This window comes from Phragmites australis, chromosome 2 (genome assembly GCF_958298935.1).
Source record: "Phragmites australis chromosome 2, lpPhrAust1.1, whole genome shotgun sequence".
In the NCBI taxonomy this organism is placed as follows: Eukaryota; Viridiplantae; Streptophyta; class Magnoliopsida; order Poales; family Poaceae; genus Phragmites; species Phragmites australis.
In genome coordinates, this window is record NC_084922.1 from 42579399 (window position 1) to 42699289 (window position 119891).

The 119891-nt window shown below is 43.2% G+C and overlaps 10 protein-coding genes, 1 long non-coding RNA gene, 1 other non-coding gene and 2 pseudogenes across 25 annotated transcripts; 9 read left to right on the plus strand and 5 right to left on the minus strand.

Annotated features, from left to right (window-relative positions):
- Nucleotides 1–7987: 7987 nt before the first annotated feature.
- On the plus strand, nt 7988–12954 carry LOC133909009 (protein PIN-LIKES 6-like). The gene is made up of 12 exons (XM_062351270.1): nt 7988–8258; nt 9096–9372; nt 9542–9621; nt 10246–10370; nt 10468–10589; nt 10693–10926; nt 11022–11096; nt 11185–11285; nt 11405–11457; nt 11585–11779; nt 12233–12354; nt 12456–12954. The coding sequence occupies exons 2-11, from the start codon at nt 9178–9180 to the stop codon at nt 12352–12354; spliced, it is 1302 nt and encodes a 433-aa protein (XP_062207254.1). The 5' UTR covers nt 7988–8258; nt 9096–9177; the 3' UTR covers nt 12456–12954.
- A 526-nt stretch (nt 12955–13480) lies between these two features.
- On the minus strand, nt 13481–16004 carry LOC133909008 (pentatricopeptide repeat-containing protein At3g14730-like). Its single transcript, XM_062351269.1, has one exon. The coding sequence runs from the start codon at nt 15915–15917 to the stop codon at nt 14088–14090; it is 1830 nt and encodes a 609-aa protein (XP_062207253.1). The 5' UTR covers nt 15918–16004; the 3' UTR covers nt 13481–14087.
- Nucleotides 16005–19859: 3855 nt separating this feature from the next.
- LOC133909010 (KH domain-containing protein SPIN1-like) lies at nt 19860–23881 on the plus strand. Its single transcript, XM_062351271.1, has 7 exons — nt 19860–20289; nt 20471–20559; nt 20862–21013; nt 22165–22278; nt 22357–22473; nt 22668–22811; nt 23322–23881. The coding sequence occupies exons 1-7, from the start codon at nt 20192–20194 to the stop codon at nt 23460–23462; spliced, it is 855 nt and encodes a 284-aa protein (XP_062207255.1). The 5' UTR covers nt 19860–20191; the 3' UTR covers nt 23463–23881.
- A 558-nt stretch (nt 23882–24439) lies between these two features.
- On the plus strand, nt 24440–27984 carry LOC133909012 (WUSCHEL-related homeobox 8-like). Its single transcript, XM_062351272.1, has 3 exons — nt 24440–25097; nt 26966–27484; nt 27566–27984. Exons 1-3 carry the CDS (start codon nt 24893–24895, stop codon nt 27649–27651), a joined length of 810 nt encoding a protein of 269 aa, XP_062207256.1. The 5' UTR covers nt 24440–24892; the 3' UTR covers nt 27652–27984.
- Nucleotides 27985–28878: 894 nt separating this feature from the next.
- LOC133909007 (probable LRR receptor-like serine/threonine-protein kinase At1g06840) lies at nt 28879–38737 on the minus strand. 5 transcript variants are annotated; one of them, XM_062351265.1, is made up of 22 exons: nt 38452–38736; nt 37803–37966; nt 37614–37720; nt 36766–36913; nt 36018–36089; nt 35648–35719; nt 35419–35562; nt 35256–35327; nt 35087–35158; nt 34468–34542; nt 33842–33910; nt 33560–33628; nt 33423–33494; nt 33166–33252; nt 33017–33085; nt 32249–32745; nt 31957–32109; nt 31282–31568; nt 31027–31078; nt 30543–30793; nt 30245–30379; nt 28879–29491 (listed from the first exon to the last, which is right to left on the minus strand). In XM_062351265.1, the coding sequence occupies exons 3-22, from the start codon at nt 37711–37713 to the stop codon at nt 29138–29140; spliced, it is 2850 nt and encodes a 949-aa protein (XP_062207249.1). In that variant the 5' UTR covers nt 37714–37720; nt 37803–37966; nt 38452–38736; the 3' UTR covers nt 28879–29137. The 5 variants fall into 5 exon arrangements, with proteins under 5 accessions (XP_062207249.1, XP_062207250.1, XP_062207251.1 ...); XM_062351266.1 differs by lacking the exon at nt 37803–37966 and having other exon boundaries at nt 37614–37761; nt 38452–38737; XM_062351267.1 differs by lacking the exon at nt 37803–37966 and having other exon boundaries at nt 37614–37715.
- A 2213-nt stretch (nt 38738–40950) lies between these two features.
- Nucleotides 40951–44778, minus strand: LOC133910136 (uncharacterized). The gene is made up of 3 exons (XR_009908487.1): nt 44686–44778; nt 44396–44605; nt 40951–41751 (listed from the first exon to the last, which is right to left on the minus strand). It is a non-coding gene; the product is annotated as an uncharacterized LOC133910136 (long non-coding RNA).
- A 3970-nt stretch (nt 44779–48748) lies between these two features.
- On the plus strand, nt 48749–53349 carry LOC133909013 (uncharacterized). Of its 2 annotated transcripts, none has more exons than XM_062351274.1 (5): nt 48749–49031; nt 49118–49213; nt 50224–50344; nt 51270–52367; nt 52658–53349. In XM_062351274.1, the coding sequence occupies exons 2-5, from the start codon at nt 49167–49169 to the stop codon at nt 53072–53074; spliced, it is 1683 nt and encodes a 560-aa protein (XP_062207258.1). In that variant the 5' UTR covers nt 48749–49031; nt 49118–49166; the 3' UTR covers nt 53075–53349. The 2 variants fall into 2 exon arrangements, with proteins under 2 accessions (XP_062207258.1, XP_062207257.1); XM_062351273.1 differs by having other exon boundaries at nt 48749–49025.
- A 1102-nt stretch (nt 53350–54451) lies between these two features.
- On the plus strand, nt 54452–60429 carry LOC133909014 (probable inactive receptor kinase At5g58300). 2 transcript variants are annotated; one of them, XM_062351276.1, is made up of 4 exons: nt 54452–54794; nt 56720–56813; nt 56895–58071; nt 59516–60429. In XM_062351276.1, exons 2-4 carry the CDS (start codon nt 56799–56801, stop codon nt 60145–60147), a joined length of 1824 nt encoding a protein of 607 aa, XP_062207260.1. In that variant the 5' UTR covers nt 54452–54794; nt 56720–56798; the 3' UTR covers nt 60148–60429. The 2 variants fall into 2 exon arrangements, with proteins under 2 accessions (XP_062207260.1, XP_062207259.1); XM_062351275.1 differs by having other exon boundaries at nt 56720–58071.
- A 2723-nt stretch (nt 60430–63152) lies between these two features.
- LOC133909015 (ubiquitin-conjugating enzyme E2-17 kDa-like) lies at nt 63153–67246 on the plus strand. 6 transcript variants are annotated; one of them, XM_062351277.1, is made up of 5 exons: nt 63153–63294; nt 63937–64015; nt 64653–64780; nt 65220–65324; nt 66850–67246. In XM_062351277.1, the coding sequence occupies exons 2-5, from the start codon at nt 63946–63948 to the stop codon at nt 66991–66993; spliced, it is 447 nt and encodes a 148-aa protein (XP_062207261.1). In that variant the 5' UTR covers nt 63153–63294; nt 63937–63945; the 3' UTR covers nt 66994–67246. The 6 variants fall into 6 exon arrangements, with proteins under 6 accessions (XP_062207261.1, XP_062207264.1, XP_062207263.1 ...); XM_062351280.1 differs by having other exon boundaries at nt 63154–63294; nt 63934–64015; XM_062351279.1 differs by having other exon boundaries at nt 63204–63419; nt 63934–64015.
- Nucleotides 67247–76907: 9661 nt separating this feature from the next.
- TRNAI-AAU (transfer RNA isoleucine (anticodon AAU)) lies at nt 76908–76981 on the plus strand. Its single transcript has one exon. It is a non-coding gene; the product is annotated as a tRNA-Ile (tRNA).
- A 530-nt stretch (nt 76982–77511) lies between these two features.
- Nucleotides 77512–79921, plus strand: LOC133909019 (uncharacterized). Of its 3 annotated transcripts, XM_062351286.1 has the most exons (4): nt 77513–77774; nt 77838–78072; nt 78188–78339; nt 78456–79921. In XM_062351286.1, the coding sequence occupies exons 3-4, from the start codon at nt 78222–78224 to the stop codon at nt 79667–79669; spliced, it is 1332 nt and encodes a 443-aa protein (XP_062207270.1). In that variant the 5' UTR covers nt 77513–77774; nt 77838–78072; nt 78188–78221; the 3' UTR covers nt 79670–79921. The 3 variants fall into 3 exon arrangements, with proteins under 3 accessions (XP_062207271.1, XP_062207270.1, XP_062207269.1); XM_062351287.1 differs by having other exon boundaries at nt 77512–78006; XM_062351285.1 differs by having other exon boundaries at nt 77513–78072.
- A 163-nt stretch (nt 79922–80084) lies between these two features.
- On the plus strand, nt 80085–82574 carry LOC133909018 (putative pentatricopeptide repeat-containing protein At3g11460, mitochondrial; annotated as a pseudogene).
- Nucleotides 82575–82697: 123 nt separating this feature from the next.
- On the minus strand, nt 82698–97098 carry LOC133909017 (uncharacterized). The gene is made up of 21 exons (XM_062351283.1): nt 96714–97098; nt 95431–95529; nt 94943–95094; nt 94705–94777; nt 94093–94215; nt 93670–93778; nt 93207–93286; nt 92962–93043; nt 92653–92792; nt 92410–92520; nt 92189–92305; nt 92020–92109; nt 91521–91574; nt 91336–91410; nt 90694–90769; nt 90474–90573; nt 85521–85590; nt 84605–84678; nt 84173–84282; nt 83627–83875; nt 82698–83308 (listed from the first exon to the last, which is right to left on the minus strand). The coding sequence occupies exons 1-21, from the start codon at nt 96837–96839 to the stop codon at nt 82944–82946; spliced, it is 2475 nt and encodes an 824-aa protein (XP_062207267.1). The 5' UTR covers nt 96840–97098; the 3' UTR covers nt 82698–82943.
- Nucleotides 97099–100464: 3366 nt separating this feature from the next.
- LOC133907448 (trans-cinnamate 4-monooxygenase-like) lies at nt 100465–104479 on the minus strand (annotated as a pseudogene).
- Between the last annotated feature and the right edge of the window lie 15412 nt (nt 104480–119891).

The window sequence follows — 119891 nt, forward strand, 5'->3', positions numbered from 1 at the left end:
AAACCCATTTGATGTTATGCCATAGAAAATACTCCTCTAGCCCAACCCAACATAAAAGCTATACTCTAATCACTCTAATCTCTTCCACTTCGCAACCACTGTAACATGTAGTGCACTGTCTCTCGCCTACATGTCCTTGTTCTCTCACTCCATACCTGTGCGATGAACTCTCGCGATGAACTCTCGACTCCTCCCTTTGAATATTTAGGTTAAGAACCGAAATCCAAAAAAACCCGAAATAAATGGCTTAATTAGGTTCACTTTTTAATATTTCTTAGGGTAAATCGGTTTCTAGTTTCAAAAACCAAAAAAAATTATAATTAAAAAAAACCAAAATAACTATATTAAACGAATGCCTACCAATAATTCAATATTTGTTCACCATAGGTGGATTTTAGTTCTGGATCCACCACTACATCCAAAAGGCTCAACCACCTTAGGTTGCATCACCACTTTTAACGAACTTGTTGAAGAGGTATGTAATGTTTCAAGTAGATAAATCACAATAGAATATATGGGGGTTCTATACAGATCCATGCATTCTTGAGGATAATAACCCTATGTCTTGTTTATTTTATATTGATTTGAACTTGTTACAAGAGGATATTTAACTAGCCTAGATGGATCTAAACCTAGTCGATGACTTCCTTACTCGACTTCGGATGCCTTCTGACTTGTGGAAATGCTTACACGACTTATTCAACCTCTCCTTCCGCAGGGCCTCAGGCTCTGTATATGTAGAGGGAACGTACATCCTCTAAAGTATTCCTTCTTGTTCTTGGAGATATACTTTCCTGTTTACAGGATGTCCTTGTATCTACGGGTAGTTTTTTTTTATCTAGAGATCCTTTTACCAGAGATAGAGATATGTCTTAAGAATTGCGGAAACCCTTGGGATATCTAGATATGGTAATTATTTTATAATCATTTTCTCTAAGCATGACTCTATTCTTGCACATGTTGTTGAACGTTTCTTGCAGGTTGTAGATGAGATCTTCCTTCTTTTTTGTTTTGACAATGAGATCATCGACGGAGGCCTCAACATTCTGACTAATCTGATCATTGAGTATTATTTGCATTCCCCATTGGTATATGGCACCAGCATTCTTCAATTCCATGGGCATTTCAACATAGTAATAGACTCCAAACGGAATGATAAAGGAGGTCTTCTTCTCATCCTTTGTATGCATGCTAATCTGGTGATAACTGGAGTATGCATCGAGAAGGCTTAGATAGTCGCAGCCAGATGTGAAGTCAACTATCCGATCTATTCGTGGAGAAGGAAAAACGTCCTTAGGGTATGATTTGTTAAGATCAGTGAAGTCAACACACATTTACCATTTATCGTTTGATATTTTGATCATGATAGGGTTTGTGAGCCACTCGGGGTGCTCCACCTCCTGAATAAAATCCGCCTTGGTGAGCCTTTTGATTTCCTCTTTAATGATGTATTTCCGGTCAGGTATGAACTATTGGAGTTTCTGCTTGACTAGCTTTATATTGGGCCATATAGCTAGTTTGTGCTCTACCACATCCTTGGAGATCCCGGACATATCTGACGGTTGCCAGGCAAACATGTTGGCGTTTGCACAGATGAAGGTGATGAGCCCGATTTCCTATTTAGGATCAGGTTGAAGCTGATCCAAACGGTCTTGGATGACTTCGTTAGGTCTAGACGAACTGTTTTGACTTTATTGTGAGACTTCACGATGGTCTTAGGCATCGAGTTTTTTGTCTCCTTATCGGGTTGATGTTGCGTGGCCATGTTCAGACTCCATTTGTCACAGCATAGTCATGCTTTCGTACAGACCCTGATGGCGATGGCTCCCTCAGGTCCCGAGATCTTCATGTATTGATAAGTGTAATACATTGCTGCCATGAATTTGATGAGAGTTGGTCTTCTAAAATGGTATTGTATGCTGTTTCGAAGTCGACCACATCAAACAGAAGCTCTGGGGTTCGAACTCGATGTCATAATCTTTAGCGCATTGATTCATAAATTGACTTACATCATCGTTAGAATCGTCGCTAAAAAGTTCATCGTCAAAATTCACCCAATTGATCATCAGCTCGCCCGGAAGAGGGATAAAGTTATCGTAGAACCCCTCATCCGAAAAAGTAGTTCTCAGCAAAGGTTTGGGTGATGCCAGTGGTATGTTCTGTGTAGAATCTTCAACACCTATTATCATGATCCTCGTAGACGGCGCCAACTATCGATAATTTGTGAACCACCGATCTAACGTACTTGTTAAAGAGGTAGGGGTGCTTCGAGTATACGGATCACATGAGAACACACAAGGTTTTTTATATAGGTTCGAGCCTACTTGATTATAACAATCCTACACCATATTTGTCATGTATTGATTTGAGTTTGCTATAAAGGGGTATGTGGCTAGTCTACATGGATCTAAACTTAGTCGACAACTTTCTTGCTCGGTTTCGGGTGTCTTCTGATGTGTAGAAAGGCTTGCGCGACTTATTTGATATCTCCTTCCGTATGGGCCTCAAGCTCTGTATATACAGTTGTGTTGTACGTTCTCTAGAGTATTTCTTTTCATTTTTAGATAAACTTATCTATTTATAGGATGTCCTTACTAGGTGCATGTAGTTTCTTTTTTATGTAGAGATCCATTCTACAGAAATAGAAATATGCTCAAAGAATTAAAAAAAAAGTCTAAGATGCTCGGCTATGATAGTTATGTTTGCTATAGGTGGATTTTAGTCTTGAATCTGCCGCTGCATCCAAACGGTTCCACCGCCTTAGGTTTCCATCACCACCTTTGCATACTTTTCATGAGTGACACTACAGTTCAGAATTCTGAAATGGCCTCGTAGAAAAAGGAAAATTGGTTATTCAAGGAAAAAGGGAAAAAAATCTAGCAAGTCAGACAATTTTGCCTCTGGCCACATGGCAAGCCACCCGATGGGCACCGCCCCAATCCACCACAGCACTGTCAGCACAGCATAGCACAACGCAACGAAGATCGATGTCACGTACAGTCAGATGGACGGAGTGGCATGTTTCGAATGGATTTTACAGAACTACACAAATTTTGCTCACATTATCATAAAACTACAATTTTAGCGATCGCCATTGTTGAGAAGTCGAGTGATATCCTGGCATACTCCAGGACATCTAAGGTGGCGTACAGTGCCAGAGCCACCAATATAGCCACGTGGCATTGATTCTTGTGACCTTATGATGGTTGTGTAATCTTCATTTAGTGAGATATTTTTCAATGTTATTTTATCATTCTTGTATGTTGCTCGTACTTGGTGATTTTATTTAATATCATAAATTTTAATTACTATGTGGATTATTTTGATTTTGCATTATATATTATTGTCTATACTACTGACTTCATTGTATCTCAAATTTAATCATGTCTCCGCCACTGGTGATAAAACAGTCAAAAAGCTCACCTTTATGTCTTACATGCGGGGCCTAGTCAATTCACTTCCAAACTAATGATATTTTCTAGAAAGTGGAAGTTTGTGATAATATGGGCAAAATTTATGTATCTGTGAAACATATTGTAAAAGAAATAGAGTTTTGCTATAGCTTAAACTACATTGATGTAATTTATATCAGTAGTTGTTGCCATTGTGTGTGCATTGGTGGCTACAAGTCATCACGTTGCATACAAACGGCTCGGTTCCTGGTACTAGGCATGTTCGTTTCAGTTTAGAGTTATAATAAATAAGTTTATTTGTTTTAAATTAAAATAAACAACTAGCTTATATATTCAAATTATTATAAACTAGAGTTTAGATTATAACAATCTCATAAGCTATGAAAAAGAATTTATTTCGATCTTTTACTATACTACTTATCGAATTTAGGGGAAATTACTCGCCAATGCTACTCCTCTGACTGGATCCCCAGTCCTATATTGAGGGTATTACAGATTTTTATTATCTAAAAACAACAATCTAGATTCCAATAATCCAGGTTTTCAAATAGCTCACAGCTTATTTCCTTCTAATTTATCACAATCCAACTTATTATAATCCATCATTTATAAGTTGCTTATTATAATCCTGAACTGAAACAAGATCTTAGTTCATGTTGTTTCAAAATTGGTGGTTACAAGCCGTCACGTCAGTCATACCTTGCGACTAAAGCTACGACTTGGTCGTGCCATTCCTGGGCATCCCACGACACGAGTTTTGGCATGACTCAAAATACAGCATGGTACGAAATATTTTGGATTGTGACAGCACGACACGAATACGAGGGTCGTGTGTGCTTAGGACCTTGGCATGGTGGACGTATCAGTACAAAACGATGGCTTGAGCTGTACACATGCCGACATGATAGAAAAGGGCATGATACAATCTGTATGACTATTTTTCATACTTATTCTTTAATCTATCTGATACAAAACGTAAAATACTAAAAGATGTGTGAGCACTATCAGACAACGTAGAGTAAGACTGGCACAACACAACGACAGCATGACATAACGAGAACTGTGTTTGAACCTTGTAAAGTTAACTTATATATACCGACACGGCATGGTATGATAGAATGATCGTGCCTAGTAAGTGTAATATGATATGGCACGAGACACCATAGAACCATACTGTGCCAGCTCAAGTTCTAGCACTACTTGCGACTAAAGATGTCTAAATAGGCTGGCCCGAGGCACGGCACTATAGGCACGGCCCGAGTCGAGACGGGCCGGGCCGGCACGGCACGAGGCCACGGGCCGTGCCTGGGCAGAGCGCGCGGCACGACTGAAAGTGCATCTAGACCCCCTAAGTGGGTTTTGGTTTATTGATGATAAAACGATTAAGGAACTAATATGTTTATCTAAGTTATGAACAGATTTAAGTATTAGTTAAAAAGACAAGTGACGTTTGACGCCCGTCGAAACAAATGGAGAATCAACGAAGAGTACTCAATAGGATTTAAATTCTTTTATTTTTGAAATTGAGTCTAGGATAGCCGCTCTATTAAGAGGGTTGCTTTTGATTGTTTGGTTAGTGTCTCAATGCTCAAAATATCCCTTAGAACCAACTAGTTGAGAGACACACTCACCCACGGACACCAAGTTAGTTCTGCAAAAATTCACTGAGTCCGGATACTCCTGTGTTCACCAGATACTCCGGTACGCAGTGTTTAGTCCGGAGTCTCCGAGGTAGACTCCGGCGGAGAGTCTCGGTTCCAGATTATTTTTATTGAAAAAAGATTAGAGTCTCCGGTGTTCACCGGATACTCCGGTATTTTATGGGTTATTAGACCGAAGTCTCCGAGGGAGACTCCGCCAGAGAGTCTCGGTCTAGTCTTTATTTTAATTGAAAAAGATCGGAGTCTCCGGTGTTCACCGGATACTCCGGTAAGAGGTTAAGTTTTAACCGGAGTCTCCGAGAGAGACTCCAGCAGGGGTGTCTCGGTTAGCTTTTAATCTTTTTGATAAAAAGACCGGAGTCTCCGGTGTTCATCGGATACTTCGGTACCTGGAGAGGTCGGAGGGTCCGGCTAGTCTCCGGACTTAGTCTTTTTGAAAGCCCTGTCAAGACTGGAGACTCTTGTATTCACCGGAGACTCCAGTAACTTAACAGAATTATAACGGCTAGTTCTGACACGTTCTGTGACGGTTCTGACGCCGTTTTTGGATTTAGGGCCGGATACTCCGATGTTCATCGGATACTCCGATCAGTTCTGACAGAACAGTAACGGCTAGTTTTTTAGAGAGGGCTATAAATACTCCTACACCCCATGGCATTTAAAGCTTGTTGTTGCTGGTGAACTTTAGACCTCTTGAGCACTTTAAGAGCATTCAAAGACCCTCCAACAACCTCTAGTGTAAAGTTTGCAAAAATTTAGAGAGTTTGTGTTTGGAGAGGGTTTAAGCCACTTGAGTATTGAGTTCTTCCTCGAGCATTCGCTGCGATCATTTCTTTTGAAGCTTCATGCTTTTAGACGGCAAAGGCATCGCCCGTAGAGCACCCAAACTTGTGGAGTGCCACGGGAAGTTTGTAAACATCTTCGAATTGAGTAAGAAATTCTAGCTTGATCTTGGTGGTCGCTAAAAAAGGATAGGGTTGGAAAAGACCCGGCTCTTTGTGAGCTCCTCAACGGAGACGTAGGCACTTCTTTGTGAGGTGGCCGAACTCCGGGATAATCTCTTGCGTTCGTATTCATGCAATTTGCTTTATCGTGTGAATTTGTGATTCTTCATACAAATTGCTCTAGTGATCATCTTGCTAGTGTTAAGTGTTATTTTAGCTCTGTGATATCCAGTAGACCTAGCCTCAACTTTAGATTCTAGCTACTTGTTTTAATTCGTAGTTGTTCTAGATTTTCTGTATAGACCGGAGACTCCGGACTAGACCGGATACTCCGGACCAGACCGGAGTATCCGACATTCACCGGAGTATCCGGCAGATTTAATCCGCTGTTTTAGTTTTAATTTTCAGAAAAGCCTATTCACCCCCCCCCCCTCTAGGCACTTCCAACGACGGGCCGGCACGGCACGGCTCAGCTGAGTCGGGCCGGCACGAGCACGGCCCAGCCCAGGACGGCACGGCCCGGCACGATCCGGCCCCGCACGCAAATGACCAACTACTTTCTATTTTTTATATATATTTTTAATTTTGTAGTTATTTTTATCTATTTTTTATATTTTTATCTATTTTTTATATATTTTTTCTATATATTTTTATTTTCTATATATATTTTTATCTATTTCGGTCCGTCGGGCCGACTGGGCCGCCGGGCCGAAATCGTGCCCGAGCCGGCTCGGCACGACACGGTCACCGGCGGACCGTGCCTTGGGCCGAGGGAGAGGCACGCAGGCCGGCACAGCACGACCCGCTACAGTAGATGGGCCATTCGAGCCGTGTCGTAGCCGGATCCGTGCCGGGCCGGTCCGAATGGCCCATTTGGCCATGTTTGCTTGTGACCGGCGAACCTCCGACCCAGCAGACCAAGCCGACATAGCAACTATTCAACAAACGAGTCCGCCTCTGGCCAATGGTGCCGCCGGCCACATGGCAAGCCACTCGACGGGCTGCCTTGATCAACCATAGCGCAGCGCATCAAAGATCGGTACAACCTTTGTTTTTATTTACCCCTCACTAATAATTTATTATAGCAAATCTAATTATATATTTTTTTAAAAATTTATATATATATCAACAAAATTATATCATTAGATTCATTGTAAAATATATTTTATTAGTATTGTATATTTTAAATATTCATATTTTTTAAAAAACATATGATTAAAATTGTCATAATACATTATTGATGATGAGTAAAATAAGCGGAGCGTTATGTCATGTACCGACAGATAAGAGCGTCACGCTTGCAAAGTCACAATTTCTCCTACCCTCGATGGACAAGGATCACCTGATGTCATGCGACATCGCTAACACATAAGGACAAATTTACGCCTCAGTACCGAAGTCATCGTAACATCGACGTAAGCGATCATATCCACCCTCACCCCTCCTCTGCCATAGGGAATAGGATCATCTGACGTCTATAGAGCAAAGTCGAAGAGCTACAGTGTCTCTAACTTTGCTTCATCTCAGCCGTGCGTTTGAGTAGCAACAGATCAGATGTGGAGCTACAGTATACGAATAAATAGTAAATTTGTACAATTTTTTATTAACAGTAATAATGTACAGTATTCTAATAAATAGTAACTAGACTTATTTTACTGTTCGACTCTGGATCCGGATCCCCTGACGTCAGGGATGAATGTGAGTAGATGAACAGTCCCCTTACATCAATTTACTGTAGCAAAATACTGCAGCAACAGTTCTGTTAGTTTACTGTACATATTTTATTGTCCATTACACTGTAGCAGTACATCTGATCCATCCATCCATGATCCAACAATCTACAGAGATTTGAAGTCACCTGACTTCACCAGCGGGTGAAGTCACCTGATCCGTTCCGTTCGACTCTGACGTTGAGACAGACGATCCGTTCCCCGCCACGGATTCCAGAGCGGATATAAAACGCGCCTGTATAGCAGCCCAACCGACCCGGCCCCGTCTCGTCGTTTCTTCTCGGAAGCCAGCAGCGCCCAGATCCCACCCGCTCCGCAAACCACCGCCACTTCCACTGTCCCCTGCCTGGCCTCGGATCAAAGCAGTAATACGCTTAATCGCGGCCGGTTCGAGCCCTCTCCGGTCGCGGGACGCGCTTGCGCACTAGCAGGATTTCTCCCGGGAGGCCTCAGCCTCGGCTCTCGGCCCCCTCCCTCCCCGCGCGAGTCCCCTGGGTCTCGAGACTCGCGGTGAGTTGAGTTCTCGCATTCTCGGGCCAATCTGCGGTCTGCCTTCCGCTTGGGATTGTTTTGGGGGTTCCGGAGATTGCGAGGCGTAGCGTGTGGGTAATGGCGGGTCCTCGTCGCGGTCGCTCTTCCTCGCATTGGGTGATTCGTGACTTTTTTTGTTTGTTTGTTTGATGGGATTGTGATTGATTTGTGGTGCTGGAATTTTGAGCTCGGTTGTGTCATGATCCGCGGAGTGGTTTTGTGCGGCTTTGGTAATTGGTGATGAAGCAGTTGGAGTTGGATGTGGCGTGACGAATCGAACGCGAGCCACGGGTGCTCACGTCGCTGTGGGGAATCGGATCTCCCAACCATGCCGATTTGGTACTCAGGAGCAGTGGAGTGCTCGGAAATTCATGTCGTCGTTTCTCTAGCAATCGAGCTGGTTGGAATCTAGTTAGGTTTTCTGTTCGGTCCTATTTTTTCCCAATTTGATTTGGTTGTCCTCGCATCGTCGTCCGCTCGTGTGGTTTCGTGCAAACTTGAAGTTAGTATGTTTCTGAAGCTATGCTTACTTGGTTACGCGAATTCGGTGCGCTGAGCTGTGCGCGTTCTGCTTGACGCGCTCTGCGCGGACGGCGAGCTCTGTTCCGGTTGGGCTGCCTGTGAACAACCAGCTTCAATAGCAGTTCCAGAATAATTCGGTGCGCTGAGCTGTGCGCGTTCTGCTTGACGCGCTCTGCGCGGACGGCGAGCTCTGTTCCGGTTGGGCTGCCTGTGAACAACCAGCTTCAATAGCAGTTCCAGAATTTTCCTGCGTTTGCTTCTATATTTTGCTTTCTAAGTCATTCTTAATGGCAGCGTTGCGTGGGCCACTGGGTCCTGGTTGTGAAGCCGGAAAGGCAAGGAAAGAAGGCTTCAGAGTCTGGTCTGGGTTCAAGCCATGATGGAGAGGTCGCTGCTGGAGGCGCTGGCCACGGCGGCGCAGGGAGGCACCACGGGGACGTCGGTGCTGGACATGCTCAAGTACGCCGTGCTGCCCATCGCCAAGGTGTTCACCGTCTGCTTCATGGGGTTCCTCATGGCCTCCAAGTACATCAACATCCTCCAGCACAACGGCCGCAAGCTTCTCAACGGGGTGAGCTTTGTGTCTTGTAATAAAAGCTAGCTAATGGGAAGCTGTCCGATGGACAATGGTAGTTGGATGTTGTCTAAAGTAGGAAGATGTGGAGCAGTAGTTGACTTGATTGTGCTCATAAGCTTTCTCGTGTATCGAATTAAACTGACATTTTCATTCTTTGTTGCAGCTTGTGTTTTCGCTTCTGCTTCCTTGCCTTATATTTTCCCAATTGGGTAGAGCAATCACAATCGAAAAGATGATACAATGGTACGGATAATTTGGATGGCTGTCATACTTCAGTTTTGTCATTATCCAGTAACTTAATACTGTGTTATGCTTCATCCAAGGGTGCTGTATAGTTCTTGAATTCTGTTGTGTGAGCTATTGACCGAGATGTTGTTTTGAACTAATATTTTATTTATTATGCGCCTCTATAAGCAAAACCGTGGTTCTTAGTTCTTACCATTATTGTACTTGATAGTACAATCGTATGGTTTACCATTGTTGATCTTTCTGGCTGGGTCAATTTTTTAGTCGTGAACTAACCTCCAAATTTCTGCAGAAAAACAAAACCGAAATGGACCAACTGGAGGTGAAGGAAATGGTTTTAAGTTGATTTTAGGGGTCAAAGGAATTGACTTTCTTACTGGCAATATATATGTCGTTGAAATTGATTGAGCTTGATGTTCAGGACTATTCAGTCCTTGTTTATTTTTCATATGCCTCAATTTACTTACCCTTCTGACATATATATGTATCTCAAGTGTCCACTTTTATGCATAAACTGCTTTAGGAGTATGTTCTAGAGGTGTTTTTCTTTGTCAAATAACTGTTCTGCTCTTGTGTTCTGCTCTTCCTGTTGTATTAGTGGTAATACTTGCATATTTGCAGGTGGTATATTCCAGTAAATATTGTTGTAGGAGCAGTGTCTGGATCTTTGATTGGCTTTGTTGTGGCATCTATCATCCGACCCCCTTACCCGTACTTCAAGTTCACTGTTATCCATATAGGAATAGGTACCACTTTTCTTTCTTGAAAAGAATTTGCATTTCTCTTTTCCATTCCTCTATGCTATACTGATACTGTGATACGACTACTTATTTTTTTATGCAGGAAATATTGGAAATATACCTCTGGTCCTCATTGCAGCATTATGTCGGGATCCATCTAATCCGTTTGGTGACTCTGATAAATGCAACCAAGATGGAAATGCATATATCTCATTTGGTCAATGGGTATTTCGTATTCTTCTCGTTTCCCAAGTCATACATGTTCATGTTTCAGGCATACAAATAGCTGTTGGGATCATTCACTCAGTGAATCTTTAACTTGTTGCAGGTTGGTGCAATTATTGTTTACACATATGTATTCAAGATGCTTGCTCCACCACCAGGACAGACCTTTGATGGCTCTGAAGAAGACGAACTTCCAATCAAGGCATCTGGAGAGAATGCAGTGCCCCAACTAGGTAAATATCCAACAAGCATTTGCACAAGTACTGTAGCAGAGGATGAGCCTCTGTTATCCGCTGAGGAAGTTCAAAATGAAAGTGCCACTTCTTTGGGATCAAAGGTAAGAGACTGTAATCATGGACATAGTGTTTAAACATCAATTTGATGCACTTACTTCCCACTGGAAAATAAATAATCATGTTCATGTTAATGCAGATAATGGGCCATGTTAAATGTGTTGTTAGATTCCTAAAAGACAAGCAGCTTCTCCAACCACCAATTATTGCATCTGTATGTATTGCTGCTGCAGTATTCCACTAGCAATCAATACAAATTATTTCTGAATTCGATGCCTTGAGTGTGTTTACATTATGCACAGGCTTTTGCAATTGTCATTGGTGTTGTCCCATTCTTGAAGAATTTTGTCCTTACGGATGATGCACCTCTGTTCTTTCTTACAGACAGCTGCCTCATTCTTGGGTATTTACATGTCTCATTCTTGGTTTCTTTTTGCAAAATACAGATCTCTTGCCAATAAAATTACTAACTGAGACGAGCTATGATGGCATCTAGTCTCTAATTCTGTTACACACTTTCAGGGAAGCTATGATCCCATGCATTTTACTTGCTGTTGGGGGCAATCTTGTTGATGGTAAGCATCTATGCTATTCGAAACTCTGGGAAACTTGCATAGAATGAGATCACCCGTAGCACAACCATCTTACAGGGTTCAGAGGCATTTCTCATGATTTCATCTTTACCCATGTTTGTGGTATCAGGTCCTGGTGAAGGAAGTAAAAGGCTTGGTGTACGTACCACCGTGGCTATAATTTTTGCGCGGTTGGTCTTGGTCCCTCTTGCTGGGGTTGGCATTGTCTTGTTAGTTGATAAACTTGGTTTCATTCCAAAAGGAGACAAAATGTTCAAGTTTGTCCTGCTACTACAACATTCTATGCCCACATCGGTGCTGTCAGGTATGAGAAACCATTAAGGGATACTACTTATCACTTGCCATCATGTGCGCATGTGTATAGACTCATCTAGTAATTTTGTGTGTTAGATGAGATCTGTTAGGTAATGGGGGGCTGAGTGCCATGTTCTGCATGTTAGCAAACCACATTAAGGGCGTCTCCAACAATATAGTCAACTTGCTAGCTATAAAATTGTATATGTCACTAGTAGATAGCACAATAGACCAACTAGCTATTCACACTTTTCAAATCTAATACGGGTCCACATGTAATAGGGCTATAAATAACTGCATGCTTCTTAGAATCTGCTATAGACTAACTACTAGTTAGTAGCTAGCTTTTATCTCTCCTCTCTGCCATGCAGGATAAATGCTGGCATGTACTCTTATAGCTAGCTAATCTGGCATTGTTGGAGATGCCCCAAGGAATTTGATTGTACGATCATTTTGTTTGCAGGTGCTGTTGCAAACCTGAGAGGGTGTGGAAAAGAATCAGCTGCGATCTTGTTCTGGGTTCACATTTTTGCCGTGTTCTCCATGGCAGGATGGATCATTTTCTATTTGAGCTTGCTCTTCTAAGTATGTCGATCGGTTATAAAGCAGTTTTCTGCTCACATTTGCACTTGTGCAGGTGTAACAGCAATTTCTTGCTACTTAAAGTTACTTTGATATAATATCAGGGCAATTGATCTGCAGATACCTACTGCACAGGAAGATCTTAAAAAGAAATTTCATCCAAAGTCGACGACGAAAATATTGCCATGACCTGTACAATAGCCACTAAATCACGCCGAAAGCTTTAGAGGTACGAGTTGTATCAGTACAGATATACGGTTACTCCAATGCTATGGTAACTGTGGTTTCCTCCCGCTGCTACGAGCAGTGAGCGATGAGAATTCGATATGAGCGTACAGCGTGTTGCACTGCTGCTACAATCAGATTATTACACCGAACCCTTTAGATCGGGATGCCATGCTCTTCCAATCACTACACATATTTTCTTTTTTCTTTTTCAAAATAATGTAGGACCCCATAATCTCGATTCAATCCTCTACTTGGTCAATGTCTATGTTTGAGAACTCGTATTCAAATACAGTAGCATAATTGTATAATACTGTATCTCTTTTGCATGCCCATTATAGCGTGTCGATTGTGCGGCACATCGTATTTCCTATTGTATACCATGCAGAATCTGTGCCCACTGCTCGCCCATCCGTGGGCCTGATTATCGGAAGCGAAGACTTGCAACTTTGCAAGTTTCAAGCGCAAGCCAGCGGTTTCCAGCGTTTTTCTGTCACCTTACTGACAGCGATAGTTGCCTTAAGTTATGCACACATCAAATGTCGTCTGATCTCTCCATGTGCTTTATAGAGTTACAGATCTGGGACCCTGTAGATCTGAGCAAACAAGTTCCGTCCCACGAGATATTTGAAGCTAGGATCAATAATTGCGTAACTAAAAGAAGTCACCATTTTTTCTACAAAGAAGAAGGAAAGATAATCCGTGCTCGTTGAATAGAATATACTACCAACTTTCGAATCACGCCAGCACAGTGTACACGCTGGTGTTGGATGAGATAAAAGCGCCAATCAAGCGAGCATTGCATCATCTGATCTGAATCAGCCCAATGTTGCATGCTGAATTGCTGATCGGCGGATCCGCTGGGACGAACATGTTATGAACCTATTGATCGAAGAAACCACTATTATATGTTGGGAAGGGATGTCTTCCAACGGATGGGATGTCCATTCAACTTGTATATATGTACATGGAGACATTGAATGAAAGAATCGAATTTCACTCTCATTCCTCTCTCGTCTCACTACTGTTATATTGACTTGCAACATTAATGGCCTATATTGTGCAGGACCACATGACGGATCTAAGCACCCAAATCAGATCGGCATCACATTAGCTATAGAAGATGGTCCAGTTTATAATTATCCACCATTGCCTTCAAGCCATCATAGGGGTCACAGCCACGATGATGATCACTACAGCAACGCCATGCCGACGGCCACTATTACTCGCCCAGATCCACAAACCCTGCCACCTTCTTGATTGGCGGCAAGTGCCACAGAGCTACATAAATCTGCCACCAAGAAGGTTCGCAGGTCAGAATGGGGCGCCTAACTTGGGAATGGGGCTTGGAGCTGGAGCACTGGCTGCTGGAACTCTGATATTTGGTGAAAACTTGTTGCCAGGACCAAGTTTCGGTGCTGGTCTAGATGGTGCGAGCTTAACTGTATCTTCAGATGCACCATTGAGCTTTTTGTGTCCATGTTGCGCTTGTTCTAGCGACATCTGAAAAGCTACGGGCACTCTATCGGATATAATGGAATTATGTTGCTCAGATGGCTGCAGTCCTTCATCCAACCTATCAAGGCATGCAACATTTCATAGATCATGTCAGCCTCAGGGTGTCCCCTGTCCCCACTGACAAAAGCATGCATCACGGTTCCACTACCACCATTCTCTCCACCAACTTCAACCCAGCTGCAACCGGGGGCAGCCTTTTGTACTCCTCGCCGTCTCATCTCCCCTCTCACCTCTTCCAACTCCTCAAAGTTGCCATCCCAACCGTAAGTGTTGGCGAGCAAAACCCATCCACCACTCCCTGACTCCTCTGCCACCATCAGCATTCTAGCTGTCTCTTGTGCTCTCTCCTTGTCACCATGCATCCGGCATGCCGCAAGGTATGTCCTCCATGCTCCAGCACCCACATCCCCCGCTTCTTCTACTACCTGTCTTGCTTCATCCAACCTCCCTGCTCGCCCAAGAATGTCGGTCACACATGCATAGTGCTCCAGCTGTGGCTCCAACCCAAACTCCTCTTTCATCCGCCTTAGAAGACCCTTCCCTTCCTCGACAAGCCCAGAGTGGCTGCAGGCCGACAATGCCCCCAGCAGCGTGACCTCATCTGGCACCAGCCCTTCTTCTACCTCTGTCATCTGTTGGAACAGCTCCAGTGCCTCTTGCCCATGTCCATGAGATGCATAGCCATCAATCATAATGTTCCATGACGCCACATCCCGCTGGTGCGTCCAATCAAAGACACGACGAGACTCATCCAGCCCACCGCTCTTTGCATACATGTCCGCCAGTGCATTGCAAGCGAAAACGTCCAGTGCACCATCACGAGCCAGTCCGCTTGTCACGATGTACCCATGCACCTGCCTCCCAACCTGCAGTGATGCAGTTTGCGCGCATGCAGGGAGAACAGCCGCGACGGTCAGTGCATCCGGCCACACTGCAGAACACCTCATCCTCGCAAATAGCCTCATCGTCCCCACATGGTCAGCCGAGTACTGGAGCGCTGACAGCATTGAGTTCCAGCTGAACAGATCCTTGTCTGTCTCTGCCATCCCCTCAAACACCCTTGTTGCATCGTCTACATGATGGCACTTCCCGTAAAGATCTATCAACGCGTTACACACAGATGCCTCCTTGTCAAATCCTGATTTCACCAGCAACCCATGAACCGCAGACCCACGCCCCAAATCTGCCGTCGCGGTGCAAACTGACAGTATCCCGGTGACAGTGAAGCTGCTGATCTCCACCGCGCCTTCCTCCCTCATCTTCCGGAAGCACTCCAGGGCGCGGTCAAAGCACCCGAGCTTCGCGAACCCATTTACCATCGCATTCCACACCACGACATCCAGGTCGGTCAATTCGTCGAACAGGCTGTGCGCGTGGTCGGCGAGGCCGAATTTGAGGCACGCGCGGAGCATGGCGCTAGCGCAGAAGAGGTCGCGGGCGAGGCCGCAGCGGAGGGCGAGCGCGTGGAGCGCGAGCAGGTGCGGCGGGGAGGGGGCGGAGGAGAGGAGGGGAGGGAAGGAGAAGGCGTCTGGGGAGTGGGCGAGGCGGAGGCGGCGGAAGAGCGGGAGCGCGAGCGCGTGGGGCAGGGAGAGCGCGGCGTTGAAGCAGGGGAGCGGGGCCGAGGGCGCGAGTAGGAGCGGGATGGCGGGGTGCAGCGCGGCCGGGTAGCGCGCGTAGAGAGAGACGAGGGAGGTGAGCACGGCGGGGGAGGCGGCGAGGCGGCCGGACACGACGAGGTGCGCATGGAGCGGCGGGAGGAGCCGCGCGGAGGGAGGGGCCGCGCGGGAGAGGATGGCGCGGAGCGGGAACCGCAGCGCCGCCATCCTTAGGCGGGCGCGTCGGGCGGCGGGGAAAGCGAGGCGGCCACGGCTGAGGCCCTCTTTGTTTGTTGAGCTAGAGATCGTGAAATACTTAAATAAATAAATAGGTAGCTTGCGAAATTAAATAATAGTAATTTGACATTTAAATTTCAACAATCTATCTCCTCTCCGATTGTCGTGTCGTATATGGTAAAGTATGAATACATCAGAATACCCATCGAACTTTTGTGAATAAATAGGGCACCAAAATAGACTTAACATAAAAACAATAATCTAACTCTTAAAATCTAAGTTATCATCTAAGTTATCAAACAGCTATTAACTTTTTAAATCTAAGTTTTAACTCACGTTGCTGCCGTAGGAGGGGCGAGAGGAGGAAGAAGAGGACGGCGGCGGTGAGAGGAAGACGAAGGACGTGCTCACTTAAAGCCCGCGCGGCGATACCGCGCGCGCGGTATATATTATTTCCGCGTACGCCGCGGTCTTCGCGCACCGTGCGCCGATGGGGAGCGACGCGATTCGGCGAGATCCGCTGCTCCCGCGGCTTTTCGGCTCGTGATTTGGGCCGTGCTCTCACGTTGCGGCCGCCGGCGCGGAGACAATTCGGCCCGTATCCTCGCGGCTTGGGCCATTTCAGCGGAAGGAGCTGCGACGAGAAATGATTGCGGGATCGTGCGTTTCCGTGAAAGGATCCGGGTACCGGTGGTGGGGGATCGTCCTTGGCTTCTGGCGGGTGACACGAGCTCCTGAATTTGTGCTCCCGGTATCCTCAACTTTACAGGCGCCAAGTCGCCAACAGCATCATCAAAAGGTTAAAGAACGAAGGTATGGGTCAGTTCCGATACAGCCTTTATTTGTCACAGGCCGAGCCGGGGAGGGCGAGGGACCCCCCGTGTCTGTGGGGGCCGTGACAAGCTGACAGCACGGTGCATGGCATGGCATGGGCGGCGTGTTGCTACGCATGGCGTCGGCGCATGTGCTTTCCCAGTATCTTGTACACTCCGCGGGCGCGCGCGGCGAAGCCAGCGGCGGCTGCGACCGCCCGCGCGCTAGCTTTGCTGCTGGCCGGTGACGCCGCACGTTGCCGGTCGGCGCGCGACGCGGAGCTTGGCACTTGCCGCCCCCAACACTCGGATCCTCCCGGTTCTCCCTGGTAACATGCGTGATTTGGGCTACTCACCCCACCCATGGCAACCATACCGTGTCCGTCGCATCCTATGCTCCCTCGCTCTGTCGTCTCTCCGGTACACACACAAAAAAAAAAACTAGCCGCGTAAATACAAAACTGCGGAGAGAGAGGCCAGTGGAGCATGCATGTGAGAGCATGGTAGGGTCAGGCATAGATCGGCAGGCGAGCATTGGTCCCGAAACGGCAAAACGTGGCGCCGATCCCCCTACTACCATTTTCTCGCGTGGAGCGTGTCATCGTCTACCAGCCTTCCGCGTAGGATCACCGCCCACACGGAAGAGTTCCATATGCGCCTGCCTGATTCCAACGCACGCTGCTCCCCGCCTCACGGCTCCCGATCGTTTGTCAACACATGGGGGTCTTCTCTTTGTTGTTGTTTGCCGTTTTGTCTTGTAGTCAGTAGTACGTCTCGCATGGGCGAAACTACTCGGAAGGGAAAGGGTGCGGATGCACTAGGAAAAAAACGAAAATCATAGTTAAATCTTAGAATTTTAATTTTAACGTACCTCTCAACTTAAACTTATGCACCCACTCAATCTAATCTTGTGAGCTACATCCCTCCATTTCGTTTTAGTTTCATCACTTTTTTTACACCCCTCCATTTCGTTTTAGTTTCATCACTTTGTCTTGTGTGAGACTATTGTTTTCTTCAGTGGATGAGACAGTAAGCTTTGCTTACCTATCAATTGTAATTAGCTAGGAAGATGGTAGTAAAATTATTCATCTGTCAACTCCTACGAGTGGTTAATGAAACTCCTAAAAAGTTCGTGTATGGAGGGAGAGGAGACATACTGGGCGAAAATAACTTCCAATTCGAATGCAACCTACAACATTGGACATTTTTAAAAAAATCGATAAATGAGACCACAGACATTTTTTTAAAAATTTCAATAAATTATGCATTAACACGAACATACACATTAACACTGTTCACCGACATGGCAGGTCACATACATGTGGGCAGTATAGTATCTTCTCTTTGATTCTTTTTTTAATACTGCCTTTTGCTTTTTATTTAGCATCTATGCTTGTCTATACTATCTCCATACTCTATTATCTTTGTTTCGGACATGAACGCAATCTCCAACACATATACTTGATCATTACTTTTGTAAGGAAAAGCTTATATGTTCGATTAAATATATGTTATGAAAATCTATCTATTCTATTAAATATAACAATAGTAGTATATAGCAACTAAGAAAAAAAGTAAGGAAACTCAATCTCCAATACATATGTGCTTGAATTCTTATAAAAAATAAAAATGTATATTCATCTCTGTTTTTTTCTATTTTGTGGGCGCTGGTTATAAAGCCTTATATTTCATTAGTAGCTAGCTTACGGATCAACTAATCCCTTCTTAGCTAAGAAATTCCATAGGCACCTTCTGATGGCAAAACTACCAACACCATTTTCACGTGAGTTTTGCATAACAATATATAGTCAAAGCTTTGATTATGAAAAGCCGTTTGCCCACACGGGTCCTTAAAATGACATCTAGCTGAGAGTTAATGAAGTATATAGATAATTTCTACTTCAATAAGAAACTAATCATAGCTAGCCTTACACTTATCTTTCAATGGTAGCCTTACACTTTTATGAAGAAACCTTACACTAATGATAGAGAGCATCACACTACCTAAAAGGAAAACAATTGCCGCAAAGAAAAAAAGTATTAAACGGGCTCGTATAACACAATAACCATACGAAACTATGAGATGGGGCAAGCATCAGGCATCTGCCTCACCCCTAACCTGAAAATCTTATATGTTCGATGGGTAGGTCGCCAGTAGTAGGTGGTAGACTGGTAGTTGCACAATGAAGCGTTTTGGTACTTCTTGTAAGCAAGGGTAGAGTAAAAAACAAGGAAGCATCATAGACAAATGAGCGACGGGTAGCATGCATGTTGTTCAAGTGTTGACTAGAGGTGATGGTCACGAGAAGGTACGATGAACGAGACGACGTTATGGTACAGGTATTGATGTAAACGTGAACGATGTGATATCTATAATTCTATAAAATACTCCATCCAATTATAAATATGGATCATTTTAGACTTGTACATAAAGAATAAGAAAGTGGATCAAATAACCTTGTTGCCCTTCATTTATTCTGTATTGAAAAAGATAACTCATTTATTTATGAGAGTGGTAGTATTTGTTAAACAAGGGTAAGATAGGAATAAAAGAGAAAAAATACATAAAAGTTTGAGAATGACTTATATTTAGAAAATAGTTGATAAGGCTAAAACGACATATATTTGTAATTAGAGTGAGTATATATTATGATAGATCCGATTAATTTCTATCTTTTTTCAAAAAGATCGAACGGTCACTTTCGTCCATTTTTTACTTCCCATATATTTGAAAACACATTTAATATTTCATTATTTATTTTTTAATGTAAATTTATCTTTTGTCATATTATATATTTTTATTTCTTTAAATTACTATATCCTAAATTGATTTTACACGTGTAAAATATATGTGCAAGTTGTTAGTAAGAATATGGTCAAATGTTTGTGTGGATGCTTGAGAGGAGGACTTCAAAAGCATTTCAATCTAATTGTTAGTGCTTTTATTTCTCACGACAAAAATAGAACAAGAAGAAATAGTACGTGGGACGTAATTAAAAATTAAACAATATTATGAGCATATCTTTATCAATACGACAAATTATGTATATACACGACTCTGCATCTGCATATCCCAACGAATATAGACAGCCTGCCCGCAAGGCAGTAGGCATCCCCAGAACCCTACATCAAACCGGGAAAAGAAAAAAAGAAGTATCACCAACCGGCGGCGGCTGCCAAAAACCTACCTTACCGCCGCTATAAACCCTACGAAGAGGGTAAAAAGGAGGCGAGCCAGCCGAAGGAACCCCCAGAGGAAGCGGCCGTTTTTGACATCTCGTATGGGCGATTTCGCTGGAATCCTCCGAGGTTGATTGTACCGCACCGCGTAAAAGAGGAGATAAACACGCTAAAAAACTAAGGAAAAAGGAAAACGCAATCTTCTCTTCGTCCGCCGCCGCTTCTTCTCTCCATTGGTAGCAGCTTAATCCAACCCCAACCCAGCCCGCCGCCATGGAGGCGCTGACGGCCACGGACAAATGCTTCTCCCCGGCCAGGGCGATGTCCCCGATGCCGATTATGAGGCCCTCTTCATCGCCGGACGCTGCCGGGTAAGATGCTACAAGGATTGGATTCTTGAAATTTACTCGCTTTTTGATGCTTTGTTGTTGGAACCGTGCTGTAATCTTGTTCCTCTGTTCTTGGTGTTCTTGGATCGTCGTCTGAATCTTGTTCTGTGTTTTTCTGTGCTGGTTCGATGGGATTGGATTGGATTGGATTCGGGCCGCGCAGTCAGTACCTGGAGGAGTTGCTGCAGGAGCAACAGAAGCTTGGGCCTTTCGTGCAGGTGCTCCCAATCTGCGGCAGGCTGCTGAATCAAGGTGAGAGATAATTCTACTTTTTGGTAGCAGTCTTGCTCAGATTTAATAGTTCATCGGTTCTGTTTCTTTATGAGCTCTGTCTTTATGATAAAAGGGCAGTCTTTTTATTTGTTTGTTTATAAAGGCACATTGGTCTAATATTGGATGAGTTGTACGGTGAACTTGCATAGTTCCCGTGTTTCGGTATAAGGTGGAAGTGTTTGTGTTATGAAAATTGGTAGCTTTATCGACGATATGCAGCTTGTCATATACCAATGTTAATGCTGATCGCTGATTTGAACTCTTGGAACCATGATGTGCAGAGATAATGAGAATATCAAGCATGCTTTCGCACCTTGGAGTTAGGGGAAATGAGAGGTTGCCAATTGCAAGTCCAAATCATATGCATCCATTGCCCCGGGTACCTAATTTTTGTGGAAATGGTTTTGGTCCGTGGAATGGGCTGCATCCTGAGGTATTTGTGCTGGCTACTAACATTATAATGCCATGATCAGTTCATTTACTTTCTAGCTTTGCATTGTGTGCTATCCAATTCTATGTGAAAAAATGATGCTACAGAATATATAGGCTGTCTGAGACAGAAGCTGAATGTGAACAAGGTAAGTCAGAAGTAGGAAATACAAAGTTGGAGCTTTGGTGGTGGTTTCATAAAGATAAACTCTATAGTCCGTAGTAATGTAAACCTGTCTTTAATGCGTTTAACCATAAAACTGCATTTTGGATAGTATAGCTGTTCAGGAGTGCTCTGTGGATGCCACTTGTGTCAAATGGAACAAACAAGCCACCTTCACATTTACATGCTATTATCAAATGATGTACATATGAGTTCCATAACAAATAGACCTGATTTAGTGAGCATGGTACATTGGTAGAGCCTTGCTTTTTAGAAAACTACAATCAATGTTCTTAGCCTACAGTTTAACTATACATTTATAGGAAAGCCTGAGGCTGAAAGACAGCATCTGTTGATTGAAACAATGCAAGCATATCAAATACTTAGATGTCATATATATAATTTAGTTACTAATTGAACAGATTGGTTCATTCGCTTTGCGTAATGCATTGGAGATTTACCAATGCATGAACATATTGGTTCATTCGTTTTGCTTAATGCATTGGAGATTTACCAATGCATTGGATCAGTTTAATAAACAGTGTGAAGGTGAACAGATGCAATTTTTTTCCCTTCCATAGTTACGATTCACAAGACCTTAAACCATTGAAAAGACCTTAATACCACTCAAAATACAATATAGTCTCCACCTGCTACTTTAGTGACCTAGTTAAATGATATTTGGCGCCTAGGCCATGAGTAGTTGTGAAACTAGTTTCACTCCAAAGTCCTGAAAGTGTTACAATTTTATTTATTTTTTGAATCTGAAGGCCCAAGTCTTACACTGCTTGAAAAGTCAGACCTGGTTTCATGCTGATTGAAATTTCTCCCCTCAAGCTTCATTATCATGCATGTTGAGAGAGCAATAACACTTTCAACTACTCTTTTTTTTTGCAACTTTTCATCCTCATACTGCTTCATTATGTTATCCATTTTATCTCCAAAGTAGTAAGTCTAACTTACCATTCTACATTTAATACCATGGCTGTCAGAGAACTGGTTTTCCTAGGGGAGCGATGGGCTGGCAAGGTGCTGCACAGAGCCACCCCTCTTACATTGTCAAGAAGATCGTGCGGTTGGAAGTTCCAACAGATGCTTACCCTAATGTATGATCTTTTCTTCTTGCAATGGTTACTAATAATCAAGCTGTTATTTATTAGTTACCCTTGACATACTTCATGTAGTTTAATTTCATTGGCCGCCTGCTTGGGCCGAGAGGAAACTCACTGAAGAGAGTTGAAGCCACTACAGGCTGCCGTGTTTTCATCAGAGGCAAGGGCTCCGTAAAAGATCCTGTCAAGGTCAATAAATTATATTATCATGTACCAATTCTTTAATTAAATGCATACAGTTGTAACTATTGTTAGCATTTTATACTGAATGATCACTCATCATTATAAGTTAGATTTTTGTAGTAGCCACCTGGTGCTAATCTTATATTCCACTGTAGGCAAGCTTAAAATGCTTACATGCCATTTTTTCCGTTTCCTTATAGGAGGAACAGCTCAAGGGAAGGCCTGGCTATGAGCACTTGGGTGATCCAACTCATATCCTGATTGAGGCTGAATTACCTGCCGATGTCATTGACACAAGACTGGCACAAGCACAGGAAATACTAGAGGAGCTGTTGAAACCAGTGGTGCATATATGATTTCTAAATCCTCTATATATTCATACTTCAATCTGTTACTCATGAGCAAACTGCAACATTTTTAAGAAGTCAAGGAAATGAATTGTTTGATATAGTTCTGAAGCAATTTTTTTTTGTTGCGATTCAAGTATTAGATATAGGTCATTGATTGATTAGCAATGTTAACCATAAACCGAAGGTACCTTTGCTTGTCTTTCCTCTGACATCCACCTTTAATAATTTTATTGTCGTATCCCTGATATTGTTCCATAACTCCTAAAATATTGTTCTGGAGCATTTGTGCCAACTTGAAATTTGTTTTGTTGCCATAAATTTTTTTTTTGAAGAGTAGTATGCACAACCAATTAAACAAATAGACCAGTGGAATGTGCAACCAGCTTTCTTCTTCATCTCTCTCTCTCTCTCTCTCTCTCTCTCTCTCTCTCTGTGTGTGTGTGTGTGTGTGTGTGTGTGTGTGTGTGTGTGTAAATTTTAAGTCTTTTATGGTCTATCATGTAGGATGAATCACAAGACACTTTCAAGAGGCAACAGCTTCAAGAGCTTGCTATGTTGAACTCAACATATCGAGAGGATAGCCCCCTTCAGAATGGCAGTGCCTCTCCCTTCAGCAATGGTGGCACAAAACAAGGGAAACAGTGACTGCGGGTGCTCATCCCTCCCCCTTGATCCTTTCAGAAACTGTCTAGTCAGTCCTGCTCTCATGACATAGCTTCTGATGTGCAAGCTCCTGTGATGGTGTTGGAATCATGCCATTGCTAGCTGGTGAATTTTGATCTCCCTGATGACATTAACCTGCGGCTGAGATGACAAGTAGTGAGTCCTCCATGGTTGTATAATTAGAATACTTAATGTTTCCTTGTCACCGACTGTTAGTGCTGATCGATATGGTGATAGTGCAGAGAGTTCTAAGTTACAGTGAGCTAGACTTCCAGAATTTTAAGTTACTTGACTACAAGACTATGCCTACGCAACATTTTCGATTTGTTAAATTAATGAAAGTGTTTGCCGACACATATCTTATAAATCTCGAGGCGCATTTTCTGTAGCCTGTTGGGCTATCCAGTTGCTGTAATGCCTGTTCCAGTCATTGATCTCTTAAAAAGAAATCTGCACAAAGGAATTCTTAGACCAAATTGTCTCCCTTCTGTTATTACTTTTTCTGCTTGTTCAATTGAAATGTATACATAGGCTAATAACCAGATTTCTGGTTGGAATTCAGAGGTGGTTCTGTAGCAGTAAAGATATTGCACATGGCTGATGCTACATCGGTGGCTCGGTGTGCAGTAGCTAGCTTAGCCATCCAAACAGAAAGGAACGGCGGTTGTGATGCACCACGGCGAAGTACTTCGGCGCGTTTTGTGCTGTCGTGATTATTGTCGTCTACGTTTGAGCAACGGTGCAGTTCCCTGAACAGAAGCCAGTGAGAGAAGGCGGGACTGTGAAATGGGCCCCGCCGCGCGGCCTCTTCTGCGGGTCCCCGCGATGCATTGACCCCTCACATGACGGCCCCACCTGCCCGCCGTGGCGCCGAGCGCCCGACGCTGCTGGGGCCGGCCGACCCAACCACCCCACCGCATGTCACGCCGTAACGCGCGACCCGTGCCCTCCGTGTCCGCATGCGCGCGCCGCTCGTATAATTTCTTTCCGCCGCGACTCGCGGCACCCGCTCGTGGCCTGTGCGCGCGCCGTCGGCAACCGCGGCGCCTGCCGACTTCAAAACACTTTGCCACTTCCCCCATTCCTGCCCGGCCTTCTCCTCTGCTGTCTCCTGCCGTCCTGCTCCTGCGGCGGTCGCTCGCTCTGCTGCTGCACCGGCGCGCATCAGGACCGTCCTGCCATTCCCTGCTTCGTCCGTGCGTCGCATGGACTCCTGCTGTCCCCAGCCGGCCCCGTCGCCTCCAGCCGAGTGCCTGCCTAACCGGCCGATTTCCTTCCTTCCATAGCTCCATTCCATTCCACTGTACAAAAAGGACGCGACTTCGCCAATTTCCGTCCCGTGGCCCATTCCAAGATAGCAACCAAGCGGCAATCTTTGTGCGCCCTGTCTCTGTAGCGGCCGGCCTGGAACCATGGAGTGGGGGGACAAGGCCAGGGCCTCTGCCGCCGCGGTAGCGGACGAGAGGGGCGGAGGAGGGGAAGGGCCCGGGTACGTCAAGGTGATGACCGACGAGCAGATGGAGGTGCTCCGCAAGCAGATCTCCATCTACGCCACCATCTGCGAGCAGCTCGTCGACATGCACCGTGCCCTCACCGAGCACCAGGACTCCATAGCAGGTCGGTCGGTGCACTTGCAAACAAAACAATTAGTACTCTTTAGTCTCCCTACTCTTCTTGCTGGTTGTTCTTGGAGACTGGAGCAATAGGGAATTTCGATGTGAAATTTTGGGAGATCCCTTTTCGTGCTTTGCATTTGGGGATCCCTTGCGTTGGTACTTGCATTGTGGCTCGTGAGGGTTCCCTCCATTCTTTACCTCTTTGTGCAAAAAGGAAAAATTATTCGCCTTATGTCATGACTTGCTTAAAGGCCACAAACCTTCGGCTGTTTATGAGCCTAGTTAAGTTCAGGTGTTATAGAGAAATGCTTAAGCTATTTTTACGAATTTTTAGCTATCAAGTTTATTTCATATTATACTAGGTGTCTAGGTTATCAAGGCTAACTTTTTTAGTGTTTTATTACTTCATGAGCAACTTTGCATTAATTTGACTGGGTTCTGTTAGGTTTGTTCTTTGCATGGCATACTCGGAACTTCTCTCGATAATGGAATTGCAATGATCATCCTCTTCATTGTTGTAGCAAACCATTTGAGAAAATGTGTGTTTGGCAAGTACAGGCACACCAGGTTATTTTTTTTCACGCAAAAGGTAAAGGCACTGCATTGCTTGCAGAAACTAGAACGTGCAAGCAGAACTCCGTTTAGTGGAGCTTGTTGAACTGAAGCTGCGAGTCTTACAATAAACACACTGCACTTCAGAAGTTTTCTCTTTTTTTTGCTTTAGTTAAGGAGAATACTTCTTTGTCATTTATGTTGCTCTTACGATTTAATTTCCAAAATATTGTGAAATTACCTAAGGATTTACCGTACTGCTGGTTGGAGGACTGTTCGGTGCATTTTGTATTATTGTATTGCGCGCAAAGTAGACTGAATTCCATAGAATACAGAAGAAAGTACCACATCAGTTTGATGCCTTGGTAGGTACTTGGCAATAGGTCGGAAGTGCCAATGCATCAATTTGATGCCTCTGTAAGGAAGCTAACAACAGGTTCTGTCAAAATTAAACAATGGAATTCCTTTTTTTGTTAATGACTTAATGTACATATTTTTTTATTATTTTCTGTAGGTCATATTTCATGGTTGCAGCATGATTGCTATTTTGTTAAATGTAAAATTTCTCTGTCTGTATGATTGCTTTTGCATGTTCAATCAATCACTCCTTTCTTTCAGTGGGAGAGTGCCAGTAATTGGACTCAGAATGCAGCTCATACGCCTTAGAGGAATTAAAGATATAATAATGAATAGCTATTACACATGATTGTCATGTAGGACCAACCAAAATGCCATTTTGTGCTATGTGCACCCATAAATTTTGCATTTTTCAGCTGTCCTGCTAAATCTAAGTTTGACATTTAGGGATCTCATAACATGTTATGTATCTTCACTTGGCCAAAACACTTATTCTTTATTATGCACTTGCAATCATTTCTATTACTCATGTACCATCACCTATCACTCATTTAAAATTGCCAAACTTGTCCATGTTGTAGTCTACATCAATATACTTGAACTAGCAGGATTTCATCCTCGCGACTTATGCATAAACTTTTCACTTGGCAGTTTAAATGAAGTCATTAATTTTGATAACCCCAATGATTCAACCTAATTACACGATGGCCTTACAAGAGTACCTACCAGTGACAGACTCCTGGCCTAGGTCTAGGAAACCTTTGAAGAAAAGTTTTCGAAACCTTTTTCTACCACTCCAGGAATATTCTCCTCTTTTAGATAACTCCAAAAATCATTATAACTGAATTTGCCTTCTGCTCTCTATAAATGTTATTTTGTATTGTTCTTTTCGATCATATACATTGTTGATGGAACAGGCAATCTTTTTTCTGGGCAACTGAAGTATGGTTTCTTCTTCAGGAATGAGGTTTAGCAATCTGTACTGTGATTCTCTAATTGTTCCTGGAGGTCACAAGATCACAGCAAGGCAGCGATGGCAACCAACACCGATGCAGCTGCAGATCCTCGAGAACATATTTGACCAAGGCAATGGAACACCCAGCAAGCAAAAGATAAAGGAGATAACAGCGGAGCTCTCACACCATGGCCAGATCTCTGAGACAAATGTCTATAACTGGTTTCAGAATAGACGGGCACGGTCGAAGCGGAAGCAGGCTGCTTCTTTACCAAACAACGCTGAATCTGAAGCAGAGGTGGATGAGGAGTCCCTTACTGACAAGAAGCCAAAGTCAGATAGGCCACTCCACCAGAACAAAGCTTTGAGTGTTCACAATGCTGACAGGATCTCAGAGATGGACCACTTTGACACAGAGCATGATCAAATCGGTAGCATGATATATGGATCCAATGACAATGGCTTGAGATCGTCTGGCAGCTCGGCCCAGATGGCCATCTACGAGAACATGATGTCGAATCCAAGTATCATCTTTGCTAAAAGTATCATTACTTCATTAAACTTGCAACGAGATTATTAAAGTTGGTGTTGGTTCATTTGTGCAGGAATTGATCATTTCCCAGGGAAGGTGGAGAGCTCCAGGAGCTTCTCCCATTTCCAACATGGAGGAAACTTTGACATGTTTGGGTGACATCTTGCTGCACCGAAGTACCCTTGAACCCCTTGTAAAAAGTGAAGCATGCATTCGTTTATTCTGACATGAACTTTGAAGTATATCTGAGTGTCTCCGTTTTAGTTATCTATCACGGTCTTGTTGAAATAGACGTATGACGTATGACTTATTGAATAGCTACCTCCGGAGGGTAGCCAGCGTTAGTGAATCTGCTTTCTTGTTGAAATAGCTTTAAGAAGTTGATATAGTGTTTTCCCGTAGCCTATATACGCTCAATTATTTGCATGTAGTTTTCCACGGTTTGCAGTTTCAGCTTGAGATTGTCAAATGCAGCAGCTTTTTGTGGTCGAACCGTTGTTTGTGTGAGATTATGTTGTGCGTCCTTATATTCTGTTGAACACGAAAATTCCACTAGGGTATGTAGACGTATGACTTATCAGGATAGCTTATTAATATTAAGATTCGTATTGAAGTAGTAGTTGAAAAAAATCAGAGTGCGAGAGAATTTATGGATGGATGAGTATCAGTGGGAGGAAGGGATGGCCGAGATAGGTTGCGTTTGCTGCAAAAGTGTTCGGAGTTGCATTTCTCATACTGTGTTGTACCAAAATAATGTAAATATTGACCTTCCGATGGTCGATGGATGGTCCAGATCTAGCATGCTGACTGGAAAGGAAATTCTGAAGGAGATGCTGCGGCGCGGCTTTTGCTTTGCCACGGCCAGTTGTGCTGCTGCGCTGCCGCCCGCCATCGCGAACTGCAGACTGCAGTCAACGCAGCCGCGAGCCCGCGGCCCGCCGCCGTTCGTTTTTGCCGTTTTTTTGCGGCACGGGGCGCGCGGCCTCCATGCGCCCGCGACGGTCGGTCCGCTCCGCTCATCGGTCGCGCCGTCGGCCAGAGCCACAGAGCTGGGTCGCTCGCGCTCACGCACCAAAGACCGAAGCACGCCGCGCCAGCCTCCCGTTTCACACGATCCCGTCTCCTCTCGCCCGCGCACCGCGGCCCTCGCTGCCACACGCGCGCGCACGCCCCTCCTGGCTGCCACTCCAGCACCCCGACCCCGCCCGCGCAAACCAACCGCCTCCCGGTGCTCCCGCTTTCCGCCTGCACGGATACGAGCTCCACTCCTTTGCCTGAAAACACCTGTGTCCGTGTGTCGTTTATTCGTCGCGTGAGGTGCGTGTGACCGGCGGGGCATGCGCGGAAGACGTTCGACCAAATGCCGCAATGGTATCAACAGAGGAGTTCCCATCCAATGTACGTATCTGATAAATACGCCAGTATACATTCATCATCTGCATTCTTTACCATTGTCACTACTACATCACAACCTGAATTCCTGATACTACAACACTTCGCAACGGCACAACTCATGTACAGAATAAGAATCACCTGTAGGGGAGGCTACACCACCCCAGTATTGCTACTACTTACAAAGCTACAAATCGTTGTCACTTGTCAGGTGTCTACAAAATCATTTACAACGTGTCCGGCGCTGGCAACGCTACCGAGGCACCACCGTCCCAGAGGGGATGCCGCTGTTCGCCTGACCAGTGCCGGAAGTGTGGGACGAGACGAAGAGGACGCCGGTAGTCGTCGAGGTAGTCGACATGGACTTTGTCAGCGCGCCAGAGCCTGTCCCCGTAGTTTCGGACACCAGGTCCTCTCCTTCGGGTAGCATGCTCCGGATGGTCTCGAGTTCTCTTACAATGTCGGCCATGTAAGGCCTGTCATCTGTCTCATCCCGGCAGCACTTCATTGCCAGGGAGAGGAACCTCATGGCACACTCTGGAGGGTTCGGGGACATTCGACTGTCGATGATCCCGGAAATGTCGCCTGATTGGTAAGCTATGTTTACCTGTAACAAGAGCAAATCGTTTGTTTTGCTTTATCTATTTGGAGCCAGTGCAATGAATGAAGTCAGTCCGTATAAGGCAAAGAAATGGAGAATATGCAGTGCTTTTCTTTGACATAAGCAAAATCTATATTGAGGCATATCTGATTTTTATTTACAAAAAACATGGTATATCTGAATACCTGTATGCTAAGTTAGCAACCACTGGAAAAACATTTTAGATATTATTTATAGAGCATAACGACACTTGAAGCTACCTAACATGGCCTGTTGGCCTATGGATGATATATTCACGACTTTTTGGATCAGTTATGGCTTGTTTGGATTGAGTAGGTGTAGGTTGGTGATGGATGATCCGATTCTAGCTCCAAACCTAATTTTCTTGTTTGGTTTGAGGAACGGGAAGGGGTTGATCCATCATAACCTCAGTCCTCATGAGCGCATGTCTAGTGTAAACATGAGGAATGAGGTCATCCCACCAAAATTCATGGGATGATCTCATGATGAATCATTCCATCTAGGATCCATTGACTCCTCAAACCAAACACACTTTCAGGACCTACGAATATTATGGAGAATCTTCTGTCTGCTAGCAAACTTATTATTAATGCTGCAGCCTGCAAGCATACTGCTTCTAATAATACTGAATGGTAAAAAGAAAAGTTGGAGTTTCAACAGCTCAACACTTCGAGCTGTCTTCCATCAGTAGACGGGTAATTAAACAAACAATAAGGAGTGGGGTGGGAACCTTTTTACCTCTCTAACAATGTTTTTACCATGCTGGATTGGCTTCATTCCAGTCAGTAGTTCAAGAAACACAACACCAAGGCTATACACGTCACTTCTTTCTGTCAATTTATGAGTTAGGAAATATTCTGGATCAAGATAGCCCTGTCAAAACGAAAAACAAACAGTCATGACTCATGATCACCTAACCTTCCACACCATAAGCTAATAAGTGGGCTCAAATGTTCCCTGTTGTCTGACATGAAACAGCGAAATGAGATCATGGTGAGTGTGGTGTTGCTGCTTTGCTAGGTGTGATACTACTTACTGGGGTGCCCTTAACAACAGTGGAGATATGAGCTGGCAAAGTCCCTTCAACATCGGGCACTGGAGCAAGCCTTGAAAGACCGAAGTCAGCCACCTTCGCTACAAACTTGGAGTCCAGTAGAATGTTGCTGGCCTTAACATCACGGTGAAATATAGGAGGGTCTGCCTCGGTATGTAGATATAGAATTCCTTTTGCGGCACCAAGGGCGATATGCAACCTCCGACCAAAGCTCAGAGGTCTTTCAGTTTTAGCTGAGAAAATATTGAACAAGATTAGGTGCTTCGTCCAACACAAGTTCAAAGAACTATGCACTTTGAATTTGTTAATGCTAAATCAAAAGCTTCATATACAATCATGCAATCCGATAATGAATAAATTTTATGATGGATGGGATGATGGCTAATCTTTAATGTGAAAGTCCATGATGGTCATATGGAAAAGAAAAGGAAGCTAGGATTATTTGAACATGTCACTTCCCACTTACCAGAAAGATGATCACGTAGGGTACCATTGGGCATGAACTCATACACCAGCATCTGCAAAACACAATTCTCTATGAGCGGAAGGTACTGCAGATACACTCCCATATGTATGGTAAACTCAACAAATCGACTGCAGAATCGATTTACCACAACTACCAAGGCTTTCCTCTAATTCTTACACAATGTGTAGATGGTTGTGTGGAAAACTTTCAACAATATACTTATACATAAATAATTCAAAAGATTGGAAGTCACACCTGCTCGTCTTCTTCATCACAGTAGCCAACCAGAGAAACCAAATTGCGATGATGCAATCTTGACAACAATTCTATTTCTGTGCAGAACTCCTTTGAACCTTGCAAAGAACTTTCATGTGCACGCTTGATTGCCACAGCTGTACCATCAGCTAGATTTCCTTTATAAACTTTTCCATAACCTCCTTGACCAACTTGAGCTGAAATATTAAAATCGCTTGTTGCCGCAGCCATTTCGTCAAATGTGAAGCACTTCACACCATCAACCTTGACAGAAAACCTTGAAAGTACTGCAAAATGATTTGCATATTTAGATCCTGTGATCTTTTTTGAAGAATAGATCCTGTGATTTGAATCTAATGTATACTACTAGGATAAAAGTTTATGTACTATAGAAGCATTTGATTTTTTTCATATATTTATAACTCCTAATATAATGCATTTAAATGAGGTCATGGAGGCAAGACTTACAACTTAGTTCCGAATTCCCAGATTTAGAATTGTAAAAAAGTATCTTCCTACTAAAATATGCTCCTATAAACAACTGCTTAATAGATTCCTTTTCATCTTTAAGCAGCAAACCATTTCTAAGCTGTCAGATAGCAACATTCTGTCTATGCAGCACATGTAAATCTATCTTTATTCTTTTTAAGAAGGAAAAAAGGAGATTTGACTTACATGACCGCCTTGAAACTGTTCGCCGGTTTGTGTGCTTTCTCATTATAAAAATTGTAGAAACTACAGATACTGCAATGGCAGCAACAATTGTCCCTGCTAAAATGCCAGCTAGTGCGCTCTTTTTTAAACCTGTTGACACAACAGTTGGAAATTCTGCAAAAAAATAATAACCATGACCATATACTCTTTTGTCTTGGCGAAAGAAATACAGATATAATGTGGCACATTTCGACCAATAGTTTATGATAAAACTATGAATGAAATACTTTGCTGCAAAGTAAATTTTGCATACCATCTGCATAGTAACCAAGCGTGAAGTTGAGAAGTTCATATGGACCAAAAACATCTGCTAGAGTGATCTGCCATCCAGCAAGTAGTTCCCTGAGCTGTACCACCTCAGACACATTGAATAAACTTGTATTACTTGGGAATAACTTTAAATGTATATTCAGCCTTGGGCCAGCCTCCCATATGTATCGTTCAATGTACAGCTGATAAACAAGCAGATCCAGCAGATGGGCTAAGTTGATCTCAAAGGCTTCTTTATAGGGACGGAATTCTGATATCCCTGGACTCTTCAGCCGAAATCCAACTCCCAGAGGCACAGCACAGAGGCAAGGTAGAGGGGATGATGGATTGTATTCATAATTTCCATCAGTCGGGCAAGGAGCACAGATTATACTAAGTTGTGGTCCCCGTCCAGAAGGTGCTTCGTTTAGAGGTGTGGGTTGACAAAGATTAGCTGCTCGAGAAGCATTAGATGTCGTGCATACAGGGTTTCCATAAAGTCTGCAGAAAATGGTAATATTTATTTGCTGAGTCAGAAATTGAGAAAATTCGGTTGAAAGTTTAAGGATGAATTGTTTTTATCAATATTCTAGTATCAGCAGAACCTTAATATCTGCCAAAAACTGCCAAAATATGAAGGTCCTGCTACTAATTAGCAATTTCATCAAAGCTTCGGCAATGAAAGTTTGATATCCCCAACAACTATACAGATGAACATAATACACGAGTGCATAAACAAAAGAAGAAATATCTCCATGGTAAAGAAACGTACAGAACGGTGACAGCTTCTGGAGGCTCAAATGCAGCCGGAATAGTGTCAAGGGTGTTATTTTGGAAGTCCCTGTATTATTTAAATACCACCTTACATCAGCATATATCTCGAATAGAATTTAGAAAGAACATATGCGAAGAGTGTCGTACAGAACAAGGGTTCTATTTCCCGTAAAAGTGATGTTGCTCCAAATTGTCGGTGGAACAGCACCGTTTAAGAGGTTTCCTTGGACTGACCTGTACAATGATAATATACCTCCAGCAAAATAAGTAGAAGAATAGTTCTGCCCAGCACATTTTTACTTGAAAAGTATGAACAATTTTAATTGAACAGGGAAAGCATATGTTCTTCAATGGCAGGATATTAGCAGTATATAAAACTGTCTAATAAGTTAAATGGTACTTACAAAAACTGAAGACTAGGCAGCCCTGAGAAGTTTGATGGAATAGTTCCATTAAGAAAGTTATGCGACAAATCACTGCCAAAAACTTGAAATTAGCTTTGTTCCTTAAAAAGCTAGAAAGATAGTCAAAAGCTACATACATTGTAGTGATATTTGAAGCAAGCCTATTAGTTGGTATAGATCCTTTCAATTGGTTCCAGCTAAGGTCCCTGAAAGTACATGCCAGAATTAGTACCGATACATGTGAAATAATATCCTGGATTTCAAATTGAGTGGGTAGCCTTCTCATTGTAATATGAAGATAATCACCAAAGACATTTACAAAACAATATTGACAAAATAACTGTTCCAGAAAGGCTGTGACAAGCTGATGATGAAAGGATAGCTGAGAAAGGAAGCACAGCATTTTAATCTGGACTTACAAGTAGCCAAATTCAGGTATGCCACTCAAATCGGGAACAGCTCCTTGCAAACTGCAGTTCCTAAGACTCCTGATAACATGGAAAAGAATAATTTACCGAACACGTCTTTATTTGAGTCTAAGCATAATAATAGTGATGGAGTGCTGCTCGCCCTTCTTAAATGAAGATAATTAAGTAAAATTATTATTTTATTTATCAGTGAAAATGATCTCTGCAGAATGAGGGCAAAAAAGCACCTATTGGCTATGAAAGTAGAAATGTAAAGATTTCTAGATAATTGGACTAATCTGGCTGCTATCTAACCTTGTAAAAAGAGAGGATTCAATGGGAAAAGGGAGTTTATTGTTGCATACAAAGCAAATTCATGGTTTCCTATGTGATACCATGGATTTTGATATACCGATTATCTCAACTAAAAGTTAAGCTGTTTGGGAAATACAAACATTAATCACACTATCCTTTTTTTTTCTGCACAGATTTTACTCATCAGCGCATGCATTTTGAACAAGTCTGTTTTCATTGAACAGTTGTCATAGCTTTTTACTACTTAAAATTTTCTGCCGCATGCATCTACCTCAAATACTAAGAAGAGAAGGGAAACATGAAGAAAAAGGGGTTACACTCACAGCTTTAAAAGTGTTGGTATGTTGCTGTATTCAGCAGGGATGGAGCTTCCACTGAAGTTATTGTTATCAGCCTGACTATAAGTAGAAAGATATAGATATACAAATGTTTGTCATTAGATAACAAAAACGTTGAACTTATCTAAACAGAAAATATAAACATTATCTTTTTTGAGAATGTTAAAACTAGATGAACCTAGGAGGGACTAGGCGGCTTTTTATTAAGAAGAAATAGGCACCCAAATTCTTATCGAAGATGACTCGAATTTGGGTGGTCTAGGTATACATCTACACTCTCAACCAACTGAGCTAGGCTCAGTTCCTAAATATAAACATTATCAACTATTGAAGTCTTGCACTGGTTGTTTACAACATTAGAAAGTTAAAGTTCCATTAGTTTTCCTTACTATGCCATTAAATTTACATAAGAAAGTGAAGCATACTCAAGAAATTTGTAGAATTACTTAAACTGCTGAAACGTTCAGAACTAAAGTGACCATCAATCTACTTCAAGCTACCATAAACTAGTACAAATTCTGTGAACGAAACCGGAAGACATTATGCCCTGCTGCAATTTCTACATTAAGGAAGTCTCATTGGAGTACAGAAAAAATGTGCTCACAGTATTTTCAAGCTAGGCGTCTCTGCTAGTTTTGGGGGAAGTGGCCCAGACAAATTATTGTTGTCCACAAGGCTGCAAGATTACAGTATAAGACCAAATTAACTGCACAACTCATCTGCATCTTGCATAACAGAAAAAAAAAAATCAGAGATAATGTCCCTCCACTTACAGATGAAAGAGTGCAGGCAATCGGGACAGCTCAGATGGGATTTGCCCACTTAATGAGTTATTGTTCATGTGACTAAAGGTAAAAATGGAACCAGAATCATTACTAAGCTTAAAAATAAGAAGCGTCATGGAAGGACACAAAAATAAAGATACTCGACACTTACAGATGTCTAATGCTTGTTAAGTTGGCAAATGATTTAGGTATGGGGCCTGATATGTTGTTCTGATCAATTTGTAATCTGTTTAAGTTCACGAGATAGCCGATCTCATCAGGTAAAGAACCAGATAGCTGGTTACCATTCAAAGTTCTGCAAGATTGTGGCAGAGACAGTTAGCATTGTTCATATCTAAAGAAATGGTACAAGAAAGTTTCATTAGAGAGGAGGAACCCACATGAGCTTGAGTGTTGTGATATTTCCAACTTCTTTAGGGATGTTACCGGTCAAATTGTTCCACATGAAGTCCCTTGCAAAAGAACCATTTATAGAAGTTAGCAAACATATGTTGGGTACCTAATGGAACAGCTCGAAGAGCTTAAATGGACAAAAAAGAGCTCTAACCATGAAAACAAACAGTTAAATTGGACAAAGTCAGGACTTCTTGTCATGTTATTTTTGTAAGTTTTTTGTTAGTTGGAAACTTAGGGCCTTGCTCAAAAAATAATTAACCGTGTAAAACATGAAGCAGAGCCGTGAGGTACAGTATTTATGAAATGCTTGAAAATGCACTTAGCAGTGTCAATTGCTGTCAAATTAGCACTTACAATGTTTTCAGCTGGGATAGAAGACCGACCTCTGGTGCCAAAGTTCCGGAAAGATTCGTCTTAAACAACTGTCTACAAGGATCAAAAGTATGCACTATTAATATTAAATGTTACACGTTATATGGAAAATGACATAAATAAATAATAAACATATACTAGGGTGCAAGATAGAGTGGAGCTACAAAACCATTTAAGGATGGCCCTAACTTTGACACTTGCAAACTTAGGACATGCAACAGTAACTAAGAGGCTCTGTATCATTGGCAATAGTAAATAAAAGAAATTGTCATATTAGGGAAATCTACCATATATCATTCAAACAAAACGGTAGAGATTCATGTCGTGCTAGAGATATTATATTTCAGTAAAAGTAAATGCACGAATACTAACTCTGATTAGATATCAAGTAATTGCTATTGAAAAAGATAATACATGCATACTAGAAAAACTATACTCCAAAGGAAAAAGAAGTAGTCATAACACCTTGAATTCATCTATCTGCTCTGTTGGGATAACTAACCCTTTTATCTCAATATGGATCGGTATTGGTTTAGCTTGGGAGCTACATTTTCTGGATGTTACTATTGTTTGTGACAAGTAGTTTATTTGATGCTTATTTGCTTCAGCAGAGTGCTCATTGGACAAGCACATAATAAACATAATAAAGAATACATCATAGTTAACAGAAAAGAGACACAAAGAAGGGACATTGTGGATGTTATTAATAGCGCGGAAGTGTTCATCGTACATTTCTGTTACATGAAGATATGGATCGCTTGGTATCTTGTCACAGAAGATTCCAGTCCAACGTGACGTGCATGGATCCCCACTACCCCAATTCTTAAGGTTATTCATAGGATCAACTAAACTGCCTTTGATAGCCTTGAGAGCATTCACTGTGCATGTAAGAGAGACAATGTTCAGTTGATAGCAATAGTTTCAACAGATCACGGAGTATCTGAGTAGGGCAAGATAATATTACTAGCTGGACTAAACAACTCCCATATCAAGTAATGATACATAGGAAAGATACATAGTAAACCAACTTTCACTGTTCTTGCATGTGAGGACTACCAGTCACTCTACCACAGAACAATTTTTAGAATTCTTAACCACTACTTCTTCAACAGAAGATCTCAACAAAAACCAATCTATAGTTATACCTACTACCTACTTGAATGTGATATATATTATAAAGAGGTTACATTTATAATCATGTACAGCGTGTGAAGTGCTTTGATTAATTCACAAGTATAACTGATTACCGGTGCAAAAATAATGAGTATATACATGGCAGAAGTGGACTGTGGACAGTTAAACAAAAGAATCAGATGAGAAAATCGGTTCATGAAGATACTTTCAATAATACGCCAAATATGGTGTGCTTGAGTCAAAACTTCACAGCGGTTTAGTGCTCTTGAAATAGTGGCATTTTCATCAAGAAACTAATAGCAAATGATCAGGAACCATGGGGCAGCTAGGTGGTAAAGCATCTCTCAGTTCTTTTATGGGAACAGCAATTTGCGAATGTCTGGCTCAAAACTCTAACAAAAGAATTAAAAAAAATGAATAGAGCACATGACAACAAGAGATTACCTTCATTTGGGTCAGTTGTTTGCCCCCTTGCCACATCCACATAGCAAAAGGACAAGACGATCAGGATTACTGCACACAAGATATTTCCAAGGCTGCCCATGTCTATTCTGTAAAAGAGATTCAGCAGCAACCTGTCAAGTTGTCATCCCTGCAAGAGTATAATTGCTAACGATCTGAGATCATCCTAACCATGGAATGCAACCAATGCCTATGAGCAATATCCAATGATTGGTGAATCCAAAATGGATGCGCTTGTTCATTCTTCACAGGATGTCAGGGCTATCTTATGCCTAAGGTGTGAAAGCTTGTCGGTCGTCCCAGATTCTCAACATCCTTTCAGACCTAACACTGGCCTGTTCATACCAACAGACCCGGGAGAAAATATGGCCCGGAGCGATCAAAATCAACAAGTTACTATCTTTTGTCGACTGGAGAAAAGTAAACAAGCTTACATGTTGCTTAAACTCTACAGCAGGATATCATAAAAGGACATTAACGCTGACAGTAACACCGTCTAGCGATTAGGACTTGCCAACTGAAATACCGAATTTTACGCGCGCCGTACACGACGAAAGTACTAGTAGCTTGAAGTTTGAATTATGAACATCTCTGTTGAATTTTCGTTTACAGGAAACAAAACTTTGATCATCCGAAGGTGCTTATGGAAAAGGAACAGGAGCGGGAAAAGACCAAGAGACGAAAAAGCATAGGAAAGCTGAAGCGATGTTCCAACCAAAGGAAAGGAACCAAGTGAAGTACTGAAGCCACCACCAGAAACGCAATTAGCACCCATGACAGAGTTGCAGAAGAAGGGCGCGAAGAAATCCAAGAAACCGACCTTAGAGCTGAGGCTGAAGGCCCAACTCCCGGGACGAATCCACCGGCTCGATCGAATCCGAGCGGCAGCCGCAGCAGCGCGGCACGAACGCCGGCAGGAGAAAAGCCGAGGGCTCGAGAGCGGGCGAGCAAAGGCGAAGGGACTCGCCTCTTTCCCCTTCGGCACAGGCGCACAGCAGACAAGTAAACAGTAGTGTCCACACCGCTGCTGAGGTTGCCGCTTTCAATAGTACGAGAGGCTCTTTCGCGCTGGTCCGTTGTGTGATATCTCGCCCGTCGCGTGGAAGCTTTGAACAGGAGAAGGGAGACGCAGAAAGTGGGTCGCTACCTTTTTTTTTTTCGTCATCCTTAAGGAGTTTTGAATATGTATAAAATTCTTTATATGTTCTTCTACTATCCGCCTGATTAAAATATCACTTATTTCATTAATAATTTTTTGTTAGATCGGCTATTCATAAATCGTCGACAGTTAGCACCGTCTGTGAGGATCATAACAATAGGTGTTGAAAAATCTACACAGTACATGTCATTGGTGTTATTGATGTCATCTAAGTTTTTGCCGATTTTTCAAATGACGGGTTCTACGATAACTTCACCTCTCTTTCTGGCGAGCTGGTGATCGATTAGGGTAAATTTTGATGACGATTTAAGTGATGAGGTAAGTCGATTTATAGTTCAATGAGCCAAAGATTATGGCAGTCAATTACTTTAGAGGAACCATGTCCATACTGTGATGACAGACTAGATAGGGATGGTTGGTGGTTGTTTCTGTGATGCTTTAGGGTTTTTTTTTTCTGTTAAGAGAACTTGTGATGCTTCTTTTTTAATTTCGTAAAGGTAATCTTATGATGCTTGACTCTAATGGCTTTTGTGCGAGCTCTTGGTGAAATGGATTACGAAATTGGTATTACATGGTCATACATGTTATTTTCAATGTTTCTATAATCTACATAGTACTATATTGTAGTTTTCTCTTGCTTTGCGTCTGAGTCACTCCGTGCGTGCTCTAATGGATACAGATCTAACATTTCTATCGGCCCCGCATATAGAAAAAGCATAAGAAGATAATTGGAATTTAAGGTCAACTGCAAATATATATAGGACAGGTGTAAGTAGTTACAACATTGGTCGCAATCATTTAGCGTAATTTTGTGCTGCTCCTTTTGTTCCTAATATCCTACACAGAAGAGGACAAACGGTATATTGGTATCCTACACGAAGCATACATTATATATTTATGAGATTTTAGGCGCAAGGAACTATAGTATATTAGCATCTCTTCACCAACCACAATGCGGATTCCATATAGAGACTTAAATGATGAATAAATAATAGTTATCATATCCGAATATTCTAGCGTTTCTTGTAATTTTTAGAGTATTTCTCTATTTTTAGGAAGAGAATCTTGGGTAAAAGTAAATTACTTGTAGGTATTAAGACGTCTCATAACTAGGAATAATTATCTCAAAGAATAGGAACGTGGACTACATATAACATATGATACTCATATATATACGGAGTCAGGGGCTGCAGAGTCAAAGAAGTCGCTCAAACCTTTTGACAAACTAGAAGACGACCAAAGCTGAGCAAAAAATTCGCTGACTAGGTTTAGATCCATCTAGGATAGCAATATATCCCCTTTAATAGACTTAGATCAATACAATACAAGTATGGTGTAGGATTATCATCCTCAATGAGTCTCGAATCTGTATAAAACCCCTATTTGCTCTTCTGCGATTCGTCTGATTAAAACATCCCTTATTTCATCAACAAATTTTTGTTAGATCGGTGGTTCATAAATCATCAACAACTAGCGTCGTCTGTGAGGATTATGAACATAGGCGTTGAAAAATCTACACAGAACATGTCATTAGCATCACCCAAGCTTTCACCGATTTTTTAAATGAGGGGTTCTATAACAATTTTACCTTTCTTCCTAGCGAGCCGGTGATCGATCGAGTGAATTTAGACGAAGATTCAAATGATGAGGTAAGTCGATTTATAGATCAATAAGCTAAAGATTACAACATTCAATTACTTCAGAGAAATCACGTTCATACTATAATAGCTGATTAGATAGGGATGGTTGGTGGTTGTTTCTAGTGATACTTTGGTTTTTTTTCCTTCTATTGAGAGAACTTGTGATGCTGCCTTTGTTAATTTCGTAAATATAATCTTATGATGCTTGACTCTAATGGCTTTTGTGCGAGCTCTTGGTGAAATGGATTACGAAATTGGTACTACATAATCATACATGTCGTTTTCAATGTTTTTATAATCTATATAGTACTAATATATATTATATTATAGATTTCTTTTGCTTTGCGTCTGAGTCACTCCATGCGTGCTCCAATAAATACGGAGTTAACATTTTTATCGGCCCCGGATATAGAAAATGCATCAGAAGATAATTGGAATTTAAGGTCAACTACAAATATACATAGGACAGGTGTAAGTAGTTATAACATTGGTCGCAATCATTTAGCGTAATTTTGTGCTGCTCCTTTTGTTCCTAACATCCTACACCGAAGAGGACAAATGGTATATTGGTATCCTACACGAAGCATACATTATAAATTTATGAGATTTTAGGCGTAAGGAATCATAGCATCCCTTCAACCACAATGCGTGTTCCATGTAAACTATACTATAGCAGTACAGACGTATAGAAAATTGTTGCAGGCCATGCCCTTTTCGTGTTGAATTCACATCTGAAGAGCAGTCAAATAAACCAAGAGTTCCAATTTGACCTGGCGCCCTGTTTATTCTTCTTGATTCAATCCCCTTCATCTGTCTGCTTGATCATTTCTATGTTCAAGCTGTTCGTACTTGTGATACCACACAAGCACTGCTCAGTCAAAAACACCAGGTTTCTTTTTTGCCGTCCTTTCTGATGTACTACCAAGAAGCCTTCATCTTGTCCATCATCCAGCGTCACTTCCTTGATATCTCTAAACTCCGAAGTGCAATTTGAACAGGTAAAAATTCAGAAAAGAGCCTGCCTATATGATGTGATTCGCAGCAGGTGCATCCTTACGGTACACAAGTGGTCGCATAATCTAGAGGATTTAATGGCAAAAACAGATCATTAGCAGCCCTGAAAAAACTAAGCCGCTCAGCGGGCGATCGAAGTCAGCGAGGCGACCTGTAGTTTTCACCGTCGGTCGTCGGTTGAGAAGGATGAGGTATTGTCGGCGACACTGTTCGCCTGCTCGATCTCCAGCAGGACCCGCACCGGCGAGTTGTTTTCTTTGCCGGTACAGCGCCGTTGATCGGTCCAAGATATGGACACGTGGACTTCCTAAAAAAAGATAGAATAATTTAGAGAAAATGAGCCGACAATTTATCATCTTTTCTTCATGCCATCGAATAGCAATTTTTGCCATCGTCTTCGTTAGGCAGGCTACGGACCTCCATTAGACGCGGTAAAAAGACCATTTTATCTATATTTTGGTATGTGAGTAATTTTTCTCATACTACTATGAATTACTGACTAATTTTTGTTACTAGTATACGGCAAAGAAAAGCTAAAAAAATTATCTTTCAATGTTGAGCTAGTTTAAAATTGAAAAAAATAAATTGAATATATATTGTACATTTAAAAGTGTATGAAAGATAATTTTTTGTCAGTAATTCGTAGTAGTATAAGGAAAGTTACTCATATATTGAAATAGAGATAAAATGGTCTTTTTAAAACGTCTAACGGAGGAGGTCCTGAGCCTAGCTAATGAAAGTGTTGATAGAAAAGAAAGAAAACTCGTTATTCGATGACGTGGAATAAATCAGAGCTATTCAATAGTGTATAGTAAAAAAATCATTATTTAATGACAAATAGTTTATTTTCCTAATAATTTATTAGCCTTGACACAGGACCAGAGCATTCAAGAACAGGGTGACAGCACAGTGACGCACTGGTGAGGTGATGCTCCCCCCACCCCACACGCACCGTTCGAAACATAGGGGTCTGAATCAAAGTTCACGAGCTCCGGCGATAATCGAAATCTCGCGGTAACCGTGGTTACTGGTCAAAAATTTTAAAAAAAAATTAGAGAAAATTTATTCGGCAAAATTTGAATTTTTGCGAAAAATCGTGTTTTTGCCCTCTCGGTAACCGCTCGGTTTTGGTCGGTTACCGAGCGGTTTGGATCGGTTACCGAGCGATTTTCTCGTATTTTTGATTTGGTCGGTTATCAAGCAGTTTGGATCGGTAACCGCTCGGTTTTCTCGATTTATCGAGCGGTTTTATCGAATTTCAACGCAGTTCAACAAAAAATCTAAAAAAGGGATCAATCTTGTAAAATCAATAACTAATTCATCTGAGCTTCAAATCAAGTGAAACAAATTTTGTTGACTTCCTTGTAACATGATCTACATGATAAAAGTATTTATACTCATAAAAAAGTTCAAAATTTTCTGCGAGAAATTTTATTTGTTAAACCAAGTTAAATGCATAGTTTACTCTTTGCTAATCCAAAAATCATGAAACTAATTTTCTTAGTCTTCTTATATGATCCTATATTTTTTAAAAATACATGAACTCATGAATTAGTTATTGTAACATGCATGATTGTGTAAATGTGTTGCGACTAGATTAATTCATAACTAACCCATCACACCTCAAAAATTAGTGAAACCACTTTCATTAGCTTATTTATACTATAATTTACGTAGAAAAAATAATAGTAGACATGAAAATTTTAATTACAGTGCTATTTCTTAACATATTCACTTTATGCTTGTGAACTTTGTAAAAATTATAGAGAATTTAATAAAACTCTAAATAAAGTGAAATCAATTTTAAAGATTTTCTTAAAATACGTTTTTATACAAGAAAAATATGTATTTGTATGTTACACTTTTCCTTAACGTGAGTTAATAACTGAGCCGCACGCTTCAATTTTTTTTCATTTTTTTCAAACTTTCTCCCTATAGAATCTAATGCAAACGACATTATTTTTGAAAAAAAATTCACAGAAGGTCTTAGAATTGTGTCTAGTTTTTTTAAGATTTTTTTGAATTTGTTTTTAATTTTTTTATTTTTTCGAATTTTTTGAATTAAAATTTTAGTTACCGTTCGGTTTCTGAAACCGGACCGGACCGAGAAGTCGGTAACCGCGATTTTTGGACGGTTACCGATGGGTTTTTAACCCTGGTCTGAATTCGTAGGGATTCTACAGAGAACCGTAACGAAGTTTCTGTGAAAGTCATGCGTTGCTTGCGAAAGTGTCGACAAGATGGACCTGATCTGCGACGTTAAACGTGCTCCAATCGCAGTTTGGTATATGTCTCTTGTTTAGAAACCCATTAAATTTCCTATTTGGAAACAACGGCCAAGGGAGGAAATATAGAAGCCAAGTCATCACAACTACCAGCAGTGCTCCGATCATAATTACGCGTGTGTGCTCTGCAGCCGCTTCTGGACGGTCCAGGTTGGTAAACTTTCCTCAACTACTTAGTATCTTCAGGGAAAAATGCTTATACTGTTATACACGAAGCTGCTACCATGAAGAGAAGATAAATATATCTGACTAAACTGGCGCCATTGCTCATGCAGAGGCTGAGGATTCCATTTTCACTTGCTGAGGTCCATGGCACGGCAGCTTCTGTGATTGGTGCGTTCAACCAACACAACCTGACTAATCCACCGTGGCAGGAGAATCAATGGACAGGGGTGGATCCAGCGTGCCGAAGGAAATTACACGAGACACTTTATAGAAAGATCTCTGTAAAATCTCGATCCATACCGTGCTTTTCTAATCTAATGATTAGTATGTGCAACTGAAATGAAGGAGATAGACACGTGATATACATAAAAAGAGGTTTTTCTATAATACTGGATACTGTTTGCGAGAAGCTCCTTTTAATTTTTAAATATTGAAGAGGAAGAAAAGAAAAGAGAAAAAGAGAGCATTAAAAGGAGGAGAAGAAAAGAGAGCGTCTCCTACTTGGTGGTGTTGATCCGCCACTGTCAATGGATAACCATAGGCGTAAGCCGGGTTGCTTTACTTGCTCCAGATTCGTCACGCGCATTGACTGCAGGAGAGAGCTTCTCACCGACGACGCCGGCCTGAATTACGGACTCGCTGTTCGACACGTAGGCGAATCCTGATCGCAAACGGTGCCGATGATGATCCAGTCGGGTGGATTTTTATATGCTGCATCGGCAGGTCAGTGACGTGAAAAGAGTCGCTTTGGATTTCAGGTAAGAAACAGTGGAAGATTGTGGCTCACTCACCTTTTGGCTTCCACGGCACGGTGGAGCTCGACGTCGACGTTCTCCGCACGACTGAGTTCCAATCAAAACTGACGCTGATGGAGAACAGCATAGCTGACCTGACAGAGCTCAATGGAATCAAGTAAACGCAACAGCAGTTCACACACGATGGCACGAGAATACAATCGAGCATGAGTACCGTGGCTTTCGGCGAAGATCGAACAGGACAGCTTTAGGTACCTAAAAGAAACGGCAAGCCAAGTGCTAGTAGTTTACATATGTAGTACAAGACTTGTGCATCTGGTATTAACAGTAACAGCTGAGAGATTGGGATCTTGGGAGAACAGAGACCAAATCCGGCCCAATCCAAAGTCCAAACATTCGAACAGGCTTCTAGAATGACAAGTATCTGGCGGAATTCTTGATCCGCGACTGCAAAGCAATGATCCGTTTCTAGACTAGGCCACAACGTGTCCTCAGTTCGTGGGGTATGCATGGCATGCTTCTAACATTATTTGTCATCAGCTTTTTGCTATAGTAATTTTGATTTTATGTTTTTTTAAAGTTATAGATATATAAAACTTTCGTATAATTAGATTTATCGTGAAATTACTTTATTAGTATGTATACTTTTAAGTATTCATAATTTTTTTTAAAAAACGTAAAGTCAAAATTGCTATCAGCAAATTGGTGACGAGTGAACGAAAATAGAGGTAGTAACTTAGATTGTCGCTAACGATCCGTGCACTGAAGCCGTATCACCTGGTTCCTGGAAAACTCTGGAACCCCCTGCATCATCAGTTCATCAACCACGTAGGATATACATATCACAGTAGAATACTGTGAGTGAAGCTGAAGTGAGCTTACTCTCCCTGTTCCTGCCATTGGATTCGGAAGAGAGCCATGAATGATAGCCCGCGATATTTTGGCAATCAGCCTCCCCCAACCCAATACCTGCATGATACAGAATTCTACTGAAGAACTAATCGCGTTCAAATCCACAAGCACTGCATTTGCAATTGCCTGAAATTACTAAGGCTGGTCCGTTGTTGCACCGCAAAGTAGTATTCAGAACTCCCCAACAAAGCTCATGCTGTAACCATCGTGAAGAAGTTTGGGCTGATGAATTGCATTTCTTTTAAGGAATCGTATGCTTCGAGACTTGGAGCATGTCGGCCTGTCTGCCAACCTAATCCGCCCGTTGATCCAAAATATGGATCGTGAATAATAGTCGCGATCCAAAATAGTCTTTCTACAAACTTTGTAAACCTAACTCGCCCGTTGGATCAAGATGAGCGGATTAGATTTCGTTGCTGCATGCATCGTGCATGCACCTACACGGAAATAAATTCTATAGATATTACTATGAAAAATCTCCACGAGACTCTAATATAGCTATCATCTGATTCAATAGTTATGTTGAAGAGTAGAAGAAGGAAAGAGATATATATCGTTTCGTAGAAAAAAAAAATTCGTAGAATCATATACTATAGAGTTTACTTTTCACCTACACAGCAAGATCAGTAGGACGGACCAACCTGCACTGTCGCCATAAGGGGCGAAGCGCAAGTGGCATGTGCCGCTGCGATTGTGCTATGCCCTACCGTAACAGTCCCACTGCTTGCTTTCTTTCATCCATCGCAACATTCACGAGAGGCGACTGACGCTAGTAAATGAAACTATGAAAGTTGGTTCGCCTGGCCGGCCCTTATCAATAACGCGGGCGGTGGGTCTTCTGCCGGGCACCCAGCGCGCGATCGATCAAAGTTCCCGGGCTCTCGTAACGCGGCAGCTGCGCCGACCGCCGCCGCCCAACCAACCGTGTCCGTGCGCACCAGCCTTCCCGCCGCGCGGCGGCGTGCCTGCTGACTCGCGAGTGGACGCGGACACCTGGGCACTGCATCATCTGCATGGATTTATGGCTAAGTATCTGAGCGCACGTACTGTCCTGAGACTGGCTTCAGGTGCGTGCGCGTACTGATCGAGTTATCAGCTGACACGATCCATTCGTGGCGTGCGTACGTACGGTCATGCGTGATGCTTAAGTTTGCAGGTCATGTGATTAATTACGGTATTGTACTGTGGCCTTCTGGCGTGCATGTCCGGGTTCAATTGGCCAATGCTATTGAACAGACGGAGTACTATCTGTTCTTAAATGGCCGCTGCTACAGGTACTACTGGATCCTACGATCCAGCCATCCGAACAGTATTGCGTTGGTCGGCCGGTCCAGTCGTCGTATAGCTTTTCTGTCGTTAAATAGACGTCGTTTTAAATATATGTAGTTAAACTTTAACCATTAATATATATAAAATTGTTAGAATTTGATACATGTAAATGGATTTGTCATGAAAATATCTCTATATGATTATTTGTTTAAAAAATTGTTTTAGAAAATAATTATAAAAGATAATGTAAAAATATGTGTATTAGAGACTATATCGATATCATAAATGATAAGTAAAAAGAAACAGATATAATATCTATGATGTGAAAATACAATATTTTATATGATTCATTGGCACCATTTTGGTCTATATTAAGAGAACCACAAGTTATTTTTTTTATCTCTTTTCTTTTAAAAAACACCTCATCGATTGTAGATTTAATGGTAAGATGCAATGTTCCACACGAATAATATCACTTAATTGCTATCGACTCAGATCAAGTTTGAAATACATAATGCGGGACCATAAAAGTAACTTGAAATGAGTTTGGAAAGCCCCTTGTGGACCAGATTTAACAATTCGTTGAAAGATTGGTATTTTTCGACCTTATCGAACCCTGGTAGCAGTGTGTATCGCCAAAAAATTGGCTTTATTTGGTTTTCGATGTTAAGACCCTATCTCAACGCTTGTAACACAAAAGCACCACTAAATTGGTAGGTAAGCACTTTCTCACTGGGATAGCAACTGTTTCATGACTAGAACATAATCCTTTTACTCTTTATCCTTTTCCAAAATTTTAATTTGAATTTGGTTTGAATGATTTCGATTGAAAAAAATTCTGAAAACCACCAAAATCGGCTATACAGGTTTTATCGGGGGGGGGGGGTGTTTTTTCCGAAAGAGAACGTAGGTTGGAGATAGATAATAATTAGCGCAGCAGGCTGAGCAATGTGACTACTAGCATCATCCAGTAACAACTGATCACCAAAGCTGACACGGTGACACCTGATAAAGAATCGCTGGCCTACTTGGTCTCCGGAAAAAAAAAAGGAATCGCTCCGCCTTCTCGGACCAGCGATCAAGTACGTTAATATCCCGCCCAGTTTTTACCAGAGCGAGCATCTCACCACTCCACGACGCGTGGCCCCTTTTGCTGTTATCGGTAATTGCCCAGCAACTGACATGTGGGCCCACAGGTAAACCTTCCCCACCTGTCATCGTGCGACCCACCCATTGAACCCCAACGCCACGCCTCTACGTTCGCCGACTTCCAGAGTTCCAGTCTTACCGCACAAGTGCCTGTTTGGCAGACCTTCCGGCATACGAATTTATAAAGATGATTATTTCTAATTTTATAAATTTGTGGAGTTATAATGTACACTGAGAATGTTTAAATAATTTTTTATTTTTATTTTATCTAAAAATAGAAATTTAAATTATTTTATCATAGTCTATAAATTACAAAAACACTTTCATCATATTTTATCTCCGGCAAATATGATGTAAAAATACTACCTCCGATTATAAATATTTGTCACTTTAATTTTCACTTTTTTCGATATATGACTTTACCTATTGTTATTTACTATAATATAATTATAATATCTAATAAAAATATAATATTATGAAAGTGTTTTTAAAAATAAACTTATACATATAAGTTTTATATTTCTAAATTAAATATTTTAAAAACTATTACCAGTTAAAGTTTTAAAATTTTAATTTTAATGATAAGTATTTGTGATCGAAGGAGTATTTTATTACGGAGTAATTTATTACCGGCCCTTCTACTCCCACCATCCCGTGGCACGAACATTCAACCCACTGACAACTGGGACCAGACGTTTCTGTGTCCAAATGTACTAAAATAACTCTCACTGGCGCCCAGTACTTACCGCCCCGCGATTCGAAAAATCAAGCGAAGGATCAAAGGGGAAAAAAATTACAGCGCGGAGCAAAGCACACGCATCCATCTTTGCCCCCACGTCTCCCGTCGCAGTCGCCTCCTCTTCCCCCGCGGTCTCAAACCCGCGCACACGCGCCGCTCACCGCCGCGAGCGGAGACCAGGAGGCACAGAACCGAGAACCCGCAGCTTCGCGTCGGCGCGGGGCGAGGACCGAGCAATCCGGATCCCTCACGGCCCGTGCGATCTCCGGCGGCCGCACGACGAATCCCCTCTAGCCGCGTCGCCGGGGTAAGTGTGAGTGCTGGGTAGTAACGGCAGCTGCTGGGTTCTATCGTTCGCGTTTGAGTTCACGACTGGAAGTTTTGTTTCCCCTTTTGCAGTTGCGGGTGTCGATCTAGCGGCAGTTTTTGTTCTGCGGCAGGGGTTGAGATGGATGACTTGCTGGACACGGAGATCGGGAAGAACGACTACGACTGGTGATTGACTAATTACCCTCGTTTCGTGGTGAACGGATTTTCTAAATTTGGGCATGATTTTGTGCTGCATGCAATTGGTTAATCATTTTAAACGTTGCTCTAAGCTTAGTGAAAATAAGTGGCAATGCAATGTTCACAAACGATTTTAAGCGTTGGCCTAGTCCTCCTGGAGGAGTTTGTACTTATTGTCCTTGTTTTTCATGAAATCAGGGGTGCTGCCCAAATCAAGTTTGGGGTTTCGGGTTGTGATGGGTGTGATTGTTTCGGGGCATTGGACAAGGTTGGCCTGGTAGGGACCTTGTTTGAATTTGAGAGTTAGTTGCGTTGAGAGAAAAAATAAGTATGCAACTTGATGGTTGGTCTGTGGGCTCCTTCGTATAAGAGCAAAGCTCTGGACATCATGTATTCATGTATATAAGGGCAACGCTCTGAACATCATGTATTCATGTATATATCCTTTTCTTAGAAATGGAAAAAATATAAATCAAATGAAAAGAATAGGATATCCTACTTTAGAATGTCTTCGAGTTAGCTCATTTCAGAATGATTTCTGTAGAATAAGATCACATTGCCCAGAAGTTATTTTGGGAAATTGGAAGTTACACTGACCAAACTTATGAATTTTAAACAAATATCAACCATTTCAATACAAGTTTAGTTGAAATACTTATTGCTTTCATGCAACCACCCCACCATTTTGGTTGCACTTAAGTAACACAATATAAAATCCTTACCGTTGTAACGCTTCCTAATACTGAGGTGAGATAAATATCTAGTTATACGATAAGGTTGATTTGGATGCCATTTCCATGAAATTGCTCAAAATTGGATTGTTGTGTTGTTGCCTTGTTGGTCAAAGTGAGGAGTTGAGTACCATTTGTGCTTGTGCCTCATCTTTTCAAGGCTCAATATCTCTGATATTTGTTTTGTGTGCGGGCATGTGGCATGTGTGCACGTGTTATTGCTTATCTTCTTCCGATCTTATGTAACATTTGTAATGCGTTCTTCAGGCTTCTGACTCCCCCTGGAACACCCCGTGTTCCTGCATTAGATGCTGCTGAGAAGGTCCCATCCTCAACCGTGACTAAACACAATGTTACCAGATCATCCTCAACAACTAGAGCATCAAGGGTTCATACTATTTCTATTAATTGTTCATATATTTTTGCATGCAATGTGTTTCTTTTTTCCTTTTGTATAAGCAGCTCAATATATTTTGTGCAGACTAGATGAGTATACGTTTCGTGGCATATTATCAGTATCAGTGGCATTTGAGTTCACTTGGGCCATATTGATGGATTGCTTCATTGCTTTCATAAGAAATAACAAAGTATCGTTGCATGCATCAGATTAACTTGTGGTTTCAATTACATTATCTCTTGTTTGATATGTTTGTTACATGCCTGTGAACGACCATGTATCCATGCTTTTTGAAATCTACAACTGCAAAGCTAGGAATTTCAACCACTGGTTTCAGAGTTTCTGCTTTAATAACCAATATATTTAAGAGTAATTTTTGCATACCTATACTACCTAAAAAAACCTAGCTGTAAGAAGTTGCTGGAATCATTTTGATTTTCTGAACAGTCTTAAATTGTATGCACAAGAATGATAAGCATTTGATCATCTGGACAGTCTGTCAAATTCATGGATGTTAAAACATGGAGATTGGATTAACTAGGCTCATCTTAATTTGGGGCATGAGATAGTTCTTACTGTATTTTCAGCAATCCTATCTTGATGGTTTGTCAATATTGTCGGCAAAGCTTTACCTAAGATATAATGGTTATTATTTGATACCCCTATTTGAAAACCTTCACAATATTGCACATGCATCTCATATGTTAGACATTAGATCATTGTCTACATCATGCAGAAGTATATTTTCATCTACAGGATACAGCACGCTGTAATTTATTTTTGAGAACGAAAATCAAGTATCGTGTAGTTTGGAATTGCCGGTGATAGAATTGCATATTGAAACTTGCCCTCAGCTACTCATGTTGTGGTGGATCATGATTATAACTAACATAACTGTATGACATGCTTATTGCAGCTTGCCACTTCTGAACCAGAGAATGGGCATTCCACATTTCCCACTAGACCAGCACGAAGTAACTCTGTCTCCCGCCCTTCAATTCAATCTACTCTCATGTCCAGCAACAGCAGGTCCAGTGCAAGCATTTCCTCTGTCAGTTCAAGACCTACAACCCCGAGCAAGCGGACTGCCACTCTTACTGTATCAAAGCCATCAGTTCCATCTTCACGTCCAGTGCCAACACGGTCCTCTACACCAGTCAAAACCTGTCCGTCTACACCAGTCAAAACCCGTCCGTCTACTCCAGTGAAAAATCGTCCTTCTTTGTCCAGCTCTATGGCCAACTCAGCTGCTCCCAAGACCACATCTACACAAAGCTCAAGATCATCGACTCCAACCTCTCGGTCTCGAATCATGTCCAGTTCATCTTCAAATACAACTAGTGCAGTGAGCCGTCCTAGCTCATCCTCTGGTAAAATTTCTGCAGTAAGTCGTACAACCTCTTCGTCAAGTACAATTCCTTCAACGAGCCGTCCTAGCTCTCGGTCATCCACACCTACTCGTCAGCCTGCCATGCGTTCGTCAGCACCATCTGTTGGTCGCTCACCTTCTGTTGGACGGATTTCTGGCAGGAATAACTTGGCATCTAATGGCAGACCCTTAGCCAGTAGTGGTCGGAATTCAGCACCTTCGTCAGCGCCATCATCCCGCCCAAGTTCCCCAAATACACGGCCACGAGCTCCAGTTCGCCCACTAGATATTCCAGATTTCCCAAGTGAGACTCCACCAAACTTACGGACTAAGCTGCCAGAACGACCACACTCTGCTGGTAGAGTACGACCAGGAATGTCTGCGGGGGTCAGGTCAACCCCGAATGCTGAACAAGTTTCCTCAGCTCCTGTAAAAAAGATGTCCGTGCCTGCTATCACTAGAAGTAAGTTCTCTGATATGCCATCAAAGGCATCTTCTCTTACCAATGGACACCAAAATAGGCAGAGCGGGAGATCTGTTTTGGAGGGCCAACCTGCTAGAAGCTCGCGGTCTGTCACAACCGCAGACAATGGATTCGGTAGGACAATATCGAGGAAGTCACTCGACATGGCAGTCAGGCACATGGTATGTTTAAAATGGAAAACATGAATGCTTTAGAAGAATCTGGTATGTCTTGTAAGTTTCGATATTGTAGGCCCGAACCTAGTGTACCACTTGATGTAGTTTCAAAACAAAATGAGAAAACTAATCGGTAAGTTTTACCTCTTGGATCTGCACTTAGCAAAGTTCTCTATTGTTATTTCAACTTGAAATTTTCTTTAGTTGGCACTTCTTTAGATGGGCTATTGTGATTTTATAAGTAGCATAGTCTTTTTATTTCTTATAAGAAACTGAATGACTCTTGTTTATAATAGGACATTCGTCAAAATTTGGGTGGTATCCGTGGTGCATCTCTATTTCCCCATAGCATTCGCTCTACAACTGCCAAGGGCCGACCAGCTAGAGTGTCAAACCCAGGCCATTCCATCTCAAATGGTGACCGACACTACACAGATAATGGCAGCAGCAACGGGCACTTCTCTGGAGATTCTAGCGGTGCTCTTTCACAAAATAGTGGGAGCTCAATCGGTTCTTCAGATAGGGAAAGCATTGGAACTAAAGAGGTTCTGAGTGAACTGGATATATATGCCAATTCACGATATGAGGCGATGCTGCTGAGGGAGGACACAAAGAACACGAACTGGTTGCACAGTGTGGATGACAAGTCCGACCAGAGCCCAGTGTTCGATCACAGGTTCGAGCCGCTCCCTGAGCCATTTGGTCCGCTATGAACTGCTTACTGGCCGTAAAGATTTCGTTCATTGCTCTGTTCTGCCCTAGTTATTTGCAAGCTGTATGCTGTTATCTGTTTCTGTTTGGTCTCCCACTTCCCCCATCTTTTCATAGACCTGCTAAAACAGAAAGATCGTGGGGTTTGCACCTTGTACTCCTTAATTAGCTTGAGTCTCGATTTTGAGTGATTTTGTGCTGAATATCCAATGTACGGCAACACTATGTACTCCATTACAACCTTAACTATCATCATGATGACGTTTTAAAGTTTCAACCGTGCACCGTACGGTAATGTGAACTGTAAAACCACCTTGGTCCCAGCTCCCATGCGTTGATTTCTAATTTAAATTATGAAGGAAGCTGGTCGTGTTACACTAACATGTTCGAGTTTTAAACCGAACTGACATGCTTGTCTGGGACAATCTTGCTCAAAATCAAGTCAAGTCCGCTAGTGGTCCTAGTGCAATTCAAGTGGAATATCGAGCAGCTGTGATTGTTTTTCAACCACTTTGTGATGCACAATAATTCTAGGTGAAATAACTTGAGCTAGAACGGGTCCCTAAATATACAATTATTTTATTTTCCCAAGGTAAAGTTTTGCCTGGAGGTTCTCCTCCTTGGAGTTTACCTGCCTGTCCGTTGTCAACCCTTTGCTACGCTTGAAGTGTTCTAATGTTTATGTTATCATTTGCTTCATTTTTTTTTCTTGTATGGGTCTGTTCCAACGTGTTGTCTGTTTCGAGCCTGTGGAATAAGGTTCTTGTTTTACATTGGCTTGCCAATCGATTTCATCCAGGCAATTGAAAAGACAGGAGCGGCAAAGTTAGATGCGAACATAAATTTCTTTCCGAGTCCCTACATGCTACTGGCAAATTGATTAATAGATTTAGCCATGCATGGTACTGTACTACTGTAGCCCGTAGTAGGATGGCTATTTAACTACCAATCGTACTACGAGATGCAACCTTTCCGTCGACATGTTGCGTTAGGGATGATCTCGTTAAATATCAAAACGTGCTGGAGCGTTATCTGAAGAATCGGCATATTCATACACAAAAGACTACACATAAAGAATCGATAATAGAAGCTACACATAAAGAAAAAGGAATGTTAAAAGTCAACTAGCTGCAGAAATTTGTTTCAAATTTTCATATTAATTTGTGATAGAATGACTTCCTTTTTATGGCACAAGTTTGCTGTGCATTAATATGAGTGGTACTCTATTTGTTCACGTCACCGCATCTGCTGCATCAGCGGCAGGTTGCAGTTGTCGTCGACGTCGATCGGTCACCATCAGGGGCAAATCCGTCACTCGCTACCCCCCAAAACCAAACGCCCCACACGCTTCTCTTAAATGCACACCAAATTTGCACACAGCAACAGTGACGCGCAGCCCCGCACTACACTTGAGCTCTGGCTCCTCGCTCCGTCCACACCACGCACCCCGACACTCCGCACTGAGCTCAGTCGCAGTGAGCTCCCGGGTCTCCAGCGAGGCGGAGGAGGAGAGAGTGGCGGCCGGCGTGGGCTCCCGCCGAGGCTCTCCGCGGCGCCTCGGCGCAATGCTGGCCTTCCCCGGGGGCAGATCGGGCGAGTCGAGTTTCCGGCTCTCGACCGGCGTCTCCCACGCGTGATTCTTGGGGGAGGTTGGATCTTGAGGCGGAAGGCGCTGGAGGGAGAGTGGGAGACGGCCGTTTCTTGATTTTCTGCTGACCAAAGGTTTGGGACCTTCTCTGTTCTGGAGACAGCTTCCTTTTTTTTTTTCTGCAATCGTTCTCTTCGGGGCTTGAGTTTGGTGCCAAGATTGGGATTTCGGCTGGATTCAGCCCCCACTCCCCACCTTTGGAAGAGAATTTAGGCAGGGGTATATCGGTTGTTGTAGATTACTGCAATGTAGTTTGCTGTGTTCGCTCCTTTTGCAACAGATCACTGGTTGGGATTTGATAAAATGTGAGTAATTGGTTGCTGCTCCCAAATTTTTTTTTCAGGAAAAGGAAAAATTGACCTATATTTTTTCTTTTTTGCGAATTGACTTATAATTTTTTAATGCCTGAAGAGTTAGGTAGTTTGATTCCTCTACTAATTAAAGAACCACTATGCCAGGAGTACTCTTTGGACTGATTAATTGTTGTTACTTTGCTTCTTCTAGATGTGCCACTAACCCCTTTTTTATATGGGAAAAACCTTCTATTATAAATTCTGTTTGTGTGGTTGAGGCAGTGGTATCTTCACGTTACTGAGTTCACAATTGGTCGTACTACGATGCAAGATGGATTTGTGTGCCGTGCCAGGCTAGCCAATGGAGCCCATGGACATCGGCATTAATTTATCCCAGCCCCCACCTCCCCACCCGAAGTCCAAAGCTCCCCATCGTTTCTCCCCTTTGGTTTCTTGCACTGCATCAAAGAGCTTTCGCTTTGTGTCCTAGCCTTTAGTATACGTGCCATCACTTTTGGTAAGCATTTGGTTCTTCAGAACGCAATTGCATCACTGCATCAGGTGTAGACGGAAGGTTTGGTGAGCTATAATGTGGTACTGTGCGCTTGTATATTAGGGAAATCACCTCCATGCAAGGGAATCTAGCATTTATCCCCTTGGGAGACTTTGGCCAAACAGTTCTTGGCATTATCTGCCACTATTTTCTTTATAATGGTTAGTTAGTTTTAATTCTGTGTTAAGATAATGAAGTATGTGCTTTATAAAAAGGGGTCTTGTGACTGATGAATGATGGCTACTTTCTGATGTGATATGGGTGGGTTGCTTTTGTCATATGCTCCCGATTCCAGTCCCAACCGCCCGGTTTAAAAATAGGAAGATAAACTATGGCAGGGTTAGTTTCATGGTGGACTTATGGTTGAGGCTAGAGGAAAAGACAATGGGGTTCATGTGTGTGTCCTTTCAGAGAGGAGCTTACTACTAGCAATCGAGATATATGGAGTGCCCTGCACAGTATGCTCACTATGGAAGCACTTAGTTCCTGTTTTTTCCCCCCAACAAGTGTTATATTCTGAATTTCTGATCATGATAGCTCCAGTTGCCAAAGTGAATTATTCTGGATTATGCGGAGTCATAGCATAGCTAGGTACAGCTTGGGTAGCTTTCAATGCTGCCCTGAAACTCCCGAGGAAATTGTTGTATTGTCATAGCATAGCTAGGTACAGCTTGGGTACACTGTTTTGCTGTTTATTGGGGCTAAGGCTGCAACTTTTTGCAATTTTTAGTGTCAAAGTCCAGTTTGGGCCATTAGAGTTCTATTTGTGATAGAATATATACTGTCTGTTAGCTGGCCTAGGAGTTAGTATTTGAAATGATCTAAGATGAGGCCTTGATTTGGAAACTATCAGTAGATGCTTCTGGTAGACTGTTCATACAAGAAAACATCACACTCATCCATTTTGCAGTCCTCTTTTATATTTTTTAATTTTAATTGATTATTTTCTACAACATCATCAAGATAATGTGGAAGATTAGATCTCTTGAGCATATATTTTTTTATTAGGAAGTTAGTGATGAAAGGAGATCTAAGGGCAGCACTTTATGCTTCATGCTTCTTACCCTGAATGCGTTAGTTTTTTCTTATTAGGAAGATCTCTTGATTTTATGTGCCGTTTTCGCTAACCTATTATTTTTTTGTCTGCTGCTAGAGGTTAAGAGGAGTGACGTGCTGATGGGAAAGATTGTATAGTCGTGCTGAATCCAATTCTCTTCTATCAAGTCTCAACCATGCAACAACTTACAGTTATAGCTTTTGTGGCTGCTTCTTTCCTCTTTGCAAACATTCGTCATGCTAAAAGTGCTGATATAAACTCTGACAAGCAGGCTCTTCTTGCATTTGCCGCATCACTGCCTCATGGCAGGAAGCTCAATTGGAGCTTCACCACCCCTGTCTGCACTTCTTGGGTGGGGGTTACATGCACACCAGATAAGAGCCGTGTACAAACACTACGCCTACCTGCTGTAGGACTCTTCGGTCCAATACCCTCGGACACCCTTGGAAAGCTTGATGCCCTGGAGGTATTGAGCCTTAGGTCCAATCGCCTTACTGTTGACCTCCCTCCTGATGTAGGATCGATTCCTGCCCTCCACTCCCTTTACCTTCAGCATAATAACCTATCTGGAATCATACCAACTTCCCTCTCTTCCAGTTTAACATTCCTAGACCTGTCGTACAACACTTTCGATGGAGAAATCCCATTAAAAGTGCAAAATCTCTCTCAACTTATTGCATTGCTTCTCCAGAACAATTCACTTTCTGGACCCATCCCTGACCTCCAACTCCCCAAATTGAGACACTTAAATTTGAGCAACAATAACCTCAGTGGGCCCATCCCGCCTTCCCTGCAAAAATTCCCAGCAAGTTCCTTCTTGGGGAATGCTTTTCTGTGTGGGTTTCCATTGGAACCATGTTCTGGAACTGCACCTTCTCCTTCTCCACCATCACCCAGCAAGACCAAGAAGAGCTTCTGGAAAAAGATCAGCAGGGGTGTGATGATTGCAATTGCTGCTGGAGGAGGGGTATTGTTGCTTATTTTAATTCTCTTGCTCTTGATATGTATTTTCAAGAGAAAGAAACACACTGAACCTACCACAGCTTCATCCAAAGGAAAAGCTGTTGCGGCTGGTAGGGCAGAAAACCCTAAGGAAGACTACAGCAGTGGTGTTCAGGAAGCAGAGAGGAATAAGTTGGTTTTCTTTGAGGGCAGTTCATATAATTTTGACTTGGAGGATTTGCTGAGAGCTTCTGCTGAAGTTCTTGGAAAAGGAAGTTGTGGAACCACCTACAAAGCTGTTCTTGAGGATGGCATCACAGTTGTGGTCAAGAGATTGAAGGAAGTGGTGGTGGGCAAGAAAGACTTCGAACAGCAGATGGAGATAATTGGCAGGGTTGGCCAACACCAAAATGTTGCTCCATTGCGCGCTTACTACTACTCCAAGGACGAGAAGCTATTTGTGTATGACTATGTCCAGTCTGGCAGCCTTGCTGCTGTTTTGCACGGTATGTTCTTTGTTTTGCGTCTTTGAACCATTGATAATCTTATTACCAGTTAGCACTTATTTCTCTTCTAACCTGTTCGACACATTTGTCAGTGTTGAAGCCAGGACATTGTCTAATTCACGCCTGACTAATATGCACTAGTTCAAGGTCATTAAAAGCTTTAAAAGGAAAGAAATCCCGAAATCAAAACTACAGATTCAATTTGACTGTTACATAATTAATCAGAATGCTAATATTGGGTATGGGACAACACTTACTATTTGTTATGAACCTTTGTATTCTGTCATTTTCTCTTGAAGTTTAACACTTTAATTAAAAATCTAGGTGACTTCCTCAGTATCTATCAACGAACCACTAGCAATTAGGAACTAGCTCTGTAGATATGTGAAATTATTTGGCCTTCATCATCTGCCAAACTTTTGCAACCAGATTCTTTTTTATAAGATACGATTTATAAACTTGGATACATCCTTTTGAATTGTGCTCTTCATCCTTATCACCAGGAGAAATATGCCCAAGTAGCTTGAGACAGAGCACCTCAGCACCTGATCCATCTGTTACATTTTTAGGTTTTGGATTCTGTGCTAGATATCCCACTAGTAGCTTGACGTTTAACATTTCCACTAGTTTGATTAGCGCGCCTATGCCGCACCTGTTTTTTATTTTTTGTATGGAGCACGACAAAAGAAGACTAAAAAAATTAGGTTCACAAATTTTGTATATTTCAATATTTATTTATGAAATTATTAATGTTAAACACATTTAATTAATTATAGAGAAAGCAATAGTACTTTTATGCATGCACATAGTTTTAACATGTAGGTGAAAGTAATACTAACCTAAAAAAATTTGTTTCATATTTTTTTGAGTTTTAGATATTTTTCAGCTGATTTATTAATATAACTAATATTCATTTCGACATTTTCTAGAATTTCTCCAAAAAGAAAATTACATATGTATGTATGTATACGTATACGTATGTATATACGTATATACATACATGTACATTCATATATACCCAAGGCCCGCTGCTACAGTAGCAACAGTAGCAGAGGCCCAGAGAGCTTGAGAATTCTTCCACCGTTAGTATATTGGTATTGATTTGTGTGCGAGCATGTGTGTCAAATTGATGTGTTGGCTCCTTTTTCCTTGTGAGGTTATGGAGAACTGCTATTTTTTCTTCTCTGATAGAAAGACTCAAGTAAACTTATCACCATTTGTACTAGTTATCCCCATTTCTTTCTTTTTCCTTTTCTGAAATACGGGTTTGAAAATGCATGAGTATTCAATGTAAGAATTTGAATGTGATTCAAGCATCTATCATCGTGCTTTGATGTGAGCTAGCTTACGCCAGAAGCATCAATCTTGGTTGACGAGAGTGGATAGTGTGTGTTGACTGTTGAAATGAAATGATATGGTTGTGGTTTATTGTAACTAATTTCAGGGAATAAAGCTGCTGGAAGAGATCCATTGGACTGGGAAACAAGAGTAAAGATATCTCTTGGTGTTGCTCGAGGCATTGCTCATCTTCATGCAGAGGGAGGTGGGAAGTTCATCCATGGAAACATTAAAGCATCGAACGTCCTTCTGTCACAGAACCACGACGGTTGTGTCTCCGAGTTTGGCTTGGCACAACTCATGACCGCCTCACAGACTCCCACACGGCTTGTTGGATACCGTGCACCTGAAGTCCTTGAGACTAAAAAATCAACTCAGAAGTCTGATGTCTACAGCTTCGGTGTTTTGCTCCTTGAAATGCTAACTGGAAAAGCCCCTCTCAGATCTCCAGGAGGGGAGGATTCTATCGAGCACCTTCCAAGATGGGTGCAGTCTGTGGTTCGGGAAGAATGGACCGCTGAGGTCTTCGATGTGGACTTGTTAAGGCATCCCAACATCGAGGATGAGATGGTTCAGATGCTCCAGGTTGCAATGGCATGCGTGGCCATTGTCCCCGATCAGCGGCCTAAAATGGAGGAGGTGATCAGGAGGATTACGGATATCCGGAACTCCTACTCTTCAGGGACAAGGACGCCCCTGGAGGACAGGCCGAAGGATGAGACTGTCCAAGCGCCATGAGGAAACAGGATAGTTTTTCAACGCTAGCTAGTTTGCATAGTTACCTGCTTATAGAGCTTCAACAAAGTTGATGGCCGCCTGCGTAGCGCAGTTTCTGTTGATTCGCGGTCGTTCTTCAGTAAATTCGTTGTGCATTTTTTTAACGCTAGTGATCTCATAATCCCTGCAATTGTTTCGGTTCAGTTAAATCAGTAGCTCTTCTGATTTTCATAGGGTGATGTTCTGTAATTTGACATAATTTCTGGAACGTGATTAATGAGTTAAATTCCCCTTGCCCTTTCTGTTACTCGTTTTATTAATAATAGCTGTGCTATGCGTAAATGCGGACTAGATGTCTCTTTTCTCCTGCTCATTTTTCTTAGGATTTTTGGCTCATTGCTGTTAGAAAGCTGTTGCGTTATTAGGTGGCGGGTGGCAAGTGGCAAGTAGCAACAGCTTGCTGCCTGTACCGTAGCTTTGGATATCTCGCGATCTCCAAAATATATCTTTGCTACTATCTTTTGATGTAATATATTTATAGAATATAGTAAAGATATACAACTATGAAACTATTTTTTAATAAATATATCTGTATCATTTTTAAATATCTAAACTTAATTTGTAACAATAATTTATAGCTAAAGCTTAAAAATATTAACTACGTATAACAAAAACAATACTTATTTATGATTATAAGGGGTAGTAGCTAGTCAGTTGATAGTTTGAGTGTTAGCCTTTCCGATAGTTTCCAACCACCGGAGTACATGACAGTGCGTTCTTGCTCGTCACGCCAATGAGGCAAACGAGAAGGCGGGAATGGACAGGAGAAGCGACTCGTCATGGCGGGCACACCACCTCCGTGCCCGTGGCCTGTGGGCTCAGCTCAGGACGGGCGCTGCATCTGCCGGTAGTGTCTGGCGTGCGCTGCCTCGTCCGTCCGATAGTCCTACACTACTACTGCGCACCGGACGCGCTCACCCGCCCGTGCGCACGTCGACTTGCCTATCTGCTGCTCCCAGCCGACCACTGCTTTGGCGGCGTCATCTAGTAGGGTTGACCCCAGAGTCAGGAAGCGGAAGATTGGGCGGTGGACACCTCCACATCCACGACGGCAGGGCAGGTCCGTAGGATCCGGTTTCTCTGCCTTTAGGGTAAAGATGGAGAGGTACAATTTTTATGAGGCATGCTACAGAAACTATGACTTTATCATAGTAGACTTACTATAGCATGGATACTGTTTGCGAATCACCCTGGTAAATTTACTGCAGCGCGGTTACTATAACATTACTGTAGCACTAAATTTTGTCCGTCCGTTCTAATCCAATATCTCACGTTCACCTAAAGTCATGGGTGCTGTTCCCTTGTCAAGTCAGAGGACTTCTCAGTCCGGGGCGTGCTGGGCTGGGGTTGGCAGCAGTCGTGATGGCATTGCTGTGGTGGGGTGGGCAATTTCACGTGGCGGTCGGTCGAACTCCGTGCGCATGCGCGGCAGCGAAGGGCGACGGCTTCTTTTCTTCCTGAACGGCGAGGACTTCCGGCTGTTCTTTTGAGACTTGGCCAAACCCGTTTCAAAATATTTATTCGTAACCATCATGTGGACGGACTAAGTAGAGACTAAGGCTAAAAACAATTAATAAGAATATTCATGCATGCCCTGTTAATTTGCATGCTATATTCACTAAATCTTTTACCTGATATAGCGGTGGAACATGAGATCAGCACTTATTTACTCGATATATATAAATATTTTGAACAACGAGCCCCAAGTAAATGAGGTAAATGTTTATTTCGAGATTGTACAGGGGCAAATATTGTGCCTACTCGTCGTCGTGGTGTTTAATTGCTCTCGGACCCCCGTGTGACGGGCGGAGTGGCCACGCCCAATTTCCACATCCTTATCTACATCCAGGTCAAAAGCCTCCACGAGCAAATGAGCAAGGCAAATGAGCAAGGCAATCGTCAGAAAAAGCCGCCGATGAGCTGCAGTGGCAAGCGATGGAGTGATAAAAGGACGTGTTTGGTACAGTTCTATTTTAGATTTTTTAATTTTGTTTTAGAAATTCATGATATAACAGATCTATTAGAATGCTAGGGCTAATAGTAAAAGTGTTTGGTTAGTAGGGTAATTCTAGATTTAGGAATAAGAGGTGTTTAGAGAAATTATTAATGATACTCTTGTAGTGTTACATATAAACTATTTTTTTACATATAAGTATTTATGATTATTTTAAAGCTATGTCAAACATCCCAGACATGATCAATGGATTATTGACTATAGTCGGACTTTAACTTCCTAATGATATACTACATGTTCTATTGGCGTGGACTCGACCCATAGTCGAGGGTATCTCTTTGCCAATAGGAGGAACCAAATTAATGAAAGAAAACAAATAATCTTGGACACACTTTGTGTCATTTTGAGATGTATGGTAAATGGATGCAATTTAGTCGTCTTAAGAATCTACTCTCTTAGATCTTAAATATAAGCTCGTTAGGATACCAACACGGTTTCTAATACAACATTATATATATATTCTCTAGTAAAAAAATATATGATATTTTTTATTTTTCACGGTCTTCGATGTGCAACTTTGACCATTAATTTTTTATTAGAATATAGTATAATATCTAATAAAAATATAATATTATGAAAATATTTTTAAGATAAATCTATAATTATGATTTTTATGTTTCCAAAATAAATATTTTAGAAGCTATTAACGGTTAAAATTTTAAAAGTTTGACTGGATCTTGGTCAAAGTGTCAAGTATTTATGATTGAAGGGAGTATTGTTTTAAATAGAAATAGCTATATATTATGATAGTAATTTTTATAATAAATCTAGTAACATTAATCTTATATTATCAATTTATATGATTTTTTTTATTAATGATCAAAGCTAGAAATGTTTTTTAACGGAAAGCTGGAAAGGTTTGATTTATGGCAAACCTAAGTTGATTATATTTGGAATCGGGGAGAGTATTTATGCCACTGTAAACGCGAAAATACTAGCCCACATGTCAGATGGTTTTCCCGAATTGCCCTTGAGTGACCTTGCATATTCGGTTCACCACTCACCAACCGAGGCCAAAAGAACCACCATCCCGTTCCCAACGCTGCAGGCTCCTCACCGCTCTCGGCGCCGGACGCGCCTCGATCCAGATCCAGGTGTCCTTCCGCCGCAACTGCGTCCCCCTTCCTTCTCCCGTAGGCGCCCTTGTCATTCCCGTCCCGCCTGGACTGGCGTGGATTGAAGATCCATCCCGTGCTGGAGTCGATTCCATCTTTTGTTGGTTAGGAAGCCCTGTCTTGCTTGGGGCGGGCCGATCGTTTTGTTGTGTGGAATATTCTTCTCTTCTATGTGCCGTTTCTGCGATCTATCCATCTAGTTTGTTGCGGATTTACTTGCTGCGTGCTGGAGTACTACGATCGGTTTATTTTCGGAAAATTTTGGGGTTCAACTCGACGTTCATGCCCCCCTTTAATTCTGCCCATTGGGTTTAGGAGCAGTATTCATGCTATAATACAACATAATTTTAAAATTGATAGTAGTATCGGCCTAATTGATGCCTGATAGATGGCTTTGTGCTGGTATTGAATGTGGTAAAGCTCAATATTTGGTTAGATATTGTGGATCCACTTAGGTTGAAGTGTTAGCGTCTGGATTACTTTGGATAAGTCTGTAGCCCAACCTCTCTGAGAAAAATTATAAAAGTGTCCACTGCTTTTCTTTTTTGTTTACTTATACTGCCAAGTTATGTAATCTATGCAGTGTTAGACTAAAACTTGTTTTAAACTCCTGAATAGCAGGAGCTTATCATGGCATCAAAACGTATCCTCAAGGAACTAAAGGACTTGCAAAAAGATCCTCCGACATCATGCAGTGCAGGTATGAGCTCGATTTATCAGTGGATTTATGAATGATGGCCACAGGGTTTGTATCTGAACATTGATACATTATGTGAACATTGTGGATAGTAATTGACTGGTTATCTCTGATTGGATTACAGGGTATTAGTTCATAATAGGAACCTTCTAGTATGGTATTAGAAGCTGTTATGTAATCACTTACCTCTCTCTCTCTTTTTGCTGTCAAATATTTCTGTAATTTCTGTGACCATAACTGTTCTGGAATTATTATGGGTGTGGTTCCCAGAATTCCATCTTCAGATGTTGCTCCATTGGGACATAAATTCTGCATATCTGTATTTCATGTTGTCAGTTGCTTCTAAATTCCATTGATTGTAACCACTGGTTTCTTTATATATACAAGTTTATTCAGCGTTCTTAGTCCATGAGACTATATCAATTGCCATCTTGTTGATGTCTCATGTTGTAATAGCTAATGTTGCTTTTTTTTTTCTTCTCAAAAAGAGGCATCCAGAGCAGAGCAGCTTACTTTGCTTTAATTAAATAAAAATCTAGTTTCATGAGTCATGATCAATGATTTGATCTTTGGTCTTGTTTCTTGCCCTTTGCTTGTACAAACTTTGGCATTCCTGAGATATAGGTTTCTATATATTTAGGTCCTGCTGGTGAGGATATGTTCCACTGGCAGGCAACCATCATGGGTCCACCTGATAGTCCATATGCTGGAGGTGTTTTCTTAGTGAACATTCATTTCCCCCCGGACTACCCCTTCAAGCCTCCAAAGGTTAGCAGCAGTCTTATTCACGAGCAAAATTTTGTCCTTTGTTTATCGTTACTGCAAGATGAATTGTGTCATATTGTCACTCTTCTGCAATGTGTTATGAAAAGATGTTCATGTTATGTCTCCACATGTTACATGGAAGTACCAGTGTTAAACGTATGTCCATGTATGTCCATGCGGCCATAACTTTTGATTTGTAGGATTAACTAAATCCTTTTATTTCTCTGATCCCAGAAGGAAATCATTAATAGCAATTTAGTTTATCATTCTGCTGATACTTGTTTTTTCTTTTATCTTCGATGTTACTTTCAGTGGCAGTGAATCTTGAGGTCCATGTTAAATAGGTTCAAACTTTCATTTCTGTTGTCTTTCTTTTTCTATGTTTTTCTGTATTTGAACTGTTTTCCTCTTCTATGTCTGTTCATGTTCATTAAACAATTAGGTATCTTTTAAGACGAAGGTCTTTCATCCGAACATCAATAGCAATGGAAGCATATGCCTCGATATTCTTAAGGAGCAGTGGAGCCCTGCTTTGACAATCTCTAAGGTGCTGTCCCAAAACTTCACTACTATTTTTCTTGTATGATGTACGAATAGTAAATGATTAACTTAAGGATGCCTGACAACACACTGCATTGCTTCGTATTATTGTCAAATGCTAATGTATGATGATATTGAGTGAATGTTATTGCTTATTGTGAGTCATTGCCACCTGGTAATAATCTTTGTGTAGAGATGCGTTACCGTTTATCAATACTGTAAGAGTAAATTTCGTAAAACTATACTATGATCATCAAAACTATCATAAAACTATATTTTTCCCTCCTATTTCACAAAACCACATTTACTTTGTATCATTTTATCACAAAATTACACTTTTTTTAGTTAATTATCACAAAACTACACTTTTTCCCTCCTATTTCACAAAATCACACTTACTTTGCATCACTTTATCACAAAACTACACATATGTTACTGTGAATAGATCTGGCAAGATAAACCAACACGTCATACTTACATACTTCAACCCTCACCGTTTGTTGACATGATTGACTACGCCATATCACCATTGCTTACTAAGTTAGCAGATCCTACATGCCTTTTGAGCTCCTCTTGGAATCTACCGATCCGGCGCAAGTTGAATTCTTGGGCACGAAAAATTGGCGCAGGTGGGGGTTTGCATGACACCATTTAGCCGTTCAAATGGCGTTAGTGGGGATTGACATGGCACCATTTGGGCGGCTAAATGGTGTCACGTCAACCCCCACCAACACCAATTTTTCGCACCTAGGAGTTCAACTCGCGCCAGATCGGTAGCTTCCAAGAGGAGCCCAAAGGACATGTAGGATCTGCTAACTTGGCAAGCAATTGTGACGTGGCGTAGTCGGCCACATCAGCAAATGCTGAGGGCCGAAGCCTGTAAGTATGATGCGTAGGGCAGATCTTGTCAAATCTGTTCACAGTAATATAAGTATAGTTTTATGATAAAGTGATATAAAGTAAGTGTGATTTTGTGAAATAGGAGGGAAAAAATATAGTTTTGTGATAGGTAAATCAAAAGAAGTGCACTTTTGTAATAAAATGATGCAAAGTAAGTGTGGTTTTATGAAATAGGAGGGGGAAAATGTAGTTTTGCGAAATTTACTCATATTGTAATACTTCAGAACAGATATGACATGGAAGTGGTGTTATTTCCTTTTTGTGTTGCCATCATATTATGGCAGGATATTAAGTGCAAGACTCTATTTGGTTCAAACTTTCGCAGATCCTATATATAAAAAAAATTGCAACACGTACTCGGAAAATGCCAGGCAACTAGTTATGTTTTATATAGGGTTCTGTACTAATCTTTTCTTCACCTTCAGGTCAAACAGGAACATCAAGTACCACTATAACTCTTCTCTTTAAGCTCTCGTAATCTATAGCTACCATTAATAATTTAATATCAATCCAATTACTGCATATGTTCTAATCTGTATCTTTAAAAACATATGCTCTAATGCTTAGCTGGACCACCAGCTGCTTTACTGCATAGCTACACCACTAACTGCCAATTCTTTTGTATGTGCCAGGTTTTGCTTTCTATCTGTTCCCTGCTTACCGATCCGAACCCAGACGACCCTCTTGTCCCTGAGATTGCCCACATGTACAAGACCGATAGGCCGAAGTACGAGGCAACAGCTCGCAGCTGGACGCAGAAGTATGCCATGGGATGAAGACAACCCCCATATTGGGAAATTCACTGCTTGAATGCAGATGATTATGGTGTTGTCCCGGGAAACTATTTCCGGGTCATTATGTTATTCGATTCCGTGTGGTTTGTGTGCATTCTCTGATCCGTCTAGGGTCGAGCCTTGGTCAACATCACCTATCATTACCACCGATAATGCGATGACTTATGCTTCCTGTGATAACTGTGCTAGTGTTGATGTCATTTGGTAAATGATTGAAGATGTGTCAGTTAGCCTACCTTGTGTGCAAGCGTGCCTCCAGTTTTTGCGCTTGTCCCAACTTTTTTGAGTTGATATTATGCGCGGGCGGTATATGATTGTCAGGTTGGGCACCATATTATGTGCGGGGGTGGTATATGTTTTACACACTGTGCGGCGACAATGACATCCAGAAATGTGAAACTGAATCTGCTGCCCACCACCGCGGGCGCAGCCATCACAGTTTGGCAGCCGAAGCCAGACATTCGCCGCAACAAGTTATGTTGTCTACGGCCTCCCTCCTGTACTCGCCAGTCGCAGCTAGCTACGGCGGGTAGTACACAGGAACGGTACATGGCACAGGAGCAAGATGAGCCTTGTCGCCAGCCTCCTGCCAACTTCGCTGAAGCCCTGGGTGCCGCCAACTCGCTGGCTGTGTTTGATGCTATCAGGCTGGGATTATGGAGCGCACTTGCCCTCGCTAGAGGCTCAGCGGTATCTTAGATGGAACTCCAGACTTTAATAGAATTGGTGCCTAACAGATCAACTAACAATCCTATCTCTAATTAAACTAACTAATGATCTTCTCTCCAACTAATGGATTCAACCGATCTAACTAAGCTAACAAGCTCTCTCTCTCTCTCTCTCTCTCTCTCTCTCTCTAATTAAACTTCTATCCTTCTGCCGAAGAAGCTGCAACTAATCCTCTTGTATTTGCCGGACCCGTCTTTTGCCGCCGCCTGTATGTGTGTCCGATAAAAGCGTCTACAACATTTCGGTCCTCTTGGTGAAACAACTCGTCCTCGAGTTGGAATTCAGGATATTATTGAGTAAAGCTCTCGAGGTTCTCCCACGTTGCATGCGCTACGCTGCGTCTGGTCCATTGCACCAAGACTTCACATGCGCCACTGTTGAGCCGAGAGCAAATGATATGCGTTGGCTCCGAAAAAATGCGTCCATGTTTGATGTGTGACAAGCGAACGGTGTCTTTGGGGGGTGGGGTCGCCTACAAACTTCTTTAGGAAGACCGCATGGAATACGTCATGGATACGAGTACGAGCTTACGGGGGGAGTACCAAACGATATGCAACCAGACCAATTCACTCAGCAATTTGAAAAGGTCTATATTACCTAGGAGCAAGCTTGTCGGCCTACTTATCCGTAATTGCCACCGCCGCATGATGTTGCAGCTGCAACCATACCCATTCGCCAACCATGAAATGCACATCTTGATGATTACCATCATAGGTCAATTTCATAGCATCCTGAGCAAGATGCGGTCGCTCCCAAATCTCAGTGAGAAAGTTGTCCCGATTCTGCAGCTGCTTGTCCACCGCAGCTACTCATGCCACACCCAGCTGGTAGGCAATCAACTCCGGCGGTGGGTGGCCATACACCACCTGGAAGGGAGTGGTCTTCAAGGACGTTTGAAATGAAGTGTTGAAGTAGTATAAGGCCCAAGACAACCAGTGAAGCCAACTGCGCAGTCGATCCCCCACAAGGCAACGTAGATAAACAACAAAAATCCGATTAGTTGCCTCCGATTGGCCATCCGTTTGAGGGTGGAAGGCCAAGCTGAGCTGTAGCTTGATCCCCGTGAGCTTGAACAACCCAGTCCAAAAAGAACTCATAAAAATAGGGTCACGATCGAACATGGGATGTCATGCAATCGAACGATGTGATCAAATAATGCATGGGCTACTGACATGGCCATGTATGGGTGCCCTAACGCGATGAAATAGGCATATTTGGAGAATCGGTCTACCACTGTCAACACCACCAACTTGCCGCACACCTTACAGAATCCTTCGACGAAATCCATTGAGATATCCTCTCAAACTGTACGAGGCACATCCAAAGGTTGCAGAAGTCCCATTTGATGGAGGTGTTCGATCTTGTTACATTGGCAAACTGCACAGCCTTGGACAAAGTTGCATACCAGTTTGGCCGCGTGCGGGTTGAAGAAGGACGTGCCCATACGGTGTAATGTCTTATGTACGCCTTCATGGCCAGTCCCGTGCACCACCGCCAAGATCCATGGCCACAATTGTGAAGATGTTGGCACGAATATACGCCCCTTATGGAGGAAAAATCCATCCATTAGTGCCCACACGGCTTTGGCCGTCCTTGTAGCGACCTCCTCCTCATGGGTAGCACCTCTGGAAGAGCAGCAGATTCCCGTTGAACCTCCTGAAAAAAAGCAAACTCTAGTCTTGACAACACATGCATGGAGGTCTTGTCTTCATCACGACATGAAAGGGCATCGGCTGCTACATTTTGGCATCCTGGCCGAAACTCCATAGTGAAATCATAACCGAAGAGCTTGCTGACCCACATGTATTTTGGTATCGTCGATAAGCATTGATCCAAGAGGTACTTCAAACTATAGTGATTGGTGCGGACCATGAATGGCTATGCCCAAAGATACGTCTGCTAGTGCTGCACTACCTTCACAAGACCGATGAGCTCACATTCACACGCGACCAGCTTGGCATGGCGAGGAGCCAAGACACCACTAGAGAATGTGATCAGCCCACCACCTTGATGAAGTATTGCTTCAAAGCTCGAGCCCGACGCATCACCGTCGATGACGAAAGGTTAATCAAAATTCGGCAACGGTAGAATTGGCCCTTCCGTTAGTGCACATTTGAGTGTTTCAAACGCATGGTCCGATTTGGCCATCTAGACGAAGGCCCCTTTCTTCAGTAGCTGAGTTAATGGTCGTGCTAGCACGTCATACTCTTTAATGAATTTGCAATAGTATCATGTAAGTCTGAGGAAGCCTCTGAGTGCGCGTACTGTCCCCATAATCGGCCAGACTTGAATTGCTTCTATCTTTTCCGAATCCATGGCAACGCCACCATTGGGGGTGATGTGGCCTAGGTATGCCACCCGGTGTGCATCGAACAAACACTTGGATTTGTTAACTGCGAACTAGTGCTCCTGCATTAACAAAAAGACAGCCCGAACATGATGCAGATGTTTAGACCATGACGTGCTGTAGATTAGGGTATCGTCAAAGAAAACGAGCACAAACCATAGAATGAATGCTTTAAGAACATCATTCATCAGCGCTTGAAATGTCGAGGGGGTATTTGTAAGCCATAACTACATGATCGGAATTCATAGTGTCCATGATGAGTGCAAAATGCCATCTTCTCAATGTCTGATGAGTGCATCAAAACTTGATGGCAGCCACTGCGAAGATCCATCTTGGTAAAGAATCGTGCGCCCTTCAATTTATCAAGCAGCTTATCGATGACCGGAATCAGGAATTTGTCCTTCACCGTCTTAGCATTCAAAGCTTGATAGTAACACAGAAATGCCACGATTCATCTTGCTTGCAAACTAGGAGAACCGGTGATGAGAAGGCTGAGGTGCTCTCCCTGATGATTCACTAGCGCAACATCTTCATACATTGGCGCTCAATTTCATCCTTGAGCAATTGGGGATACCGATTCAGACGGACAACAATGGGCGTAGTTCCTGGTAGTAGATGGATTCGATGGTCAAAATGCCAGCGTGAAGGAAGACCTTTCGGGGCCTCAAAGATGTCTGCAAACTCGACTAGCAGCAAGCTAAGGAGGTCGGCCGACTTTAGTGCATGAAGGCAAGGTGCTGGTGTGACGTCCATGCCAACCCACTGAACACGATAATCGTCACACCAAAATGACATAGACAAATGCTTGAAGTCCCACAAAGCAGGGCCCAAGGTGCGTAGCCACTGCACGCCCAGGACAAGCTCATATCCCTCCAGAGGTACCACATAGTGGGTAATGAAGAAAGGTTCGCCGACGATCTTTATGGATACCGCTCTGCAAATGCCGATGCAAGGAAGACGATCTCCATTTGTGACACCCCATCATCAGGCCCTGATGGGGAACTGGAGTGAGGCCGAGGTGAAGTGCAGTCTGGTCAACCACAAAGGAGTGGGTGTAGCTCATTCTCTGGGGCAATAGAATCTTCAAGCTCTTGGAGATAAATGCCCTTCATGGAACAACACTATAGATGCTCCTTAGAAAACTTCTCAGGTCAATTGAAGCACTGGTGTCGGTGACATGGGAACCGGGGGTCCCCGAGTCCCGAGGCCAGGATAGCAGAGTGCACGTGGCGCCTTCCCTCGGGGACTTTTTCCCCGAGGTCCGAGAAGACCAAGTTCTGGGAGAGGGTGCTCGGGGCCATGAACAGTGGTCCCTGAGTACCTGAGTTCCCCGAGGACCCTAGAAGACCAAGTTCCGGGAGATGTTGCTCGAGGTCATGAACAGTGATCCCCGAGTACCCGAGTTCCCGAGGACCCGAGAAGCCAAGTTCCGGGAGAGGGTGCTCGGGGCCATGAACAGTGGTTCCCGAGCACCCGAGTTCCCTGATGATCCCAGCAGGCACAATTCCGGGAGAGGACGCTCGGGGCTATGAACAGTAGTCCCCGAGCACCCAGAGTTTCCCGAGGACTTGAGAAGTCCTTCACCGGTGGTCCCCACAAGGGCTCATCGGTGAGGTGTCAATTGGTGAGAGGCTCGATGCTGCATTTAAGATGGAGGGTGGCATGTCACTTCCAGCCACTCCCTCCACGCCTGCTGTCAGTCCCTGCCACTGCCTCGCAGGGAGGCGTGGGGACATTTAATGCGGCGGGTCCCATCGCGCGTCATCCGACGCGCCTCGGGATAACGTCGCAAGGCTCAAGGCATATCACCTGCCATTGTGCTGTGTCAGGCTCACTTTGGCCGAGCGGGCACGTGGGGTTGCTCGGTGGCTGCCCGGTGGGCCCTCCCCGCAGCACCCGCTGAAAAGCAGGATGATGATGACAGGACTGGACAGGGGCGCGTTTTCAACCCCCGTAACATCAAACTGCAGCCCATGATGGTTGCTTTCTATTTATGGCGCCTTGGAACTCGCGTCATCCTTTCTGGGCACGCTAACCGCCCCGACAGGCAATAAAAGGGGGGCGGGCTCCCCGGAGAAAGAGATCGAGCTGGACACAGGTCTCAGAGGTTCAGAAGACAACGACTTCTTCAGGACCGAGACAAGCTGACGAAGAACAAGAAGCACGAAGATCTAGACTTAGACAAAAATCCTTGTAACACAAGAGATCCTCAGAGAGGCATTTTCCAGAGCATTTATAACCTACATACATGAGTAGGGTATTACGCTCCGTGCGGCCCGAACCTGTCTAAAATCCCTAGAGCATTTATTTCCTCTAGCATCCGATCATCCCTTCCACCTGCATCTCATTTACTCCCATTTATTTCACGTACAAGGTGGATTCAGAATCATCCCCCCAGCCGAATCTCAAAGGGGGTCCCTCCGGATCCCCGCTTGTGGAGTTCATCCTCCGACAACTGGCCTTTGAGGTGGCGCTCTGCCATCTCTACGGATGACAAACACGTGAAGTGCATTCCAGGCACGGGGATCATGTGTGGTTGCTGTGCTGGGGGTAGAAGGAACAGATGGCACCAAAATAGACGGAGGAGCAGTGTTCGGCTACGTTGGTGTGGCTGTTGTGCCATGCCCCACCAGGACGATGTGAGGAGGATGGGTCGGCCGTGATCCAGTATTTGTGTCCTCGTATTCAACTTCTAGGCGATGGGCAAAGGCTTGAGCCAAACTCATGGCGTCCTCAAAAGTTATCGGGTGTTTCAACTCGACATCAGTATGAAGAGGGTTCCGAAGGCCAACCGTGAATATGTTCACATGTTGCATCTCCTTGATGTCATCACATCGAGAAAGGAGTGTCAAGAATTACTCCTAATCCTCCACTGATCCCGGGCAATGTAAATGCATCAATTCACCGAAAGGATTACTGCGAACTGGTGGTACGAAGCGGCCATTGATGAAGTCGATGAACTGCAGCCAAGTCGAAACACCACGGTTGCCTTCCAAACGATAGTACCATTGGCTAGCCGCGCACTCTAGTCATATGGAACGATGCCAACCGAACTTTCTCGTCATCCGGTGTGTGCTGAGAGAGGAAGAACTGCTCACAGTGGTGGATCCAAACGATTTGATCATCCTTGCCATCATAATTCGGAAACCATGCTACCTAGCCTCTTGCGGTCTTCGTCATCGTCCTGACCAGAGCCCCCGGCATCTCCTGAGGCAGAGCCGCCAATCTCACGCGCGAGCTGTTTGCTCTGCAGATGATTGGTGGAGACATTGAGCGAGGAGAATTGAGTTTCGATGTGTGAGATCTTGTTGCTGTGGCGGTTGATGGCAAGCAAAATCCGATCAAGCTTGGATGTGATGTTAGCCATAGTCGCAAGATCGCCCATGACTGATGCCAAAGATGATATGGCTAGGATTATGGAATGCACTCACCCTCGCTAGAGGCTCTGCGCAACAACTTAGATGGAACTTCCGACTTTATTCATGCTTGTCAAAACCAAACATCCCAAACTTTTAAATAGAGCTAGCGCCTAACAGATCAACTAACAACCATATCTCCAATTAAACTAACTAACGATCTTATCTCCAACTAATGGATTCAACGATCTAACTAAGCTAACAAACTCTAATATATCGGCTGTGAGAACTGAGAAGGTTGCCTGAAACCTGCATGACAGAGATGGAGTAAACCAGAACATGCATGATGGAGTAAACTAAACGTGACTGTAACACCCAAAATTCAATTTTTGCAATAATTTAAAATTTTTCTAGAAATTTAATCTAGTGTTGCAACTTAGTTCAATAGGAAATTAATTTCTAAATTTAACCTAGCCTAAGAGAAATTGTTTGGTTGCATTCATGCCGTTATAGATGCAATAAGGTTTTATTAGGTGGAAAAAGTTTGCAAAATTTCGCTAGATTTCGCCGCTTTAAAACCTCATTTGAAACTATGTTGAAAATTCTAATGGAAAAAAAGTTTTGGAAATTAAGAAATTGCGCTTGGGCCGATTTCTTTCTTCCGGCCCAGTTTACCTTCCTCCCCTCCCTCCTTTCCCCTCCCGCGTGGGCCGGCCTCTCTCCCAGCGCCAGCCCAAGTCGGCCGAGCGCCCGCCGAGCCGACCACTCAAGCCGGCCCGTCGCCCCCGTCTCGCTGCTGTGTGGGACCCACCGAGCCATGAGCCGAGCCGCCGCCTGATCGGCTCCCCTTCTCCCAGCTCTGTCCGCCCGCCTTCCCAATTAACGCCGCCACCCCCGCCGTTTCAATTGGAGCCGCCCCGCACATCTCTCTGCCCGAGCGCCAAACTGTCGCATGCGCATGCTTTTCCCCTCCTTTTCCCCCTCATCAATTTTGTGAAACGGCCGCCCGATGCCATTTCCGACCGCACGGAGTAGCTCCGGCATTGAAGGTTCGGCCGGCCATGCAGCTCTCTCTCTCCCCCCTTCTCTTCTATAAAATCCGTGCCACCAAGTTCTCCATCCTTTCGAGCACCCCATCCACCCTTCTCCTCTTTCTCTCCCGCACGGAATCGACCCCGACACCGGTCTTCTTCTCCGCCGCCGGTGAGAGCTCATCGCCACCCTTGTTCTTCTTGTCCGAGCCCTCTTTTGACCCTGGCTCTTGCTCTTGGGCATCGCAGGGCCCTCGGTGAAGTCTCCCGACGTTCCTCGTCTTCTCCCCGTCACCGGAACGCTGCCGCACCGAGCTCCGAGGTTGTCAACCGCCGTTCTTCGCCACTGGCCACCTTCGGATCCTCTCCGCCGGCAAGAAGCCCTCCGTAAGACTCCCCTTCGCCTCCTCTATCTTTTGCGCCATTCCCTGCCGAGGTCCGTGCTCGTTTGCGCTATTCCGGTGAAGGTCCGGCGATCCCCGCTGCCGCCGGTTGCCGCCCGCGCGTGCCTGTGCCGCCGGCCAAGTCCCCTTCAACCTCGGCCGCCCGATCAAGATCCAACGGCCCAGTTTATTTGGTGCAAACCCCCTTTGAATCCGGTGCACCGTAGGCATGGACCGGCCTTCCAGGCCGTGGTCCATGGTCCCGTAGACCTTTTCCATACGATTTTGTTTCGAGAAATAAATCTGTTTCGCTTTATGATGTCATAAATCCAATTTTCAGTATAAAAACAATTCGAATTTTCTCTGATAATAAGGAAATTTTGCAGAAACACCCCTGGAACTTCAAATGATCATAACTTTTTGCTCGTAGCTCCGATTTAGGCGATCTTTGCGCTCATATTCTCGTAGTGACATGTAGATTATGTTTATAGGGTTTTTCTCTAGTTTTAGGTCTGTTTGGTGTACTGTTCTTATGTTAGAATGTGTGCTCGTGTAGATGATTCAGTCCAGGAGTTCGGCAACTTTCAGGAGGAAGATTTTGACCTGTGCAACACTTCGACGAAGGCAAGTGTCTTGACCATGTTGCAAACCCAGTTTTTACATAAAGCTAGTCTTTGTCAAATATGCATGCTATTTTACAAAAATGGGTAGTATAGCAAATACTAGTGTTAGATGTAGATGTTTTATCCTTACAAGATCATCATGTTTATGCTTAGCCGTGCTTTAGATGAACATGTAGCGTGTAGGATCATGAGTTATGAACTAAAAGTTGATATAGGAAGAATATTATGGAAACTGATGTTGTTAAGGGAGTTAACAACAAAGATAATTGGGGTTTTGGGTAAGAAAGGGCTACTTTTCCCAGCATGGTTGGTTGTTTGGTAGTATACCCTTATGGGGTTATTGGAGGTCTTGCCCAGACCATTTTAAGGACCGGTTCGTGGAGCGAACATCCATGGCAAACAGAGCAACCACGAGACCAATATGGTACGGATTGACCTAGTAACTAGATGTTCTCCCAGTGTTGTATGAGCCAATCGGATGTGTAGATAAGGAAGGGTTACTTCCCGATTCTACCCAGCACAAGAGGGGGCTTCTGGGGTGGAGGGTTACTCCACTTATGTACGACGGTGAAACCTCAGTAGACAAGTGCATACTGGGAGACTCTTTGAAAAAGCCTCGTAGTGATCTTTTGGCGCACACCCCGGAAGTGTGTAAGGTACCATCAGGTGCTGGCAACAGAGAAGATCACGACTCGTGGGTAAAGTGTGCAAACTCTGCAGAGTGTCAAACTGAATATTCAGCCGTGCTGACGGTTATGAGCAGTATGGACCCTCACATGATTAGTCGGGCGGTTGTTTTTCTTGGATTGGGAATTGAGTTGAATTCTCGGAGGTTAAAGAAAATCTTTGGTACATCTTTTTCCATTTAAAATAAAATTTGTTTTCCATAGTTCAGGGCTAAAATCAGCTTTTATGCAAATGAAACCCTAGAGAATAGGAAGCCTTGATTCAAGCCACCATATCAAATTAAATTTTTTTCCCCCACTTGTTGAGTATTGGAAATACTCATGCTTGCTGTTTCAGAAGATGAAACTTTTGAAGAATTTCCTGAGGATGACTTCCCTGAAGATGATGCCGAGTTCTAGGCTTGTGGAACTCTCGGTCGGCTGCCTGTTGGCTTGGAGCTGCGCCGTTTTTTTTTCCGCTGTGGTGTTCTTTTCTTTAGACCCGTGTGTGATTATTTTGTAATAATTAGCGTTGTAATAAGAAGCACTGTGTTTGTTACACTAATGAAATCGTTATATGTATGATTAAACTGATTCTGGCATACATATAGTTTACATCTGGTTTTGATCTTAAAACAGAGTGTGACAGTGACTTTCTGCTGTCTCACCCATTTTTGTATTACCTGTATGGTGCGTGCGTTTTCTGCCGAAACATTCTTTATTGTTTCAATAATAAAATAAAGTCTAGAATACGATAATAGCGGCCTATTAGCTCAGTTGGTTAGAGCGTCGTGCTAATAACGCGAAGGTCGCAGGTTCGAGACCTGCATGGGCCATGCTTTTGAATTCTTTTTCTATTTTTTTTGGGTTTCCAGTGTGAAATTCTATTCTGTGAGCTAATCCCAAAAGGTGCATTTTCGGCTACTGTGAGCTAATTCCAAGAAAAAAGCACTACTCCCTCGTACGTTTTTTTTTATTTGATCAGCAAAAAGAACCAGATATATGGTACATGGAGCAAAACAATTAGAAACAATCTTTGCATTATTGTCGTCAACGCGTTCATATATGAGCTCTTGTCGTTTGGTCCTTCACTAAATCTAATGATTTGCTTGGAAGATGTTCTCGTGAATAAAAGGTCCCCATGCCCAGCGCAACGAAAGCAGAGAAAGAGTCCAAAACCTAGTAACCCTTAGACCATGACACGGTCTCAAATCTCAGCCCCAACAGGCTGATTAGCTCGAATCGGATAGCCGTTCGATCCAGGTCAGGTCCTCGCGTTGACGTCAACAGCAAGTGAACACATGTGAACAGGCGATGAAGTTTGGAGTCCTCGATACAAACCGATGCGATGGCTCGGAAGCACCATCGGTGACAGGTGAGGAATTAAGGTTTCCAGAACAATTCCTACGAAAGCAACAATTCAAACCCATTTGCTAATTGAGGGAGTAACAATTGAGGAGGGCGATGGCGAAGTAATAACAACCAAAAGGAGGCGTCAGGGTGCGAGGCCGAGAGGGAAACATACACATTCTGCACAAGCGCCGGACCGGACCGGGTCTCCTCACGTTTTCGTACCTACCGTATGGTCATCTCGCCCGCGTCAACGGCGGTTTGGAAGCAGCGATCTGCGTAAGTCGCCATGCCAGCCTTTTTCATTACGATTAAGAGAGTCCTCTTACTGGTGGCATACAGCTTTTCCTCAGCTGTTGCTTCCTTGCCGTTTCAAGAAAGGGTGTCCCTCTTCCCCTGGTTCTTCCGCCGTTCAGCTTCCTTTGGCTTCACGCCTCGGAGGACGGAGAGCCCCGCCCGCGTCTTGGTTCTTGGAACAGAGCGGCTGAAGATCTCGGCATTGTTGTCCTCCTCGCGACCAGTGGTTGAAGAGGTGAGGAAGAATTTGGGGGGGAGTTCTGAAGAGTTTGGCGTCTAGGTAAGCCGCTCGATCGGTTCTTTTTCTGTGGCCTAATGGCTAATGCGAGTATGCGACGCGGTTCTTCTTGTTGTCGGCTGTCCCTCACGGATTCCTGCCGCCCTGTTTCTTGCAGGTAAGCAGCACGCCGGCCGGCCGGCACCATCATCATGCAGAGCGCGGAGGTGAAGGGGCGGTTCGGGCGGTGCCCCTACTGCCGCGCCATGATCTACCAGGACCCCAACGCCGTCATCTTCTACTGCAGCAAGTGCCGCACGCCCATCCGAGGTACACAGCGCAGCACCACACCTGAAACGAGTTCCGGCACACGACGCTGTTCCCCTCCATGCTGCGAAGTAGCACCCGGTGCGATCGATTGATCGGTTTCTTGTGCATTGCTGCAGGGAAGAACCCGCGGCCAACTGACGAGACCGAGTACGCGCTCTCGCAGCTCGAGATCCTCTCCGCCGACACCGCGTCGGTGTTCTCCGACGACGTTGAACCGTCAAACTCAAATCCAAGGCCGGCTTGGATCGTCGAGGACGGAGACGACGAACAGCCGCCAGTGCAGAGCAAGTCAACTCCCTACGGAAACTTCAAATCGAGCAGCTGCCAGGGCACCGGAGCCTTGTCGTCCTCGCCGTACAAAGGGTTCGGTTCGGTCAGAACCGGTTCAAGAAGCAACCGGGAGGAGGAAAAAACCGGCTCGCCGATGCACAGTCGCGTGACCGAACTCCGGCCGTCGTCGCGGAGAACCAGGAGATCGATGAGCGGTGACGTGGACGTGCCGAACAGTGGAGGATCAGGAACCGATTCAGAGTCCGACGTGCCGGCGTCGGCTGCGTCTTACCGTCGCCGGGCGTCGCCGCTGAGCTCACAAGAACTCGAAGCGGAGACGGTCTTGTCAGGATTCGAGCCGGCCAACGTTGCGAGATCGCCACTGACTGACCCGGCCTTCACACAGGGCCTCCTGCAGGCGCTGGACAACCTCCGGAGGGTTATTGCCGTCGTCGAGCAGCCATACAGTGTCGACGGGCACGAGTACACGCCGCAAACCGGCATGTCTCGGATGAGCTCACCTTGCAACGATGGCAGCGGCGGCACGCGTACAATAACACGTCGCAGCTCTCGCCTCATGCGCCGTCTGGAGTCGCAGCTCGCGCAGGCATTGCCAGCCGACCAACCGCGCCGGGACGAGAGCACCTCCTCGTCGTCGTTGGCATCGAGCAGCCGACGCGACGGGCTCAGGGCGCGGACGCACCACTGCCGGCCGGTGCTGGGCGGCACGCCGTTCGTGCTCTGCGACAAATGCTCGGAGATACTGCAGCTGCCGGCCGCCCTGCCCGTGGGCAAAGTTACCAGGCTGCAGTGCGGCGGCTGCGGCGAAGCGCTCGCGCTGATGCTGCCGGCGAGCGGCTCGATGAATCGGCCGAAGAAAATCTTTTCCGCGCCGCAGCCGGCCGTATGCGGCGCGGAGGACACCGAGGAGTACGCGCTTGCGAGGAGGAGCAACCTGAGCAGCGAGCAGCCACGGCCGGCGGGGCCACTCCACCGCGTGCTTGGGTATAGCTCCGTCAGCTCGGTTTTTCGGAGCCGGCGGTACGGCGAGCACGACTGAGCATCTCTCTCGTTTGGTCTTTCTTACGGTGCGGAAATATTGAATAGCGTTGTGGTTTGTCAAAATTCATGGAGGATTCTTGATTCTTTTGCTGTCTATTTCAGAGAATTGGGTGTAAATTGTAATGTTTCTGATAAACAAATTTGGGTTCTCATGAAAGATGAACAGTTTTCATTAATTATGCATTCTTGTTAGAACACATTCGTAACGAAATTGTACCACTTCAGAATGTAAAGAGAGATTTTGTTGTTAGTTCTTATGTCAATCTATGTTAATTGCTCGATCAAATTCGTTATCTCCACGATCTCCATCCTACGGAAGTAAAAAATTGCAAGCCTAACTTAACAGAAGAGCGTGTGGCGTTCTTTAACCACCACGAGTGGTGCCCCCTGCCTGCCTGGCAGAACGGGCCCGCATGCCAGCGAGAAGAGCATATGGTCGAACACCTTGTTACCTCCTCTCATCTGACAGGGCCATGGCCACCGAGCCTTCCACCTCCGCCGCCGCCGATGCAAATTCCACTGAGCCATGGAGCGCGCGAGTGCGCACCCTGACACGCCTCGGGCGGCACCGGGAGGCCCTGGCGCTCCCAGCCGCGGTCATCTCCTGCGCCGCGCTGTCCTTCCCCTCCGGCGTCGCCCAGATACACGCGCTGGCAGCCAAGCGCGGCCTGCTCCCGGCAGCCGGCGCCTACCTCCTCACCGGGCTGCTCACCTCCTATTCCCGCCTCGGCCGCCTCCCGCTCGCCCACCAGCTCCTCGACGAAATGCCCCTCGCTTCCACGCCGCACAACACGCTCCGCACCGCGTTCAACTCCGTCGTCTCCGGCTGTGCGCTCCACGCCCTCCCGGCCGCCTGCTTCGTCCTCTTAAGCTGCATGCGCGCTGCATCGATCCGCTTCGACGCCGTCACGCTCCTCGCGCTTTACGCTTATCCCCACCGCACCTCTGAGCGTCGTGCCGCAGGTCCATGCCCTGGCGGCACGGGCCGGGCTCGCCGCCGAAAATTCCGTTTCCAACTGCCTCATATCCACGTACGTGCACAGCGGGGCGGCCGGCGCGGCCCTCGCCCGGCGGGTTTTCGACGAGATGCCGCTGGCCTCCCGCGATCTCGTGCCATGGAACGCCGTGCTCTCGGCCCACGCGCAGAACAGCCTGGCCGTGGACGCCCTCGAGCTCTACCGCCGCATGCGTGGCCCTGACGGCGGCGGGGTGGAACAGGACGCGGTGACGCTCGTCGGCGTGCTCTCCTCCTGCGCACACCTCGGCGCGCGCTGCGTTGGCCTCGAAGTCGAGCGTTACGTTCGCTAGAGGCTCCCGGGCTTCCGCACAAACGTGCATCTGTGCAATGCGCTCATCAACTTCCACGCGCGCTGCGGTAGCTTGCCCCGAGCGCAGCAGCTGTTCGACGAAATGCCCATGAGGAGTATCGTGTCGTGGACAGCTCTGATCACCGGGTACGGCATGCACGGGCATGGCGACGTCGCCATCAGCCTCTTCGAAAAGATGGCGTCGGAAGGCATCTGGCCGGATAACGTTGCAATGGTCGGCCTTCTGTCGGCGCGCATCCACGCCGGGTTGTACGACGAGGGGCGCAAGCACTTCTCGTCGATGGAGAGCACCAACAGACTGCGACCTACACTGGAGCACTACACCTGCATGGTGGACCTCCTCGGACGCGCCGGCCGCCTGGAGGAGGCGCGAGAGCTCATCTCATCGATGCCAATGCCGGCGGACGGCGTGGTCTGGGGTGCGCTTCTTGGAGCGTGCAAGATACACAAGAACGCGGAGGTAAGGGAGGAGGCCTTCGAGCACGTCGTCGAGCTGGAGCCGAGAAACGTGGGCTACTACGTCCTCATGTCGAACATATACACTGACACGGGCAGCTGGACGACGTTGCGAGGGTGCGGGCGATGATGAGGGAGCGCGGGCTCAAGAAGGAGCCTGGGTGCAGCTACGTCGAGCACAATGGGAGGGCTCACCTGTTCATGGCCGACGACCACTCGCACCCGCAGGCGAAGAGGATCTACGAGCTCGTCATCAAGCTGGAGCAGATGGTGAAGGAGAAGTCCGAAGTGAGGGAGAGCGGTGCGGCCGAGGGACACGTGGAGAAGGCGTCTGCGCCGCCGCTGGTCTGCTTTCACAGCGAGAAGTTGGCCGTGGCGTTTGGGTTGCTGAACACCGAGGCCGGCAGTGAGATCGTGGTGATGAAGAACCTTAGGGTGTGCGGGGATTGCCACTCGTCCTTGAAGTCGGTTTCGGCAATTGCCAATCGGCCGCTCCTTGTCAGGGACGGCAGCCGCTTCCATCGCTTCGAGGGCGGAGCGTGCTCCTGCAACGATTACTGGTGAAGCCTCTGGTGCTCGTCGTGAGGAAAGCACCATAGGGGTTGCAACTACGAAGAACCAAAGTGCGTGAACTTGCTGTGGTTTTGATGGGCAAAGAGGAGCAAAACAAGGTGCTGCTTCAGTGAAGGGGAATACTACTAGTTGCAAATAGACTGTCGATACAGCAGATGGGATAGAAGAGGCAGCACCAAGCCAGCCTGCCGTCAAGCTGTGCTGTCCTTGCTTCTGCTTGCCAACGACCAAGTTCGCCATTCGCCAAGTATAAACCTGAGGAAGACGTGTGCTGCTCAACACTAGATCAGAGAGGTGATCGCTAATCTTTGAACCGCGTGAAGGAACCGACCTATTGAACTCCTCCGAAACAGCGGCAAAATAATTTACAAAGGAGACACTGGTGTGCACTTTTCCTGCACTACTTGCTAGCAAAGCGTACAAATTGGTGTGGTTTCTGAAGGGCAAGTACAACTTGAGGTCGAATACTGTATTGCATGATAAAAAACCGGCAACAAGGCTGCAGGGGAAGGCTGCTTAATAAAGTCCAGAACGATTTCAAGCCAAGTCATTCTTTCTAAGGAATCCATGTTTAAACTACTGTGCTGGTGTATTTGTTTCATCTCAACCATATGTTTCATCCAAACATAACGGGAAATGTTTAAATATTAATCAAGAAAAATCAAGGAAAAAAATTGAGGCAAGACCACTGTATTAATAACATAAGTTCAAGATGATGGTAACTGTGATGTACAATAAACCTTCTGAAGCTATCGTAATACACAATTGTAATATAATAATGGTACATTGGTCAAAATCATGTCCATATAAATGCTTTGGCTACTTTACAAAGAATAGTCTTCTGGGCAGAAACTCGAGGGAAAAAAATAAAAGGGAAACTTTGCATTCTTATACAACACTTGACACCATAACACTTCATAACCCAGTTGAGGATGTCCTTCCTATTCTTTGGGCGCCAAGTTTTGGTTGTGCGGGCTTTGTTCCTCGACCCCTAGCAGATGAAGCCAAAGGTCTAGCTTTGGTTGCTGGTGGAGGTGCTGCAATCGCACCCCATAGATCGCCATTGTTTGCTGCTGCTGGCTTCGAAGGCTTTCCAGATGATTTTGGCAGAGGTGCAGCTATTGAACCCCAGAGGTCGTCATCATCATTGTTCGATGTTGATGGTTTGATGTCTGCAGACTTTGATGCACTTTTCGGTGGTGCAGCAGCTATAGGACCCCATAGAGGATCATCTTCTGATTTTGGCGCTTTTAGTGGATGTGATTTCGATGAGTTCGCAGCTACATTTGACAAAAACAAAAAGAGAAAAACATATAAATTAAATGGTCATCTTTTTTACTAATAAATTAGCTTAGTACCATCACAAGGATGTATAGAGTTGGAAATGTCATCCAATGTGAAGATGAGATGTGGGTCAAACATTGGATGTCAATTTTTAGTTTGATGACCTCGATGGTACTAAGCATTATTATTATTATTATTATTATTATTATTATTATTATTATTATTATTATTAACTACAATTTTCAATGAAAGCTGACTATGTGACTGCATGAGATAAAACAACGCACTAGACGAAAAAAAAGAGAAACACTTACCTGCTTGCTTTGGTTGCACCACTGGACGTTTCTGAGCAGCCTGTATGTTGGATAGAATAGATGGTGATGGTTTATCATCAAATGGATCTACATCATCCCATCCTTGTTTATCGCTACCGTTCTCTTCATGGATATTATCATCCTCGAGCTCACCCCATCCATCTACTGAGGACCTTGCTGATGCCGGTGCAGCTTGATCAAGGGAAATGGATGTGGATGGTGCATATGCTACTGTGGCAGACTGGGTATCTATGATAATAGAATTGATATTCAATAGTAGATCTTTTTAAAGCGAACAGAAGTAGTAGAGGTGTTCATGCTCAAACAGGGCACCAAAAAAAATACTAGGATAGATGCCAAAATTAGGTAAGTAGGTACTACAGAAAACAGGATGCCACAAGGTTAGAATTCACAAACATTACAGCATGGCATATCTATTACTTTCTGAACCCTCTTTTCAGACATTTACATCTCACCCCTTTATAGTGATGAGAACTCGAGTGACACTTAAGCATAAAGCAAATGCGGTAATCAAAATATTAATACCTGGTGTGGCAGCCAAGGGTGCAGAAACTTGTGAGTTATTGGCATTTGCAGTAGATACTAGACCATGGTCAGAAGCTTTACCCTTTTGAGTAAGAGAACTCATGGCCCACCTGTATTCAGATGAGTTTGTCATAAACAGTACAATACAAAACTAGACTAAATGGCACATATATAACATCAAAAACAACATTAAGGCTTCCTTCGGTGGCTCCTTACAATCGGCATATGTTTATCTACTTTTGCATAGATCTCGGCAGAGCACAGAAATGATACATGCAAGTAATATTATTACTGATACACTCAGAAGTCCAAATGCATTGGACCAAGCTTTCAAGGAGAGGCGTAATTGATTTGATTAACAACGAAGCCACCCAATTTTTTAACAATATTTATTGTCCTTTTGGAAGCCAACATAGAAGCAAGATAACTTACCCAAGCAAACCTGCATTTCCAGGCTTCAACTGAACACCAGTACTTTCGGCTGCCCTGTTGTCTCCAGTATTAAGCTATAGTACACAAAAGTAAACATTAAACAACATAATAATAGCAAAATCGATAGAACAGAAGGGTAAAGAAGAATATTTTCTATCGATACAGAAGGGTAACAAAAATGAGAACACAAACTCTAAAAGCATCACTGCAATATGTTCTGAATCCTACAAGAAAATGGGATTGGCAAGCATTCAGAAACCTCATTTGCATTTCAATGCTAATTATTCCATTTGTGTTCTTATTCAAGGAGTTTGCCATTTTACATTGTTTGCATCTTAGACTAAATGCTTTTGGAACTGCTCCATTTATCTCTACATTATTGTCGGGATAAGGTTGTAGTGATGTATTGTTACCCTTCTGTTCTAAAAACAACATAAGAATAGCAAAATCGATAGAACAATACATCACTACAACCTTATCCCGACAATAATGTAGAGATAAATGGAGCAGTTCCAAAAACATTTAGCCTAAGATGCAAACAATGTAAAATGGCAAAGTCCTTGAATAAGAACACAAATGGAATAATAGCATTGAAATGCAAATGAGGTTTCTGAATGCTTGCCAATCCCATTTTCTGGTAGGATTCAGAACATATTGCAGTGATGCTTTTAGAGTCTGTGTTCTCATTTTTGTGCTGTCCAGAGGAATATTACCCAGTGATTTTTGCCTGCTACCTTAAGAAATTAAGACAAGTGATACTTCCGAACATAACAATGAAAGGTAAAATCTATACAGCCTATTGCTGGTACCCACAAGAGTTTTGGACTTGTGGTACACCATTAGAAGCAAATTATTTGTGGACTAAGTTGATCCAGCAAAGTCGATAAATCATAAGCAACAAACTACATATGCATACCTTCTCATGGTGCTGTTTTGCTACTTGCAAGAACTGATCGGTAGCCTGGAAAGCCTTTGTTCTCACATCACTATAAAAACATCAAATGATTTGTAAGACCAAATCACCAAAATATGATGCCCGTAGTTATGACAGAATGTTGACAAGCAAAACTTGCTTCATAAAAAAAAGTTAACTCAGATGGACAGATGAATACTACTATATCCAGACATGGAGTGATGGTACCATGCATTCATGTCGACATGATACCTACAATCTAAATTGCACTTGAACATAACTGGTACTACTATTTGTTAGTGATTCAAATGCATAAACCAAACAGAATGGTCACTATCATATATTCATTGTTCTTGTTGTGCCTAGTTGTCCTGTCACTGAATTTGGCTGCAGGGGAGGCGTCCGCGCCTCGCTGTGTCTCCCTCCCAGCCATCACCACTGCTACTGCACAGCTTGAAGATGAGCCAAGGCAGCAGGCCAGCAGCAGTGAGCGATAGAAGGCACGAGGGGGGCAGGGGGTTCGGCGGTGACCTGGCAGTAGTAGACTAGTAGTCGGCAGGCAGTACAACAAGGTCAGAGGAACTGCTAATTAGATGGCCTGTTGGGCTAGAGCATGGTGGTGGGCAAAGAAAGAGTAGTGGCCCATCTCTTCTCTTACCACTCTTTTTTTTATCTAAGATATACGTGTAAAAATTTGTTGTCTGGCGTGTGTAATCTTCACCTAGACACCTATGCGTTCTGGTGCCCGAAGAAACACATGGTCTAGCGCCATAACAACCTTACACGTGATTATCTATTCCAGATTCATGGTAGATTCGCTTAAGCGGTAAGGTGGCCCCAGAGGGCGACACCATGCTGGACACCACGCTTTGAAGTGGTATGGCGTCCGCTTTATTCGCAAGGCGTCCATAAGGCAGCCGATGACCCACCAAAACAAAAAAGAATCAAGAAAAAATTCTGCAACTTACGCTCTCATTACAGCGGCACATGTTAAAGTGGCGGCAAGAAAGAAAAGACCAAAAAGAAAGCGTCTCCATGGCTTAGGGCGGGGTGAGGCGGGCGCCATATGGGCAGCCCATAGCCTCTGGCGGGAAGAAGCAAGAAAGAGAGGAGGGAATCAAAAATTGGCGCGATAAGTAGGAGAGGAGAGGAGAGGGAGAGAGCCAACCTCCAGCTCCTGCGCCATGCCGCGACGCCGCCAAATCCAACCTCCATCACGTCGCCCCACACCGCCGCCAGCCCACCAGTTCTTGCATCGGCTCCCTCCCTCGCTGCCCTCTAGCTGCCGCGGTGGCTCCCGCCCTCACCATCCTCCAACTCCCGCGCCACCGCCCTTCAGCTCCTGCTTCAGCTCCCTCCCTCGCCGCCCTCCAGCTCCCGCCCTCCCCGTCCTCCAGCTCCCACGCCACCACCCTCCAACTCCTGCGCCGGCTCCCTCCCTCGCCGCCTGCTAGCTGCGGCGGCGGCTCCCGCCCTCGCCGTCCTCCAGCTCCCGCCCTCGCCCTCTGTTTTGCAGTTGTGCTTTGGTAGCACTTGGTAGCAGTTCATCACAATGTCAGGACCAAGAGATGCAAGTCCAGGCAGCGCAACATTAGCTTCAGTTCATTATGATCCAAAGATTGATCCTAAAAGGAAGGCTAAGTCTAGTGATCCTAGATGGAAGTATGGCTACTGGCCGGTACTTGGAAATAGAGATTTGGTTGAGTGTACTCGGCACTAGAGTATATGCAGGAATCAAGAGATTGAAGGAGCATCTTGTAGGTGGATATTCAGATGTTGTGAAATGCCGCCTCACAACTCCAGAAATTGCAAGAGAGATGGAAGTGGCATTGGTTAAGAATAGAAGGAGACTGCTGGACCTAGATGATGATGGTGTTCAAGAGATATCAAGGGAGGGCCAAGTTCAGGAGAATGTCACCACTGAATCAGTTGGTGTTGTGCAACATCCAAGTTCAGGGACAACTACCAAAAGGAAGCAATCAGCTCTCAAGTTTTCAACCATACCCCCTAAAACCCAAACAAACCAAGATAATAATTAGCATGCTTCGGAAAAAACCTGAGGAAGTGGTTGAGTAAAGGCCTTCCAAGCACGGTCCTGCACAAAGTACCATGGAGGGAAGGATGAGGATGAAGGAAGAAAGAAGAAAGAGATGAGGTCAACATGCATGTGGCCAATTTCTTCTATGAGTGCGGCATACCATTCAATGCTATCAGATCAAGGAGCTTTGAGATTATGTGTGAGGCCATTGGGTAGTATGGACCTGAATATATGCCTCCTAGCTACCATGAGGTGAGGGTGCCATTTCTTCAAAAGGCTGTGGAACAGACCAACAAACTGAAGGAGAAGCATGAGGAGGCTTGGAATCAATACGGTTGTACACTCATGTCGGATGGATGGATGGATAGGCGGGGACGGCACTTGATTAATTTCCTAGTCAATAGTCCAGAGGGGACTTTCTTCTTAGAGTCCATTGATGCATCAAGTCACGTACATGACGCAAGGATGTTGGCTGATGTATTGCAGCTGAGAATTGATGTCATTGGAAGGGGCAAGGTTGTACAATTAGTCACCGGTAATGGTGCTAATTACAAGGCAACGGGCAAGCTTCACATGGAAAAGATTCCTACGCTGTTTTGGACCCCATGTGCTGCACATTGCTTGGACCTCATGCTGGAGGAGATTGGCAAAATGAAATAGTATAAAAAGCCTCTTGCACGTGCCATGCGTGTTACCACATTTATTTATAGGCATGGTAAGCTTCTTGATGTAATGTGGGAGAAGACATGTGGGAGGGATCTTGTTAGACCTGCAGCTACTCGTTTTGCTACTGTTTTTCTCACTTTACTCAGCCAGCACACTCACAGGGATGCTTTGAAATTCCTATTTGTTAGTGATGATTGGACTAAGTCCAAATTGGCAGCCACGGATGCAGGGAGAAATGTGCATGACATCATTCTCTCTTTGGAATTTTGGAACTCAGTTGAGGACTGTCTGAGAGCTTCACGATCTCTTATTGTTTTGTTGAGGATTGTTGATGGGGACGAGAGACCTGCAATGCCGGAGGTTGCATTTTGTATGGACCATACAAAGAAGAAAATCACTGAGAATTTCCCTACCAGAGCCAAGGAAAACTTGCTTAAGAAAATATTGGCTATTATTGACCGGCGTTGGAAGGACCAAATGGACCAAAAGCTTTATGAGGCTGCATTGTTTCTACCAGAGCCAAGGAAAACTTGCTTAAGAAAATATTGGCCATTATTGACCGGTGTTGGAAGGACCAAATGGACCAAAAGCTTTATGGGGCTGCATTGTTTTTGAATCCAAATAAATATTTTGACATAAAAAGGATGATGTGCAGGCTGGTAAGCTAAGGTCTTCATTCACTGATGTTCTTGCAAGAATGGTGACTGATGATGATCTTCAAAACAAGATTGATGGCCTAGCTATTGAATATGAGGACCAACGGGACAGCTTTGCAAATAAAATTGCAATCAATAATCTTAAAATGAAGACTCCTCTTAAGTCCTACAATCCTATTCTATATAAACTTGATTGTTTCCTAATTCTAAATTCTAATATAAGCATGTTTTGTGATGCTCTCTAATGTCTAATCTAGTTGAATGGTGGCGTTCATATGGTGGTAAAGCAGTAGAGCTCCAAAGATTTGCAAAGCGGGTTGTTAGTCTATGTGCTTCTTCTGGCTATGAGCGTAATTGGAGCACATTTGAGTTTGTAAGTAACTAAGGAACATATTCATTTCACCATTTGTCAATCATAAATATTATTCAAATTCAAGTATTAAATTTGCTATTGCAGATCCATACTAAGAAAAGAAACAGGTTAGAACACAAGAGGTTGAATGATTTGGTGTATGTTCAATATAACCGAAAGATGGCAGCGAGGTTCCAAAAGCGGCGTGAGAAAGGATCAAGTAGCTTTGACCCATTGTGATTGGAAGAATTTGATTGGAACAATGAATGGGTTGACTTGGATGCTGAACCCATTTACAATGGCCATGGGCTTGATGGCATTACATGGCAGCAAGTTGATGGTGTTGTTGGTGCATCAACCATGCTTCAAGGTCACAATTTTCCTAGGAGAGTCCGTGGTGATGGGTGTGGGCATGATTTTAGTATAACCTATGCTCGAAAGCGGCATGCAGTTTCTAGTTCCTGTACTTCAGTAAGGTTGCATGAAGAAGAGGAGGCTGAAGACTTGGAGTTAGGGAATGAACAGGATGGAGAAGAAGATGAAGATTATGCGGTTGATGATGAGCAAGTTGATGACTACGGTGAAGTAGCACATATTGTTGCTCAAGATAGTGGTGACCAAGCTGGTGGTGATGGTGGCCGTTCAGATGCCTTTACTATGGATGATGACTACTATTGAGTGTGCTTTACTGCTATAAGTGCAGTAGTAATGTAGTATTTTGATTGTTTAGTGGACTAGTTCTCTACTTCTCTTCAAAACTAAGATGTATTGATGTTGTGTTGTATGCTAAACTATCGATGCACTGTCCCACACTTGTTTTGTGGTGTGATACTGTCATTTGTCCTATCATCTCTTTATTTTTTATTTTTGCTGCTGCTGCTTACCCTACTTTTGCTCAGTTACTAAATTATTTCTTTTGCATAATGGCAGCATGTTACTGCAAGGAGGCTGGGACCTACATGGGAGGAAGCTACAACAAAAGGAGAATTGTTGGGCTCAACAAGAAGCAACATCAAGGTAATGACATGCTCCTGAATTGCCCCTTGAATTTGTAGCTATGCTTACTACTTTACTAGGATAGGATGATGCTATGGTGTCGCCTCACCTCACGCCTTAGGCACTAAGGCGGTAGTGAGTCACCACACCTCGCCTTTACGCATTAATAACCATGTCCAGATTAAGCCTGTTATTGCCAGTTGCAACTTGCAACAATGAGAAAGTAGAGACGGAGCTAAAGGCTGTACCTATCTGGATCAAATGTGAGGACAACAATGTTAGGCAGGATGCGAGTTGCAATCTCTGTCATTTCATAGTATGAACTAGTGACATTCAGTGCCATGATTCCTGCCATGGAGCAATATCAAATAAATCAGTTATGATACAAAGCATTCATCTTGCTCACTGATAATTACTGGAAGATAGATTTATAAGTACTAAAATGAACATCTGGGCAGGTTAGTGTACCAGCTGCTCGGGCCGGAGGGAAGGTATCACGTAATGCACGGACTGTGAATGCATTGATCAATACTCTCTTCCTGGTCTGTGAAAATAACAAGAGCTGTGTTAAAAAAAGAGGCAAACACTATATGGTGGCATTAGCACATGAAATCCATCTCCAGGCTAATTGGATATGGTTCAATTTTCCAATTAGGGGCTAATCCTAAATCCAGCAGTATATATGTTTTCCATCAGTTTCGGACTAATTACTTGGTTAGCCATATTTTTCTGTGTTCCATCATTTTTTTGCAGTAGTGACTATTACCAAATACCCTTAATACCAGATATACCGGTCAGTTCAGCTGAGACAACCAGATGTCTTCAACAGAAACTTGAACCATAAGCATGAAAGCAGAAGCTTATACACAACTATGGAGTTGTTTTAATTTTTTTTTTTTTTTTTTTGCAGATTATAGCAAATGGATTTCCAGTGTCAAGAAAACTACTGACCAAAATTTTCCTCTGTATACAACTGACACATTAAAAACAGCTCATTTCAGTGAAATTCCATAACGCCACATGTTCAGCATGTCTAGTTAATACACAACATGGAAAAGGAAAATCAAGAAGTAATACAAGCAAAAGGATAGTAGTATCTTTGAGACAAACCCCATCATTCATGTAGTTTGCAATATTTCCAAGAAGAATTGTAGTGTTCGTCCTGATTGCAGGTTCTTCATCCACCTGCAACAGACAATGGTGCTTATTGCTTAACATAACTAGAGTATAAACCTTCTCATATCCAAGCAGATATAACAGAGTCAAAGGGCATCTCAATCTGAACAGAACATCACCTGTAGCTTAGAGAGATACTTCAAGAGAGATCCTGAGATTGTACGCTGAGATAGCTACAGTAACAGACCAGATAATTAGTCATTAGGAAGCAATAGTTTCCATGGATAAAAGGACTGCGTGAGAATCTTAAATCCCTGGATTATTTATTAGAACATGCCATGGCAAGTTCAATGTGCACACTCCTGCAAAGACAGGAGTTCATGCAACCAGATCAGTAACAGGAGCTCAAACCTAACCATGTATCAAACTAACCAACCTTAGGATAACACATTTGCAAAACAAAACTGAACACATGCCAAAATTGGTAACCAAAGTAATACATGGACTTGGATTTTTCCGGTATACAAAATCATGATCATGCAAGCAGTGAATTCAGAAATATTGACAAAACAGCGACACTTCTTAGTCATAACTTGTATTCCATAGACCGCAATCAGGTTCTGACTACATCTCGGATGATAGACCTAGATGCTCAACACGAAGGTTGAAGCAACTCACTTTTGGGGCCAATACGAGCATCGACTTCAATGTCAGTTCACGAAGAGAAGAAGAAGTATCGGAGAAGCCAGTGGCGACATGAGGAAAAATCTGCAAATACATTAAATGATTAGACATATTTATGCAGACAATGTTCCAGAAACACAAATATAGAAAAGAGATCACACACTTGTTCATCAACAGTTTGAGCTGCCAATGACTCCCCAAACTGATCTATGTGCTGCAAAAGACTAACTCGGATAGCTCGGTCATTAGAGGCAAAAAGCTTGACAATAGTAGGCAAAACCTGAAAAGGGCCAGCATTCTCAACTAATCAGACTATTAGATGATTCATAAAACAGTGTCGACTATAATTAATATATAATGGGTGAAAACAAAAGAAAATATCACCTTGGTACTAAATTGGTCAGCCGGAAGCCAGGAGCCCATCTTCAACAAAACAGTCAAGGCTGGAGCAGCAGCTGAACCAAACTCGAGAGCAGAAGCCAATACAGGGAGCAACTGTGCACAAAGTAGCCCAGATAATAAAGATTATAGACAAGGTCGCCCGATTCGTTGGAAAAAATAAACGAAGGTACAAAGCATAATCACACATGGAGGAATCAAGGGCTTTACTGGAGACTTTGGCAATACCTTTTTCAGGACTATCTCACGGGGAAGCTGTTCAGCTATATTTGGGAGTTTCCGGAAAAAGCTGTCTTTCTCAACGCTATCTTTTAAATTAAGAACTTCCATGAACTGAATGGTCTCTACTAACTTGTTCTGGAAAAACTCTGAAAACAAAGAGCTAAAGACATCATTGCAGCCATTTGAAACTAATGCAGATAATCAGATGTGTGACTCACAATAATGGTAGTAAGAATGAGCACTGAAGAAATGCACTAATTAAGTAAATGTCTCAAAAACAGTTGAAGAAAGACAAAGAAGAAATGTTGAACTTACCGCTGTTGTCAATTAGTTTTGAAGGATTTAGTCTACGAGAAGGTGTAGAACTCAAGAGCCTCTGGTAATCTGGAAGTAGAGACTACAAGGAAGAAAATAATCAATAACTCAGAAATACACAAATGCGTACAAACTTCTCAGAATAACATTCTGCAGCTAGAACAAAGGGGAAAGTCCAAAAACAACCAAAAAAAGTAATAGCATGGTACAGAAATAAGTTCTTAAGTGCAATCATGCGAGCTAACCTTTGGGATTGCAGCAGTGTTTCGAAGGTCCTCTGTCCTAGCCAGCTTTGCACCCGAAAAGAGTTCATAAATTAAACACCCTGTGACGAGTGTTGCATTCTCATTATTTCATCATTCAGGAACTAACTACCAATGGGACCACCAAGGGCAAACAACAGAAAAATTCAAATGGGATCAATTCATCGATTTACACTTCAACATTTCTTTCAATAGTCTCTCTTGGCTTCCTCTAGAATGCAAAATGAGCAGTATTTAACATAAAAGGTTTGGAACTATGGATATAAGCATGCAGAAACCATTTACGAAATTCACAAAAAACACTTATCACAAAGTGATAGGAATACCCTGGTAAAGTACTGTTAGAAAATAATTTCCCCCATACTGTAACCAACAAATTCACAGATGCAGCCATTGCAAGCATGCAATGCAGGACAAGGAACCATTAAGTGTTAGTTCCGCTCACCCAATCCCCAAGAATCAATGGCCCACGGAGGTGATTTCCTAATTGCAGCCCAGTCTGACTTTGTCAGCTCCATTGGCTTGTACTGCGTTCCAATTAACCATTCAAATTGCTGCGAAGAAAAACACAGATGAGAAAAAAAATTCAGATGAATTCAAATATTCAGATGAATTCAAATATTTTATTGTTTTATCAAGGGATATATATCTCCATTACTTTTCCTAAATTCCCATGGCACTAAAAGGTATTGAACCCTGCTTTCTAGAAACAACCCTAAGTGGACCCTAACGCAACAGGTGTAGAAATAAAACAAGTTTCCAAGCTTTACTTATAATGTATAAGAACACTATTTGAACATTCACCAAATGATATCTGAGAGGAATTATGTCTAAGTAATAAAAATAAAGGTGTGGATTAAGTCCTTACCAACATGGGGCTACCAGAGGCTTCATTGTTAGCATCAAATTCTGACAGAACATCAAAAGCATGAAGCTTCCAATCCAAAGTTTGAGTGACAACTGCACTGGCCAAGCATACATTCCCATGAACCTGGAATTGATCAACTGACGGCAATCAGGTCATTTATGACCAAAGCATTCCCAGCATTTGTAATTTTCAATTATGTACTATGACCCCACCGTGTTGACTTGAATACACAATCTAATCCAATTATATATTTAGAAGTTGCATCCACATCAATAATCAAAAACAAGGAAATGTCCTAGGTCAACACTCAAGAACAATAGAACAAAAAACCTAAGCTAACTTTTAGGAACGACTTAAGTTGCAAGCAGTATACACAAATTCATAACTGCATGCTTCATATGTAATCTGCTTCATCGTCTATAATTAAATATAACACTGTTACAAGCAAGCAGGATCATCAGAAATCATCAATGCAATTCTACAAGTAAATATCACAAAGCAACAAATAATGGAAGGTTTTAGCTTGCATCTAAAGATAGTCTAAAGATGAACCAGATTACATATTACATTCCACTCTTCAACTCTTAATGCGGAAAGTATGTACAAACTTACGAGCTTGCAGTCATTATTGAGAAAGCTCACAGCTTTCGATATCTGATGAAGACCCCATGCAAAATACTCATCTCTGCAACATTATTGGTTAGCCATAATGAGAATAAATTTCAATGGTCCAAGAGATGTATTACAGAACTGAATCAAAATCTATTGAAAAAAATGCCAGCAATTGCAAAATTTTGCTTTCCGAAAATACCATTTTGATAAACACAAAAAGACAAGAAGCTCATTGTACCTCTGCGTACCACCCAGATTCAGTTCCTTGATTTTTTCGGAAAGTGGCATAACTGGTTCTGTAACAATATAGATAGTGTGCTTCATGGCAGGTCCATCGGGAACTTCTGCTTCAGTACTGTGAAGAAAGGACAATATATTTGGATGCCGCACCTGCAGTAACCACAACAGCACTGAACTAACTTAGCAGATGTTGATAAAATATAAAGTCCGATCAACCAAAAAAACTTTTATGATAGAAAGTGTTCCTTGCCATGAAAAGGTAGACATAACAAAACGATGCAATAATGGTGCAGATGGAACAGCACATAAAAGTATATGATTCTGAAACTTGAAACTTCCCCTTCACATTTTGTCTATAATTTTTTTAGGTAATTTTTCTAGATTTTTTAAGACTTGACATTTTGCCAACACAGACTACCTCCTCAACTTTGAAAGTTATAGCAGTATTGACCATCAAAACCCTAATGACAAAAGTTAGTAGCTTACTGTTCGTAATCTCTTAACACCATTGCGACCAGCAACCAAGTGTCTGTCCTGAGGATTGCTCCCTGACAGAGAAAAAATTGACACAGGCGATCCATCATCCTGGAGAAGACAAGGCAACAACAATGTTGAAAATGGCAATATATCTCACAAAATTAAGACAAAGTAATCCTTTTGTAGGGTGAAAAAAAATTAACCTGCTTAAGCAAACAAAACTGCACAAGAGAAATTTGGGCAATAATGGTAAAACAAGGATGAATAATATTAGTCCTACAGCTGCAATCAAGATCACTGTAAAAATCACCTGGGTGATAATATTACACGCAATGCTCTAAACCTCTTCATATTTGGCAGTTATAGTAAGAATTGCTATAAGTTATTCATCCCAGGTTTGTCCATAAGAACGTGAAAGGTTTTCAGGTAACTTCGCAAAAGTAATGAATCAGTTGTTTCCAAGCTCTATGAGACCTCCAGCCCCGCATCTACATTAGCATCAGCATTAAGCAATGTGCCAGGATTCAAATCAGCAATTGCAATATCCACAAATACGCAACCCTCATATTCAACATCCCAATCGTGAATGTCCCAAGACCCAAGGCATTATATCCCAAAAAACAACCTCATATCCTTGCACTACATTAGCATCAGATGAAATTAACAACATAGCTCCACACAACGAAAATCTCTTGATACATATAGATATTGCACCAGAAACTTCCCAAATTCATCCAAAACGACATTACTAAAGTGCTAGCAGCAGTAATATCCTGAGCATTCTTGACCTTCACCAAACTGGATGGCATGCCGCTGCACGCGAGCACCACATGAACTCAAAATCTAACCAAACGTTAAGACAACTGCCGCACAAAATATAAGCTAAATGAAATCGCAAGACTTCCCATTCGCTTAACCAGATTAGCCTCGTATCAACTAAACACTAAAAGTACCAATTCTGCTCACGAGGAGTTAATAAAGCTAGTACCACTCCAACACAGTCACACGGACTCCAAAACCGCATCCGAAAAGCCAATACAGCTACAGAAAGCAGACTCGCAAAATCCAACGCGTACGCAGCCACAAAACGCCGGAACGGCAGGCCAAAATCCACACTAGCATAGCGCGCGCAGTTCGCACCAACTCGAAACTGGCCAAACCAACCAGCGACACAGAGAAGCGAACCAGCCTACGAACCGAATCAGCTGCATGCCGAATTCCTCTCCAGTTCCCAATCCCACGGGGATCTAAACGATCTGGTGCGGGGGGGGGGGGGGATGCGGACGGCGTACCTTGGAGGTGCCGCGGTGGTGCGTCCATGAGCCCCAGGCGGAGGCGTAGGGCTCGCCGACGATGTAGGGGAAGTCCTTGAGGCCCGATCCGGATCCGGCGACCACCTCCTTGAGGAACTTGAACATTTTGCGCTACGTCTCCGGGGATCAAACCACCGTCGAATTCTGCGCGCGGCGCTTGGTTGGACTCGATCGCCTTCTCGCGGCGTGTGTGGTCCGCGCGCCGACGCGGCGAGGTAGATCCGGGGCGGTGGAGACGAGTAGGCGTCGAGGGCGGGTGAGGTGAGCAGGGGGAAGGGGAAGCCGGCACGAGGGGGCAGAAAATATTTGCGCTTTTGCCCCTTGTCTCTGAGAATCTCGAGCTGGACAGACATGTCACAGCCTCACAGACGCATATGCACATTTCGTTTTCTAGAAGAAGGAATTTATTTATTCAGGTCTCTATATAAGGTATGCACTCAAACATTTATTATTATATTATTTCACAAATTCAAAATCAACATCTAACATGTTTTTATAAAAGTAAATATAGCGAACCATCAAAAACAAAATCTATTAGTAAACATTCACTCATATTTGTCGAATATCTTTATAGTGGTAGTCTCTAGCATGCGGCATCTCCATCACATCTTCTCTCTTGAGTTTGTCTTTGCTTTGTCAAATACAATATTATTCCTGTTCAGCCATATAGCATGATATAAAAATGCACCAACCAAATTTCGATATCTAACATTGGAGTCTACATTCTGTATTAAGAACCAAAATTATGTCTTACAAATGCGGACGTGGACGTTGTATACCAAATAATATTTGAACATTCTTCAAATAAATTTAGTGATAGTAATTAACAAACAGATGTTAAATAATTTCATTATTATTAAAAAAACAACATTTCTCGCCACCTTACAGCGAGAAAATGCAAGTATTTTTAACACGGCAATTTGCATGATTTTGCAATTACCATGCACGTGCGAGTTGTATTCTATGTACTGTATGTAAGTATGTAACGAGATATGTCGAGTAAAATTTTGAAAGAATGCTTCCTCTTCAAAGAGAAGGCAGTAAGCCCTTTCTCTAAAAAGGTAGCGATGGACGCGAAGGAATCCGGAGATCCACTCTAGCTTTGATCGAGATTGGTCCTCGTCTATCCCTATGAAAAGAATGGAGATTGGAGAGGAAGTATCGAAGCTACAACTCCAGATCGGTGCCCCCAGGTTAGAATTTGGCAAAATTGACACTGAGTCTGAGACAATATGTAATTTTATTGTGTTCGCTGAAAGAGCACACTTGTTGTCTAGTCACTGAGAGAAATTAGCACAGTGATACTGCGATTTTGTCACATTAGCAAATAAAAGTCCAAAAACAATACAAAACATTTGTTGCCGTGTATAATTAGAATGGACTAAGGGCATGTTTGGTTCGCATCTAAGTTTACTCACGCAATAGATTTTCAAGCAATTGTTTAGTTGACTATCACAATTGCGGCAAATAACATTTTGTTAGCCTCTGACGTACACGCCATACACTCAATTTTTTTACTACTTTGTCACACTTGTGACTAAAAATTTGTTAGTCACACTTTTTACGGTAAGTCATATTTAACTAACTTAGACGCGAACCAAACAGACTTTGAATTTGTATCAAATAAGCATAAGGTATGTAAGTGCTTGTTTAGGGGAGCTTGAGTTGTTTGAATTTTTATAAGATTTGAAATTTATAGGCTAAAATAAAATTATCTAAGTACTTATGTTTAATATAAAATAGGGTCAAGATGGCTGATCAAATACTCTTATTATCCCTGTTTTAAAATTCTTACCACTGGACAAAGGGAAGTTCATATCTTGGGAAAGTTGCCTTCACAACTTGATATCTGGAGGAGTGGAGCAAATAACCTAAGAGGCATGTTTGGAACAGTGTGATTGCCCTTGTTTCATTCATATGTCTTTCTTTCACTTATGCTGCAGAGCCTTTTTGACCTTTTTCGTCCTTATTTTTAATTATAATTGTTTTTTATAGAAATTATCTTATTACGATTCTACGAATCAGTTCAATATAAACATTAGATTCATACTAGAGCCATGATGATCGACTCTCAAGCTAAACAAAAGGCAAAGGTTCCTCTTTAACCATTTGCACCGGAGCTAAAATTGGTCAAGAAAAAAGTTCTTTTATAAGCAAACTAAACAGGTGAAGGAAACACCAAACAGGCAAACAGCCCCATGGGACAACACATTAAGCTACCGAAAGAAACGGTCCAAGTTCGATGGGACTGAAACATCACAGCCAATGTGGCTTCTGCCAACATTTGCGTTGCTTCAATCGAAAGAGATCCGCAATAATCCCACTCATCTTATTTTTGACAGGAGAAATTGCTGTAGTCTGTAAAAATACAAATGTATTGTTCCTCAAAACTCATTGAGAATTCCTGAGGAGAGACTGCGTCGCATCTGCTAGAATTCTGTCGCGGTAGGAAAATAATCTGTAGACAAAGCGAGGGATACATATTTAAGAATTGAACGCTTCATTCAATAATTATCAGATTTCTAATCCATTCCCTGTTTTGATATCTCCTCCCATCTGTTGCAAGTAATATTACCTGAACATGTATCTACTCCGAGGAGACAGAAACCTATAATTAACTAAGACAGACGAACATCAAAGTACACGAAACCAAGAGATGGAGCGGAACATTCCACTCCAGAGCATCGATCTCCCTATCCCTAAATATATAGATTTGATCCAAAACTCATCTTCAACAGTCTCTCTATCTCGCTCAATATTCTTACCGAGCCAAAAACACATATCTCGCTCTCCACTCTCGAGAAACACTCCCTCATTCCCAAAACGCTCTCCCGCCCCCCGGACCCACCCCTCTCCAAAGCACCTCGTCGTCCTCCTCCATCACTGTCATTGAGGAGGTCCTCCACTGCCTGCCGGCGAGGGTACTCCTTCGCTTCGGCGCAGTTGATAAGGCCTGGCGGCACGCGGCCGATTAGACCGACGCCTGGGAGCCGGAGCTCGACGACCGTGTTGTTGGCCTTGTCGCATGTGACGCCGACCCAGGCGCACGCTGGCGCAGACGCGTTCCACCCCACACGCCCGCGTAAATGGGCGTGCCCCGGGTGCCCGTGACGGCAGCGTTTCTGGCGCTGGCTGCCATCGCCGCGCTTGGGCCCCGCTGCGCCTTCGCGGAGCAGCCTCAGCGGGAGCGATCCGCCCTGCAGTCGTTCCTCGCCGGAACGTCGCACGAGCGGGCGCTGGGGAGGAGGAGGAGACAAGCTGGCGGGTGTCAGTCTCATCGCCCAGGAGCCGGATGAGGATGAGGAACACTCGTGCTCCGAGGAGTGGATGAGAAGGAGACAAGACGGAGGACAGTGTGCAGGGAGGCACTGTGAGCAATTGATTGTTTAGTACAAATGGCAGTCGAGTTCTAGAGCCTTGTGCAAATGCTTGCTTTGCAAAGTTATGCGTCAAAAGTCCTAGCTCTCCTCCAGGTCAACAACATACTGGTGTTCAACACAACCACCGCGGCGTTCAGCCATTTGCTCTGAAGAGAAAAGGAGAGAAAGAGAAAAAGTAGGGGTAATGGATGGGATTTATTTGTTGGTGATATATAAGAGAAAATGTAGAGAATAGAGTATGAGAGTCTGTTGAAAAGAAATAGGATTTAGAGAAAAAATATTATTAGAAAGATTCCTTATATGAAAATTTAAGAGTAAGCTTTACAAGTCTCTCGAAGATGCTTTGGAAGTTAGAACGCTCTTTGCTTGCAAAGAATGGTGGAATGCTTCAAGATGTGGAGGCTGAACTGGCCTCCCTTCTCGGTGGTGTCGAGCTTGTCCTGCCCTGGCAGCGGCAGGCGGCAGTAGCTCGAAGTTCTGGACGAGGCGGCTGATGGTGATGCCGAGGATGGGCAGCGCGAGGATGATGCCGGGGCAGCTCCCGCGGCTCGCGCCAAAGGGTAGGTATCTTAAGGGTCTGTTTGTTTCAGCTAGAGATTCTGAAAAGTAGTTTATAGAAATTTGATTGTAAAAAGCTAGATTGTGAAAAAATTTCAGATTGTAGATTCAAAAAACTTTGATGAACAGTTTAGTAAAATAGACTTTCACAATTTATCAAAAGCAGAGAAAAACCAGCTTCTCAGATTTTCATAATCTAACCAACAGATTTTAAAAAGCTATAACCAAAAGCTGTCTGTTTGTTTCAGTTTCGAATTGTAAAAGCTGAAAACCACAATTCGAAGCTGAAACAAACAGGACCTTAAGTCGTTGCCGTTGGCCTCGACGTACTTCTCCTCCTCGAGAAACCGCTCGGGCCGCTTCCAGCTGTCGGGGTTGTTGGCGAGGTACCAGGCGTTGACGAGGACCTTGCTCTCGGCGGGGATGTCGTAGCCGCCGAGCTTGGCGTCATGGAGGTTCATGTGGGGCACCAGCAGCGGGATGGCCATGCGCAGCCGTAGCGTCTCCTTGATCACGGCCTGCAGGTAGGGGAGCTTGTGCCGGGGCCCAGGACCGTGTCCAGCTCGTGGCGCAGCTTGTCCTGGATCTCCGGGTGGTTCACCAGCTCAGCGATCACCCACTCAATCGACCACAGCGTCGTCTCGATCGCTGCAGCAGGCAAACAGAGCAGAACGAACTAGTGTCAATCTTTCACTTCAGTTCCATAGCAAAACTGATTTTCTACCGGCAATTTGCTAAGTGATGACAATGGAATGCACGGACACCATTGGCACTGGTTCGTATGTTGGACCAACACGTCAAGCAGTTTTAAGGTGCTCGTGTTGCCCCGTGCCAACATTACGTGCTGAATTTCATTTGACGTTGAATTTTTTGTACACCTCTTGCATAGTTTTGGTAGCACCTAGACTTTTTGTTGTTGCTGAACGCTACACACCTAATAAACTAGTTTTGTCAACAACAAAAAAGCTGATAAAAGTAGTAAAGTGGCATGAAGCTAACCACAAATGGAGTACGATAGTTCATTAAGCTTAGTTTGGCCGGTATGTTTGGAAACACTGGATTTATACCAGGTAAGTAGTTGCACGTGTTTGACTGGTGCCTGGTGGACTGTCAGGTAGCATGGATAGAAAACTGAGCGAGCTTCCTGGGCTTACATGGCGCCGTCGCCGCTTCTTGGCAGTATATGGCAGACAAACTTTTCAGGTTATACCATTCAGGTCAACCTTTGTCACACTAAGACTGAAGCGAGATTAAGTTAGTCTGTACCTGCAACGTTAATGTTCTCGACGATGTAGAGCACGTTGTCCTCGTTGATCTCCCCCTTCTGCGCCTCCAGGATGTGATCAATGGCGCACTTGAGCCCATTGTTGTCCATGGCCTTAGTGCTCGCCAGCTTCACACACACACACACCATGAGAAGACTGCAGCTGAGCAGAAGGATCTGAGGCGCGGGAAGCAGCTGGACATAGAGAGAGAAGCCGTTCAAGTCATGTTACAGTAAATGCAGCCCAACGGGAACGTAAGCCCAACCCAACCTACCTAGGCTCGGAGTGGGTGTCTAAGTAATCGGCCCATTGTAGCAAAGAGAGGGAGAGTTCTGTTAAGACAGAAGGGAGGCATGTGTAAGGGGTAAGAAGTTTGTGGTAACGACTGAATCGGCTTGTTCGGCTGAATGACGGCGAGGTTCTGATGGGACCCGATCCTCGAACTATCCACCCAGATATACCTATCCATGTTAGATTGTAACATTTGGTAATCAGAGCCGGATTTATCCTGGAGATCCCGGAGTACCTGCATTGGCATTAGTACAAGACGAGAGAACATAAGAAAGCTATGGAGATGGAGAAGCAGATGAGCAAAATTGTGAAGGTACTGGCGGCGATCCAAACGCAGAACGACTCTTTCAAGCTCTCGCTCGATCACAACACTTCAGTGGTGGAAAACATCACACAATGGAGGCCTCAAATTGATTCTTAGGTGAGCGGTCTGCAAGTCACCGTGGATGATCTGCGGTTCAAGCTGTATCGGATCATGATACATCAAGAGAATCAACAAGGCAAGAAGATTGATACATCTCTGGTGGAGACACTGGTTGCTGCTCATCTAGCAACATCCTTTGGCGAGGCAGCGCTCGGGCCTGATGGCTACAACTCAGCAAATTGCCACCAGATGTTGGGTTAGGGGTATGTCACCACCCTTGAATCACCTCCGATCACATGTGTGAATCATCTTCAACAACTCACTCCGAATCCATTTAGATCTGGTTTTTCTGGTCATTCTAGATTATATTTTTGACATTCTGGTTGGAGTGCTGCCTTACCATAGTTAGAATTTCCTCAATTTGATGGTAGTAATCCTAAGATGTGCAAGAAGAGATGTGAATCCTACTTTGAAATATACAATATACCAACTCATATGTGGACTAGATTAGCTACTATGCATTTTTTAGGCTCAGCAGCATTTTGGTTGCAATCAGTAGAATCTAGGGTTTAGGATGCTTCTTGGGTGGAATTGTGTAGTATTGTTTATAACAGTTTTGAGAGGGATCACTCAGGCAATTCTTTCATGTGAAACAAATTGGATTTGTGCTAGAGTATATAGAACAGTTTGATGGTTTGGTTCACCAATTATTAGCTCATGATCCCACTATTCATGCTGCTATTATCACTAGTAGATTCATTGATGGGTTGAGAGAGGATATTAAAGTTGTTGTGTTGATTCAACGTCTTGTGGATCTCGATACTGCTAGTTCCCTTGCCATTTTGCAGGAGGAAGTCACTTTGGATTTCTCTAGGAAGGAAATTCGAAGGTCTTACTCAATTATTCACACATGAAACTCAAATAGAGTGAATATGCAGTATCTATGAGTCTCCAACTATCATTTATGAAGAGAAGAAGAATACAAAAGTCTCAAAAATTCTTCAGTCTGAAGATAAAGTGTCAGCATTGAGAAATTATAGAAGAGCTAAAGACCTATGCTACAAGTGTGGACTGAAGTGGAATCCCAGTCACAAATGTGTTTAACTGTGTCACTACATGTAGTAGAAGAACTGTGGCAGGCTTTGCAAAACAATAAAGGTCTTGAAGGGGTTACTGAAAAGACAATGATGTTGTCTAGAGGGGGTGAATAGGCATTTTTACACAAATTCGTCATCTTTTACTGTTGGTCTAAACTTACAGCAAAAATAAACTAATGAATTTTTCACAAACATGAAATGAGAAACCCCGCTACATCTGCCGCACTAAGCTACACCCTTCGCCTGAGGCGATCCATGGTTCCAGCCGTGTCCCTATGGATATCGTAAATGATATTGGGCTGTTGAAACAAACATGAAATGAGAATTTCAGTTTATAGTGGTTCTTATGGGATTATATGATAAATAAATGAGACGTTAATTACACATACCGCTAATGCAGCGTCCTCATCCCAATGACCCGGGTAGGCTTTCGTAGTCGACGCGATGTTCGGCTGAACAATATCTGGGGTGTAGGTGACTCGTGTACGTGTATGTTGGACGTGCCACCGCAGGTACTCCTCGAAGCTCGGCTCGGCGGATGGACGAGGCTCCTCGACGACATCCTCAAGGTCATGGGCCCACGCCGAGATGTATGGCGCCAAGCGATCTGCCCAGAGGTTGCCACCCGGCTGGCCCTTCGTGTATACCTACAACTCAATCATGTTAGATAGACTATAAATGAGACGAATGCTATGGATTATATATTTGATTTTATTTACCTGTGGATGTGGCCCGAAACCATGCGAACGTTGACGAGGGGGAAAGTCTGGAAGCATCTGAACTGCGTCATCACGCGGTGGGGTGAGTACTACTCGACGTAGATGTCAAAGACGAGCGGCTTCTTTGTAAGCCAGGACTCCTTGTCGCAGCTACACAACGGAGACAAACCGATAGGCGCACGGGCTTGGATGAACAAGTGGCTATAGGGGGTCTAAACAATGTCGTCTGGACGCAGATAGTCGAACTACGACATAAAAACCTCGTACGCGTTGTGGGCCTGCTCGTGCGCCCAGTGCGAATGTGGAGAAAAATAGTAAGAAATTGGAATTAAAACATGTGGCAAGTGAAGCATAGCTCTATTTCATACGTACTCGGCGTTGACACCACAACGAGCCTATGGTGGCCAATCGCGAACCGTTCGTAAGACCACAGCTGCAACAGTAGTTGGCACCCAGCAAATGTGACTAGTAACTCCTTCTTTGTACACGCGTCACACAAGGTCCGATACGTCACCGCAAGGACAATGGAGGCCCAATTCAACTGGGGGACATCATCGGGCTCCGCATCTGCGATCCACCTCACGTACGGAACAAGAGTCATCGACACCAGGTGGCCTTGGCCGCTGGTGAGCATAACCCAGCCGAACAAATAAAGTAGGTAGGCCTCTAAGTGCCTTGAGACTGAGTACAAGCCGACCTCCAGGTGGATGTATGCATGCTACAAGTAATGCAAATGATGATGAGTAAAATTTCTTTGAAATCGTAAAGTAAATAGGAAGGTAAATTGCAAGGTACCTAGAACTTGAGGATCCACTTCTTCATGGGCCCTCACGGATCCGACAGGAACTCGGGCACATATGCGGGTGCGTCGTCTGTCCGCTGAACAGGGGCGAACCGCTGATGCATGATGTTTATCTAGTCTGTATCCACGTCGACGACTCCAACGACAGCTCTGGCGCAAGGTAAGCCTAACAGGTAGGCTACGTCCTGCAACGTCAAAGCCATCTCGCTACAGGGGAGGTGGAAAGTGTGGGTCTCAGGCCTCCACCGGTCAACCAGTGTAGCGATCAGCGAGCGGTCGAAATAGAATCGCCTCGCTGCTACCTCAGGGTTCTCTGTTGCTCGGGCCTCCACCAAACGATACAACGGTAGGAGTCCAGATGCTGCCAACTTATACCATTTGGAATATAAAGTGAATGTAGGGCATGTAATAAATAAATAAGCTGGCATATACGTAGCTAATTAGCGACATACTGGTACTTCCAACGATCGTTGGTCGTAAGTAGCTCCCCAGGGCCATGTGGTCGAAAAAACCCTAACTCCGTCTAGGGAACGGCAGACAAGAAGCTGCGATGCTTCTTGTCCACTGCAGGGTCAAGAAGCTCGGGGGTCGGTGGGTGCGCCATATCTACATTGAAACCTAATATAAACAGTCTATTAAATAAAAATATACACATAGTTACATGAACAGCATATAACATACACGTACACAAAGTTACATAAATATATTACAACATATAGGTACAAAATCAAATAAAATGTAAGGTCAAAATGCAACGTACATAACTAAGGAGAATACCTTACAAATATAACATCGAGATACGCTAAATACATTCACACTTGACTGTCGTCATTACCCCACCTACACACCAGGTACATTTTTGGGATAATACTTGTATGTGTGACCTGTTTTATTGCACTTGCTGCATCGCTTCACCCGTGGACCCACCCCGGATTCATCCATATCATTTCGAATCCATCGAGTTTATTGACGTCTCGGTGTGTACTTCATCCTCTCAAAGTCCGGCACATAAATTCGTGAGAGATCTGTATTACTTGTAAATGTATCAACAATGCAGTAGCCATATAGCTCATGGTTCCATATGCTTAGTATCTGATCATTCATAAAGTACTTAGAAACATATTATCTGGGTAGCATATTGTGCTCTTCATATGCAGCTATGACGTGTGTACACGGTATGTGTAGCAATTATGGCTTCTGACATGCACAGATGCATGTTCCAATCCTAAGCACTCACTCTTGCACATGACACTCACGTCTGCCACCCCTACGACCCTTATCACGACACAAGACACTGAATCTGTGCTCCGCAGTTCCCTCCTGATTGGTGCAGTGCATGTGCGCTTTCTTTGTGGTCTTCTCCATGTACTCACATAGTATCGATCCATACAGTATACGGTTATCTTCCATTGCCTTCAAAGCAGCTGTGTAGCGATTAATAAAATATCTATAAGTCTCATGCACAATACCTTCAACAATTCTAACAAGTGGGAGGGACTTCATACCCCGCATGACCCAGTTATAGATCTCAGCAAGATTAGTTGTCATTATCTCATACATTGCTCCTCAAATGTCGTACATTTATGTTCATTTCTCTCTTAGCTTATTTTCCACTGCAAAAAGTTCCTAAAAGCTAATACTATCTGTGGAGTATCTGTTGGAAGTGATCCAAGAGCAATCGGGTCATCTCCTGTGTCTCCTAGCTCAGCTGTCTGCTTCGTGGTTAGTTCGTCTAGTCTCGCCCATAGGGCGTTAAACTTTCTCTGCTGATTTTGGCTCCACGATTTCTTGAAAAGATTCATCAAGTCCTTGTTTTTGAATTGTTTGTAAAAGTTTGCACCCATATGCCTCATGCACCACTTGCTCTTCAAGTTGGGCCACTTTGCTGCAACACACAGTCGAACATTGACGTATTGCATATCCATCAAAGTCTGCAACAGCCCTGCATGTCTATCATGAATCAAACAAACATCAAGTCAGTTCAGAACAATAGCATGCTTCACCCGCTCAAGGAACCAATACCAACTGTTCTCATTCTCACTCTCCACGAAGGTAAACCCCAGTGGTAGGACTTGGTTGTTCCCGTCTACCCCAATTGTAGACAATATATGTCCTTTATACCTCCCAATGAGGAACGTCCCGTCCAAGCAAATGATGGGTCAACAATGCCTAAATGCCTTGATGGTTGCCGCAAATGCAAAGAAAACACGTTGTAATACTCTCTTCCCGCTATACTTCACATCAGTCGAGGGGTAATACTTGATGTCAAAGTAACTTCCAGGGTTTCTCGCATATATTGTGGCTAGTTGATATGGTAAGCTGTCATATGAATCTTCGTATGTCTCAAACCTTATCTCAATAGTCTTTTGTTTTGCCCTCCATGCTTTGGCGTAGTTTGTTATGTACTGTAACATTTCCTCAATAGCACGAATTATTGATCGTGGCTCATACTTTAGGTTGTTCACAATCTTCCCGTACATAACATTGGCAACAAAAGCAGATGATAGGTTCCGGTGGGAGAACTTTATTTTATCAATGTGACAATTATGTTCTCTAACTATTGAGCACTCCCAGTAGTCAACCTACTTCCCCCGAATGCGTGCACCCGTCACGGACAATCAGGCACTAAACACTTGACGTTGTACCTCCTTTTGGTCGACTTCACAACCTTGAACTGCCTCCAAAGAGACAACGATTAGAATTTCACTGCATCAATAACCAACCTCCTTACTATATTACATAGCATCCTGGGACACCTCGTTCTCATAATATTCCCACGGTGTCTGATGAGTCTTACTGACCACTAGTTTTGAAAATTCCTGATTCCTCCACTCTGCAGGAACAGGGCATTTCTCTCCTCGTCGGATGAATCATCATCAGCAGTGGCTTCCTCCAGCTCTTGATCCCTCATCTCTATCTTTTCAATTATGCTAGGGATGTGCTCCCCCTCATCGTCTACACCTCTCGGTTGCATCTCATGCACATCCCCAACATCTTGCTCGGCTCCCAGATTTGCCGGGTCTGCTTCATCCACCACTGGCTGACTTGTTCCTACTACTACTTCCGCAAAGTTTATCTCTGTTGGATCCTTCTGATATGCCTCAGCTAGCAGCACAAGAGGGAGACCACGCTCACATGATATATCAATATACTGCCTCCAAGTAGATGTTGCATTACTCAGGATGAGCTCCCCAAAGTATCCCTGAGTAGCACAGCTCTCAGCTTAAGCTCATGTTGCTGGGGATTCAGTTGAAAATAGCACATCAGCCACTTGTACACGCCTCACTATGATCCTCTCATTGATTCTACTAAGTCCCTTGACGATATGCTGAAATCCAGAGAGATCTACACTGCTAGGACCATAACTAATTTGACATTCACCATAATATATCTGAAAATATAATTTATCGGATATCCCTGGAAACATCCGAAAATATATCCAGTGTTAATACCGAAAAACTATATTTATGATTATCGAAACTCTAACAAAATTACCGACACCGATGATCACCTAACAATACGTTTATTTATTATTGCTCCTAAGCAAACTAACCAATTTAAACTAATTAACTATTTTTCTAGTTAATAAAGTTTTTAATTAGCTATAATTATTATTTACATCATTATTCTGTAAAATCTAGATAATCGAAACTACTATACTCTAAATACTAATATACATCTGATGTCTATCCTCCTATGTCAAAATTAATCTTTATAATGTACTACAAAATACAACATATCATACCTTTCTAAACCCTAGGTTACATATAATATAACTACTATTATGTCGTTAAAACCTAGATCTAATGGTACTTTAATTACTAATGAAAACATAAGTCTAATTTTTTTTACCAGAAAGCGAGATCCAAAATCCACAGATTAAAAAACATTAGAGCTCCGCCGCGCTGCCTTCCTCTCCTCTCCTTACTCTCCTCTTCCTTTCTTTTTTTTTTCTAGATTAAAATGGGTATTTGGCTGATTTTTGGTCATTTTATAGTGATGGAGGGGGGCAGGGGCGGCCGCTAACCGCCCCCTGAGAGGACGGTAAGGGGGCTAACCACCCTCTCAGAGGGCGGTAAGGGTGGCAGGCGCGGGGCGGTCCTTATCCTTCCTCTGAGAGGGCGGTAAGGGCGACGGGTGGGAGGGGGGTGGGGTGGGGGTGGGCCCTACCCGCCCTCTCGGGTAGGGCGACGATGCTACCGTAGCATCCTTATTGCTCTCTGAAAATGCTGCAGCACTTTCAGGGGACGATAGACTCCTATTTTATAAATCTTGCCATCATGACTCTATTTATTTAAATATTTGATATAAAAAATATAAAAATAAGAAAGTCTCACGAAACCTATCTGAAAGATAAACTTATGGCCCAACAAACCGATTGAAGCCTTGGACGAGGAAGCCCACTAACTATTGCAACCCCGCAAACCAATAGCACCGGACTAACAAAAAGGAAGGGGCCAACTACACAGTTAATATTAACTATCTGGACTACCCACACCAAAGCTCTGGAGACTTCCAGGAGCGGTGACTTCCATGTGACTCGGTGACTCCCAAGCGATTTAGTGTGTCGATCGACCCCCTCGCCTCTGATGGCCCCTAAGCATCAGAGTTTATGATGTTTTGGTGGTATGGATAAGGTAGCCACCCTATTTGATGTTTCTCGGCGTCGATTCTAGTGGTTTCGGCCATGACGAGATCTCTAGAGTTGTGTGTGAGGGTAGTAGTTTGTGTTTTGTGTGGTTGGAGGTTTGGTCTAGTTCACTCTTTTTGGAGGGTTTTATTTCCGTATCATTAGCTTCGGTGTCGGTGACCACGTAGGTTTATGGTTATATGCTCATTGGTGATGGATTCGACTCTAAAGTTGCAATTGGATATGTTGGTTTGCTTCGTTTCGGCGAGATAACGACTGTCGGCCATTTTGTGTTGCCTATGCGTTCAGCATTGCAAATGCCCGTATCTAGGTGGCTATCTCATGTGTTCAGGAAAATTTTACACTTCTTCGTCGTTGGGAGGAAACAACTTCTGATTTCGTCCTCGGTGTCTGTCCATTGCCCGCGAGGTGAGGAAATGGTGAATAAGAGCTCTAGTTATTGTAATCGGTGGCTTATTTTTTCCCATACTGTATGAATAAAAGCTTCTTGGTTTCTTAAAAAAAAAGTTAATATTAAAAAAAAACATCTAGTTAACACTCTTAAGGAAACTACTTTTGAACGGGACAACTCACGTTCCTCCCACGAGTGGGTATTTCTGTCATGGTCTACATTTTTTAATCTTATTTGGTGGAGTTTTAGTTTTAGAATTTAAACAGGTTTTTGAGTTCATAAAATAAAAATAATAAAAATATCAATTTTTAGTTTAAAATATAAATAATATGTACCAACTAAAGATCCTCACTTTATCTATATCTCTAGCTCTAAGAATTTTCTAAGTTATCAACTTTAAAAAATTTTAGAGCATAAGATTTGCCAGATCTTCGGTCGCGCTTGCTTTTTTTTTTCCGTCCACTTCCTCTTCCCGACTAATCGCAGGCCAAGAAGGGGGAGGCGCGCGACTCGACGCACAGATGGTCGGCCGCGGACACAGCGAGCGGCGGCTTGGAGGCCGAACGCAACTGCGGCGAGCCGAGGCTCGCAGCAAGGCGGAGCGCAAGAGGCCGGCCGCGCCGTGACGACAGTGGCACGCAGCTCAGTGGAGCGCAAGAGACCGGCTGCGACCACGGCGAGCGGCAGCGGCTAGGGATGTCAATGGTGACCCGATCCCCGATTCCCCGCGAGGAATTCCCCTATTAGGGGACGGGGATGGGGAGATTTCGTCCCCCGCGAACTCATATGGGGATGGGGATGGGGATGGGAAGGCGCTCCCTGCTATATCCCCGATATCACATATATACATATTTTTCTTAGTACATAAATGTACAAACATTACATTACGTAGAGTAAATAATAAATTACTCTTATTCTTTTTTATCTAACCTACGATATTTAATCAATCTTATATTAATTACCCTCATATACATCAATAAATTACTTATTTATACAACGTACATATTATTAATATATAAAAATAATCAAATATCATTCAATTTTACATCTCTATTGGGGACCCGATCCCCACAAATTTCCCGCGGGGATGGGGATGAAAGAAACCTTCCCCCGATAGCTAAATGGGGACGGGGATGGAAAAGCATTCCCCGCGGAGATCGACCCCGTTGCTATCCCTAGCAGCGGCAGCGTGGAGGCCGGGCGAGGCTGCGATGGGGCTGCAAGACTAGCCGTCGCGGCGGCGCACGTGAGTGATGGCATCACGCATGCACGGCAGAAGTTTGCGAGCACGGCACTAGGAAGATCAGAGTGAGAACCTCCACATGATCCACTCAGATTGAATTCAATACACGAAATTGAGTTTGTACATATGTAAATCAAAATACTCTTATATATCTGATATTTTCTCAGATGAATGACTTCATTTTTCCGGACGCCTGTTTGTCAGAAAACCCAAAACAAGAGAAAAGAATCACGAAACCTATCTAAAGATGAGCTTACGGCCCAACAAAAAGGTTGAAGCCGAATTCGAGGAAGCCCACTTAACTGCCGCAGGCCCTGCAGACAAGTGGTACCGGACTAAGGATAGGTTTGTTTACTGCTTTTGTTTTTGATTTTTTTTAAAAATTGTTTTTAGATTTTAGCTGTTAGTTTTTACAATATTTTTTTTATACATAATTTCTTAAAAAAACTATTCTCAGCTAGCTTCTTAACTTCTAATTAATTATTTTTTTTCAGAAACTACTTTTCAGCAATCCTATTTATTTGGCTTTCTGTCTTCTAAGTAAAAAAAACCAGAAGCAAAAACAACAAATAAATAGGGACTAGGGGCAACTCCAGTAGGTATGTCGGCAAAGTCCTTTTCTAGTGCTACAATTCTCTTATAGTGTTATGGAGAGAGAATGAGGTACTTCAAATTTGTTGATTCTCTCTTGTACGTATCACTGTTTTACAGAGAATAAATATAGGTCTGAAAGGAGAAGGAGCATAATAAAAAATAGAAAATAAATTAGCTATTAAAGATGAAAAAAATAAAAAATACTATAATAATATTAAAAAATACGATAATAATATTACACATGATGAATTTTTAAAATATTTGCTAGAAATAATAGTCTAACAAAACCGCCGATCGTGCAACGAGAGAGAGTTACATATGATGATTTTTTTAAAATATTTACAAGAAATAATCTAACAAAACCGCCGCCAGCCGCCCACGGAAATCTCCACCAAATCGTCCTCCCCCGCACGGCAACGTGGGAGAAGGCGGCGGCCGCGCCGACGCCGCGAGGCGGTCTCTCGGTCACTTCTGCTGACTGATCGTGCAAGGCGACGGTTGACGCGGCGTCCGCCCGGCCGAGGCAGCCGTCGGAGGAGATTGTCAGGTGTGGCCCCTTTCCTGCGGAGCCAGTTTCACGGCACAGTTCTAGCCCAAACTATCCGTTTAACAACTTCGCGGTCCCAAAATTGCAGCCCAAATTAGGTCATCTTGCCTAGTTCGGCTCGGGGTTCAAATCCTGGACGATTCATCTCCCGGGTGGAGGCCGTAGTAAAAAAAGAGGATGGCGAAGGATTTCAATTTTCAAGGAACAGAGATGGTTCCAATCAGCAAACTACTTAGAAGTGATTAACGAGGTGTGCGTCTAAGCTATGCCGCAATACTCGAGTGAAGATTTGTAGTCCAAATCAGCTTACTTTGGGAATTGTACAGAGTTCTGTCGTAGCTCCCTTTTAGAAAAGCATAGAGCCATGGCCTATATGACCTCATACACTAGGACTGTATGACCTCATAGGATAACATGTCAATCGTGCTCGCCGCAGTAGGGAATTCACCTGCTGGAGTCCTTCAAAGAAAACATTTCCATCGTGCTTGTTTTATAAAGTTGTCCTTTATTGCACTGAGATGGTGATTTCATAAATAATTATAACTGTCGGTTTGACACTAGTGCTAGATCATAAATGGGCACGGTGAAGTCTACGATACTGTGGTTGTGGTGTAGCAGTCTGGAGATACAGTGATATGCGTCAATGGAAGTGCCACTAGACCAAATCGGAATCCCACTTACCGACGCCCAATCTTCAGAAAAGCTATGTGAATGCCTGATCAGGAGGGAAACTTTTGACTGTGGAAACTAGGGACTGTCGTGGGGTGGTGTCAATCATCAGTCATCAGTCATCAGCGAGCTCACATCACCTGAAAACATGTAAGCATGCCGTCACCCTCTTTTCACCCTTCTGCATTCTAAATATTAAGCCGGGAAAGCATCTTGTAATATTCAGATTAACAAAGCTCACAAACCGTGTACTTCATTGTCTTTATCTGTATCAATCAGATTAACTGAAACTTGTAAGGGACAATTTTGAACTACTTTTGACCCAGAACTCAAAGATAGCTAAACTAGTCGGAACTGTATTGTCTAGTGTTAATTTAGTCATGGATGATAGAAAAAGTGAGCATGGAATTCACGATAGTACAAATCAATTCAGTTTTTTTTTTTACGCTCTCTAGTGAGTAGAGCTGCAGTCATACACGTACCCACCCTAACAAAACGCACGTACACTCACGCTTCACACACCCAGCCTTACCGCCACAAGTAGTTCAGAAGATCGTGTTTTTAGAGAGATCAACGTAACAATCGAGATTTTGTAGATAACAGGCACGTCACAATTCCTTTTAGCACACACACTCCATCTCACATACACACTCAGCCCTACCACTACACGTAGCTTAGAAGATCATGTCTCTGAAAAGATCGACAAACCCAATCAAGATTCTGTAGATGACGAGCTTGTCACAAACCCCTTTAGCACCACGCGTGAGAAACGAGGACTTTATTTTTTGGCAAGCCCCGGTGAGATACGGCGCGAACCGAGGGCTAATTGTAGCTTTCTACGATCAAAAGACGGTCAAACTGAGTACATAATCAGGACATGTAAACTGATGACAGCGACTCTGGATTGATCATGAATGGCACCTTTGCGTACTGTTTTCAAAAGGTCACAGATATGGGCATCAAGAATGTTTCACACCAACCACACCGTTTATGAATCACATTTCACTTCATAAGTTTATATATTTATATATAGAAAAACTAGTCTATACTTTCGGAATACATACTCTTACATACTCTCTACTATGATATACTATATAAATAAACTGGATATACTCTTTTATCACTATAAATATACTTATATACTCATTTTAAAATACTTCAATGTGAATTACATGAAAAAATTGAAAACAAGTCCATTAATTTTAATAGATTTTGATAATACCTTCATATTTATACATAAAATGTAATATATAAAAAAATATGTATAAACCACTAAAAAGCATACCTACTACTTGGATAATCTTATACACTCATATGCTCCATATACATACCATGTATCACATGAGATACTGCCTATGTTATAAGATACATATGTGAGAGTACATACTCTCGAAAGTAACAAATATGCTTTCTATATATATAACACTCTTAATCTATTCTGCAGGTATCCTCATTGTATTTTATGTTTTTGCTAACCTCTAGTAACAATTAAAAAATAATAGAGTTATAATTCGCGAGGCAGAGAGCTACAACCAGATGTAAATAAAAAAATTGAGTTGTAATTGCGTTAAGGATGAATGTAACTTACAAGGAATTTCTTATCTAATGATGTACAACCTAAGAAACACGGTTGTAATCGTAGTACAACAATCTAAAATATAACTTCGATCCTCATAGATATATATATATATAATGTACCTAGATACACTGTAGTTCACTGTTGTGCTATCCTACAGTTACGATCCTAAAAGCAGTATAGTTGTGATCCACAAGATATATCAGTTACTTCAAATATATATGATCATAACTTGTTACTTTCTATAGTCGTAATTATGTAATTTTTGTCATATGATCGTAACTTGTTCACCTCTGCGTCCACCCTTAGTTACGATTTCAAAAGCAGTATAGTTACGATCTACAAGATATGTCAGTTACTAAATATATATGGTCGTAACAATACTATTTTTAGGATCACAACTATACTACCTTTGGGATCATAACTGACCCAGTTACAATCTCAAACACAGTATAGTTGTGATCCACAACTATAAGTTAGTTACTACAAAAGCGGTATCATATTGTAACTATAAAATGATCCTAAAACTTCATCAAAATATAGTTTTTATGGATCTTATTTTGTTAAGCGTATTCTTTTCAACAATATGCTTCAAACGAATCGAAAATCGGATATGTGATTCTAGAGATATTGCATTTTAATGATTCAAAACAACAAAAAGAATCTCCGTTACATGCTCTGGTGGGTAAAGTTTGATGTGTATATGGCATCAACGGATTGACTCTTTTGGTTTGTTGCCTCACGGAAGGCTCAGCTGGCTCGATCGGTCATAGTAGCGCAACACAAGTTTGTTCTGCACCTAGACGTAGAATATACTTGTCATGTATATACATACATACACACATACATACACACACACACACACACATATATATATATATTAAAAGAATGTAACTCGTTAGTTTCTCGTGTTGCAACTATGTACTTCTGGACGGTTGTAATTGGTCTATTTAGCGGATTATAACTTACTGTTTTTTGAGTTGTAACTATAGATTTGTTAATGGTAAACTATAGCACGGCTAGACGCAAAAACTCACCCTATATATTTATTAATATATATATATATATATATATATATATATATATATATATATATATATATATATATATATATATATATATATATATATATATATATATATATATATATATATATATATATATATAGGACACCTATTCTATACTCCTAGGAGTATGTACTCCCACATGCAATATACCACCTAAACAAATACTTTATACTCTTTTATCATTTTTAGTATACTCTAATACTAATTCTAAGATACTCCAATATGAGTTGTATGAAAAAAAATTCAATGTTAGCCTTTCATTTTTGCTATATACTCTTTTTTATACATAAAAGAAGTATATACGCAAATTAAGATAAAAATCATAGAATTTCATAAAAATTTTCGTGGGATTTGTATTGTAGTATCTTATAATTACTAATGAAGTATATTTAAAGTGATAAAGAAGTATAACACACGTGTAAAAGTGGTATATGAGAGGTGGGAGTACATACACCCAGAAGTACATACTAGTTTTCCTATATATATATATATAGTTTAGATAATGGTCAATAAGATTCGATCTCTGTCTTGTTAGATCATCAACGCTTACACCTTGGTGTACTTACCAAATGCAAAAAGTTGTTACCTATACTGTACCAGGGCCTTAAACTTTGGTAATTTTAACCGCGTAATAAAGCTAGTCAACTAGCCCGTGTCTACTAAGACCAACATGAGGTTTGTTACTATAGACACAATACATACATGATACCGCTCGAGGTCTAGCTAGGTCGGGCCGGCATGACACGTCTCGCCAGGCCATGTCTAGGTATGAGTAACTGTCCAAACAGTATTCCAATTAGTCATTAAGTCAATCATTTCTTTAATCATGACTCTCATGACTAATCAGAATACTATCTCAGTAGTCACAACACATATTTTGTGTCAAAGATCAGAACATATATCTTTCCAACGTTTAACATCACAACACAGTTTAATAAAGAGCGACTAATTAACATTAGATTACAGGTTCTCAAGCATTTACCAAGTTATTACAATTTACAACAAAAAAGAGCTAGGAGGAGATAAAAATCGACTCAACTCCTAACCAACAAAAGAAACTACACAGTGGAAGACTAAAGACTACACAACAAAAGAAGGATGGAGCCATATGCCCTTAGACTCCATCACAAAAGCACGACCTCCAAGTAGCTGCCTACTCATACCCGTCACCACCCTTAGCAGGCGTGAAGTAGCCAAAGACCAACTCCTCCTCGGTGGTAGCACCTGAAATAGTAGTGTGAGTATAAAATTACTCGCAAGACTGAATCTATAATGGGCACTTATAAATAGCCCAACCCCAAAGATTATGCATTTGGATATTAGCAAGAACACGGTCACATGGTTAAATAAATTTTATATGCGAAAGCAAATTTGACATGCACATATGTGAGCATCTATACTTGACCAATGTAACATACTAGCCCATAAGCATCAACTGAACATAATGTAAAAGGAACTATATGACTAATATCTGTAAAGCACATCTCAAACCATCAACCACATCAATCCACACTCATAATTCTATGGCTGCTGCAATTTGATAAAAACATGCTCATGATCGAGAGCGTGGCATTTCAAAATATTTGTACACCATATAGGAGGTACAACTTTACCCACAAGACTTGAGGACCATACGGCTTGCACGACCACACATGTACATACAAGGGGTACTCATGTCAACCTTTCTCAATAAGCCACAACCATTTAAATTGTGCATCGCTCGGTGCGGAGCCCACTTTGGTTAACTCTCGGAGCAACCACAAGTATCAATACAAGCTCACTCGCTCACACCGTTGATGTTCAAGTCCAAATGATCACAACTATAGAGGTATTCAGCTTGTCTTACCATTAGATTAACATGTGGTAAGTAGGTAAGTGCTAGAGCCAACTAGAAAAATGATCGGTGCTTAAGCAACGCAAGCGGTCTATGGTGTCTGGATTTCTCTCTCGACCTACGTAGGGGAACTCCACATCCGGACAAGAGAAACACCTCTAACACTGTCCACATCTCGTCTCATCCTCATCACTCATCCAACCAATACTATTAACCCATCATTGTGATCATTGTGCAAGTAATTAAAACCTATGCTCACGAACGATAAATCATTTCACCAAACGAAAATATGTTTGAGATAGTTTATAGAGTTTAGAATTCACTCACCAACCTAGCAACTTGATTTCTAACTCAAATCTCACCGAAATCTCTCGAATTCACTTCAAACCTCAAACACACCAACTTCACAACCTTAGCTCTATTCTTTTCTCTTCTAATTTTCTTTCTCTCATTCATTTGACTCAAAATGAAGTGCTCCAGCGTTCAAAAATGAAAATTTAAAAAAATAAGTATAATGCTTAAGAAGCATGATTATACTTAACTACGTGATTACGGATTTGAGACGTGACACTAGGCTGAGGTCGTGGCATGTCGTGCCGGCATGGCCTGACCCAGCTAAGCCGCCCCACCGCCAGTCACCCTGCTGCCTCGCCGCCACACCCTGTGTCTCCCTACCGCCGTTGGGCCGCCCAACTGCCATCGTGCCTCACATGCCACGGGTCGACACGACACGACCCGACCTTAAGTGGGCTGTGCCTAGGCTGAAGGCTTGGCACACATACCAGCATGGCATAGCTCGCTTGGCTAGTGGGCCTATGCCGTGCCAGGCGGCCTATTTGGCCAGGTCAGGCGTGTAATTTAAATGGTCGAAGTGTGCTGTGATAATAGCACATGTGAATCTTGGTGAAGAAACCTAATCTTGGGGGTAGTGTTACCTAGACACGGATATGAGTGTCAAAATTTGACTCAAATTTGGACGTCTGATTCGGCAAAGAAAATTTGGACACGTGAAATACAACTTAGAGTCCGACACAGGTATCAGAATCCAACTTGGATTAGAGGTGTCCAATTCAACAAAAATTTTTTTGGCACAAGTGTCCAGGTAATACTGCTTTGGGTTGAAATTTAGAATTGGAAGCATATTCTTTACAAAATAATATTAATGGGCATAATGTATGCTTCTACTTGTTGTGTTGGAATGATAATGTTTATCTTTTTGGTGTGTACTTGTGAGGAACGGTGACGTCTTAAGAGGGGGTGAATTATGATACTTAGAAATCTAAAATAAATTGACTCTAAAAACTTCACAAGATAAATCTATATGAATTTCTATCTAAATGTGATTTAGATTTATCTAGTGTGTCTACTCTACTGGTTAAGATGATTGCAACCTACTCCAGCAGGGTAAATTGTAAGTATGTAAATACGAAAATGTAAATAAGGTAGATAGACAAAATCGATATAGGGGATTTTTTTTCCCATAGTATCGATGGCATGAATGCCACCCCTAATCCACGTTGGAGCTCCACAAAGGATATGCTCTTGGTCGCCAAGTCTCTTTCAATCACGGATCTTGAGCTACCAAGTCACCAAGATAAGGTCTCAAGCACGATGAGCCACCAAGCCACCAAAGCAGGGTCTCATCACTAGTCTCTCTTCCAATCACTTGCCACTGTGATTACTTCAGAGCTTGAGCCACCAAGACAAAGGTCTCCGCGTTCTTGTACACGTGTCTTGCTATCGCTCCACACTAGGTCAGAGGGTCAACAAGCTTGAGCCACTAAGCCCTAAGATGTTGGCGAGTTGGCGAGTTACTAAGACTCCAAGTGCCGATGTACCACTTGGTACAAGTTAGGATCACTCTTTGATCCTTTCTTGAAGCTGCAGCACATAGCTACAACTCACTCTAGGCCTATAAGCGCTAAATACTCTCTAATCTTATGCTTAATCACCTTGGATGATCACTTTAAGTACTTTGGTGACTTGGATGTCTTCTCAAGTGTATATGAGCTTTCTCTAGACTCTAGCAGCATGCCACAATTTCAAATGACTGAGTGGAGGAGTATTTATAGCCTAAACCCGCCAACTAGCCATTTTTTTAACGGCTTA

Coding starts and splice junctions, on each gene's coding strand:
- LOC133909008 (XM_062351269.1), bottom strand. CDS start 15,917: ATGGCGGCGCTGCGGTTCCCGCTCCGCGCCATCCTCTCCCGCGCGGCC.
- LOC133909014 (XM_062351275.1), top strand. CDS start 56,799: ATGCAACAACTTACAGTTATAGCTTTTGTGGCTGCTTCTTTCCTCTTT. Junction 58,072..59,515: donor CCTTGCTGCTGTTTTGCACG/GTATGTTCTTTG, acceptor AACTAATTTCAG/GGAATAAAGCTGCTGGAAGA.
- LOC133909015 (XM_062351277.1), top strand. CDS start 63,946: ATGGCATCAAAACGTATCCTCAAGGAACTAAAGGACTTGCAAAAAGAT. Junction 64,781..65,219: donor ACCCCTTCAAGCCTCCAAAG/GTTAGCAGCAGT, acceptor TTAAACAATTAG/GTATCTTTTAAGACGAAGGT. Junction 65,325..66,849: donor CTGCTTTGACAATCTCTAAG/GTGCTGTCCCAA, acceptor TGTATGTGCCAG/GTTTTGCTTTCTATCTGTTC.
- LOC133909009 (XM_062351270.1), top strand. CDS start 9,178: ATGATGGAGAGGTCGCTGCTGGAGGCGCTGGCCACGGCGGCGCAGGGA. Junction 9,373..9,541: donor GCCGCAAGCTTCTCAACGGG/GTGAGCTTTGTG, acceptor TCTTTGTTGCAG/CTTGTGTTTTCGCTTCTGCT. Junction 11,286..11,404: donor GACAGCTGCCTCATTCTTGG/GTATTTACATGT, acceptor ACACACTTTCAG/GGAAGCTATGATCCCATGCA.
- LOC133909013 (XM_062351274.1), top strand. CDS start 49,167: ATGGATGACTTGCTGGACACGGAGATCGGGAAGAACGACTACGACTG. Junction 49,214..50,223: donor GGGAAGAACGACTACGACTG/GTGATTGACTAA, acceptor TGCGTTCTTCAG/GCTTCTGACTCCCCCTGGAA. Junction 52,368..52,657: donor ACATGGCAGTCAGGCACATG/GTATGTTTAAAA, acceptor TGTTTATAATAG/GACATTCGTCAAAATTTGGG.
- LOC133909012 (XM_062351272.1), top strand. CDS start 24,893: ATGGAGTGGGGGGACAAGGCCAGGGCCTCTGCCGCCGCGGTAGCGGAC. Junction 25,098..26,965: donor GCACCAGGACTCCATAGCAG/GTCGGTCGGTGC, acceptor TTTCTTCTTCAG/GAATGAGGTTTAGCAATCTG. Junction 27,485..27,565: donor GAACATGATGTCGAATCCAA/GTATCATCTTTG, acceptor TCATTTGTGCAG/GAATTGATCATTTCCCAGGG.
- LOC133909019 (XM_062351287.1), top strand. CDS start 78,222: ATGCAGAGCGCGGAGGTGAAGGGGCGGTTCGGGCGGTGCCCCTACTGC. Junction 78,340..78,455: donor GTGCCGCACGCCCATCCGAG/GTACACAGCGCA, acceptor GCATTGCTGCAG/GGAAGAACCCGCGGCCAACT.
- LOC133909017 (XM_062351283.1), bottom strand. CDS start 96,839: ATGTTCAAGTTCCTCAAGGAGGTGGTCGCCGGATCCGGATCGGGCCTC. Junction 93,779..94,092: donor CCTCTGGTAGCCCCATGTTG/GTAAGGACTTAA, acceptor TTTTCTTCGCAG/CAATTTGAATGGTTAATTGG. Junction 84,679..85,520: donor CAAAACAGCACCATGAGAAG/GTATGCATATGT, acceptor TGTGTACTATAG/CTTAATACTGGAGACAACAG.
- LOC133909007 (XM_062351266.1), bottom strand. CDS start 37,713: ATGGGCAGCCTTGGAAATATCTTGTGTGCAGTAATCCTGATCGTCTTG. Junction 36,090..36,765: donor TATCTTCATGTAACAGAAAT/GTACGATGAACA, acceptor TGATCCTTGTAG/ACAGTTGTTTAAGACGAATC. Junction 32,746..33,016: donor CCAGAAGCTGTCACCGTTCT/GTACGTTTCTTT, acceptor CATTTTCTGCAG/ACTTTATGGAAACCCTGTAT.
- LOC133909010 (XM_062351271.1), top strand. CDS start 20,192: ATGGAGGCGCTGACGGCCACGGACAAATGCTTCTCCCCGGCCAGGGCG. Junction 22,279..22,356: donor CAACAGATGCTTACCCTAAT/GTATGATCTTTT, acceptor TACTTCATGTAG/TTTAATTTCATTGGCCGCCT. Junction 22,474..22,667: donor CCGTAAAAGATCCTGTCAAG/GTCAATAAATTA, acceptor GTTTCCTTATAG/GAGGAACAGCTCAAGGGAAG.